This window comes from Oncorhynchus mykiss, chromosome 2 (genome assembly GCF_013265735.2).
Source record: "Oncorhynchus mykiss isolate Arlee chromosome 2, USDA_OmykA_1.1, whole genome shotgun sequence".
NCBI classification, from domain to species: domain Eukaryota; kingdom Metazoa; phylum Chordata; class Actinopteri; order Salmoniformes; family Salmonidae; genus Oncorhynchus; species Oncorhynchus mykiss.
This window is the reverse complement of record NC_048566.1, coordinates 32849192-32971087: the sequence shown is the minus strand read 5'-3', so window position 1 is coordinate 32971087 and position 121896 is coordinate 32849192. Positions and strand designations below refer to the sequence as shown.

Here is a 121896-nt window from a genome sequence, read left to right as displayed (position 1 = left end):
AGAGGAAGATGGTAGTGATGCGGAGAGGGGGGCGACGGAGAGCGCGAGCTCCTTTCCACGAGCTCGGTGACGAAGATCAACCCGTCGCTCAATGCGAATAGCGAGTTCAATCAAGGAGTCCACGCTGGAAGGAACCTCCCGGGAGAGAATCTCATCCTTTACCTCTGCGCGGAGACCCTCCAGAAGACGAGCGAGCAAGGCCGGCTCGTTCCAGCCACTGGAGACAGCAAGAGTGCGAAACTCAATAGAGTAGTCTGTTATGGATCGATTGCCTTGACATAGGGAAGACAGGGCCCTGGAAGCCTCCTCCCCAAAAACAGATCGATCAAAAACCCGTATCATCTCCTCCTTAAAGTCCTGATACTGGTTAGTACACTCAGCCCTTGCCTCCCAGATTGCCGTGCCCCACTCACGAGCCCGTCCAGTAAGGAGAGATATGACGTAGGCGACACGAGCAGTGCTCCTGGCGTAAGTGTTGGGCTGGAGAGAAAACACAATATCACACTGGGTGAGGAACGAGCGGCATTCAGTGGGCTCCCCAGAGTAACACGGCGGGTTATTGATTCTGGGCTCCGGAGATTCGAAAGCCCTGGAAGTGGCCGGTGGATCGAGGCGGAGATGGTGAACCTGTTCTGTGAGGTTGGAGACTTGGGTGGCCAGGGTCTCAACGGCATGTCGAGCAGCAGACAATTCCTGCTCGTGTCTGCCTAGCATCGCTCCCTGGATCCCGACGGCTGAGTGGAGAGGATCCGAAGTCGCTGGGTCCATTCTTGGTCGGATTCTTCTGTTACGGTGAGTGAATGAGGACCCAAAAGCGAATTAACTTAAACAGAGCTTCTTTAATAACCAAACATAGGTAGGCTCAGATAGACCGGCAGATTCCGACAGGACAGGACAAGGTTACAGCAAACATGACGATAGTCTGGTTCAGGCATGAAACACAACAAACAAGAATCCGACAAGGACAGGAACAGAAACAGAGAGAGATATAGGGACCTAATCAGAGGGAAAAAGGGAACAGGTGGGAAACGGGGTGAATGGGTAGTCAGAGGAGACAAGGAACAGCTGGGGGAAAGCGGGGGAGAAAAGGTAACCTAATACGACCAGCAGAGGGAGACAGGGTGAAAGGAAAGGACAGAAAGACACAACATGACAATACATGACAATATCCCATAATGACAAAGCGAAAACAATTTTATTTTTTTATTTGAGGAAATGTATTAAAAATAACAAACAGAAATACCTGATTTACATAAGTATTTAGACCCTTTGCTATGAGACTCGAAATTGAGCTCCGGTACATCCTGTTTCCATTGATCATCCTTGAGATGTTTCTACATCTTGATTGGAGTACACCTGTGGTAAATTCAATTAATTTGACATGATTTGGAAAGGCACACACCTGTCTATATAAGGTTCCACAGTGCATGTCAGAGCAAAAAAACAAGCCATGAGGTTGAAGGAATTGTCCGTAGAGCTCCGAGACAGAATTGTGTCGAGGCACAGATCTGGGGAAGGGTACCAAAAAAATGTCTGCAGCATTGAAGGTCCCAAAGAACCCAGTGGCCTCCATCATTCTTAAATGGAAGACATTTGGAACCACCAAGATTCTTCCTTGAGCTGGTTGCCTGGCCAAACTGAGCAATCGGTGGAGAAGGGCCTTGGTTAGGGAGCTCCACAATTCCTCTGTGGAGAACCTTCCAGAAGGACATCCATCTCTTTAGCACTCCACCAATCAGACCTTTTGGTAGAGTGGCCAGACGGAAGCCACTCATCAGTAAAAGGCACATAACAGCCCGCTTGGAGTTTGCCAAAAGGAACCTAAAGAACTCTCAGACCATGAGAAACAAGATTCTTTGGCCTGAATGCCAAGCATCATGTGTGAAGGGAACCTGGCACCATCCCTACGGTGAAGCATGGTGGTGGCAGCATCATGCAGTGGGAATGTTTTTCAGCGGTTTAGATAACTGTGTAAATATGTGTAACTGTGTAAATTGCATGATGTCTACTTTGATGCTAATTAGCATTTTTGAATCTGATAGTAAATAGAGCTGAAAATATTGGTAAACATCACCTTGTCTGAGAGAGATTTACATGGTTATCAAAAATACACGCCAGGGTAAGACTACACGAAATAAAGCCCCTTTTTAAGTGTTTCTAAAATTCCCTGTGGGAAAAATTAACGCTGAGAAATCTATTGGAACTATTTCCCTGTTTGAAACCAAGATTTCCTCACCTCCACTGTGGATCTCTATTTGGTTTGTCATTCTATTATTTGTCATGGAATTTTTGTGGTAATTGAATATAATTGATTCAGAATGGATAAGAATTAATTTCCTGTCTATTCTCAAAATGAAAACGCTTCCTCAGCACTACACACCTGTATATAGGTGCAGGGTTCGTGGTGACATTTTTTTCCTTTTCCCCCTTCCTTTTTTATTTTTGTGTCACAAAATGAATATAACGTGATTGACCACACTACCGCACAGCAGGTGGCGGCATGCACAAACAAAATGAGCAAACGCCATGATACCAAAGAAGAAGACGTTAGCGGGCGCAGCAACGTAATTAATCAAATTTGCAGATGGCTGTAACACCGTATGCCAGGTAGTTTACAATTAGGCTACATCAGTATTTCAAACAAATTGTAGGCTACTTACATTTCACTTACGGGTGACAAATGCGTATGTTTTTGAAGTGACTTTCTTTCATCAGTCAATAAACCAAAAAGTCCCCAACTGGTTGTGGTAAGTTTTATCATAGAAGCCAATCTGGCCATATTCTGTTGAGGTGAAATGGTTTGCTGTTTTCAATCAGCATGTTTCCGTCACAATTTTTCCTTCTATAATATGTTTCCTGAAATTCCTGCACTTCACGTCAGTCAGAGTTCTCATCAACAGTTGGCCGGTGGGTGGCGCCTATGCCTTTGTTTCTGCCTGTGTTTACTGAAGGAGGAATAATTGTATTGACTGGATGGATAACAGAAGGCAGGGGGCGCGGCCACGTCTCTCAAACGTCAAGTACTACCTACCAAAATGTCCATTCCAGACGAATGGAATGATGAGATGAATTACTTTTTTGCGAATTATGATAGATTAATTTACATTAAATTCCCAACCCATCAGCCTCAGTAGTCATTCACTAGATATTCAGCCAGCCATTAAAACAAGTGGTTAGGATTAGGAAGAGGCACATTGGAGCTCTTTTCCATTTTGAGCCCTATACCCTCTTTATCTGTTCCTATGGGACACTTCATAATCACATCATGTTCCTAATTATGCTAAATGGGACCTTGGGCTTGATCCTTTGTCCCTTGTGGTCCTGTATCTTTTGGACCCACCCAAAGGGAGGATGCCTGTACAAAACAAAGTTAGCACATCGTCTGCCAATGTAGTCCTACTGTACTCTGCTGATACATTTTGTAAATCGGGAGCAGAAGAGTAGAGCATCTGAAGTGAAGCCTGCCATTCTTCCCCCGAGGGTAAAGGATTTACAGTTAATACTAGTCGGACAATGCATCAAACGCCATTCATACAACAGAGTATAAACCATTTTAGCATACACTGAAACTTTAATACAAAGTAGGCTAATGTATCTTTACATGTATTTTTGTTGAACTTTGTAGAGATTGATCCAGGTCACAAAAATTACACCAGAGCAAACAGCCTATAGCAACCTGTCTCAGCTGCATGTCAAATTATTTTCTGTAGCAGTTTGTTCATTTTATAAGCTAACACAAAATAAACCAAGGTGGAAGTATGAAATAAACTAGGATATGCCTTGCAGTGAGAAATGTAACAAGTGATACTACTGTTAAGGGTGAATATTCCATACTTTGATTACTAGTTGCAGTTTTACTGTGGCCTTAGATGATATGTGACTCACCACCTGGATTCGGTCTTATGTAGCAACATTTGAAATTGTGTTTTTTACTTTGGATAAAAGTAGAGACTTGAATTTACAAAATGATATATCATGCACAGCATTTTTTAGGAACTATGGGAAAGTAATTCTGCTTTGAATGTTATACGCTTGTAAAATCACTTTTGAGGAAAGGGCCTTTTGAATGTTTTGGTACCTACTGGAGAGCTTTCCTTTGTCTACAACCATTCAGTATTGTTCACATCCTCTTAAGCCAGGCCCACCCATCTCTTTAAGGATTCACATGAGGTCATGTAGTAAATATTAAGACTAAAAGTGGTAGTAGCCTACAATAAGGAAAAGTTCCAGGTAAACAAAGTGTCCAGATAAAAATATTTAAAAAATATTAGATGAAGCTTACCCAGACACACTTGTCTAAATTGATGGGTCATGTGAAAGAAATGCTATAACCCCAGCCACATCTTGTACGTAGTGCATCAGCATTCAATAGAGTATCTCATTCGTAAAAAAGAAAACATTTAGATTGCTCAACAGTGTCTTGTTTTTTGCTGCCCTCTTGGAATGCTATAGGGGAATGGAAAGAGAATGAAACAGAAAGAAAGGGCTGACTGCAGAGTTAACATGCCACATGTTGCCTGTCATGTCTCGTAAGTTGCATCACAGGCTGTCATTCCTGTTCCTGCCTGTTGACTGGATGAGTGCCTCAGAGAGTTAGAGCATTCACTCCTGACCCTGGATTTCAGCGGACCCGCTTTGTGTGTTGCTTTTACATCAAGCAACAGCCTTCATCCAAAAGTCTGATCTCTCTGTTTAGGGCTGTGAGGATACCAGTATCAAAATAATTTTTTACATGGCAAAAATGAGAACACGAAGCAGAACAGTCTTTGGTCCTTTAAAACCTGATATACAGTTGAAGTCGGAAGTTTACATACACCTTAGCCAAGTACATTTAAACTCAGTTTTTCACAATTCCTGACATTTTGTTTTAGGTCAAGTTAGAATCACCACTTTATTTTACGAATGTGAAATGTCAGAATAATAGAGATAATTATTTATTTCAGCTTGTATTTCTTTCATCACATTCTCAGTGGTTCAGAAGTTTACACACACTCAATTAGTATTTGGTAGCATTTCCTTTAAATTGTTTAACTTGAGTCAAATGTTTCGGGTAGCCTTCCACAAGCTTCCCACAATAAGTTGGGTGAATTTTGGCCCATTCCTCCTGACAGAGCTGGTGTAACTGAGTCAGGTTTGTAGGCCTCCTTGCTCGCTCACACCTTTTCAGTTCTGCCCACAAACATTCTATAGGATTGAGGTCAGGGCTTTGTGATGGCCACTCCCATACCTTGACTTTGTTGTCCTTAAGCCATTTTGCCAGAACTTTGGAAGTATGCTTGGGGTCATTGTTCATTTGGAAGACCCATTTGCGACCAAGCTTTAACTTCCTGACTGATGTCTTGAGACGTTGCTTCAATATATCCACATAATTTCCCTCCCTCATGATGCCATTTATTTTGTGAAGTGCACCAGTCCCTCCTGCAGCAAATCACCCCACAACATGAGGCTGCCACCCCTGTGCTTCACGGTTGAGATGGTATTCTTCGGCTTGCAAGCCTCCCCCTTTTTCCTCCAAACATAATGATGGTCATTATGGCCAAACAGTTCTATTTTTGTTTCATCAGACCAGAGGACATTTCTCCAAAAAGTACGATCTTTGTCCCCATGTGCAGTTGTAAACCATAGTCTGACTTTTTTTATGGCGGTTTTGGAGCAGTGGCTTCTTCCTTGCTGAGCAACCTTTCAGGTTATGTTGATATAGGACTTGTTTTACTGTGGATATAGATACTTTTGTACCTGTTTCCTCCAGCATCTTCACAAGGTCCTTTGCTGTTGTTCTGGGATTGATTTGCACTTTTCACACCAAAGTACGTTCAACTCTAGGAGACAGAACGCGTCTCCTTCCTGAGCGGTATGACGGCTGCGTGGTCCCATGGTGTTTGTACTTGCGTACTATTGTTTGTACAGATGAACGTGGTACCTTCAGGCATTTGGAAATGGCTCCCAAGGATGAACCAGACTTATGGACGTCTACAATTTTCTTTCTGAGGTCTTGGCCAATTTCTTTAGATTTTCCCATGATGTCAAGCAAAGAGACACTGAGTTTGAAGCTTGGCCTTGAAATACATCCACAGGTACACCTCCAATCTACTCGAATTATGTCAAATAGCCTATCAGAAGCTTCTAAAGCCATGACATCATTTTCTGGAACTTTCCAAGCTGTTTAAAGGCACAGTCAACTTAGTGTATGTAAACTTCTGACCCACTGGAATTGTGATACAGTGAGTTATAAGTTAAATAATCTGTGTGTAAACAATTGTTGGAAAAATTACTTGTGTCATGCACAAAGTAGATGTCCTAACCGACTTGCCAAAACTATAGTTTGTTAACAAGACATTTGTGGAGTGGTTGAAAAATGAGTTTTAATGACTCCAACCTAAGTGTATGTTAACTTCCAACTTCAACTGTATGTAAAATATTATGTGCTATAGTTTGGAAAATAAATAAATGTTTCTCTGGATGACATAATGTTTTGTTTCCGAAATTAGGGCTGTTTTCCTAAAGACGTAAAATCCATTTTGTGTTTGGTTTCCTTGCCACGATACTAATGAGTATTGTGTATCTGGTATCGTCTCGGTCCTACTATTGTTAACCCAAAGGGTTTTATGGTTATGTTATTTGTGCAGGTACCAAAATGAAGTGAATTTTTATGTAACCTTTCATTTGACTTGGCAAGTTTGTTAAGAACAAATTCTTATTTACAATGACGGCCTAGGAACAGGCTGTCAGTTGTTCAGGGGCAGAACGACAGATTTTTACAGTGTCAGTTCGGGGATTCGCTCTAGCAACCTTTCGGTTACTGGCCCAACGCTAAAACCACTAGGCTACCTGCTGCCTCAATTTGAAGCAAACCCAGTAGTAACTTCTTAGTACTATGTTTTTTGAGTCCTCTATGGTTCAGGCACAGATGCAGTCCACCCAAAGAGTTGGCTATTTGCTGCTTTTTTAGTATAGTCCAATGTCCAGTATAAGAGTTTGGGGTAAATACTTCATTTGGAACAAGCTTGTTGTTTGTTAGGGGAAGTGGTGTAAAGTACATACGTAAACATACTTTTAAGTACTACTTAAGTAGTTTTTTGGAGTGTCTTTACATTACTTTACTATTTATATAGTACTCAAGTATGACAATTAGGTACTTTTTCCACCACTTTTTAGGGTGAATGCCTAAGGAGCAAGAACAGTGAGCGGGAGAGAGGGAGGGGTAAAAAAAAGGGGGCAGCGCTGAACACAGTGAGCTGTTTGTGCTGGGATATGTGACTCAGAGAGAGAAGGCCACAAAATTACAGGCCCTTTCCACCGCTAGGGCTTCACCAGGGTACTCCCATAGCTACTGGGCCTGTCCAATGCCATGCCCACACTCTCCATCAACAATACACACACACACACACACACAACAGAATAACCATCCTCTCCTGACATTGGACTTGATTGGACCTGTTCTTTCATTAACTCCACCCCGAGGCAATAAATACAAGATCCATCTTCGAGCAGAGATGATAAAGAGACCTGGGAGCTTGAAGATGACCTATGGGAATTACTGTATTGGTGTACTGTGCTGTACCCTTCATTGGAAATATAGCAGTAACATAGACTATTTTCTTTGGGATTTTTGGTCTTTTGATTAAAAAAAATGGTGCAAACGAAATCATTTTTTTTGTGAGCTGACAGTAAGGTGATGATTTGCAATTACAGACTAATTTGTACAGCTCCGTACAGTTAAAGAATGGATAAGGACGGATTTTCCATCCAACTATTTTCCTCTGTCTGTTTGCACTTGAAAGTGGAGCTTTCACTGACAGGCCACATGTCCAAGCAGTTGGGATCACTGTGTCTGTGAGCCCACTGTGAATGAAAGATAAAGGAAAAGAGAGTAAGTGAGACACCAGGGAGCTGAGTAGTTGCTGTGCTGTGTGTGGGCTCTATCTGTATTAGTCCAGCCTGGCTCCTCCTTGCCCCACCCTCTCCCTACTTCCCGCTCTCTTTCTCTCTTCAGCGATACATGTGCAGGGAGAGACTGTGACGCAGCCATTCCAGAGCGTGAGCCAAAGGCACACAGACAGCACTGATCCTCCTCCCTATACTCCACAGGGGCACCTCAGACCCAGAGAAGAACACCTATCTACAACACACAGCGGCAGCTGAACTTCCACACAGGTCCGGCTGTGCAGACACACACACTGCTCCACCAGGAGGCTTCCACTCACAACCTCACACTCTCACTAAGGTAAGATAAAGACGTTTTGGCTCTGGTTGCACTTTGACTGACAGTTGTGAATGTCAGCCCACACTAACAGAGATGTGAGAATAGGTTCCTGCTTGTACTTTGATCTTGACAGCTACAGTGTACAGTTCAAATTTCATTTCACTTTCGTTGTTGACCGGTTGGGGGTGTAGGATAACAACTCGGCTGTGACCTTTTCAAAGTATATGTCATTCAGTGTAAGTTACTCTAATGCATGGTTATTGGGGAAAGTAATGTAGGTAGTTACTCTTTCTAAAAGTACCTAATTATCTATGGAAAGGGCTATGTAGTGCTAAGGTGTTCACATTCATCAGTTACTTATTTATCATATATGCTGTATCATTGCACGAGTAATGAAATAGATTACATCTGAGTGATTCCTCATAAAACCCAGACAAAAAAGACCATGCTTTTGGGGATTTTCTCAAAATGAAATTCATACAACAGTCCTTTGGAAGAAGGATTGTTAACATACAATGAGTGTACAAAACATTAGGAACACCTGCTCTTTCCATGACCGACTGACCAGGTGAAAGCTATAATCCATTATTGATGAAACCTGTTAAATGCACTTCAATCAGGGCAGTTGAAGGGGAGAAGACGAGTTAAAGAAGGATTTTTAAGCCTAGAGACAATTGAGGTATGGATTGTGTATGTGTGCCATTCAGAGGGTGAATAGGCAAGATAATTATTTCAGTTCCTTTGAATAGGGTATGGTAGTAGGTGCCAGGCGCACCGGTTTGTGTGTGTCAAACTGCAACGCTGCTGGGCTTTTCACTCTCAAGTTTCCCATGTGTATCAAGAACGGCCCACCAACCAAAGGACATCCAGCCAACTTGACACAACTGTCGGCACCATTGGAGTCGACATGGGCCAGCATCCCTGTGGAACGCTTTCAACACCTTGTAGAGTCTGTGCCCCGATGATTTGAGGCTGTTCGGAGGGCTAAAGGGGGTGGAATATTAGGAAAGTGTTACTAATGTTTGGTACATTCAGTGTGTATTTGAAATATGTATCTAAAAGCATAATTGAGAAATAATTAGTCAAAGTTGGCATATTTATGACATTTCGGGCATACCAAGGCCTCCTTTAAGACTCCATAATGTTTAATCTGTAGATGCTACAAAGCAAGAATTGGTGGCATAAGAAGCTTTACAGCGTTCTCTGTAATATGAGTAGTATTTAGATTTCAATATTTATTTTTAACATTAATTTTTAAATATTAAAAAATATATCAACATGGATATTGAAAAAAAAAATATTTTTTTGTATTGCTAATTGTCAATATATTGTGGAAACATTAATTTACTCTACTGCGATATCAAAGTTCCAGAGTGGAATCTCAGCTAGTTTTTTGGGCTTCGAAAGCCTTTCATCCACTACTTTCTGACAGTCATTTCACTGCTGCCTCTGCCCATCTAAACATTGAGAAAGTGGTTCTTCATCTCCTAATCAGGGCATCCTGCTGTGTTTGTTTATGTAGTGAGTCAAGGCCATGGTGTAATGACTGAGATTTAGGCAAGCCGAATGTAAGTGGAGGGAGACAGCCATCGGACAGATTTCTCCGAATTAGTGACTCTGGCATAATTAGCAGGCTGTTAGTACTTCTTCACTCTGTCTCAACAAGCAGTTGGCGGACAAGGGAGATGATGCAGATATTCTTTGCTTGTGTAATATTTGTTCATTGTTTTGTATGCTTCTGTAGTTCTTGAATACATATTTTGTGTGTTATCAAAATTGTCTAATTGCCTGTTCACTGCAGACGCCAGATGGTGGGAATTAGACTTGCTCAGGAGAGAGCTAAAGTTGCTTAACCACCCAAACAGCATTTTTAGTAGGGCTTCTCTGATGGTGAGAGAGATGCATAGCTGTTATACGCCTAAGCCCCAACCCCCCCCTCCTTTACTATTTTCTATTTTGGCACATGCTAACTCACATGGTTCCTCCCTCAGGCTTCGCTATACCTGTTCTAACATTTGCTGTATCAGATGTTGATTAATGAATGAATCCTTCCCTCCACAGCCTGTCTCCCAGCCAACCACCTGAACCACCTGCTGGATGTCCACTATGGAATCTCCGGGTCAGAAACGAGCCAGCCGCGGTGGGACTGCCACCCCACTCTCCCCAACCCGCATCTCTCGCCTGCAGGAGAAGGACGACCTGTGCAACCTCAACGACCGGCTGGCCGTCTACATTGACAAGGTGCGTTCGCTGGAGATAGAGAATGCTGGGCTGCGGCTGCGCATCACCGAGTCCGAGACCGAGATCAGCCGTGAGGTGACAGGCATGAAGGTGGCCTATGAGACGGAGCTTGCCGACGCCCGCAAGACCCTCGACTCGGTGGCCAAGGAGCGCGCCCGACTGCAGCTGGAGCTAGGCAAAGTCAAGGAGGATTACAAGGAGCTCAAAGTCAGGTAGGACACATTGGGTTGGCAGGGTTTAGGTCATTTTTTTTGTAGGCAGCATGCAAAGGCTGCAAAAACAAATGTTCAGTTGAATTTAGGCCAAATGTTCTAGGTGGGGGGCAAGAGAGCTAGCAAAGATGGGTTTGCAAGAGTATTATTATTGGAAATCCTGGGATGGGGACAGAAAGGCAGGAGGTTTATGGGTAATCCTGTATCAAATTGTGGTGTCATAAAGTTAGTCTATTGCCATGCTCCCTGTTGTAAGTTTCTGGCCGAGGGACACATTGGGTTTTGGCCAAGGGGCTAATTAATTTAGTCTAAATTTGAAAGTGATTGTGATTCAGCATGTAATCTCACTGACACACATTTAACTGCCTACAACCTCCTATATAATGATAAGGAGGGGCATATTCAAACCAGAGGACGAGACACCATCTCATTTCATTATACCTCATTTGTGGTGACGTTATTTCCCTGTACTGGCTCTGACTCATCAACCAGTGCAGGTCTGCTCTTACTCCAGTCCTTCACTACAGTCATTCTCAATGAAGTAGATTTCCACTACTACATCATGTTCCTCTTTCTCTTCCAAACCATAAGTACACCAGCCCTGAAACCATTTTCACCCTGGACTGGATACCTAGTATGCTGGCACATTTGTCAGAGCGTTGGTCAGATAAGCCTTTACTAATAAATAATTGAATTTAACCCATTGCAACCTTTAATTCCAAGGCAGTTTGCCACTGAGGATGTGAGTGGTAGTGCTTCTAATCCACACCTGGGTGATGCAACATCCATTTTGCACCAGAATGCACACTACCTTAAACTCCGACTTCTAAAATCCTTTAGAGGTGTGGAGAGCGACATGCCTGACATTAGTTGTGTACATTCCTGGTGGTTTTCAGCAGGTTGGGTAGTAATACTGTATTCCCCTACATGGTAATGACAAAGGGCCCAGCCACGGGGCCACGCCCTGACAAACAGCTCGCTCTGTTTAGCTTGACTTACGAGTGTAATGACAGTCAACACTCCCACAATCCCATGCATGCAATGCATTATTACACAGCGCATTTCAATCAAAGCCTGTAAGCAGGTTTCCAGGTTAAGATAAAATATGCTTTAATCCAAACTCTGGTGTTGGCACCATTCTCCAACCAACTGAGCCATCGGAACTGGCTGGGTAGGTTAGACTTAGACCTTTGGGAGAATGTGAAAGGGATCTGTCTACCAGAGTTAAGTGGGTAAATGTGCCCACAGACTAGACAATAGCTCACATCTCTCGCTCTCTCTCTCTCTCTCTCTCCTACTAGCAGGCAACGGCCTGCAATGACTCCACAGGAATGTTTGAATGTCTTGGCAAAGTGCAAATCGGGTTGCAGTGTGTCTGAGAAAATGAAAGACAGTTGAAAGTGTTAGTTGTATTTACTTGTTATTTTACTATTTAAAAAAAAAACTTCTTTAACGTACCCTCGTTTATGCATGGGGCTTCCCTCCGCAGGGAGTAGCAAACAGAGAATAGGAATATTTTAAGCTATGCAAACACTGTCTTCAACAGCTTCTCATTGGCATGACTCTGGTTTTCAACACCGTGCAATTGCAATGTTGAAGCAATGGCGTCTGTACAGAGACGTGAGGGTGGAGTCTTACTTGTTCAACCATAGTGCCATTGTGTTTTCACTGGGTTAATGTTTCAATTAATGTTTGCAGTGTATCTGTCAAGATGGAATGTACAGTGTTTGGTGTACCCAACATTGCAGGTGAGGGTGTGGCTCTGGGGTGGGTTTGTGTTTGAGTGCCGACCTTGGTCAGGGTGTGGACTTCTGGGTCTTGACTTGAGTGTGTTGAGTGAGTTGGGCTGTCTGAGGAGTAGTGACTCTCTTTAAAAACCAAGTCTGTTTGGTGAGTGAATGGAATTTTACAGTTCACTTAAATTCTCTTTCCCATTGTGCCGTAAGGTCCCTAGCTGAGTGAAGAATAGCAACAGCGCCTATAACTTCCGTTGGAAACCAATCATTTGTTACACGTGTGGTGGAAATGTATCACTCAGGCCTGCGTGGGCAGCCTCGGTCTCTTACGCTGCAGCCGGTGTGTTTGCCAGTGTTTGGTTGCCATGGCAGCTAGGGAGTCTTGGCATGGGCGTGTGACAGGGTGGTGACTCAGAGGTTTTTCAGGGCCTTGATTGTGGGAAGGGAGCTGCTGGCTGTGGCCTTTCTTTAGGTCTGGATCTCTAGGGCAGAGCAGCGAGCCATCTTTATTAATAGTTCATACGTATCATCTAGTTCCCTATCAACACCATGTTATTACCTTTGGCTGGTGCCCTGTGAGGACTTCAAAGTAAATGTAACTTTCTTATCAGAGACAGAGCAGTATACCGTCCCAACAAATAAACAGTGTGCATGTCCCTTTCAACAATATTCTTAGTCATTCAAATATTATAATACCCCATTACTGTAGGCCCTACATTATACAGTGCCAAGCCCTCTAGCCCTGTTTTGTAGTGTGCTGCAGCAGATGTAACTGTCACTTACCAGGGCCTGTGACTATACACACCTGTTCTTAGACATGCCATTGGGCCATGCCACACAGTCGTCTTTATGTCGCAACAGACACATGCAACTCCCCTGAGGACAGACCATCGCCATTGGGCTACTAGGATGTAAACTGCTCGTCTACAACCCATTCTAGCTTGTAAATAATTTGCCAGGGGGGATAAAAACAAACCTTATTTGGCTAAAGCATGTTCCGCTGTTAGGATAGAGTAAGAATCGCTAGGCTAGAGCACAATCAGGCTAGCCTAAAAATATTGACTACCCACCTAAGACGCTGCTATGCTGCAATATGATTTGCTAAGCTTCAACATGAGCCCCAAGGCTTGGCCCACACTCCCACATTCGTCAAGGTCTAGTTATCCACTGTGGATGCTCCTCCTCTGGAACCTAAGAGGGGCGGCGGACGCTAGTCTCATGCCACAGTGCCTTCCATCTGTGGCTGTGAAATAGGAGCATGTGTGGGGGAACCTGCTCCTGGTCGTCATTGGCAGGACAATCCCTTGTCTCCCCATCCAGACGATGAATAGGCTGCTTTGTGTTGACAATATACAGGGAGACCCATGCAAGCTCTGCAGATAGTGTTCTTTCTAGATCTTATTGTTGGTTCACCTGTTGAAAAATGGCACTTTGAGTTATATTGTCAAAACCTATTGCTTTTTGACTTTCACTCCCTGGAAGTAAAGATGGTTCGCTAATCTATTGCAAACTGTAGAACAATTATAACTGTAGAACAATTATTTTTATGGCCGGAGTTGTAGGCATTCGGGATCAAAGGTGGTGGAATGGGCTAGATCATTGAGGGAGTTCAAAAGTCAATACCCACTCCCATTTCCAGACTCTTTTTTTCCAAGGTTGCTGTGTGTGACACCTGTGGTGGGACAGGACAGATAACATCTTCTAACACACGTAGATGTTTTGTCTGTTTTATTGAGGGTACGGTATGCAGGATAAATGTTCATTAGAATGAATATGGTTGCAGTGTGAAGTTTCCCAACGCATTTCCTTTTTTAATCGTCATTTCATTCCAATGACCTGAATGATGGAGAATCTGATATGAAGTCGTTTGGCTTCTTTATGTACTGTAATGTATTTTGTGTTGGAGTGGCTGCCATGCCAACTTGTAGCACTTTGGGGCTATCAGAGAACACAGCAGGAAGTACACTTATCATATAGCATGAACACATTTCCTTCATTTAAGAAAGTTTTTGTCTCAGTTTCATTTCTGCGCTCGTGCTCGCACACACACCATATGTTTTACTATATTTGTGGGGACCTAAAATAGATTTCCATTCAAAATCTTATTTTCTCTAAACCTAACCTTAACCTGCAACCCTAAACCTAACCCATAAGCTTCAAATAGCCTTTGTCCTGGTGGGGAGAATTTTCCTTGTTTTACCGTCCTTTAGGGATTTCCGGTACCCACAAGGATGGTAATACAAGGAGGCTAAGTGGTCTATTTGTAGGCCCAAATATTTTATAAACACATAGTTTGGTTACCACTAGTAACCAAGGGCTGTACTGCTACTTTTAGCTTAGGGAAACTCTAAACAATTCGCTGACGTCGACTGCACTCTACTTCCATTTAATCATGTGAATGTTCTGCCGGGCTGACACACAGCTGGACAACAGGAGGAACCCATTGAAGTCCATTTGTTATGCTAAAGTCTTTGAATTAAGTCACTCTCCCTTTAAAATGGACAAGAGCAAACATCCTCTCCCCACCAATGAATGATGATGTATCAAAGCTGTTCAAATACTCTGTGGTTCTGCACTGAAACAACCTCTCAATAAAGGCTTTTGGCTCAATCCCTCAGGATATGAATGTCTAAAGTTCACAATAGAAGTACACCTTAGAGAGAAAGCAATAGTTGGTGCCCATCCTTAATTGTGCAGAACATAACTTGAATTGAATATAAGAAGAAAAATGTCTTATTCAACATAGAATCCATCTTTGCTACAGTTCGTGAGGCACAAAGAATCAATATTTGGTTTCTAAAGCGCTCGCTCTTCATGGAACAGATAGAAACTCAGCAGTGTGTGCAGCCTTTTCCCCCCTCGTTTTCCTCGGGGACGAAATGTGTACCATGACAGTTTATTATACTACAGCTTCTCCCAGGAGGTTTGGATCTCTATTCTCTCGGAAAACTCCCTCGAGGGCAGCGTCATTCTACCAGCATGACCTCAGCCTGTATCAGGTGACACAGTGTGACCTTCTCAAGTTATACAGAACCAAGTCTGTCTGGACCACAGGCTCCCTGGATTTGGGTGACACACTTTATTTTAGCCACAACGGTGTGTAGGCCACAAATGAAACCTGTTCTGTGACCTGCTATTAGAGAGACAGGTTCAGGCTTATTGAAATATTTAAGTATATTTAAAAAATGTGTTATAGAAACATTGTTTGTCTTCATTTTGTGGCGGCAGGGTAGCCTAGTGGTTAGAGTGTTGGACTAGCAACCGGAAGGTTGCAAGTTCAAAACTCCCGAGCTGGTAAGTCTCTCATTCTGCCATCATTGAAAATAAGAATTTGTTCTTAGGTAAAATAAATGAACAGCCAGTTTTCATGTCGTTGATTATTTTTATTTTAAAAATTGCACCTTTTATTTAACTAGGCAAGTCAGTTAAGAACAAATTCTTATTTATTTTCAGGGGCAGAACGACAGTTGGGGATTCGATCCAGCAAACTTTTGGTTACTGGCCCAACGCTCTAACCACTAGGCTATCCTGCCGCCCCATTGAGAGCATTTTACAAGTGTTTACTGTGTCATTAGTAGTTAGTTCAGCAGCTGTTCAACTAGTTTATTGATTAGTAATGAATAGGGAGCTTGAAGGCTGACTGTTCCAGTGGCTGTAGTTATAAAACATGGAATGTTGTTAATAGTAAGTCTGATATGAATGTTCTACAATTGATGGCTATTCTCATACATTGTTTTGTCTTTCAACTTAGTGTTCCCTAGGCTCTAGGGGTCTCCAAAGGCGTGAGTGGGGCAAGTGGGAGTATACCTAACCTAGTCTCGTGGCTACTCTCTCCACTGGCCCTAACAAAGTACATGGCAATGGAAAACACATGTGCTAAGACTGTACATGTGATGTCTGCTATATAGAGCTCTCTTTGTTGGGCTGAGTTTTGATAATTAAAGAGTAGTGTTTGGCCTTTCAGTAGACCAGTACTGTGTTCGGAGAAGGCATTGGCGGGCTGGAACGAGTGTGTGTGTGGATAAGAGTTTCCATAGCACTTTGATTCTTTTCAAGACCCAGCCAAGCTGAATGAGTCATCCGCTCTCTAACAGGGTAAATCACTTTAAGATGCTGGGCCTCTGCACACATGCTCACTCCACACGAACAGACATCATACTTAGACACACACATTGTACCCAAATTAAAACACACACTCACCTTAAAGTAAGTTACACACACACAACACACTGGGAAGTTCCCATTTGGTAGTGGATGAAGTGGATGCGACCCCCAAATGTTCTTATCTGATCAGTAATGTAACTGCCAGTGGATTACCACAACTCTGAATGATAAATATGTCTGAAGCGTTTTCATTTCCTTCAACAGAGTTTGATGTTTGCATGGAGCATTTTGAACAGTCAGGAAGACCTCCAGATGTTTAGCATTTTGTGTCACTAAACATCACTCTTGTTTACTGGAGCCTATACAAGCCAAGCTTTAAAAGGATTGTGATGTTTAACCAGGTGCAGGCCAATGTTGTCCGACGCACTGTTATAGACTACTCCTCAATGCAAGTGTTCACTAAGGAAATGTTTACTGACGTTTACATACCGTAATGCAGAAGGGAACTAATCTTAACCTATTAAAGATGGATTATGTAACTTTTTGGGCGACTTGACCAAATTCACATATAAATGTGGGTTATAGATCTGTCATTCTCGTTGAAAGTAAGTCTAAGAAGCGGTAGATCTGTTCTATGCACTACTTCTATGCTTCCTGTTCTTAAGTTTAGTTTTTGCATTGTTTACTTTTCGGTTTTGCACACCAGCTTCCAACAGCTGAAAATACAATATTTTTGGTTATGAAAAATATATTTCACAGCAGTTTAGATGGTACAATGATTCTCTACACTATACTTGCTTGTTTTGTCACAAACTGAAATTAAGCAAACTATTAGAATTTTAGCAACCAGGAAATGGTGGCGCGATTTCTGCATAGTGCATCTAACAGTTGGGTGCTGTTACAGACACATTGGCTAGAATAGGCTAAAGAATGTTAAAGCTAACACTGCTCCTCCTATTAGGCGCCACACAGTCTGCTGTATTAGTTCCATAATGCTAACGTTAGCGCCACTCCCCATCTATTCACATGGCACCACAGCAGAGCTTTGTGGTGCAGAGCTTTCTAGCAGAGCTTTCTAACTCAATGCAGCTGCATGGGGTAATTGGCCTCAGATCAGTTAAGCTCTGAATCTGTTCAGTGGCGTGCCCAGAACATTTTGAATGGGGTGGCCAAGGTGGGACACAGACCCAGTTTAGGGGGATCATACCATTTTGAACCTGATTTGTATATATATATATTTTTTTTGGGAGGGCGGGGGTTGTACAAATTTCAATTATAATGGTTCAACACATATTAAATGCTTCAGCTTACGTTTGGTACATTTCCCTGTTCAAATAAATCAATTCCAAATGTTTGCATTTGAGGTCAGGATTTTATAGAAGAGCAGCATACAGCAGTAAATTCACTTGAAAGTGACATCCAGAGAGCAAATTTATACCGTGACATTCTTAAGCGACCTCCTATGTGTGCTTGTGCGTGCACAAATGTATTTTTATCGGCTTTATAGTAAATGAATGTAATTTAACTGTAGAAATATTCCCTTTTAATGTGTCATGAACACAACCAGTCTGATGTTATCACCTGATTGGTAAACAAACACATCAAAAAGTAGGTAAAGTAGGTTACCTGCACACGTTTGTCTACTCCAAAGTCCAGCATCCGAACAGTGCACTGTGCAGCCACCATTTGAATGGAAAGGGATGTTACAAACGCCATAAGTGTAATGACATTCAGCCTACAAAGTCTCCAAAAATGAACAATAAAAAAAGAAACACTTATAAAATGATTTCTCATTTGTGTCTAACAGTCTTTCATAATTTTCACCAGAGAAAGCATCGAAAGCGAGGCGAACAGCGCCCCTCTGTATTCGTATCTGAGGCCCATGTATCTGATGCTGTATGGACATGTCATACTCTTTTTGGCCAGACAAGATCAGATACATGGGCTACACATACTACGAAAGAAGGGTGCTGTTTCGCTCGCTCGGATGCTTTTTCCGGTGAGATGCTCGGTGCCCGTCATGTCAATATATTTTCAGAGGAGACCGATCAGATCTCTGAGGGGCCATTGGAGTGGCCAACCAGATTTCGGTGGGGTGGGGGGGGGGGGGGGGGGGGGGACACACCACCCCACCCCACTTGGCCTCAGATCACTTAAGCTCTGTCCCCACTGACTCTGTTTGCTCTGTCAAAGCCAGTCACACACTGTTTGCTGTTCATCTACATGGAGCGTATGTTCTACCAAGGTTAACATGTATTTAAACTTTGTCAGTATGCAGTAGTTTGATTCCAAGCAATCTCAATTCATTTCATTAGTGTTATCGTCTGAAATTTGACTAAAGCTCATAGGTGATGCAGGCTTAAAATACATTTAGAGCTGTAAGAATTGATTTACATAGCTACATCACTTTCTGTGTGTAGGTAACACTCCTGACAGTTGAAGTATTATAAAACAAGTGTTACAAGTGGTAAAAGACAAGGACAAACTGGCTAACCTGTGTTCTCTACCTTATCGGGGCTAGACAATCAAACAATAGCTAGCTTTTATGCCAACATGCTGAATGAAAGGGCACCAGGCTTCTGACTCATGTCATGGTGAATCACTAACTAATCATTAAAAGTGGAACCAGGCCTGTGTCACGTACACACAGAGCCAGAGCTACATAAAAAGCTTTATCTGTGGGAGAGATGCTTTCTTTTGGTCATTGCTGGCCATGTGTTTGAATGGGGATATTATGGGAGGCAAAAAGCAGGGTCATGTTCAATAGACATGACAAGGGGAAAGAAACATTTTGAAGTGGGGGGGGGTTTAGTTTTCTGTTTCAAAACGTTTTGTACCTACTGAGCATGACCCATGTGTAGGCTGTTTATGGCCTCCTCCCCGTCCCCCCCCCACCACCACCACTGCTTGTCTATTTGAAACACATAGGAAGATCGCAGTCTTGAGCACCATGATGCTGGTGGTGAAACACTAGGAACTCTATTCCCATCTGCCCATATGGATGTGGTGAGTGGGTGGCTTCTGGCTATGGCTGGGTTGTTTTCCCCTTGTGATTTATCTCACACACACACACACACACACACACACACACACACGGAATGAAAACAATCCTTTCCATTGTGTTTTGATCCCAGAAGAGACATGATCATGTGCCAGCCTGTACTTTGGATTATATTATTTTCTTTTAATGTCAGAGATCTCCGTGTCCTCTTAACATGATGTTCACATAAACAACCTTTTAGTTGAAATAATACATGACATACTTAAACATGTTGTTGAATCAGTGCAGAAGTAAGTTGAACCAATCCATGGTCTGAATACTTAACTTTAAATATGAACCGCACATTTTTTCATTTAATCAATGCTGTTTTCAGCATTCTCCTGAAACTCTGACACATTGTGTAGTCTGGCTGTTGGTCTTGGAAAAACTCTCTACTGCCATTATTCAACAGCCTTTTCCCCTCTAGGCTCTCTGTGTCCTAAACTTACCACTTTGGTATTGGGAAAATGGGATTGTGAAGGATAGCTATTAATAGGGATGGGAGCCCAAAGATCGTCTTTAGGGACGGAGGACCCCTGGTAATTTCCAACTTCCAAGGGAACCCACCCACACGTGTTCACACATGCCAGCCAGACGGGCGGGGTGTCGTTCCTTAGTTGCGCACCGTACCAATAAGATCAATCAACCATTACAACTGTGCAGTGGAAGACTGTGTAGTAACACGGGAGGGGGGATTACATTCTCATTCCTAACAGACCCCCTAATAGCACAGAGAGGCCAGAGGGCCTTTTGCACTGCCTGATTGACTGTGTGACTTCTTTGAGATTTGGCTTTTCCCATTAGTGGGGTGATTTAGCGTTGATTGCCTCACTACAGTGCACTGTTAGCCTGCACTGATAGGGAAATGGCTGTGTTTACAAGGTCGGGGAACTGGGCAAGTAATTTACTGTGTGTGTGTGTGAGAGTCAGAAAGTGGGTGTGGTAGTATGAGGGGACCAGAGGATGGGTGTGCGGACACACACACACACACAGAGTATAGGAGTGTTCATAGTTGTCTATAATCATGCCGCTGTAGTATTTGTGTAAAAAGTAATTTGGATGTGAACTATATGTATCCCTGGTTAAAATGAAGCGTCTAGTATTGTTCATATGCTTCCTACCCTTTAAAATATGATTTAGAGTACATACAATGAATGATCTGTTTAACATCAACTTCATGGGAAACCGATATGGTCTCTGGTTTCTGGCTGGTCTTCATAGTGAATCATTATTTAGGTATTACTGCTGCCAGGACATTAAAATACTTTAAGACTTTGTGGGTATTCCCGCATGATGCATCTGTCATATTGTAGTAATTATAGGCTAGATTTTCCACCAGGAGCCTAACAGGAAAGCTTTTCCAAATAGGCCTATGAGGCAGGAAACTTTTTCGATTGAGTTTAGCTCTGAAATATGCTCAAAGTAAGCATCGGCAGTGAAATTCTACGTGTTTATCCATTATATCCAAAATGTGGGGAAATGCCATACTTTAGATGAGTAGGCCTCTGTTGTCATAGCAACGGCACAGCAAAATAGCCAGGATTGTGGGTTTTCCGTAGTTTTGTTTTTTTGGGGGTGGGCTCGCTCCATTGTCGTCAATGAGGTGGACAAGGATAGCAGTGAGTCACCCAAGAGTGGAGGAATGAGGTGGACAAAGATAGCAGTGAGTCACCCAAGAGTGGAGGCTGAACCAACACATTCCTCCGTTTTATTATTCCTCCCCTTTTCTCTCTCTCCTCACCTTTCTTTCTCCCTCTCTCTCTCACACTCACTAAACTGTCATTTGGCAGTAGCTCTGCTGCTCACTATGTATACCGGAAAGCGTTTTGAGACAGCTCTTTGTCCTCTGCCCTTTTTTAAAGTTGTGTGAGCTTTGATATAACACTGTGTTGTCACAACAGTAATCTCTGGTGGACAGATGAAACGGCAGGAATCTGTCAAGGCTCACAGAATTATTTGATTACGAGCAGCAGCAGTTCCTGGTTTGTGGTTTTCGTCGTTGATTACTTGGACGAATCAGGATTGGGTGACGGCGGTGCTTAAACTGGTGTGGTCGATTTTTCAAGCCCATGTGTGGATTATAAACTGTTTCCACTAGATTACACAGCCACAAAGTCAAATTGTCTCTCTGTAAAAATTAGTGAAATATAAAATGTGCATTTTTGGCCATGATTAACACTGGGGGAATTAGCGGAAGGCAGGGGTTTGGCTGAGAGTTTCCATTTCCGAGGGAGGAAACTTTGCTTCCTTCCTTTTGCACAAAGATAATCACAATTGTTAACGCCATTCCCCCCCAGAAGTAAAACAGGAATTGGCCAACTTTCGCAAGAGAATTTTACTTCTGGGTAACCAAGATTATCACAACAGTAATGTGCACAGGAGAAACAGTCGGGCTACTGTGTGTTTTGAAGCATCATCGACTATTTCTCTTATCTAAATAGACCGGTAACTGTAGGCTTCCTTAACTCCTTTTCTTTACATGGTATCTAGATGCCCAGATCAATGGCCTATGAGTAATTGTGACAATTGAACACATCATACCCTATGCTATAAATACAGTACACCGGTTTGGTTCTTTTATCCCCTAAAATTCAGTTGCATGAACTGTCCACATCCAACACATGCTGTTTTGATAAACAGACTTCCATCCACACCGGTTTCTGAGGTGGGGTCCAAGTTTGGATGGATTCAAATGTAAACTTTATTCGAAGTACATTTTGCTCTACAAATGTATTCAGTTTGCACACACACATTCACACGCTCTCAGGCATGACGTTCAGCCAGGTCATGCATTCCGTTAAGTCGACATCCTGGAGCAAACAACGCATTGCAGGCATACTGGCAGTTATGGATACACAGGCATCCATATCCTCAACACTAGAGCGGATCAACAATGCCATTCATATTCATTATCACCTATATCCTCAGCACTACAGCTGATGAACAAAGTTACTGACACACATCACACCCAATATTGCCATACTCAGGTCATTCACATTCTGTCATCACAGCCTATGTCCTAAATCATCTTATAGCCATTCGATGTTACCTTTTTTATGACATTTTTTAAATTTAACTAGGCAAGCCAGTTAAGAACAAATTCTTATTTACAATGACGGCCAAACCCTAACCCGGACGACAGTGCCAATTGTGCGCCGCCCTATGGGACTCCCAATCACAACCGGATTGTGATACAGCCTGGAATCGAACCAGGGTCTGTAGTGACGCCTCTAGCGCGGAGATGCAGTGCCATAGACCGCTGCTCCACTCGGGAGCTACCAGCCATTCACGAGATAATATCATATACATGCTTATTATTTACATTCTATATCACCATAGGTTCAGTACCAGAGCTGATCCACATAGCCCATTTAGTCATAATAAATGGCCCACCACCCACACACAAGCTACAGTTCTGGAGGCATTAATGTAGTCCCAGCATGAAATGTTTACATGTCTTATTTAAACACTGAATGTCTGGACACAAGTGCTTTACTGTTCCAACTCCGTGTGCAAGTTGGGCTAAACACACATGCCGACACACAAACTCACACACATGCCTCATAACACAGGACTAACAGCCCTACGTTGGGTTATTCTGGGTTCTCCCATGTCTATTATATTTAAATTACTATTATAAAATATTCCACACAAACACCCTCGCAACCATTGGAACAGTGAGAACTTCATTAAGGCCACAGTTAGGCTATAAGCCAGAGGGAACTTGGCCCCACCAAAGGTGGTTAAACGTAACAAATACGTTTAATACAAATCACTTCTGCCTGGCCTTGTCCGGCAACAGTACCAGCACATTCCTCACATGACTCCTGGTTTCCATCCCACTGAGCTCTCCTGTGTTTCTCTGTCAGTCAGGCTTATCAGTACAAGCTGTTAGACTGGTCCTCTCCATCCACACAGGTGGAAAATAAGCTAAATATGACCCCAGTGTCTGTCATAAAGTCTAACGAGTAATCAAATCTAGATCAAATCAAATCTAGACCGGGGTAGAGTTTCTTTAAGCCTCTAGAAATCAAGAATAATGGTTGAATTAATTCAGATCAGAGTAGGCAGTTTACTGCCACATGTATAGCTAAGCTATTATTGATTAAATATGCAGACAATGTTTTTAAATGGACCCTTCAGACTAATATGCCTCTACATTTTAATTGCTGGATCTTGTCCATTATCACTGTAATATATGTATGGGTGTTTGTGTTCCTGTGCATGAAGGATGCTGTGTTGGGTCTTTGTTTTCATGCAAATGGTGGGGGCTGTGTGGGTGGCCGGTGCCGGTAAATGTGGTTGGATGCCAACTGTTAGTCCATCAATCACTCATCCTGCTGAACATTAGTGCTCTCTGGGCCTTTGTGAAATCTGAGATGGGACAAGGGCTAGTCTGTATGTGGCAGAGCATATTTCTACTCCATTGTATACTTTATGTGTGTTCTTGTACTGGTGTAGGCTTTATTGGCGTATACATATGGTTCTGATTTTGTCTTTTTATTGAATTCATGCATACATGAAGGAGAGGGGATTATTGTAGGCTGGCAGTGGCTGGGGGAGCATGAGTGTGGTGGGTTAGCCGTCTGGAAGCCATCTCCCAAGCAGATGGGCGTCATTAGTGATCATGAACATTGAAATGCAAGGGCCAAATGTAATAACGGGGAATCTATTTCCTGCTCGGCTTTCAATGAGCGCCTTTGCCAAACTGGTATGAAGCTCAAGCTACCACTTTCCCATCCTCTTCTGTTTGGCTACATAGTTTTTCCACGGTCCGGGACCAAGTTTGTTTTTTACCACTACGGCAAATTGATGCCTGCTTTAGAGGTCTGACACAAAAAACACACACATGCAACGTGTCTGCGGTCCAAATTTCCGGAAAGCCTCGAAGCTTCTGCCCATGTTTATTTTCAACTTTTCGCGCATATCTCTGCTCTAATCGTAGAGAACGTGCTACTCTTGCGGATAGTGCTCGTTTTAATAAAGTTAGACCAAAGCTGAATCAAAGGCTGCAAGATCACATAATGATCGTATTCTACATAACCGAATATAATAGCATAGTATAACGTTACTGTAAGGACAAAACACCACCACATTTTTCTCTCGTGGCCAAAACTCAAAAGCGTGCGCCACTAGGCAAAATACACAAGTAGGCTCTGCTACAGTTTAACACCATCTGCTCTTGAATCTGCTCACTGTTTATCATTCAAAACAACACTGTAGACAACTTCGTAACTCAAGATCTAATTGCATATCCCCATGAAGTACGTTGGGCCAATAACCGAAAGGTAGCTGTTTCGAATCCCTGAGCTGACCTAGGTTAAAAATCTGATGGCCTTTGAGTAAGGCACTTAACCCTAATTGCTCTGGATAAGAATACCTGCTAAATGACTAAAATGTAAACATTTAACTGAATTGAGCTCAAATGGTTGGAATGCAGATGCTGCATGGGCGTTTCAGCATTAACACTTGAAGAATTATCACACCACAAAAATGTGTGTGTAAAGTAGAGGTAAAGAAACACATGCGCAGACTGTGGTCAGGATATGTGCTGAGGGAAAAGTTGGATCTCTGCAGCCAGTGTTTGATTTAACTGAGATTCCCTCAGGAGTGCCTGTTGGCCTTTTATTTAGAACACATGAGCTTGATTCAATTATGTCCCTGTCAATTAATTTATTCAATATGATGGGAGTTCAGTTAAGGACAGCTCAAGGCATTCATGAGTCTTTCATAGGTAGTGGTAGTGAGTACGTTATCCCAGAATTAGAACCTATGTGGATAATGTTGGTCAATGGGACGTTTATGTACAGAGGTTACTAAACAGTTTGACTCTTTTTGTAAGAGCCTAAATGCATAACAGCCTTTATTGTAATCATACTGCATTAGACACAAGTTGCTCAAACACAGACTGTGTTAGTGAAACAGGAAACTGATATATTTGTCTACCTATGTCTCAACAGAAATGGGAAGAAGGAGTCAGACCTAGAGGCAGCTCTGGCCCGGCTGAGGGATCTAGAGGCTCTGTTGAACTCTAAAGATGCCTCTTTGTCCACTGCCCTGGGGGAGAAACGCTCTCTAGATGCTGAGGTCAGGGACCTAAAGGCCCAGCTAGCCAAGGTAAGAGACTAGTGGTAAAGGCCAACTCTGAATTATACACATACTACATACTCTCTCCTCAGGTACAGGGTTCAAACTGCATATGATTGAAAAAACGTTTTTTATAATCTTCCAGTGTATATAAAGAAAAACATGTTACTTTTTAAAGAACTATCAACTGTGAATATGACTTTTGGGTTAGTGCTGTAACAAGGTCAGTGCATCATCATGGATCATTCTCAATGAACTCTGAAATGAGTAATATTCCTACGCCACCTTCTGTTCACATAAGTGAACTATCGTTTCACCCAGTCATGCTTTGACATCTTACATGCAGCTCCTCTATTCCTCTTCGCTAAAGCGATTTTGATAACTCTAGCGATTTCAGATTAACGAATGATTAATAATTGATCTAATCTAACAGAACCCTAAAGGTGAACATCAAACTTTAAACTCTCTGCCCCTTAGCTGGAGACAGGTCTGAGCGATGCTAAGAAGCAGCTTCAGGATGAGATGCTGAGGAGAGTGGACGCTGAGAACCGCCTGCAGACCCTCAAGGAAGAACTGCAGTTCCAGAAGAACATCTACGGAGAGGTGAGGTGACACCCTCTTTTAGCTTACACTCTTACACTAGCGCCCCTTTCCCCCCTTGACCTCTCTCTCTCTCTCTTTTTACCTCAGACTTTTTTTCAGACTTTTTTCTCTTTTTTTCCCTCTGATCTGCTCCTCCTTATCTAGCTCACTCTTTTCTCTCTCCCTTTTGTTTCCTCATCTGTCCTCCCCACTAGCCTTACAAACTAGACTGATGGAACACCGAGATCAGTCTGTTTTATGAGGTTACCTCTTCACCCCCTCTTCTATAACTCAAGTATGCCTGTACCGTCTATCTCCCTGCAGGAGCTGAGGGAGTCCAAGCGCAGGCACGAGTCTCGCATGGTGGAGATTGACAGTGCAGGAACAAAGCAGGATTACGAGAGTAAGCTGGCTGAGGCCCTGATGGAGCTGAGAGCCCAGCACGAGGAGCAGGTCCGCATCTATAAGGAGGAGATCGAGAAGACCTACACCTCCAAGGTAGGGAGCACAACCCACTGGTCCACACTGCCAGCTCAAACGTGGACTAGAAGTAAATCAGTTCAAATCGATAGTGTTATTTCATTTTAATTTCACTAAGCTGTCCATCCAGTTGAAATCGGTAGTATTGTCCATGCATCATTCAACATCCTTTCACTGGCCCAGTGCCAACCTAGCACAGACACATGTAGTGTGGTTTCGTTCTGACCTCTCTGGCCCTGTGTGTGTCTCAGCTGGAGAACGCCCGTCACTCCGCAGACAGGAACAGTACCCTGGTGGGGGCGGCTCACGAGGAGCTGCAGCAGACCCGCGTGCGGATGGAGGGCATGTCCTCCCAGCTCAGCCAGCTGCAGAAACAGGTACGGTGGACAGGGTGCAATCACAGAAGTCTCTTACCGTACATCTCCGTACTGTGGAGCTCTGACAGCAGTTATCTTAGATCTAGTGTTGGCTCTAATGCAAAGTATTAGCGCAGTTCATCTCGTCTCTGTCAAATATGGCTCTTTTGGTTGGTCTAACCGGGGTATCAACCCTCTGTGTGTTAGCTGGCGGCGAGGGAGGCCAGGGTGCGTGAGCTGGAGGAGTCTCTGGCCCGGGAGCGGGACACGATGCGCCGGCGCCTGGAGGACAAGGAGAGGGAGATGGGGGACATGCGCATGCGGATGCAGCAACAGCTGGATGAATACCAGGAGCTGCTGGACATCAAACTGGCCCTGGACATGGAGATCAGCGCCTATCGTAAACTGCTGGAGGGAGAGGAGGAGAGGTGAGGAGACATGACAGATATGCATAATACACATCATGCATACACGAGCACTGAAAGCCACACACAGACATTTACACACAGACTGAAGTAAATAAACTCATGTAACCTACACACCCACACTAGATTTGTATCAACAATCTTCTTCTCTGCCACCCCCCCAGACTGCGTCTGTCCCCCAGCCCTCCCCCAACCCGAGTCACTGTGTCCCGTACCACCGGCTCGGGCTCAGCACACACCCATACCACCCGTACCTCGGGCTCAGGACACAGCCACAGCGCCCGAGTGGTCCAGTCCACCAGCGGCAGCCGCAACTCCTCAGGCACGGCTAGCGCCAAGAAGAGACGGCTCCATGACAACGACAGCGAGACCTCCAGCCTGGCGGGGGGCGCCGTGACGCGTACACGCATTGCCCAGCAGGCCTCCGCTAGCGGCCGTGTCACCGTGGACGAGGTGGACCTGGAGGGGAAGTACGTCCGCCTCAGCAACAAGGCCAACGAGGTATGGAGTTCATCGGTCAGCTTGACATGCCTCATAGCAGAAAGCACCCATTGGCGCATTCTTTCTGTTATGGTCAAATGCACAGGTTTTGTAAGGAAGCTACTGTAGTAAAAACACCATGTTAGGCTGATGTTGTAAAAGGACAATCACTTTTCTACTTAGTGATTTTTAGTTGACGTTGGCTGAAACACACTTGATGCTTGTCTGTTCTCCTTCAGGACCAGCTTCTGGGCCACTGGCAGGTGAAGAGACAGGTGGGCACCAGCACCCCCATCGTCTACAAGTTCCCCCCCAAATTCAACCTCAAGGCAGGACAGACCGTCACAGTGAGTAAAACCTTCATCATGTCTGCACTGTCATCAACTATGCTTGTGTTCAGTTTTTAGTACACCATGTTGAGAGAAGTGTGTATTCTAACAGAGAGCAGCATGTTTGTCACAATGTGGGCCTGTGTGTAAAGCATCTATAGTATGTGATTAGGTCATAACAGACAGTCCTGTACCTCTTCCCTCTGTAGATTTGGGCTTCAGGAGCAGGCGGCACCCACAACCCCCCCTCAGACCTGGTGTGGAAGACCCAGAACTCATGGGGCAGCGGAGACCTGTTCCAAACCATCCTGGTCAGCGCCAATGGAGAGGTGAGAGACACACGTTACATGCACCTGTTTGTAGTTGTACCTTCCCATTGTCCCATTGACTGTTCAGTCTTTCTCTTGGCAACATCATCCCACTTCCTATCCTACATATTTGAATACATGTGAGATTTGGTAAAAAACCTTACTCATGTCATGGCCGGTTGACAAACTGACTGTTCTGCGCCTCTCTTTCCTATAGGAAATGGCACAGAGGAAGGTTACACGCACCCTGTTCCAGGAAGATGATGACGATGACGTGAGTCTCACGTTTTATGAAAGACACAGGCTCAGGATGATAAATAAATTACTCAAACTATACTTGCACTGTGAGGAAGGCTATTGAGCCAAAACGTTGTTCAGGATGCCCTGTTTCAGATGAAAATAGGTTAATTTATGTAGAGTACTTATTTAGTCACTGAACAAGGCCAGGGGTGTGCGATGATACACTTAAATACTTCTCTAAAGGGTGACCAGAAAAATGGGAAGACTTTTATTTACCATTACTGGGTCTCAGTGCTAAAAAGTGTAGGAACCACTGCCTCACAGTGGCTACAGTTAGTATTTACCAGTAATGTTGGAACCTTCTGTTCTCTGTCTCCCTCTGCAGGGCAACCACAGTGCGTGCGGTGTGGACAGTGAGTACAACCTGCGGAGCCGCACGGTGGTCTGTGGCTCATGTGGCCAGCCGTCTGACAAGAGCTGTGCCACCTCAGGGGTGTCCAGTGGCTCCTGCTCCATCAGCAGTGGAGGAGGTCTGCCTGAGGGCCTGATGTCTCCCCTCTTTATAATGGGTAGCAACTCACCCAGACAGGTACTGTAGGACTCCATCTGTTTGATCATGTATATCGTTTTAACACACATTTTAAGACACTTAGCACACACTATTTCTGTTTCAAAGCACAAACACTCCTCATTCTCTCTCTCTCTGACACATGCACGCTCATGCGCACAGCAACACTGTTATCCCAGTTTTCCTGTGTCTCCTGCTGTTATGACAACAGCCCCTTCCTGTCCCCTCACTTCCTCTAACGCCCCTATGTCACTTCCTGTCTTTCTCAGGGAGGTCCCAGACCGGAGAACTGCTCCATCATGTAAAGCCAGGCAGGCACCAGCTTACCTGGACAAGTACCTCCCACACATGGATGGGAGACGTCTTTTTTTAAATTACTTTTTTATTTCCTTTGTTTGATGTATGATCTGTCTTATTTTGTATGACATAATCTGCAGGTTAGATTGCCTTTGGTGTTTGGCAAAGGGCTTAGGAGCTGTATATTCACTTCAGATATATGAGCTTGTATATTCGAGTTATTGCATGTGGGCTGGGCAGATGCTTTCACTGTTTAGGGCCATATCTAGGGAGAGAGGCACAGAAAGCACCTTTAACCATTACAGTGGACTTTGATCCATAGTGGGCTTTTGCGTCATGTCTAAACTGTCACAACACTAAACACGCACAGCAGCAAACCCTGCTATGAATCAGTGGATATGGGGGCTGGAACCAGGGATCTCTGGCCTGGTATTCCAAATACACTACCATAGAATGTCCTGAATGTCACTAAATGGAGATGGAGTGAACCCCCTCTGACAGCGAGAGGATTATGGGGGTTTGTATTAGACTGAGCGATGGGATTGGTCATTCTAAAGCCATAGTTACAACTTGACTACAACTCAAACTTGACACTGTCATCAAGTGGTTTATATTTCTGAACACAAGACAGTCGTTTTTATGGAATGACATCTATATTATTACTGATGAAACAACCAGACAACTATGGTAATATGGATATAGGTTCCAAATTGTGACTTGTTTTCACAGGCTTGAAAGAGGTATGTAGTTGTTAAAGAAAGGATACCAAAACGAGATGAGCACACAGATATGGGGAAGACAAAGTAGTACTGTATTGTAAAGTTGAGTACGGTCTTGACATGACCTCTGACCTCCAGAAATAGTTTCCTCTTAGAGGCTGATAATTCTTGTCTGACCTTTGTCTTGTATGACAAAACAGTTATGCCACGCTTTTTTTGTTTACGTAGTTATACTGTAGGGCAACTCATCAGATCTAGACAAAAAAATATGATTTGTAGGGATTATTTTGCTTTTTTGAATCTGAGATAATTGCCAGATGGATTATAGTAATGTTACTGTAACCTTCTAATATTGACCTTCCATTTTTAGGTTTGAGGGAATGTGGCAGCTTGAGAAATAGATGTTCTGGTTTGTCAGACTCTAAAGACAGAAATCGTCTGATTTGGAAGTGTGTTGATTTTAAATGAAAGTACAATGCTTACCTTCTCGTGACAGCAGTGCAACAATGTGTACATTCTGTAACTTTGTTTGTATCAGGTGTAGTGTCAGAAAGAATGGGTACAGATAGAAAGTAAACCTTGGACAAGTAAGCCTGAGCCTGAATGGCCCGTAGGGGTAGTTGGACTATATGGTATTATCTGGCCAAAAGTTGACTTTATTTATGAACTACACAATATGTTGCATTGGCAAACATGTTGGTGCCATATTTTCAGTGTAATCAATTATCAAGGTGTCACTTTGACAAGGTCAGAAAGAGTATTTAACTTGAGAAGGAAACCTAAATGGAACTTAAACCATCTATTCCTCACATGATACCAATTTTACATTGACATGCTCTGTATTCATGTATTGTAGTCTTGAGACTATTGTCCAGAGGCCTCTCTCCCACTAAAGGATTATAATGGCTGTGTTTTTCTGAGCTTAGTGTCTTTTCTTTTGGCCATGTTTATTCTTCTGTCTTATTTCTTTACAATTATGTCAAATGAGCTACAATCATCTACAAATATTTATCCACTGAATATATTAGAGGCATGTACAGTAGTCTGGCAGCCTTTTTATAGGATGTATAAGCAGTGAAGAGTTTCTGAGAATACTTGATACTTTATGAAACATGAAAGTTTTTTTTTTGTACTTCATACACATTTCTATCACTACCAATTTGGAGAAAATGTGATTATTCTCACTGCCCCAGACATACCTTAGAGAAGCTCAATAATTTTTTAACTTATACATATATATAATTACTTTTGTCACTTTTCAGCATTTCTTTTCTCGTCATGTCTCAAGTGCCTTATTGATACCTGCTAGTGATCATTGGAAATGATGTATTCTTTTTGCATTATGAGGGGTCAATTCCAAAGATATGTGATATTTTGTCTTTAAAGACCATGGAATTTATAGATTTACAGAGTATGTTGGCTATAGTTGCATATTTGTACGGAAATTGCCCTTGTACATAATGCTCAATTGAATTTGTAAGAAATGATTATACCTAATATGGGAAAACCATGCAATCCAGGTAGAATGAATTAGTGATGATGTACCAGCCTTTTCTGTTCAAGACGACACAATGAAAACTATTTTCCCAACAAATGCCGTCTTGTGGTTGACTTCTTAATAAAATGTCATCTGTGGTTTGATGTGTGATATTAGAGTACCTACCTGAGCACAAAATGCTTCTGAACAAGTGCATACAATGTTAAGCCATTTAATGTACATTATATACAACATATTGCATGATTACATTGAACAACATTCTGAGGCGCTAGCTGTACAAATGTGCTCTGGATTTCCCCGAATTGGAAGCTGACATTCTATTGTCTATAGGGGAGGGGAAAAGGGGCTTGAGAAGACATCATACTAAACTACTGACATCATGGATATAAAAATGTCTTTCAATTGCCGTCCCGGTTTATGTCATTCTGGTTAAAAGGCTTGTATGCCAAATCATGTGCTCCAAGCCAAGTCCCTTCATCTGCAGTGTGAAAATAACATTTGAAGGAATCCCAAGTTTGGTCAAACTCGAATGCATGCATGTATGTCCTCAAACTGCGATACTGGCATTCTCAAAGCCTATCCCCACATGCCTTGGCCCTTGAGTCTGGATCACAAGAGTGTAACGGTGGATACAATGCCACCTTAATCCACCAGGGGGCAGTGTTACGATGTAAACCTACTGACAGAAGCATCGGCATAATCTGCTGTCTTTGTCAGGTTGCACTGACTGTCACTGCTGCAACTGACTGTTTTGCAGCCTTGAATAACCCCAAGACAACTTCCTACCAATATTTTTTGAATGGCAGTAACGTTTAAAAGTAGTTCTTCTGAGTTGTGATGTTCAGAGTAGGGCTGGTGTCATTGGGGCAGTCTCCTGCGTACGGGAGAGGGTGGGCGTCGGACAGGTGGCAGGTCATAGTGTCCTGGGATGTGGCTGTTCACAGGTAGGTCATAGTGATTCTGGGGCTCCTGCTCTGGGACCTGCCCAAGGGAACTGCGCTCTGAAAAATTTGAAATAAACATTGTAAGGGTAATTGTCATCCGTCTACTGGAGTTTATATTTCTGATTTTCTTTATATTTACTCAAATAATGTGAATGGTAAATTAAGGATCATACTATGAAATATACGGTATGATTCTCCTGGCTTAAGAATGAGGTTATTGCTATGGTCAACCCTTTCTCCAGCCCTCATACTGAGACTTTCCAATCCATTCCTGTGGTTTCCTCCCCTCTCCCTTTCCTCACATGACCTCCTTTCATTTCCATGAAAACAGGACTGCCCATTCAACCATGTGTTACGGAAACCCATCCATCTCAGTTGTCTATTTGCACAGTCTAATATTTATTCTTAGTTTTTTTCTGAGTATGCTATGTGAAACCTAAACATTTTACATAGTGATAGAGAATTGTCTGTTTTGTTGTTTTACATGCTAGCATAGCCAGATATTCCGTGTATACTACTGACATAAATTGGAAGGGTCTTGAACAACAGTATAGTAACCCACCTCTGGGTAATGTTGCTGTGCTGAATGGTGGAGGGCTGATCTCCGTGTAGGACCTCTCATCGGGCACGGTCGTCCTCATCTCCATGTAGCTGCTCTCAGGAGGGCTGAAGGGCAGGCCGGGCAGGTCTTTAATGGTGGCGTAGGGGTTCTCACTGTTCAGAGAACTGCTGCTAGCTGCAACCCCAGTGTCCTTTAGTTCTGTCACTAACAAGGGGCAGAGTGTAAAAGTTAACAGAGGAGCTGACCGGCTCTGGGTCAGCCAGGTCACATGTAGTTTGTCATCTGGTGATGGGTTGACAGTTCAGGCATGTTTTATGTTAAATGTTCCACAAAAGGAAGGCATGTGTGAAAATGGATTGATTTGCCTTGTTGCCTAGAGTAGTTCTAGAGAAAAGCAAGCATATTTCACGTTAACTTGGAGTTGCTGGAAATGAAGGAGAAAAGGGATATATAGGAAGCATGGAAAACTACCTTTGTTGTAATATTTCCCAAGGCTGGCACTGTAGCTATAACTGCGGTCAATGCTGAAAGCTCCTGTAAACATGAAACATTTTGCATAATCTATTTATTTATAGCAAACTCATAAAATACAAATATGCTGTCTTGGTATTAAATCAATATCAGGTGATGAAATGGAGGATGAACGTTGGCGAAGAACGGGCAGTTTGAAACAGGCAGTAAAAAAGACGGACCTGGTTCTTTGCGAGCCTCGTGGTGTTTCCAGTCTGCAGGCAAAGTGGCATTGCTCTCCACCCCGAACAGGCCTCTCTCCCTCTCCATGTTCTTCACATCACAGAAGAGCTGGTTATTGGTGTTCTGTTTGAAAGACACCAATATTAACCAATTGGAAATCATACAGCTCCTCACAAACAAGCATATCCTGTATAAAGGACACAGGTGTAACAGAGTTGACTCGAGACGGAGGTGACGGTAATGACACTTGCCTTGATGGCGCGGTCCTGGTTGTTGGGGACGTGTGGTAGAGGGGGTCTGCTCCAAGTCAATGTGTGATAGCTGGGGTTGTAGTAGTGGTGGTAGCTGTGAGGAACATCTGAGGAGCAAGAAGGGACATGACCTCAACCAGCACTGTGTATAAAATACATTACTGTATATGAATCCTAACCAAAACTGTAACCTAGCCAGCGCTACAGTATGGCTACATTATGGGGTCAAACTATTCGCAAACATTTTTCTTTTAAACCAACACTGTATCAATACAGTACCTGGTATTGCGTATTCGGAGTTGACGGTGCGTGAGGTGGAGAAGGAGACTGTCGGTGTGTTGGCTTGCTTGTCTTTCTGCCGGCGGCGGTAGAGCAGGAGCAGGGCCATCAGCAGCACCACCAGCATGACCAGCACCACGATGCCTGCGATGGCCCCCCACGAGTCCCTCTCCCCCGGGGACACGGGCACCATCATACTCACAAAGCGTTCTGTGTGGAGCACAGAGAACAAGGGTCATCACCGTCACAGGCCCTCCAGTCATCACCGTCACAATACTTAATGCTGAATAGCCTTCGGTAGATAATCACAGAAGTTTCAGTACCGTCTTATTTAACTGGATTGTAGCAGATTCAATAGACAACTATTATAGTCTGGTAGCTATGGGCAACAGTGTGTCATTACTAGCTTGTAAACTGATGTATGGTTAGTAGCTGTTCATTTGGGTAAAGGGGAGACCATACCTTTTTTGCAGTCGATCCCTGGTCCTGATTCACACACACACTCCCCTGTCTGTGGGTCGCAGTAGAAGTTGGGTGGGCAGGAGCAGACTTGGGCACAGTTAAGGCCAAACATCCCATGGTGGCATTCTAGAGGCACATGCAGATATTCAAAGTATGACTCATGAATTTGAACTCTTTATTTAAAAAAAAAATGGCATTGATTTCAATCAGCAAAGGTCAAGTTGGGCATATGTTGTGATACAGTAAAAAATCTATTGAGCCAGACTTACGTAGAGTACAGTCAGGGCCTGTCCATCCTGGGGGGCAGAGGCAGGACCCATCCTGATGGTGGCACGATGAGTTGTGGGCACATCTACACACTCCAGTACATTGCTTACCATAGAGACCCACTGGACAGGCTAGGAATTACACCAAAACACACGTCAAGGTCAAATATAATACACTCATAAAAAATGACCATATAAAGCAAGTATGCCAAGATGCTGCGGGGCTTCTACATGTACGCTAGTTTGACTATAGGTGAGATATGATTTAGTGCTGACCTTGTTCACAAAGGGCTCCAGTGTACCCGAGGGTACACACACACTGGCCTGTGACATGGTGGCAGGAGGAGGAGTGGGCACAGGAAGGGCATGTTATACTGCACTGGTCACCATACACACCTGCACTGCACACTGAGAGAAAGAGAGAGATTATGGTGATTCATAACAATTTAGCAACTTGACACACAATTTAGCATATGAATGAGATTGATGGTGATAGAGTGACATTTTCTACTTATTTATACAAGCATCAATATCAAGCATTTTCTGTACTCACTTTGTTGACAGGTGGGTCCCCAGTAACCAGGGAGACAAACGCAGGCACCGCTGTGTGGCAGACAGGTGGCGCTGTTCTGACAGAAGCAGCTCTGGTTACAGTGACGTCCCCATGTATCCTCTGGGCATGTCTGGGCACAGCGAGCACCTAGGAGAGAAAAGCACACACAAGACAGACAGAGAGACAGAGGGACACAGAGAGACAGAGAGACACAGAGAGAGAGAGAGACAGAGAGAGAGACAGAGAGAGGGAGAGACAGAGAGCGAGAGACAGAGAGAGAGAGACAGAGAGACACAGAGAGAGAGACACAGAGAGAGGTTAAAACCTGTAGATCACATTGGACTGACTAATTTCCAGGTCCATCCCAAGCTGACACAAACTCAATGGGGGCGTCGGTGCTTACCAGTCCACCCTGGCAGACACTGGCACTGCCCGCTGGCACCCTGGCAGCCGTCTGCGTTTAGGCAGTCACACCTCTTCAGGCAGCCTGGCCCGAACGTGCCCATCTGTACAGCAAACACATGCCAACCACGAAAGCATCGTCAAGGGAATCCCTGAACCATTTGGCCAGCACAGTCAGAGTCAAGCAAACTGTACTTTGGCAAGATACACTGTAAATACATCATAGTTGGCAGATTTTCCTCATTGAGGAAAAGGAGGAACTGATGATAAGGGGAAGTCCAGAATATAGGCTTATGGATGCACAGAATGAGCTACAGTAAAGAGATAAAGACAGTGATTATAGTTTGAGTAACATTACTAATAAATGCAATGAAAAAAATCACATCAGGCCCAAGTTACGTTAAGATTATGTTTCCTTTTAACAAACGTTATAGCTACAGTATCATACTGGCACTTACGGGACATGGTTGGTCGCACAGGGGCCCCTGCCAGCCTGGAGAGCAAGTGCAGGATCCGTCTGCTGGGTTACACAATGCCCCATTGGCGCACTGGCACGTGGCGTTGCAACCTGGGCCCCAGGTGCCCTTAGAACAGGGCATGGAGCAGTACCGCCCTCGCCAGCCTGGAGAGAGACAGAGAGGGACATTTTGTAAAGGAATCATACATGTCTGTGTCTGTCAGCCTGTATGTTTGTCTAAATGTCTTTCTGTAAAGAGGAGCAGCTATTTTGGAACAAAACACAGGTCTGCTTCTGATACCTATGGCTGGATTCAAACGGTGTCGCGGAGGTTCAAGGTTACAGCGTGATTGAACTTTAAAGGCAATGTTCCCACGTTAGCTAGCGGTGACTGCGTTCACGGTAAACGCTGCATATGTCGGCTCAAAAGGAAGTCCTGTTTAAATTTAGATTGCCCAATCTGTAACGCTTCAGCGACACAGATGGAATCGCGTTCTAACTGACTGGTTCACACAATAAGGTAGCCACAGACACACTCACACCATTGAGTATGTCTGCGTGTTTGTTTGTCCCATCGGAGTAGAGATATTATGACTATTCTCGCTCAGTAAGACTGTCTCTTATCAGTGACTCACCCTCTTTGCAGAAGCAGGTCCCATCAATGGGAGAGCAGTACACTGAGTTGGAGCAGGAGCACTCCAGAGAACAGTCCTTCCCATAGGTACCACTCTTACAGGGACTCTCACAGTGAGCACCCTACGCAACAGACATAAGCAGGTTATAACAGCTCACAACAACAGAAAAGCAGAATATATGCAATATGAGTATACATTTCTGCATGCATGTTTATTACCTTAAGTAAATAACCCAAATAAATCATGCTTTAGTTATTGTTAGTGCCATTCTGTGCCCCAGTGTTGCCTGTCCTAATCACTCACCGTGTACCCAGGGGCACAGTGGCAGCCCCCGCTCACACTGTCACACACCCCTCCGTTGACACACAGGCAGGGCTCCAGGCAACCATGGCCGTAGTAACCACGGGCGCAGGTCTCGTTGCAGTAAAGCCCCGCCCAGCCTGGCTGGCACGTGCACTCGCCTTTCAGTGGGTGACAGCTAGCCAATGGACAGAGGAAAACAAGGTCACATGGGTGAGCACAATTAATACAGAATTTAACAAATCTAAGAATTATAAACGACAAAATAATGTAAAAACTAATATGGGCTTGTGTGTGTGTGTGTGTGTGTGTGTGTGTGTGTGTGTGTGTGTGTGTGTGTGTGTGTGTGTGTGTGTGTGTGTGTGTGTGTGTGTGTGTGTGTGTGTGTGTGTGTGTGTGTGTGTGTGTGTGTGTGTGTGTGTGAATTGTTATATGTGGCAGTGTGTGTGTGTGTACCCTTTCTTGATCCATACCTGAGTGTGTGTGTGTCGTGGCAGCGGCAGGTGCGTTCACATTGAAGGCCGTAGGTGCCGTGCCTACACATCCTCTCTCTGCACTGGGGTCCACTGAAGCCAGGCTCACACAGACAGCCTCCGTCTATGTTATAGCAGCGAGACCCGTTGGCACAGTCGCACACACCCTTACAGTCCCGCCCGTAACTACCCACCCGGCACTCCTCGCTGCACCTGTGGAGATACCACACATACACACAAATCAGGACTCCGCAACCAAAGTGGAATAACATATATCTGTCTCGAACTGAATCAGAAACTATTGTGTTTGTACCCTATTTAATATCCTGTATGACAGATACATGAACTGTATGATATAAACAACTTCTACCCAACCATGGGCGCAGGTTGAGTTTACGGCACATGCATCGGTCTCTACTGCAGAGAGTTAGATAAACACACACACCTGTTTCCAGTGAAGCCTTCAGCACACTGGCAATGGCCTGTCTCAGGGTCGCAGTGGCCCCGGTTGTGACACACACACTCGTTGGCACAGTTAGGACCAAACCTGCCCTCTGCACAGCGCTCTGTACACACCTCACCCTGAGGAAGAGAGAGAAAGACAGAGAAAGAGAGAGGAGAGAAAGAGAGAGAGAGTGTACATGGTACGATGACATAAAAAAGAGGGATCTGATTGATAACCTCAAAAGACAAAGATTTCCATGTTGACCCACTGATGCTGTGTTTGAGTCAATGTAGGGATCAGGAAACATACCGTCCACCCAGGGGGGCACGCACAGATCCCCTTCCCCTGGCAGATTCCCCCATTCTGGCACGGGCATCGCAGCGGGCATCGACTCCTTGGGCATGCCTTCTCACAGCTGAGGAACATGGAGGAAAGAACTCTGAGTGGCAGCTCAACTCAGATTGTGTAGAGATGGAAATGTAGGGTACAAGTTAACGAGTTCCTATCTTTTTCAATTCAGTGGAATCTCTTTGCGATCCAGTGCATAAGCAAACAGAGAAAGTTGTTCAAGGACAAATCAAATTACTGCACTTGCAACAAATACTCAACGGCACACAGTAGAATTCATCAATAGTGGTACATTGCCAAACACTTCTACTAGTGCTTATAGTCAAAGGGCCAACCACCAAAAAAAGGCTTCAGAAAAGGCATTCTGTGACCCAGGAAACAAACATCATTATGCAGATCATTTTATGAGTATGAGGACTGTGTGTTTCAAAACTTGTAAACATGGCACGTTGCTTAAATATTACAAATCAAAGATGCAATTTCAAAATCATAGCATTTTAGCATTTCCTCTAGCAACATAATGAGGTTGGCATGCTACACCTTGGTTACATTTGTTACACACTTTCCGCTGTCCATGCTTGCAGAAAGCAACTTATGTACCGGACTGGAGAAATCCCAGAATAACACAAGATCAGAAGCTGTTGAAAGGTGCTAAATAGATTTTTGTATCAGATTTCAGAACATCACATTATGTAGCTGTCGGGACCTTGAATGTTTTGAGAGCTGTGCTAGCTGGCAAATGTGCTGTCTTTAGTTTGGCTAGAAGGCAAAAGCAATGATGGCCCTTGTAAGCTAAATACAGCTGACAAAACATCTTATACGGGTTCATCTGGATCAGTGAAGGACCGGTACGTTGCTAGGAACGTTGCTAGGGATATATTATCGTTGCTAGGGATATTATCCAGAACGTTGCTAGGAGCGTTGTTAGGGATATTATCCAAGATGCGCTATGATTTTGATGCTAAAGACATAACTTACATTTTTTAAAACTAATTAATATGCAATTTTTACAAGTTTTGAATCACACAGTGTTCATATTCACAAGATTATCTACCTAGTTGCTGACATTTTGCAGTTTTGTTTCCTGGGTCATGGATCAACACATTTTTTGAGGGTGGACCTTGGACTATTAGAGTGCTGTTGATTGATTTCTGACATTGGCAGCTGCCTCATATAAATAGTTCCCACTAATTCCTAGTGGTTTTCTACTCATCCTCAGGGGCATCTAAAACACAGGTTGTAAGTAATGACTCATGCTCTAACCTACTGTTTCAAGAGGGGCTCTTTTGCTGCATTGGTAGGATGGAATAAGGCCATAGGATATGGTATAACAATTAGTCTACTGCCTCTGCATTTTGTCTTTCCAACCTTAACATTCTATTTACTTTATATTGATACATACTGCTGAAGGCCTATTTGAGAGAGCGTTAGTTCTACAACTCACAATGTCCCAGTGAAATTTTCTCGACACAGGCACTCTCCGGTCACTTTATTGCAGGAACCCCCAGTTCCACACTGGCACTTCTGAAGACAGCCCTTGCCAAAGGTGCCTGGTGGGCAGGGGTCCTCGCAGCGGCGCCCAATGTAGCCTGGAGGACACTGGCAGGTACCGGTCACAGGATTGCACAGGCCACCGTTCTCACACTTACACAGCTGACCACAACCTGGACCCCAGTGTTGGTCATCGCAGGCTGGAAGACGCACACAGACAGATGATTACAGACACATAAAAAAATAAACCCCATACAGTGGACTGGTGGGTCAGTGTACAATGTTTTCCATCTGATATCTCTGAAAAGGTTTTCTTTATATTAACTTAACCTGATGTAGTTGTATGGTGTTACACTGTATACTATATGTGATGTCATTGCAATGCACATTGACAAAAACAAATCCAATGAAATTCCATTTGGACCACTGGGACTGTCATGTTTCATCCCAACAACAACAGCACAGGAACCTGAGTCGAAGACAATGGTAAAGATCACTCACCCAGGGACAATATATCTATACATGTATAGTCATGAATTTCCAACAAACAGAGACATAGTCTATGTCCAACTCTAGCCCTAATAGCTCCAGAATATTATGTTACAGACTTGTGATTCACGATTGACAGGGCGATTTGCATGGAGCCAACAAGATGGATGAGGTTAAAATTGAGAATTTGACAGTGGCCTTTCGGGATGGCTCCGGCGGTTATCGTCAACCGGTGATTCGCACAGGGTTTGGATTTCAATCAGAGTTAAGGAGCGTCAGGGGGGGGATCATTCCTGATTCCACGAGAACCAGGATCCCACATGGACACGCACTGACTCTTCCAATGTCTCATCAATAATGCAGACGGACTGCGGTACAAACCCTATTCAATGGAAAAAAAGATATCCAATACAGGTGATGTAACTGATGCTTTGCACACAAGTGATGATCTCACTAACTATCATGGTGCCAACCATTCAATGATAGATTGATACTTGTCTCATTGAGGTTATTGGGGAATGATCACAAACAAATCATAGGGTTCTAAATGGATTCTAGTGTGCTTGCTTCAGTCACAACTACTATTGCAGTAAAAACTACTACTACTTCTTCCACTATGAGAAAAATACTTTTAGACAGCTGAAGCAAGCACACACATTTTCTACAGGAACGGTATCTTTTCTACGTAGTTTATCGTGAGATCTTCCACCCACCTCTCTTTCCTTCAGTCACATACAGTATGTACTGTGTCACAGTTTCAAGCAGGACTTCTTTGACAATTAAATGGAGGGGACAGTATGGCCAAATTAGGGTTTGGAGCGTAAACTACCACATAGCAGAGAAATGTTTATTACTCTAACTCAGAACAAGACCTTTTTCTCCTTTCTTTGTTTAAATTAATCAAACGTTTACTCATTCCCTGTGTGGGCAGAGACGCTGAGAGGCTGCAGTTGGAGTGTGTGACACATTGAGTTATGGGAAGCTCAGCTGGAGCAGCAATAATGTTTGCACAGGCGTTCTCCAGGACGCCAATGGAGATTTAGGACCTGCAGGGTACTAGGCCTTCTACTATCTGCTATCATAGTCCAGGCCTGACAAGGCCAGCCATGAGTGTGGGTGAGTGAAACATGATGGATTGGACACCTATGCTTTGAAGAGCTGTGCTAGGACCAGCTGGCTGTGCCCAAGCCTCTGCACTTACTCAACTTATAACAGAACCCAGACCTGTTCTCAGGGAGATTGTCGATATGTTTGTTTACATCTGATCAGGGTTCAAAAGTTACATTTTTTCGATTGATGCGCTCTTTAAAAATGTCAAGTCTCCATTGTACTGTAAATGGAATGCATTAAGATAAGGTGGGACACTTATCTCCTTTCCCAAAGTGTATTGTCCAAGTGGTGGTGGAGGTCACGTCTGCATCCAACCACAGCATCATCTCCCACATATCTAACTGAACCACATTCAGTCCTTCTTTGCCCCATACCCTTCTTTCTCACACACCCTTCTAGAGTATATCACTCTATTCTTAAGTATCAAAACTCAACCAGTCTTCTTTTTCTGTCTCCAAACCCCCCGACCTCACCAAATATGTATTATTCCATCACAATCGCTCTTCCCAAAACAATCTCTTATTAAACTACATTTATTTATTTCTCTCTCTTTCTTCCTCTTTCGTTCTCTTTGTCCACTTCTTTCTCTCGCACTCTCTCTGGCTGCCTCTGCCCCCCCCTTCTCCCCCTCTCTCTTGGTCTCTCTCTCTCCCTCTTCCTCTGTTTTTCTCTCAGCTCCCAGTGCTAAACCTCAGCCTTTCTCTCTCATTTCCCACAGCTAGCTCAACACACAAGAATCTATTCCAGGAAGTGTCAGATCTCATTCTGCCAGTGGGCTTTATTATAGGACTCAGCAGTATGGGGCCAAGGCCAGCACTTGTTTGCCCAGAGAGAGAAGGAGAGAGAGACAAAGTGGGAAAGGGGTAACATTTTCCATTTCCCCTTCCCATCATCCCCTCTGAAGGCATCATACACCACCAGCTTAAGTTAAGCCCCCCATTCAGCACTGTACCAGTGACCTGGTTGAGTTCAGAAGAACACTGGCATTGATTAACTAGAAATTTCTGGGTTAATAAAATGTTTCTGGGATAAATAAAATGGAAAACATTAATCCTGTGCTGGAGATAAAGCTTTTTTTTAATCTATACATTTTGTAGCATAGGATTCCAAAAGTGTATACTTGCAGAATACGGAAAATATTGATTTTACATCCCGGGCCCTGGGTCTAAGCATGCAGTATAAGCTTTGGGGATGTTATATACTTGATGTAGCATAAAATGGCAGGTGAAAGGAAGGGAAGGGAGTGGGACATAGTGTCCTCCTGGTCTAATAAACTGTTTTCTGGACTGTGGCTTACTTCAATGACGCATCACTGTTTATTTGGCCCCTTGCTGTTTCCATTGGAAAGCCCTATGTGTGATTTGTGTGTGTGTGTGTGTGTGTGTGTGTGTGTGTGTGTGTGTGTGTGTGTGTGTGTGTGTTGATGTAACGCACCACTGGAGCAGTCGTCGCCACGCCAGCCTCCCTCACACTGGCAGCGGTCTGGAGCAACACATCTCCCATGGACACACTCCTTAGTACAGCGGGCTAGTGATGAAAAACACACACAAACACACGCTTAAGTAGACTAGAAGGTTCGTGGAGGGTTATATTATGTTATGTAATTATGCATGTCAACTCTGCAGAATGTAACCAACTCAGCAACCAAGCACAAAACTGGATGAATTCTAGAAATCGATGGCAAAATATGTAGAAATGTAATGAATTGAAATGCTACTGATGAAACCAAGTGAATCTTCTTAGTTTGTTATGGTATGCTAATAAAGAAAAGCCATGGCGTTAAACTTACGGACACAGTTGTCTCTGCTCTCGTAGTAGCCAGGGCAACACTGGTACCTCCGGCGGTAGTCCATCTTCACCGCCTGTCTGTATGCTGTCTTATAGGTGATCCTGGCCAACACAAAGTCAAATAGAGAATACTTCCTGTTACCCTCTGACCTCATGGACACAACCAGGAAGTAAACATGAAGTGAGTCGGCAGACTGTGTTACCTGTGACGGGTGCATCTGTAGGAGGTGCGTGGCTCAGAGCAAGGTTCCTCTGTCACCTGGTCATAAGGGTGGGCATACGACTCCTTCACTGAGGTTGTGAAGCTGCATGAAAGGACAAAATGTACCCAGACATAATAATACATTGACAGAACGAACCCATCATGGTCTAGAGTGGAGACAACCTGAAGTTGATATTTTGTGCTACATCTTCAACGAACAACATGTTATCTACAATGAAACCTGCTGCTACTTCTATTTCTTTATCACAAACTAAACAGTATAAACAAAAAACGTGCTCCCTTCTATTCTGGTACAATGACATGAGATGAGCTACACTGACTTACCTCTCCCATAGGCTACACACGTTGGGGTCCCTGGGGTTCAGAGACCAGGACAGGCCAATCAGAACGCTCAGAACCAGCAGGACGGTACAGGTCTGCAGTGACTGCATGGTCCTGAGGAGAGAAAGGGAGGAAAAAGGTTATGGAGGATATTTATAATGCCTGTCTATGGGAGCAATAGCAGTGATAATAGGCTACAGATCGAAAGCATGAGGACCAACATTTGAGGAGAGGGTTAGTTATTAAGGATCAGGTTATTAGCAGGAACGGGGATAATCAAATACCTCTCTTTATTTCTCTCATTAAACAGCAAATCAAATCATACTGACTTTGATAAACTGATACTTGTCTGTTTTTTGTTTGGCACTGCTTTTAGCCCGCCATCTGAATTACAAAGATATCAAACACTTCACAATGTAAAGAATATGAACATTTATCTGAAACCTTCCTGTAGTTTCACTCCAAGGGGAATCTAATGATATTTTCAGCACCTATAAAGCATGGTAAGCATTACCCCTTGTAAAAGAGTTGATTAAACACTAAGCAGAGGTAAGGCAGCGGGCCAGCATTGAGCCGCGTACCAAAACCCTCCCCGTCGCGCCCCCTACTCTCCCCATATGGCAACTTAGAACTGAGGAATCTGAGCAGTGGTGTCGAGTACTTAAGTAAAAATACTTTAAGGTACAACTTAACTCATTTTTTCGGGTATCTGTACTACACTATTTATATTTTTGACAACTTTTACTTTTACTTCATTACGTTCCTAAAGACAATTATGTACTTTTTACTCCATACATTTTCCCTCACACTGAAAAGTACTTACATTTTGAATGCTTAGCAGGACAGGAAAATTGTCCAATTCACACATGAATCCCTACATCCCTACTGCCTCTGATCTGGGGGACTCACTAAACACAAATGCTTAGTTTGTAAATTATGTCTGAGTGTTGGGAGTGTGCCGCTGTCTATCCGTAGAAAACATTGTGCCGTCTGGTTAGCTTATTATAAGGAATTTGAAATGATTGTATATTTAACCGTTTACATTTACTTTTGATACTTAAGCATATTTAAAACCAAATACATTTAGACTTTTACTCAAGTAGTATTTTACTGAGTGACTTTCACTTTTTCTAGAGACATTTTCTGTGAAGGAATCTTTACTTTTACTCAAGTATGACAATTGGATACTTTTTCCACCACTGAATCTGTGAGAGAGCGAGAAAGAGCGAGCGAGACAGAAATGGATTGGGGAGAGGAATACGACTCCAGCTACCATCCTAGCTATTATCAATCAGAGCTGGAGAGAAGACTCCACACTCTTCTACCATGTCCCCTTCCACACTCACACCATCTGGATCCAATCAAAACGCAGACCCAGGGGAACGCCCAGTGATGGGGACCGGAGAAGGCTCTCAAGGAGCGGTAGGGAGGCCGGCACAGAGAAAGTGGTCTTTTCCCCAAAAAACTCCCATGGACATTTTGGGAAGTTCAGGAGCACTATAGACTGAAGGGCCAGTCCCCTCATCTTGGGAAAGGGACGGTCTTTGGAGGATGGACTCATGTTGACATAAAATTGGTCAAGGGGTATTCAACTAGATATTTAGCATTTTTGTTCAGTCAAGCAAAGAGAGGAACAACAAGCCACTTCAATAAGTCTAGGTCTAGCCCTTCACAAGGTCTCTTTCTCCCCCCACAATGTAAGGCTGTGGTTCTTCAACAATGCCATGCTAGGATCCCTTTTAGGGGCTTCAGCCTAAGCATTCTCCTAATCAGAGTAACAAACAAACTGCAGCCACACCACAGCAGTCACACTAAACCTACAGCTGTAGCTATGAGTTGATTTGGCACAATTCTCCCTGTAACATAAATCATGTTCATTCACTGATCTGCTGCGTTTGAGAGATCACCCTTCACAACCCTCCTGTCCTCTGTGTCAGGAGATAATACACATTCTGGCACACACTCTAACGCCTTAAAAAGCTGCACCACAAAAACAGAATTTTATAAGAACAGGCATATGGTTTTTATTAAGAGGAGCAATCGACTTCAGCAGCCACTTCATTGGACTGGAGTAAATATCTTTCATTAGCTTTTTTCTTTTTAATTGATCTTCATTAGACAAAGTCTTGAAACCGCATGGGAATGCTTAAGTGCCGAGAAAGACAACGTAGGTTTAATGAGTGCAGACGTGAAGAGCGACAGCTCTGGCTGAAAGTAAAGGCAGCGCAGTTCACATGACATGTTTGCGTTACCTTTAAATTGAACGGTAGGTCGGTAGACATAACTGGTAAGTAGGTAGCAGACCCCTGCTCAGAGAGGGTAAAATGGTTCAGGCCCCCCCCCCCCCCCCAAAAGTAGTCTTTTATTTGCAACTCCACCCATACAAGTGGGTTGATTACTGATTCCTGCCCAAGCCTTTGCTGCTGAGAGCACACTCTTATAAAATTCAACTTACAGTTATTAGTTTAATCCTCATCATATTTTCTTCCATCGTCTTTTATAAAAATCAAGTTTCTTCTGTGTTGCTTCATGTAATCAACATGAGATAAAAACATACACAGATGGCAAAGTATATTTATTATTATTATTTATTATGTTAAAAGTGCAGATGGGCACCAGATTTGGCTCTACTTATCTATTAGGTCCGAGGTGTAGTCTGGACCAGAGGTGCATCTCTATGTGCCTTGAATGGTACAGAGGTGGTTCTGGACCTCTAATGCAGCAGCCTGCACTCGAAGGCTTTTTTTGGTTAGTTTCAATGAGCAAAGCAGACCATCTCAATTGGACTTTCATGTGGCCCATTAAAAAAAAGAGTCTAGGAATACACAGCACAACGCACGCACACACTTTCTAATAGTTTCATCGACAGCTCATTCGTTTTTCATGTTCTTAAAACGTTCCATGCACAAAATGAGTCCCATACATTGAAACGAGTACAGAGAGACTATTTATAGTATCTGAGTATATTCACAAATTCATTGGACTCGTCTTGGCTCACAATGTCAAGCGTCACAGATCTAAACAAGTGGCCCAGGCGTGTGCCGATCGTACCAACTGGAGAATGTCCTAATGTTTAAAAGGGCCCCACAATGCTCTTTCCAGAACTGCACAGGGACTTCAATGGAAACAAGGCCCAAATGAAAACAGATGTACTCGTGTCACATTAATCTTTCAAGACCGAGACACTCTTATGCATGTTATTACCATTCAATTTCAGTCACGAGTCTTGCAAAAGCCTCAGAAATGAGACTAAGGAAAAATATTTGATTTGGTTTCACACAGATTGCGTTCACAGTTTTCATTTAATGACAGCTCAGGAGGCTACTCACACATATTTACTGAAACGTTTTATTATTATTATTTCATCTTTACCATCATTTGAACCATGAAATATTCATGCAATAGTGATTAATTCACATTTACTGAGCATCCTAAAGCTTCTTGTCTTCCAAGACAATCCAGTCCTGAGTGGGGTGGGGTCTTAATGGTCGCTATTGGATAACATGCTCCTTAAATAAGGGTAGAGAGTTTTTTAAATTACATTTTATATTATTTATTTATTTATTTATTATTTATTGAATATTCGAAACATACAACATACTTGCAGTGAAGCCGCTCAACAACTACATCATACCAGTCATCCAACAGATTCCCATTCAAAGCGACACACCAGGGTCAATGCCCTGCTCAAGGGCACGTTGACCGATCTACCACCAGACCAAAAAACGTGAACCCGAACCCTCCAAGATCCCCCCACAGTTCCCTAATAGTTGTCCCTCAACCATTTGAGACCCCTCCCACAGTCCCTCCCCCAAGGAATATTTTTTTATGTAATTCCCCACCCCCAAGAACCCCACCCAATGTACCAACAACCAAGAGAATGACTAAAGAGAAAAAAGGAAAAGACAGAAGAAAACAGCCAACAACAATGCAAAAAAAATATTATAAAAAAAACAACAAAGGACATCAAGGACGACTAAAATCATAACAGCAATGCGAACTGTATATGTTTGTGTGCATGTCTGGCACTATTACATGTATGTGTGTGTTCTTGTATGTGTTTATTTGAATGAGAGTGTGTGTATATGCATGTGTACAAACACCTTCACGGCATCAGCCTCAGGCAAACCGGCATTAGTTGTAAAAACACTGCCACTTAGTGTCATTCAAATGTTCTTTAGAGTAGAGAGTTGTTTTTATACTGTCAGTATATGGTGAAATTCCAGACACTGCACATGGCACTGTTCAAATGTTGCTTGCCTTTTTCCCTCCCCTCTACTCCTCTCTCTTTGGGGTTGAAATGTTAATTGAGGTAGAAAATATTAGTCACTCTTTGGAACAGAGCGTCGCAAAGGAAAATAAAATTGAGAGAAAAACATTGGCTGTGGATTGGTGACAGAACGAGAGAGAAAGAGAAAATAGAAAAGGAGAGAGAGAGAGAGACAGCGAGCGAGAGACAGCGAGAGAGAGAGAGACAGCGCGCGAGAGAGAGAGAGAGACAGCGAGAGAGAGAGAGAGAGAGAGAGAGACAGCGAGAGAGAGCGAGAGAGAGAGAGAGAGAGAGTGAGAGAGAGAGAGAGACAGCGAGAGAGAGAGAGACAGCGAGAGAGAGAGAGACAGCGAGAGAGAGAGAGACAGCGAGAGAGAGAGAGAGACAGAGACAGCGAGAGAGAGAGAGAGAGACAGTGAGAGAGACAGTGAGAGAGAGAGAGAGAGAGAGAGAGAGAGAGAGAGACAGAGAGAGAGAGAGAGAGAGAGAGAGACAGTGAGAGAGAGACAGTGAGAGAGAGAGAGAGAGAGACAGTGAGAGAGAGAGAGAGAGAGAGAAGTAGGGAGAGAGAGAGAGAGAGAGAGAGAGAGAGAGAAAAGAGAGAGGGAGGAAAGGAGGGAGGAGAGAGGGACGCCAATAACAACTCGATTTTCATATAGAGGGGTGCAATATCTAAGCCAGACTAAGAAACTAAGTTACACACTATGAAGTCTCAAGTTCACAGTCATTTCTCAAAGTTACTCCTGGGAATCTCCTGGCATTGTAAAATGCTATAATAATGTTATATGATCAATAATATGAATGCCATTTCCAAATGTCCAAATGTCCCAAATTATTGAAGCCAAAGAGAGAAAATGACACAGGAAAACAGTTTATTCACTTCAGTATTGCATTCGCCACGTCTGCACTGCGCAAAAACGATGGGCTAAGAGTCAACACTTTGTAATGAGGTTGATATCCATTCAACAGCCAACTCCTATATATGATTCTATGATACTTATAAGGTAACAACAACCAATCAAAGGTCAATGTCACCAGCTGCACGATTTCCATGATATATGACATTCAGAAGCTGAACATTATACACTATAGTTGAACATTATAGTTGAACATTATACAGAAAATATTATTTAAATGCATATCAGTTAGGTAATGTAACAACCAAAACTTGTCAACATGATATAATTGGCTGAACACTTCTGAATGTCAATTCCCCTGATTAGTGGTATCAAGAGCCTTTTTAGGACAAATATAACAATTTCAAGCTTAAGACTTTGTGTCATCAATTTACATATGAACTGTAAGAACAAATCCATAAAAGTGCTCTCAAGCTGACAGGCATTGCCAGTTGGAGTGAATAAGATGGAGAGCTTGATGTGTCACTCTAACCACAGTCTATAGTCCCGACTCTGCAGCATTAGCCCCCACCCCCTTTCCCCCCTATACCCTCCATTAAAACACAGTTACTGTAAACTAGATATATCATCCCATAATCCTTTGCATCTGGAATTTCTTCATGACTTGCATGAGAGATTCGGCTCCTTCGACCACGGGTAGGCTGGCACACACTCCCTAGTCGCTGTAATGCCACATGTTAGGTGGGCGGGTGTGGGGGCAAAGGGAGTAGGCACCATCAACAACCCTTTGGGAGAATGGGGATTTGACGGAACAACTACACCCCACCCCACACCCAATCTTTCAAATTCATACTTTCTGAAACATGAACGTTTTTTGCAAATCAGAAATATATGTGGTGCGTAACTGTTGATTTGGTCATTTTCTTGCATTTATCCATTACATATTTTATTGTTTCTTGAACATGACACATTTTGGGGGTATTCACAGTGAGGCTTTGTACATTAAAGGTGGTACCGGACCACAAGTCTCATCCCCCACACACTGGAACATTCTGAGTGGAAAGTCTTGTCCTGGCAGCTCATATGCTGTTGATCGTTGTCGTAGGATTTGTGTGACAAAGGGATGAATGGAGGGAAAGAGGAGGGGTTCGTCTTTTGGGAAGTTACCTTTCGGAAGGCTGTATTTTGCTGAGTGAGCTTGGAGCTGCAGAGTGTGCTGTCTTCTGTAGGATTCATGCGAATGAACTATGAGTTCTTGAACTTTGACCTTTGACCCGGAGAGAAAAAAAGACACCTTTAACTTTTGGGTGTCTGCTTCTTTTGTCTTCCTTTTACAGAATTGTTATTGTATCTCAGCAGATCTGTTTGATGCTTTTGTTTCGCTGAATGTTCTCGAAAAAGCACAGACGTAAACATTTTGGATGCGATTCAACGCAACACAGTCTCTCCAATACAGTGGCATATGCGTAATGGTCTCTCTCTAATTCTACGTTAAACCAGGGTAGTTGCTATTGAAAAACAAATACAATGGTCCCTATGTCAACTGTATGTCATCCCTATGTCTAATTTCCTCAATCAAGATGTTGTACTTCTTATTTTCTTCATGACTCTTCAACTCAACTTCTGTCTTGTTTTGGGACCAGAGTATTGTGGGAACCTCTACTTGAGTGAAGTATTCTAGATGAGGTGTATCGTCATCGGCTGATCTTCTCATGACACTGCCAGACATAACACTCAGCTTTTACACATACACCACAAGGCCAAGAGGTCACGAGTCTTTGAAAAATGTTGTGGGCCATCAGAAAACAAAAACAACCCCAGCTAAACACTGTGATGACCAATGATTAACAACTGACAAAAGCATTCGTGTCTAAGTCAGGGATGGGCAACTAGTGGCCCGTTTTTGTAGACCCACGGAGCAACCTACAAATAAATGAAAAATGTATATTTTAAACTCAACTTACTGTTGAGAGTGAGAATAGTAGAATTTTCGAAATTTGGTCGTGCATCAGATGTTTTTCTCTTGTTATGTCAGTCACAAAAATAAAAAAAATAAGATAAACTTAGGGCCCCAACAAAATGTCACTTAGAGCCGCCAAAAGGCTAGGGCTGGCTCTGACTGCGTGTGTGGGTATGGATGTGGGTATGGTTGTGGGTACGCAGACCGGCGAGCCACTGCGGCCCCTCATGATGAGTTCAGATGGTGGCCCTCAGCCCCATCACAGTTACCCATCCCCGGTTTAAGTTTATCAACTGGCCACTAGTTCAACTTTTATGGCAAAAGATAAAAGACCAAAAATAATTTATTGAACTTGACCTGTTCTTAACTTTTGATATACCACTTTTGGGCGTCTGTTTCTTTAAAAATGTTATTGAACCTCAGGAAATCTGTTTGATTCGGTCAGCCTTTTGGATATGATTCAACACAACCCTTCTCAGCAACAGCCTCTTCAATACAGTAACATTCTGTATACTTAATGATGTCTGCCAATCTATGCCACGGTTTGAGTCATAAAACACTTCTCTAACGCTTTGTTAAATCAGAGTAGTTGCTATGGAAAAATAAAACAGAACCTACGTCTGTATGTCAACTCTATTGCCTCACACTTCTCTTCTTCTGCCTCACATACAGGGCCGGACTACCGCATTTGGGGCCCTGGGCCACCGACCTCCAGGGGAAATAAGCCATGGTGCAGAGAGAAAAATGTGCAGTTTTATAATACTATTCTACACATTCTGTCATAAGGCTGAGAGAACATTTTGCAGTTTTAAAGCTAATTTCCAGCAATTCTACACATTTTGCTATCATATGCTATCTAGGGGAAAGGAGGGACACGCACCATATTATTTTTTTGTCAGGCAACGGGCCCAAGGCCTGTGTGTGAGCAGGGCCGGATTACCGAACGGGCATGCAGGGCACACATATTGCCCCCCCCGTGATGGCCACACCTTTTCCTCTACTCATAGAGAGCAGCTCTAGCAGTCTGATAAACCAGAGTTGGGGTGTATGTGTTAGACTCTATCCCTGTAATGTTGGTCATGTGGTTCTGGTGTAGAAAGCTTATGTCATAGGCACTGTCGATAGGGCGACACTGAACAGACTGAAATAGATTGATAAGGGTACCATGGCAATGATGTTGTTTTGGGTCTTATTAGAACATCAACATGAGCTCTACACATGGCCAAACAGTCAGCCATGGAATATGTGACTTATGGTGTTGTTAAGCTAATACTTGAAGCTAGTTCATGCATGATCATTCAGACCTAATATATCCAAATTAAATCAAATCAAACTTTATTTGTCACATGCATTGAATACAACAAGACCTTACAGTGAAATGCTTAATTACAAGCCCTTAACCAACAGCGCAGTTCAAGAAGAGTTAAGAAAATATTTACCAAATTAACTAAAGTAAAAAATTTAAAATAATACAAAGTAACACAATAAAATAACAATAACGAGGCTATATACAGGGGGTACCGGTACCGAGTCAGAGTGTGTGGGAGTACAGGTTAGTTGAGGTCATTTGTACATGTACAGTAGGTAGGGGTGAAGTGACTATGCATAGATAATAAAACAGCGAGTAGCAGCAGTGTACAAAACAAATGGATGCGCTAGACTTGGCGCTCCGGTACCGCTTGCCGTGCGGTAGCAGAGAAAACAGTCTATGACTTGGGTGACTGGAGTCTTTGACAATTTTATGGGCTTTCCTCTGACACTGCCTATTATATAGGTCCTGGATGGCAGGAAGCTTGGCCCCAGTGATGTACTGGGCCGTACGCACCACCCTGTCAGGAAGTTCAGAATCCAGTTGCAGAGGGAGGTGTTTAGTCCCAGGGTCCTTAGCTTAGTGATGAGGTTTGTGGGCACTATGGTGTTGAACGCTGAGCTGTAGTCAATGAACAGTATTCTCACATAGGTGTTCCTTTTGTCCAGGTGGGAAAAGGCAGTGTGGAGTTTGATTGAGATTGCATCATCTGTGGATCTGTTTAGGCTGTATGCGAATTGGAGTGGGTATAGGGTATCTGGGAGGATGCTGTTGATGTGAGCCATGACCAGCCTTTCAAAGCACCTCAAGGTTACCGACGTGAGTGCTACAGGGTGCTAATCATTTAGGCAGGTTACCTTCGCCTCCTTGTGCACAGGGACTATGTCGCTCTGCTTGAAACATGTACTGTAGATATTACAGACTTGGTCAGGGAGAGGTTGAAAATGTCAGTAAAGACACTTGCCAGTTGGTCCGCACATGCTTTGAGTACACTTACTGATAATCCATCTGGCCCCACGGCTTTGTGATTGCTGACCTGTTTAAAGGTCTTGCTCACATTGGCTATGGAGAGTGTTATCACATAGTCATCCAGAACAGCTGGTGCTCTTGTGCATGCTTCAGTGTTGCTTGCCTCGATGCGAGCATAAAAGGCATTTAGCTCGTCTGGTAGGCACGCAGCTCGCGTCTGGGATTCCCTTTGTAGTCCGTAATAGTTTTCAAGCCCTGCCACATCTGACGAGCGTCAGAGCCAGTGTAGTAGGATTCAATCTTAATCCTGTATTGACATTTTGCTTGTTTGATGGTTAGTCTGAGGGCATAGCGGTATTTCTTAAAAGATTAGTGTCCTGCTCCTTGAAAGTGGCAGCTCTAGCCTTTAGCCCGATGCAGATCCATGGCTTCTAGTTGGGATATGTAAGTACGGTCACTGTGGGGACGACATTCTCAATGCACTTTTTGATGAAGCCGATGACTGAGGAGGTTACTCCTCAATGCCATTGGATGAACATATTCCCGTCTGTGCTAGAAAAACAGTCCTGTAGCATAGCATCCGCGTTATCTGACCACTTCCGTATTGACCGAGTCACTGGTACTTCCTGCTTAAGTTTTTGTTTGTAAGTAGGAATCAGGAGGATACAATTACGGTCAGATTTGCCAAATGGAGGGCGGGGAAGAGCTTCGTATTCATCTCTGTGTGTGGAGTAAAGGTGGTCTACAGTTTCTATTCCTCTGGTTGCACAAAATGTAAAACTGATTTATCAAGTTTGCCTGCATTAAATTCCCCGGCCACTAGGAGCGCCGCTTCTGGTTGAGCATTTTCTTATTTGCTTATAGCCTTATAGAGTTGGTTGAGTGCGGTCTTAGTGCCAGCATCGGTCTGTGGTGGTAAATAGATGGCTACGAATAATATAGATGAGAACTCTCTTGGAAGATAGTATGGTCTACAGCTTATCATAAAATACTCTATCTCAGGCGAGCAATACCTCAAGACTTCTTTAATATTAGACATCACGCACCAGCTGTTATTGACAAAAAGACACGCACCCCCACCCCTCTAGACGTAGCTTCTTCTCTGTTCTGCCGGTGCATGGAAAATCCCGCCAGCTCTATATTATCCGTGGCGCCGTTCAGCTACGACTCGGTGAAACATTAAGATATTACAATTTTTAATGTCCTGTTGGTAGGATAATCATAATCGTAGGTCATCAATTTTATTTTCAAATGATTGCATGTTAGCAAGTAGAACGGATGGCAGTGGGAGTTTACTCGTCCTTCTACGGATTCTCAGAAGGCAGCCCAGCCTGCGCCCTCTTTTTCTCCGTCTTTTCTTTACGCAAATGACTGGGATTTGGGCCTGTTCCCCCTGGGAAAGCAGTATATCCTTCTCATCGGACTCGTTAAAGGAAAAAGCTTCTTCCAGTTTGTGGTGAGTAATCGCTGTTCTGATGTCCATGTAAAACGTCAGTCATCCTCTTTGGGGGTGTCATCTTATAGATAAGGTTGGTATCAATGCCTGGCCAACTGAAACGTGTTGAACTGACACTCTGGGAACATATTCTCTCTTGTTGTGTTGGGCATTTGGCCAAGTTGAGGCCTCTCTCTCCAAGTTGAGTACATCCCTGCTGCATTGCTCCACAGTGAGGGCTTGTGTGTTCTCGTCTGCAACCAGCTAGCCACACAGTGTAAACTACCTCTAGGGCCGGCACACTCCAGACCATAACCACAGGCAGAGTGACTGTGGTTTCGTTGGTCAGAGAAAGTGTAGGGGTCCTCACAAACACAAACACTCCGGAGTACTCTAGCCAGAATAAAAACACATTCACATGTACATGTTCAGTACACCCCAAAACACTCACCTCAGATTAAAAAAGCATTGTTCAGGGTATAAATAGTATTTTCTATGCAAACTTAACTATATGAAATTGTGGAAAACCTAAAATGGAGGCCCTGGTTTTGGAGGGACATGACGATACAGAGCAGTAATTATATGCGCCGTAATGTACTGGGATCATAATGTATGCAGAGACACTTGGGCTTCTTGTAAATAAAAAAGGCTTTCCACAAACCACAACCAGAAAACACAGCCTTGAAGAACACGGTAGAAAGACCACACCGTTGGCATTATCGTGAGACCATCGCTTAGAAGGCTCCAGTAACAGTTCAGGATTCTGAACATGTAATTACCATAGAATCAAGTGGTATTATTTTAGAGACCATATGTAATTGCCATAGAATCAAGTGGTATTATTCTAGAGACCCCATGCGTGCACAGTGAGCTTTCATAGTGAATGAACCTCCATGCTGGAGACAAGCTGTTTAGTACAGTTTAGTTGGTATAAAATAACAATCCACTAATGGTATAACCCCATTCATAACCGAATCCTCCGCTGTAGATTAATATTTACCATAATTATCCTCAAGAAATACTGTAGCATCCTGACATACAGGTCTTGAATAACAAAACAATAAATATCTACATAATTTGAGATTTTCACAATTACACAATTTGTGTTATGACTTCTAGACATCCTGATAATCATAATTGATGAGTTTTCTGGTGTGACAGCATGAATCATCATCAGTAGCTTGCTTGTTCAGAACTACCCCTTCCTTTGATCTTCCTGCCATACCCCGTAGTAAAATCCCCTCTCCTACTACAATATGGTGGTGACATTACAATAGGAAGTTCCCTATAGTCTGAAGGTCTCTGTGGTGCCCTGGACCCCACAAGCCTATTGTTATACTACCCGTTGAGTCACTTCACACATGATGCCATGATCAAAAAAGGCCTTGGCGCCTGACAGTGAAGAGTTATGAGTCTGTAAGGTGTGAAGTTTTTTTTGAGAACGAGAAAAAGGGGTTATAAACTCGGATATCAGTCATACCTCTACACATCACCCTCCTCATAATGTCAGACTACACATGCACTACCGTTCAGAAGATTGGGTTCACTTAGAAATGCCCTTGTTTCTGAAAGAAAAGCACATTTTTGGTTCATTAAAATAACATAAAATTGAGTGTAGTCATTGTTCATGTTGTAAATGACTATTGTAGCTGTTTTTTAAATGGAATATCTACATAGGCGTACAGAGGCCCATTATCAGCAACCATCACTCCTGTGTTCCAATGGCACGTTGGGTTAGCTTATACAAGTTTATCATTTTAAAAGGCTAATTGATCATTAGAAAACCCTTTTGCAATTACTGTGGGGCAAAAAAAGTATTTAGTCAGCCACCAATTGTGCAAGTTCTCCCACTTAAAAAGATGAGAGAGGCCTGTCATTTTCATCATAGGTACACTTCAACTATGACAGACAAAATGAGAAAAAAAATCCAGAAAATCACATTGTAGGATTTTAACTGAATTTATTTGCAAATTATGGTGGCCTCTCTCATCTTTTTAAGTGGGAGAACTTGCACAATTGGCTGAAAACTGTTGTGCTGATTAAAGAAGCAGTAAAAGTACCCACAAAACACCAGTCTCAACGTCAACAGTGAAGAGGCGACTCCGGGGTGCTGGCCTTATAGGCAGAGTTCCTCTGTCCAGTGTCTGTGTTCTTTGGCCCATCTTAATCTTTTGTTATTATTGGCCAGTCTGAGATATGACCTTTCTTTGCAACTCTGCCTAGAAGGGCAGCATCCCGGAGTTGCCCCTTACTGTTGACGTTGAGACTGGTGTTTTGCGGGTACTATTTAATGAAGCTGCCAGTTGAGGACTTCTGAGGGGTCTGTTTCTCAAACTAAACACTGTAATGTACTTGTCCTCTTGCTCAGTTGTGCACCGGGGCCTCCCACTCCTTTTCCATTCTGGTTAGAGCCAGTTTGCATTGTTCTGTGAAGGGAGTAGTACACAGAGCTGTACGAGATCTTCAATTTCTCTTCAGCAATTTCTCGCATGGAATAGCCTTCATTTCTCAGAACAAGAATAGACTGATGAGTTTCAAAAGAAAATGCTTTGTTTCTGACCATTTTGAGCCTGTAATCAAACCCACAAATGCTGATGCTCCAGATACTCAACTAGTCTAAAGGTCAATTCTATTGCTTCTTTAATCAGAACAACAGTTTTTCAGCTGTGCTAACATAATTGCAAAAGGGTTTTCTAATTGTCACTTGTGCTCACTCTCCAGCCTCTAGGTCACCAGGCTGCTCGTTATGGTGCACATCTGTCATCATCGGAACACGCACCTGCGCATCATCACTCACCTGGACTCACTTCCTTGATCACCTGCCCTATATATGTCACTCCATTTAGTTCCTTCCCCAGGTGTCATTGTTTCCTGTTTGTGCGTTGTTCGTGTTTCTTGTTTCACAACATGAACAATGTCTACACTGTATTTCTGATCAATTTGATGTTATTTTAATGGACAAAGAAAATAGCTTTTCTTTCAAAAACAAGGACATTTCTAAATGACCCCAAACTTTTGAACGGTAGTGTATAAATGTATGTAATTCCATAAACAAAAGTGGACTTCATCATAAAGAATGCATATGGTACTTTATAAACACAAGTGATTGTCATATACAGTCGTGGCCAAACGTTTTGACACAAATATACATTTTCACAAAGTTTGCTGCTTCAGTGTCTTTAGATATATTTGTCAGATGTTACTATGGAATACTGAAGTATAATTACAAGCATTTCTTAAGTGTCAAAGGCTTTTATTGACAATTACATGAAGTTGATGCAATACAGTGCCTTGCGAAAGTATTCGGCCCCCTTGAACTTTGCGACCTTTTGCCACATTTCAGGCTTCAAACATAAAGATATAAAACGGTATGTTTTTGTGAAGAATCAACAACAAGTGGGACACAATCATGAAGTGGAACGACATTTATTGGATATTTCAAACTTTTTTAACAAATCAAAAACTGAAAAATTGGGCGTGCAAAATTATTCAGCCCCCTTAAGTTAATACTTTGTAGCGCCACCTTTTGCTGCGATTACAGCTGTAAGTCGCTTGGGGTATGTCTCTATCAGTTTTGCACATCGAGAGACTGAATTTTTTTCCCATTCCTCCTTGCAAAACAGCTTGAGCGCAGTGAGGTTGGATGGAGAGCATTTGTGAACAGCAGTTTTCAGTTCTTTCCACAGATTCTGTCATGTACTGTCATGTTGTGTCTTGTCTCTGTCCTTTCCCTTCACCCTGTCTCCCTCTGCTGGTCGTTGTTAGGTTACCTTTTCTCCCCCTCTTTCCCCCAGCTGTGCCTTGTCTCCTCCTAACCACCTCGTCACCCCGTTTCCCACCTGTTCCCTTTTTCCCTCTGATTAGGTCCCTATATCTCTCTCTGTTTCTGCTCCTGTCTTTGTCGGATTCTTGTTTGTTGTGTTTCATGCCTGAACCAGACTGTCGTCATGTTTGCTGTAACCTTGTCTTGTCCTGTCGGAATCTGCTGGTCCGTCTGAGCCTACCTATGTTTGGTAATTAAAGAAGCTCTGTTTAAGTTAATTCGCTTTTGGGTCCTCATTCACGCTCCGTAACAGAAGAATCCGACCAAGAATGGACCCAGCGACTTCGGATCCTCTCCACTCAGCCGTCGGGATCCAGGGAGCGATGCTAGGCAGACACGAGCAGGAAGTGTCTGCTGCTCGACATGCCGTTGAGACCCTGGCCACCCAAGTCTCCAACCTCACAGAACAGGTTCACCATCTCCGCCTCGATCCACCGGCCACTTCCAGGGCTTTCGAATCTCCGGAGCCCAGAATCAATAACCCGCCGTGTTACTCTGGGGAGCCCACTGAATGCCGCTCGTTCCTCACCCAGTGTGATATTGTGTTTTCTCTCCAGCCCAACACTTACTCCAGGAGCACTGCTCGTGTCGCCTACGTCATATCTCTCCTTATTGGACGGGCTCGTGAGTGGGGCACGGCAATCTGGGAGGCAAGGGCTGAGTGTACTAACCAGTATCAGGACTTTAAGGAGGAGATGATACGGGTTTTTGATCGATCTGTTTTTGGGGAGGAGGCTTCCAGGGCCCTGTCTTCCCTATGTCAAGGCAATCGATCCATAACAGACTACTCTATTGAGTTTCGCACTCTTGCTGTCTCCAGTGGCTGGAACGAGCCGGCCTTGCTCGCTCGTCTTCTGGAGGGTCTCCGCGCAGAGGTAAAGGATGAGATTCTCTCCCGGGAGGTTCCTTCCAGCGTGGATTCCTTGATTGAACTCGCTATTCGCATTGAGCGACGGGTTGATCTTCGTCACCGAGCTCGTGGAAAGGAGCTCGCGCTCTCCGTCGCCCCCCTCTCCGCATCACTACCATCTTCCTCTGCCGGCTCGGGTGCTGAGCCCATGCAGCTGGGAGGTACCCGCATCTCGACTAAGGAGAGGGAACGGAGAATCACCAACCGCCTCTGTCTCTATTGCGGTTCCGCTGGTCATTTTGTCACTTCATGTCCAGTAAAAGGCCAGAGCTCGTCAGTAAGCGGAGGGCTACTGGTGAGCGCTACTACTCCTGTCTCTCCTTCAAGATCCTGCACTACCTTGTCGGTCCATCTACGCTGGACCGGTTCGTCAGCTTCCTGCAGTGCCTTAATAGACTCTGGGGCGGAGGGCTGTTTTATGGACGAGACCTGGGCTCGGGAACATGACATTCCTCTCAGACAGTTAAAGGAGCCCACGGCCTTGTTCGCCCTGGATGGTAGTCCTCTCCCCAGGATTCAGCGTGAGACGCTACCTTTAACCCTCACTGTTTCTGGTAATCATAGTGAAACCATTTCTTTTTTAATTTTTCGTTCACCTTTTACACCTGTTGTTTTGGGCCATCCCTGGCTAGTTTGTCATAATCCTTCCATTAATTGGTCTAGTAATTCTATCCTCTCCTGGAACGTCTCTTGTCATGTGAAATGTTTAATGTCTGCTATCCCTCCTGTTTCCTCTGTCTCTTCTTCACAGGAGGAGCCTGGTGATTTGACAGGGGTGCCGGAGGAATATCACGATCTGCGCACGGTGTTCAGTCGGTCCAGGGCCACCTCTCTTCCTCCACACCGGTCGTATGATTGTAGTATTGATCTCCTTCCGGGAACCACCCCCCCCCCGGGGTAGACTATACTCTCTGTCGGCTCCCGAACGTAAGGCTCTCGAAGATTATTTGTCTGTAGCTCTTGACGCCGGTACCATAGTCCCCTCCTCCTCTCCCGCCGGAGCGGGGTTTTTTTTTGTCAAGAAGAAGGACGGGTCTCTGCGTCCCTGCATAGATTATCGAGGGCTGAATGACATAACAGTGAAGAATCGTTATCCGCTTCCTCTTATGTCTTCAGCCTTCGAGATCCTGCAGGGAGCCAGGTTTTTCACTAAGTTGGACCTTCGTAACGCTTACCATCTCGTGCGCATCAGGGAGGGGGACGAGTGGAAGACGGCGTTTAACACTCCGTTAGGGCACTTTGAATACCGGGTTCTTCCTTTCGGCCTCGCTAACGCTCCAGCTGTCTTTCAGGCATTAGTCAATGATGTCCTGAGAGACATGCTGAACATCTTTGTTTTCGTTTACCTTGACGATATCCTGATTTTTTCACCGTCACTCCAGATTCATGTTCAGCACGTTCGACGTGTCCTCCAGCGCCTTTTAGAGAATTGTCTTTTTGTGAAGGCTGAGAAGTGCACTTTTCATGCCTCCTCCGTCACATTTCTCGGTTCTGTTATTTCCGCTGAAGGCATTAAGATGGATCCCGCTAAAGTCCAAGCTGTCATTGATTGGCCCGTCCCTAAGTCACGCGTCGAGCTGCAGCGCTTTCTCGGCTTCGCGAACTTCTATCGTCGTTTCATCCGTAATTTCGGTCAGGTGGCAGCTCCTCTCACAGCCCTTACTTCTGTCAAGACGTGCTTTGAGTGGTCCGTTTCCGCCCAGGGAGCTTTTGATCTCCTCAAGAATTGTTTTACATCCGCTCCTATCCTTGTTACACCTGACGTCTCTAGACAGTTCGTTGTCGAGGTTGACGCGTCAGAGGTGGGCGTGGGAGCCATTCTTTCTCAGCGCTCCCTCTCTGACGACAAGGTCCACCCATGCGCGTATTTTTCTCATCGCCTGTCGCCGTCGGAACGTAACTATGATGTGGGTAACCGCGAACTGCTCGCCATCCGGTTAGCCCTAGGCGAATGGCGACAGTGGTTGGAGGGGGCGACCGTTCCTTTTGTCGTTTGGACTGACCATAGGAACCTTGAGTACATCCGTTCTGCCAAACGACTTAATGCGCGTCAGGCGCGTTGGGCGCTGTTTTTCGCTCGTTTCGAGTTCGTGATTTCTTATCGTCCGGGCTCTAAGAACACCAAGCCTGATGCTTTGTCTCGTCTCTTCAGTTCTTCAGTAGCCTCCACTGACCCCGAGGGGATTCTCCCTGAGGGGCGTGTTGTCGGGTTGACTGTCTGGGGAATTGAGAGGCAGGTAAAGCAAGCGCTCACTCACACTCCGTCGCCGCGCGCTTGTCCTAGGAACCTTCTTTTCGTTCCCGTTCCTACTCGTCTGGCCGTTCTTCAGTGGGCTCACTCTGCCAAGTTAGCCGGCCACCCTGGTGTTCGGGGTACGCTTGCTTCCATTCGCCAGCGTTTTTGGTGGCCCACCCGGGAGCATGACACGCGTCGTTTCGTGGCTGCTTGTTCGGTCTGCGCGCAGACTAAGTCCGGTAACTCTCCTCCTGCCGGCCGTCTCAGGCCGCTTCCTATTCCCTCTCGACCGTGGTCTCACATCGCCTTAGATTTTGTCACCGGACTGCCTTCGTCAGCGGGGAAGACTGTTATTCTTACGGTTGTCGATAGGTTCTCTAAGGCGGCTCATTTCATTCCCCTTGCTAAGCTTCCTTCTGCTAAAGAGACGGCACAAATCATCATCGAGAATGTTTTCAGAATTCATGGCCTTCCGTCAGACGTCGTTTCGGACAGAGGTCCGCAATTCACGTCTCAATTTTGGAGGGAGTTTTGCCGTTTGATTGGGGCTTCCGTCAGTCTCTCTTCCGGCTTTCACCCCCAGTCTAACGGTCAAGCAGAACGGGCCAATCAGACTATTGGTCGCATCTTACGCAGTCTTTCTTTTCGCAACCCTGCGTCTTGGTCAGAACAGCTCCCCTGGGCAGAATACGCCCACAACTCGCTTCCTTCGTCTGCGACCGGGCTATCTCCTTTTCAGAGTAGCCTCGGGTACCAGCCTCCGCTGTTCTCATCTCAGTTCGCCGAGTCCAGCGTCCCCTCCGCTCAGGCTTTTGTCCAACGTTGCGAGCGCACCTGGAAGAGGGTCAGGTCTGCACTTTGCCGTTATAGGACGCAGACTGTGAGGGCTGCTAATAAGCGTAGAACTAAGAGTCCTAGATATTGTCGCGGTCAGAGAGTTTGGCTCTCCACTCAGAACCTTCCCCTTAAGACGGCTTCTCGCAAGTTGACCCCGCGGTTCATTGGTCCGTTCCGTATTTCTCGGGTCATTAATCCTGTCGCAGTTCGACTTCTTCTTCCGCGATACCTTCGTTGCGTCCACCCGGTCTTCCATGTCTCCTGCATCAAGCCCGTCCTTCGCGCCCCCGCTCGTCTTCCCCCCCCCCCCCCCCCATCCTTGTCGAGGGCGCACCCATCTACAGGGTCCGTAGAATTTTGGACATGCGTCCTCGGGGCCGTGGTCACCAGTACCTCGTAGATTGGGAGGGGTACGGTCCTGAGGAGAGGAGTTGGGTTCCCTCTCGGGACGTGCTGGACCGTGCGCTGATCGAGGATTTCCTCCGTTGCCGCCAGGTTTCCTCCTCGAGTGCGCCAGGAGGCGCTCGGTGAGTGGGGGGGTACTGTCATGTACTGTCATGTTGTGTCTTGTCTCTGTCCTTTCCCTTCACCCTGTCTCCCTCTGCTGGTCGTTGTTAGGTTACCTTTTCTCCCCCTCTTTCCCCCAGCTGTGCCTTGTCTCCTCCTAACCACCTCGTCACCCCGTTTCCCACCTGTTCCCTTTTTCCCTCTGATTAGGTCCCTATATCTCTCTCTGTTTCTGCTCCTGTCTTTGTCGGATTCTTGTTTGTTGTGTTTCATGCCTGAACCAGACTGTCGTCATGTTTGCTGTAACCTTGTCTTGTCCTGTCGGAATCTGCCGGTCCGTCTGAGCCTACCTATGTTTGGTAATTAAAGAAGCTCTGTTTAAGTTAATTCGCTTTTGGGTCCTCATTCACGCACCGTAACAGATTCTCGATTGGATTCAGGTCTGGACTTTGACTTGGCCATTCTAACACCTGGATATGTTTATTTTTTAACCATTCCATTGTAGATTTTGCTTTATGTTTTGGATCATTGTCTTGTTGGAAGACAAATCTCCGTACCAGTCTCAGGTCTTTTGCGGACTCCATCAGGTTTTCTTTCAGAATGGTCCTGTATTTGGCTTCATCCATCTTCCCATCAATTTTAACCATCTTCCCTGTCCCTGCTGAAGAAAAGCAGGCCCAAACCATGATGCTGCCACCACCATGTTTGACAGTGGGGATGGTGTGTTCAGCTGTGTTGCTTTTACGCCAAACATAACGTTTTGCATTGTTGCCAAAAAGTTCAATTTTGGTTTCATCTGACCAGAGCACCTTCTTCCACATGTTTGGTGTGTCTCCCAGGTGGCTTGTGGCAAACTTTAAACGACACATTTTATGGATATCTTTAAGAAATGGCTTTCTTCTTGCCACTCTTCCATAAAGGCCAGATTTGTGCAATATACGACTGATTGTTGTCCTATGGACAGTCTCCCACCTCAGCTGTAGATCTCTGCAGTTCATCCAGAGAGATCATGGGCCTCTTGGCTGCATCTCTGATCAGTCTTCTCCTTGTATGAGCTGAAAGTTTAGAGGGACGGCCAGGTCTTGGTAGATTTGCAGTGGTCTGATACTCCTTCCATTTCAATATTATCGCTTGCACAGTGCTCCTTGGGATGTTTAAAGCTTGGGAAATCTTTTTGTATCCAAATCCGGCTTTAAACTTCTTCACAACAGTATCTCGGACCTGCCTGGTGTGTTCCTTGTTCTTCATGATGCTCTCTGCGCTTTTAACGGACCTCTGAGACTATCACAGTGCAGGTGCATTTATACAGAGACTTGATTACACACAGGTGGATTGTATTTATCATCATTAGTCATTTAGGTCAACATTGGATCATTCAGAGATCCTCACTGAACTTCTGGAGAGAGTTTGCTGCACTGAAAGTAAAGGGGCTGAATAATTTTGCACGCCCAATTTTTCCGTTTTTGATTTGTTAAAAAAGTTTGAAATATCCAATAAATGTCGTTCCACTTCATGATTGTGTCCCACTTGTTGTTGATTCTTCACAAAAAAATACAGTTTTATATCTTTATGTTTGAAGCCTGAAATGTGGCAAAAGGTCGCAAAGTTCAAGGGGGCGAATACTTTCGCAAGGCACTGTATATGCAGTGTTGACCCTTCTTTTCAAGACCTCTTTATTCATGGCTGTGTCCTTAGGCAAAATTGTGAGTGAGCCCACTCCCTTGGCTGAAAAGCAACCCCACACATGAATGGTCTCAGGATGCTTTACTGCTGGCATGACACAGGACTGAGAAAATGACTTTACCCCAGTCCTCAGCAGTCCAATCCCTGTACCTTTTGCAGAATATCAGTCTGTCCCTGATGTTTTTCCTGGAGAGAAGTGGCTTCTTTGCTTCCCTTCTTGACACCAGGCCATCCTCCAAAAGTCTTTGCCTAACTGTGTGTGCAGATGCACTCACACCTGCCTGCTGCCATTCCTGAGCAAGTTCTGTACTGGTGGTGCCCCGATCCCGCAGCTGAATCAACTTTAGGGGACAGTCCTGGCGCTTGCTGGACTTTCTTGGGCGCCCTGAAGCCTTTTTCACAACAACTTAAACCTCTCTCCTTGAAGTTCTTGATGATCCGATAAATGGTTGATTTAGGTGCAATCTTATTGGCATCAATATCCTTGTCTGTGAAGCTCTTTTTGCGCAAAGCAATGATGACGGCACGTGTTTCCTTGCAGGTAACCATGTTTGACAGAGGAAGAACAATGATTCCAAGCACCACCCTCCTTTTGAAGCTTCCAGTCTGTTATTCGAACTCAATCAGCATGACAGAGTGATCTCCAGCCTTGTCCTCGTCAACACGAGAGAATCACTGACATGATGTCAGCTGGTCCTTTTGTGGCAGGGCTGAAATGCAGTGGAAATGTTTTTGGGGGATTCAGTTCATTTGCATGGCAAAGAGGGACTTTGCAATTAATTTAAATTCATCTGATCACTCATCATAACATTCTGGAGTATTGCAAATTGCCATCAAATGATGTTTGAGGACCATAGAAGTCCTGTTACGAAATCAATTCTCCTCCTTATCACCCAAGTCTATAAAAGTCATGCCTGTTTTATGACCACACCGTAGTCTGAAACTGTGCACATCTGGATTTACTACACTGGAGGTGGCATATTCAAAAACACTCTCTGCCTCTCCTACTTCCTCAATTTTGCGGTCTGTCAATCAATACCCAATTAATTGTTGGCCGTAGAGCAGCACTGGTACAGTATTCCAATAATGTTTTGTTCTGTATTTTCTCACTAAGGAAAACAGCCAAGCATAATGTACTTTAACAAAAGGAAATGTTGAACTGATGTGGACAGCAAAAATTGCCTGGCCATCAAAGAAACCTTGCATCAAACATCCACATAAACACAGATGTGCACACACAGAGACCAACAGTGACTTCATGGATGGCCTCACATGCCCTCCCTCACAACAAGTGTGTGCACGCACACTTTCCATCTCTATCCACTATCCCCTTTCCCTTGGTTGAATCTCATGCAGATTTCATACTACAAGTCCCAGATGTTTGCTGCAGTCCCCTCTCCAGTGGCAAGGTGTGGTAGCAACCCCCCTCTGCCTTGGCTAACACTAAAGCAAACGGAACCATGGTCTCAACAGGACTCACAGCGGCCCTGATAGGTACAGTAACACAGATTTGGATGTTACAGTATACCTTAGTTTAAGTATTTCTACAATACAGGCATTGTAATTCCTAATATATACGTTTCGGTGCAATGCAGATCTTTAGAAAAACTAAAGACATCCCAAGGAATAAATAAAGATTTTCCACATTTAGTGTAACATACACTGATCCTTCGGAATCCCATGGTTGAGTATCTGATTCAGTGTCCTCTTCAATAACACATGGTTCAAGCACCACACATTTCATGCCATGGGCATTTAGCTTTAAAGGCCTAATGAAGCCGTTTTCTATCAATATTAAATAATTTATTGGTAACAATTAAGTACCTTACTGTAATAGATTTCTATTCAAATGGGCAAAATTGTATTTAAGCAACAAAAAAAAAATCTCTCAAGCAAAACATTTGCTAGGACTGTCTGGGAATGCTCTGAGTGGGAAGTGGAAAACTGAAAACTAGCTGTTATTGGCAGAGAGGTTTAGAACTCTCTTTGTTATTAGTCTATTAACCAATTTACCCCATGTCGCCATGGAAAGCCGAAACTCCCTCCCATGCAAACCTGCTAATTAGAAGGTCCTGTGTATATTGTATTTTCAACCACTGATCACATTTGTTCATACTTTTACATTGTTCGTTTCATCAGCTCTTGTACAATATGATACAAAACAGAAGTTTGACTGCACTGGGCCTTCACATTTTTTTTAAACTTCACAGTTCCATGAAACTGAGAGCAATTAAAGATAACAGACTATGACCACGCAGCATCTGCTTTCGATTAAGACAACACTTCTAATGTAACTAGCTGGCCAGTTTATTTGCAGTCAGTGAGACAGGCGCGAGCTGGAACCCATTTGGGTAGCTGTTGGTATATCTTTTCTCTGTTGCTGTTGTTGTTTTTCATCTTCTTTAGCTGGGCATCATTTCCTGTTTGGGGAGTAATAATGGTGTCCCATCTGGGCATTTATTTACCTCATGTACCCCCTAAATGTAAAAAGCCTGCAGGGTATGTGGTTAGGCCATTATGCATAATGCATGAAGAGACATAGACCTAAACACATGCAGGAAGATGTGCATCTACAGACTCGTCCCTCTGTCTGCATTATGGCTGAATGACTGCACATCAGAAAGGTACTGTGACATGCTAGCAAATATAATTCAATGGGACAGTAACCAGGGAAAGAACTAAGAGTGGGATGCATATCATAAGGTACTTGTCTCTTTCTTTCTCTATCTCTACTACCTCTCTGTTTTTCCAGGAAGTTCAGTCTGGGCCAGTAAATTCCTCTCATTTAAACCCAATAGATTTACTGGCCTGCCTCTGGCCTTCGGTGCACTGCCTTTGGAGGACGAGGAGGAAATCTGCTCCTTATTAATGTGATCCTTTTATCGCAGCTTCTTCTTCACAGAACCAAAATATATCCCTCGTTCTGAGCATTTGGAAGTAAAGACCAAACTCATTTTTGTATTTTGTCACTTTAGAACTTGAGCCACGTGTGCTACCCTGAAGGTGAACCCTTAGAAATGTTCCTATCCTTTGTCTTTGCGACTATGCTTTTCACAGCTGTGGTGCTGTAACCTATTTCGAGACCTATAGGTGGCAGCATTACTTTTTTCACTTCGGCTCCAAAACATAAAAGCGATACATTCAGCAAAGAATAAGAGGAAAATACAGCCATGTGGTCATTATGCATGCAAAATGTAATCATATGGTAAAACAAAAGCTTTGTGTCACACCTGCAGGTCTGCTCGACAGAACAGGAAGGCAGGGGGCGACCTGGAAACAAGGGCCAGATGCACACCACCGCCACCACAAAGGACGTCCTGGGCAAATAACGCGGGGGGCAGGCAAGGAAGAAGAGGGAGCATCCCTTCCTCTTTGGGTATGATCTTAGCCAATCAAGGACACGGCAAACAAATGTAACACTTTATTTTTCTGTGTGCAAAGTGGGAACTAATCAGTAGAGATCTGAACTTATGTAAAAAATAATAATAATAAGTTGAAGTGGAAATGCAGCATGCACTAATGGTAGCCTAACAACTAATAACTATAAATGGCTATAGCTGTGAGTAGGTACCAAGTAATTTCCTTGTAGTTAACACACTGTAAAAGTAAGTGTTACTGCTTCTTCCTTTCCTTCAGCACTACTTCAAAAGCATCCTTTAAATGGGGTCATCTTGATCATATAGGTCATTCTACCATTTAAAAAAAGATGGCTCAATATGGACTCTACTAACTCATGTGTTCGCTCACCTCTTATAAAACACAGGGGCCAAGCTGTCTCTTCACGCAAATAGTTTGTTTGTTCTGCTCTGTTTATCTGCCAGGGTGCAAAAAGAAAACAAAGTTAAAACATCCCCAGTCTCCCAAACCCCCACAAGTCCACATTCTCATAGCTCTTTCCCTCGCTCATCGCTGTGAGACAGAACTAGGACAAACAATAGGAAGCAGATAGGAAACATCTTGCCTCTAAACCCAGGTCTGCATCCCAACCTTCCCTTCCTCTGACAAGTAAACACAACTGAGGAGGGATTCTTACGAGTAAAACAAAAACTACCAACACCATCATACCAATACTGGCATTGCTGTACCCAGAAATTCCAAGAGCAAATCCATTGGGATGCTAACATAGTCTGTTGTTTTGAATAATGGTGATGTTGACGAGGGATACTCTCTCATTCTGCATTTCTCTGTGACTAACTCTCCCTTTTATTACCTGACCTGAATAATGGAAATGTTTGTGAGTGGAGGGGATCTCATAAAATGCATGATGGAGAGCCATGGAGTCACTGCTCCACACAGCTGGTGGACGACTGGGTTGGCTGTAGGTCAGGAACTGGGAAAAACATCAAGTGGGGCTCTACCAATTCATGTCACTGGGGTGCCAAGCATGACATAACAGTTCTTTATTTTAGCATTCAGAATTCACATTATATTATAAATATGACATCTTATCCAACAGTTGAGAAAATAAATGGCTATTGCTTCATTTACATAAATGACCTCACACCAGCTGCTGAAAGAAACAAAGAGTGGAAAAAGCACAACCATTTTCTCAAGACGGCCTGAGAAAGCAATGAGACGTTAAAGGGGATACATTTCCTCCCTCTACAGCTCAGGTTTCTGTTTGCTACAGCCTTCCTCTATAGACACCGCATGAAATGAGAGGCACCAGAACAGGCCCCCAAATCTTAATTACACGTCTCCACCACCCCCTCCACAAAACCACCCTCCCTACCCAACATCACCCACCCACCCAACCAACCAACAACACAAGCAGCTTCAAAGACACTCACCACAGTACAAGTACTCTGTGGTCACTCCATTAGCCCTTTCCAGTCCCCTCCCCCCCGATCCTCTATCCAACTGTTCTTTATGAAAGTTTATTTGAGCCAGAGCCTATAGTAACTGTCCATGTTCCACAGCAAAACCGGTCCAAAACCACGTCTCGCATGGCTGCAGTCGTATCTGCTCCAAATGATCTGCACGGCTGCAGAGCATATGGAGTTGAGACTTATACAATCATGTCGTAGGAATATTACATCTCTGTCACCTTCTTTTGCTGTTTTCCATTACGATGATTTATCTGCACAAAAGACTGAAAAGACAAGATTGACCAATCATCAAATCAAGTCGAGTACTAATTTTAATATTGACAATCACTTTGGCAGGGAAAGAAATCCTTGGGAGGTTTATGAATCAACTGGGAGTTTGCTGTGTAGATTTGACAACATTAAATCTGCCAGACTACGATGTCAAAAAACCTCGTAAGAACCTCCCAGGCCTTCTGTACAGTACAACCATTAATCCACCTTCTATATAAACAATGTTTTGAGTCCATAAAGTGACATGTTTGGATAAAAAACAAGCAAGGATCCACAACTACAATCTCAACTCAATAACAACACACAAATGGTGTGTGGCCTGGTATAAACCTTTCATGAAAAGCCCTAGCTTTCAAAAGAAAACACATAGAGACCCAGTGTACTCTGTGGCGTTACAATAAACCTTTATAAACAGAGGGTTTGTGCCATTTGGAAGATCAAATTAACGTGAAGTAAATATACTGTAACTACCTCATCTCTACTCGTCCTATTTCTACCTCGGCTCTGGTGTGTCTGGCCAGTGTCATCCCAAATCAAAACATATCCGATGGCTCACCAGACCTCCATACTTCACCTCTTGGATGGAGAAACAGATGGTCATAGAAGGCCAGTCTGAGGAGAGCAATGGAGAAACTCCAGCTGTTTGATTGAAGAGAGGAATCTGTAGTTAGACCACAGACAGAAAAGAGATCACCAAATCTTCATACAGTACTGCCTGATGGCAGTAACAGTCTGTAGACAAACAGACACGTATCCAAGAGGTGTACTGTAAATATGCAGAGCAGTATGTATGGACATCAGACAGAAAAATCCACACGGAATCTCGATTTATCCACTGGGCACACGCTGGTTGAATTAATTATGTTTCCACGTCAAACATCTGCTATCTGAGCAGCTAACCGATCGCTGCAGCTGTACATTGTCCATCGGTAAATAGCCCACCCAATTTACCTACCTCATCCCCATACTGTTTATTTTATTTACTTTTCTGCTCTTTTGCACACCAGTATCTCTACCTGCACATGACCATCTGATCGTTTATCACTCCAGTGTTAATCTGCAAAATTGTAACTATCCGCCTACCTCCTCATGCCTTTTGCACACAATGTATATAGACTCCTTTTTTCTTTATACTGGGTTATTGACTTGTTTATTGTTTACTCCATGTGTAACTCTGTGTTGTTGTCTGTTCACACTGCTATGCTTTATCTTGGCCAGGTCGCAGTTGTAAATGAGAACTTGTTCTCAACTAGCCTACCTGGTTAAATAAAGGTGAAATTAAAAATGTAAAAATAAACAAATAAAATTTCAATTAAATGGTATTGAACCAACGTGGAATAGATGTTGAATTGACGTCTGTGCCCAGTGAGTATCTACTTTTGTAAAGAGGTCAGCATACTACAGACAAATATCAATGTGTTTTCCTGAGGATTTTGGTGAGCTGTCTTAAAGACCACAGTAGATGGGAGTTTAGGTGCTGTCAGATCCAGGTGGCAGCGGCTTACTGTGTAAATCACATATCCTATCTTTCCTTTCCAGGTGTTGAGTGTTAAAGTGTTTCTATGTGCATCAGCGCCAGGTTCTCCCAAGAGCCTCCATTCACAAGATCTCTTTGGGTACTACACTGGAGGATTTTAGGCCAGTTCGCAGTCCTAGGGTAAAGCTGGGTGAAAAACAAACACATATAGCTTAGCTTTATAGCAATAAGAAATAGCCATACAAAGAGTACAGTTGAAGTCGGAAGTTTACATACACCTTAGCCAATTACATTTAAACACAGTTTTTCCACAATTCCTGACATTTAATCCAAGTAAAAATTCCCTGTCTTAGGTCAGTTAGGATCACCACTTATTTTAATCATGTGAAATGTCAGAATAATAGTAGAGAGAATGATTTATTTCAGCTTTTATTTCTTTCAACACATTCCCAGTTGGTCAGAAATTTACATACACTCAATTAGTATTTGGTAGCATTGCCTTTAACTTATTTAACTTGGGTCAAATGTTTTGGGTAGTCTTCCACAAGCTTCCCTCAATAAGTTGGGTGAATATTGGCCCATTCCTCCTGACAGAGATGGTGTAACTGAGTCAGGTTTGTAAGCCTCCTTGCTCGCACATGCTTTTTCAGGTCTGCCCACAAATTTTCTAGAGGATTGAGGTCAGGTCTTTGTGATGGCCACTCCAATACCTTGACTTTGTTGTCCTTAAGCCATTTTGACACAACTATGCTTTCAAATTTGCTTGGGGTCATTGTCCGTTTGGAAGACCCATTTGCAACCAAGCTTTAACTTCCTGACTGATGTCTTTAGATGTTGCTTCAATATATCCACATAATTTTTCCTCCTCATAATGCCATCTATTTTGTGAAGTGCATCACAAAATAGAGCAAAGCACCCCCACAACATGATGCTGCCACCCCCGTGCTTCACGGTTGGGATGGTGTTCTTCAGCTTGCAGGCCTCCCCCTTTTTCCTCCAAACATAATGATGGTCATTATGGCCAAACAGCTTTATTTTTATTTCATCAGACCAAAGGACATTTCTCCAAAAAGTATGTTATTTGTCCCCATGTGCTGTTGCAAACCGTAGTCTGGCTTTTTTATGGCTGTTTTGGAGCAGTGGCTTCTTCCTTGCTGAGCGGCTTTTCAGGTTATGTCAATATAGGACTCGTTTTACTGTGGATATAGATACTTTTGTACCCGTTTCCTCCAGAATCTTCACAAGGTCCTTTTCTGTTGTTCTGGGATTTCGCACCAAAGTACGTTCATCTCTAGGAGACAGAACGCGTCTCCTTCCTGAGCTGTATGACGTCCGCGTGGTCCCATGGTGTTTATACTTGTGTACTATTGTTTGTACAGATGAATGTGGTGCCTTCAGGCATTTGGAAATTGCTCCCAAGGATGAACCAGACTTGTGGAGGTTTAAGGTCTTGGCTGATTTCTTTTGATTTTCCTTTGATGTCAAGCAAAGAGGCACTGAGTTTGAAGGTAGGCCTTGAAATACATCCACAGGTACGCCTCCAATAGACTCAAATGATGTCAATTAGCCTATTAGAAACTTCTAAAACCATGACATCTTTTTCTGGAATTTTCCAAGCTGTTTAAAGTCACAGTCAACTTAGTGTATGTAAACTTCTGACCCACTGGAATTGTAATTCAGTGAATTATAAGCTAAATAATCTGTCTGTAAACAATTGTTGGAAACATTACTTGTGTCATGCACAAAGTAGATGTCCTAACCAACTTGCCAAAACTATAGTTTGCAAACAAGAAATGTGTGGAGTGGTTGAAAAACGAGTTTTAATGACTCCAACCTAAGTGTATGTAAACTTACGACTTCAACTTTATATGTGTCATCCAACGAGGAAATGTGCTCCACATAGATATGAAAGCCACTGGGTGAGACAGATCCGCCAGATCCATCTCCACGTTTCGTTGCCCTATGATTGTCCTATTTGGTATGTTTCCAACTTGACAGACTACACATGGAAGAGTTGAAAGTTGACTCAGTCACTCAGGCTGTGTCACAATGTGTCGCACACTGCGAGAAGTGACAACCACCTCATCTCCACGTTTCACTGCCATTAATCATGACTCTTGCCTTGCCACAACATAGGCCTCAAGGTCAATTAAGATCTCGGAATACCCCAGAGGCACTTAATAAAATGAAAAGTGGCACCCTCTTTGAAACAACTTGAACCCTAAACCAATCAACTGCAAGCCTGATCAAACAATACCCATTAAGATGGCACTCTATGATAGTCAGATCATGCTTTGCATATCAAGACTATAGGCTAATCCTTTTAACAAAATATGAATTGACCCGGTTTAGTTATGAAGACTGAGGATATAGCAAACATTAATGACAAGAAATACTCACAAAATCGGCACTCCAAATACAAATGTTCAGTATTCACGTGTTATTTTCTATCTACTAATATACATGGTAATAAGCAGGCATGTCAGGATGTACTTACTGTATGTGCGGTACTTCAGTGAAAAGAGCAAGACAGCAGTATGGGAGAGAATTTTAAAAAATCATACAGATCTAAATATGACCGCTATAGTTTGAATAATCTGCAAATGATCAGGCATAATCATAATCTTGGTTATACAATATAGACTTTATCGTTTGTTTTCTAAACGCATATGTTTTCTGCACTCACCTGGGTGAAAAGCATTTGTTGTTAATCCACTGTATTTGCGATCTCAAAGTAGGCTACCTCAAGATATTATAACAAATTTCCAGCGGTGAAAAATGAGTTCCAGATGAAGTCAGTGAAGAAAGAGCAGTAGCATAACTTCACAACTTCAGTGCATTGGTTTCAGCCGCATCCATCGGGGGAGGGTCTGTCGTCGCAGATTGTGGATTGAGAGGAGGAGAGACAAGTAGCGAATTGAAAAACTGTGACAGGAAAGAAGAACGAGAGAAGAGAGAGAGAGAAAGAGAGAGAGAGAGAGAGAGAGAGAGAGAGAAAGAGAAAGAGAAAGAGAAAGAGAGATGCAAGTATAGAATAGTAAACATTTGATTGCAATTAGACTTTTCACAATAAACAAAAACGAAATTGGCAAATTGATTTATTATCTTGTTGAAGGCCTAAAGTATATGGTTAGTACATTTTCAGTGGGATTGAACTAATACAGTAGGTGATCACGTCAAAGTGCACATTGGAGTTTTATTCAATTCTTTGTCATACATGATCGCTATTCATTACTGTAGCCTAGTTTTAAGATCTGAAGAAGTGGATGAGGAGATATGATCAAGAATTTGTGGTTCAGATTGTAAGTAAGGACCAATCGGCAATGAATACTCGATGGGAAACTAAATAACTCATTGCATGCTAGGTAGACAGAACATCAGTTTGCTACGACTGGCTCATATGGAGGACAGACCGGGTGCATCAGTGACATCATGTAGACGCAGTGTTTGATGAAGGCATCCTTAAATAATTTTTCACCACTGTACAGAACCAATAATTCAACATAGTAGGCCTGGTGTCGTAAAGGTTTAGTCATGTAAATGTACTCCTGTTGAAAAATGACAATATGCACACTGCACATTATACCTTTTTTTCCTCTTCTCTCTTTCCCCTTGGGGTTTTCCCCTCCTCAGTAGGGCACTGAGTTTCAGGACAGGAATGTTAAACATGACCAGACAGTGGACACACGTTTTATTGACATTGGGTATTTCTGGCTCACAATATATGTCGCGACTGCTGTGCTAACCGTGTGTCTGGGTGGTATATAGGGACTGTACGGCAGCAAGAGAAGAGTTTCCTGGTAAACAGTAGGCTGGGGATGATAACTGGGGACTTCAGGACGTGGGTTTTTCCTACCGCCGAGTGTTCACACAGATAAACAGCACAGCATGGTGGGTTAATGGTGCACACAACCTTGTCGTGAGGAAACCAAGAGCCCAAGGAAAAAATAAAATGGTTTCCTGTAGGCTGGAGTGCTCAACCAGGGCCCTATGAGGCAAAGCCTGAGTGGACTCCTGTAGGATGGAACTAATCATGTCCACCTGCCGGCCGTGCACTAATTGAGCCAGGGGACGCAGTTAGAATGGAACTGTAGCCTATGTCTCTACACAAACTCAAAAGCTAAATTAAAATCAATTGAGCTCATGTCATGCAGAAATTCATGGAATAAGACAAATGACATATTATGTAAAGATGTACTTGATCATGGCCCATCTGTTGATTTTCAGATTGCTCTCTCTCTCTCTATCTCATATGACCCCTTGTGGGTTATGAAAGACTTACTCATGTGGCAAGCTGCTGCTTTAAAATATTGTGATAAAATATGATATGAATTATGAATCATTGACATTTTCAAAGCATGATAAGTAAAACAATTACAATGTTTTCCCATAGGCTCCATAATTGTAAGAAACGTGCAACATTTTTACAAACAGGATGGGTATAAGTTGGAAAGGTTGGGAAAACAGCTGTTGAGGAAAACGTTATCACAATGCAATTTTCTCTGGGGCCCCAACATGGGGTTTCTCCATTGGGGCCCTAGGAGGCAGGTTTGCAAGAACAAGGGGGCAGGTAGGCCCACTGTCAGAACTGTGACAGGCCAATCAAGAGTCCACTGTTGGAAGGATATAGGGCACATTCGTTTCAAATGACTGTAGTTTCAAAACAGGAGGTTTGTGGCATCTTAATTGGGGAGGATGGCCTTGTGGTAAGGACTGGAGCGGAATAGGTGTAATGGTATCAAATACATCAAACACATGTTTTCCATGTGTTTGATGCCATTACATTAGCTCCGTTCCAGCCTTTATTATGAGCCGTCTTCCCCTCAGCAGCCTTCTGTGAGTTTCACATATGTAAGTAAGTAAGGGTTGGTATTGGAATGGCAATGCAACACATTCTCTGTTCAGTTTGGCTGACAAGTACAACATTTACCAATTAAATAATGATTATTTGCAAGTTCAAAACCACTTCCAATCAACTAAAACCGGAAACAAGTTCAGAACGTTGCCGATTCTGCACGTTGGGGTTGTAATCATTAGTCCAAACCAGTGGAGGCTGCTGACGGGAGGATGGCTCATAATAATGTCAGGAACGAAGTAAATGGAATGGCATAAAGCATATGGAAACCATGTGTTTGATTTATTTGATACCATTCCACTAATTCCACTCCAGCCATTACCACGAGACCGTCCTCCCCAATTAAGGTGCCACCAACTTGCCACCAACCTCCTGTGGTCCAAACGAGAGTTACTATTGGACAAATTCTGCTAGGTCTCTCCCCGTTGCGTTCCGTTTGCTTCCGTTTCAGAAACGTAAAGAATACGCCCCAGTGTTTAGTCACTTGGTGCAACGCAGACAGGGTGGCATGAGTGGTGAAACAGAAGTCGTTGTCTGTTCTTTTGAGTTTTGATGTTGAGTCTTTGCCCGACAAAGTGATGTTAGTTATCCCGTATGAGCTTTTGTGCCTTACGTTGTTACACGTGTCAAGCCTTTGGACAGGTGGCAGCGGTGTGTAGGAGGGAGGTTCCTAGGTGTGAGAAGTGTGCATAAGGGCATGAGACAAAGGAATGTGTAGCATTGGGGAAAGTAGGGATATGTGCAATGGTGGAAAAAGTACCAAATTGTCATACTTGAGTACAAATAAAGATACCTTTTAATAGAAACTTACTCAAGTAAAAGTGAAAGTCACTCAGTAAAATGCTACTTGAGTAAAAGTCTAAAGTTATTTTGGTTTCAAATATACTTAAGTATCAAAAGTAAATGTAATTGCTAACATATACATAAGTATCAAAAGGTAAATTAAAATGTAAAAGTCCTTATATTAAGCAAACCAGGCGGCACCATTTTCTTGTTATTTTAATGTACGGATAGCCAGTGGCACACTCCCAACACTGACATAATTTACAGACGAAGCATGTGTGTTTAGTGAGTCCGCCAGATCAGAGGAGGTAGGGTGACCCGGGATGTTCTCTTGGCAAGTGTGTAAATTGGACCATTTTCCTGTCCTGCTAAGCAATCAAAATGTAACGAGTACTTTTGGGTGTCAGGGAAAATGTATGGAGTAAAAAGTTTTTAAAAATCTTTAGGAATGTAGTGAAGTAAAAGTTGTCAAAAATAGCAAAGTAAAGTACAGATACCCTGAAAAACTTAAGTAGTACTTTCAAGTATTTTTACTTAAGTACTTTACACCACAGGATATGTGTTTAATTGTAGGGGTGCCCATGGGACTGTGGATCAGAAATGTGCAGTGCGAAAGAGGCAGGTTGAGGTTTTCAGGGCTAGAGGGCAGAAGTTATCATATGCTGAGGCAGTGAAGAAAGTAGAGGAAGATGGGTCAAGGGGGAGGGACTTTGAGAGGAGTGGTGTGAGTACTGTAGTAGATCTGTACCAGTACAGAGGGATAGGCCAACAAGTGATAAACAGTACCAGTCAATAGTTTGGATACACCTACTCATTCCTACTAATTTTCTTTATTTTTACTATTTTATACATTGTAGAATAATAGTGAAGACATCAAAACTATGAAATAACACATATGGAATCATGTAGTAACCAAAAAAGTGTTAAACAAATATATTTGAGATTCTTCAAAATAGCCACCCTTTGCCTTGATGACAGCTTTTCACACTCTTGGCATTCTCTCAACCAGCTTCATGAGGTAGGCATTTCAATTAACTTCTTGGTGACAGGGGGCAGTATTTTCATGTCCGGATGAAATGCATGCCCAAATTCAACTGCCTGCTACTCATCCCCAGAAGATAAGATAGAAACTCTGAAGTTTCTAGAACTGTTTGAATCATGTTTGTGAGTATAACAGAACTTATGTAGCAGGCGAAACCCTGAGGAAAAACCATTCCGATGTTGTTTTTTAGGTCACTTTCTTTTCTTTTTTTTTCTTTTTTTTTTTACCCTTTTTTCTCCCCAATTTCGTGGTATCCAATTGTTGTAGTAGCTACTATCTTGTCTCATCGCTACAACTCCCGTACGGGCTCGGGAGAGACGAAGGTTGAAAGTCATGCGTCCTCCGATACACAACCCAACCAAGCCGCACTGCTTCTTAACACAGCACGCATCCAACCCGGAAGCCAGCCGCACCAATGCGCCGGAGGAAACACCATGCACCTGGCCACCTTGGTTAGCGCACACTGCGCCCAGCCCGCCACAGGAGTCGCTGGTGCGCAATGAGACAAGGACACCCCTACCGACCAAGCCCTCCCTAACCCGGGCGACGCTAGGCCAATTGTGCGTCGCGGCCGGTTACGACAGAGCCTGGGCGCCAACCCAGGGACTCTGATGGCACAGCTGGCGCTGCAGTACAGCGCCCTTAACCACTGCGCCACCCGGGAGGCCCGGTCACTTTCTTTTCAACGGGTTTTCATTGGGAATCCAGATTTTTAAGGGACCTTCTTGCAGTTCTTACCACTTCCACTGGATGTCACCAGTCTTTAGAAATTGGTTGAGGTTTTTCCTTTGTGTAATGAAGAAGTAGTCCTGTTCAAAACGAGGGTCACTTCAAGTGTACTGTTTGTTAGAGCCGCGTGACCAGAAAGGTAGCGTCAGTTTGTTTTCTTCCTGTATTGAACACAGATGATCCCGTCTTCAATTTGATCGATTATTTACTTTAGAAAATACCTAAAGTTGTATTACAAAAGTAGTTTGAAATGTTTTGGCACAGTTTACAGGTGACTTTTGAGATATTTTGTAGTCACGTTGCACAAGTTGGAACCAGTGTTTTTCTGGATCAAACATGCCAAATAAAAACATTTTGGATATATATCGCCGGAAATAATCGAACAAAAGGACCATTTGGGATGTTTATGGGACATATTGGAGTGCCAACAGAAGAAGCTCTTCAAAGGTAAGGCATGATTTATATTTTTCTTTCTGCGTTTTGTGTCGCGCCTGCAGGGTTGAAATATGTTTTCTCTCTTTGTTTATGGAGGTGCTACTCTCAGATAATAGCATTGTTTGCTTTCGCCGAAAAGCCTTTTTGAAATCTGACATTTTGCCTTCACAACACGTGTAGCTTTAATTTGGTGTCTTACATGTGTGATTTCATGAAAGTTTGATTTTAATAGTAATTTATTTGAATTTGGCGCTCTGCATTTTCTCTGGCTTTTGGCCAGGTGGGACGCTAGTTCCCACATATCCCAGAGGGGTTTTAACAGTTGTGCCTTGTTAAAAGCGAATTTGTGGAATTTCTTTCCTCCTTTAATGCGTTTGAGCCAATCAGTTGTGTTGTGACAAGATAGGGGTTGTATACAGTAGATAGCCTAATTTGGTAAAATACCAAGTCCATATTATGGCAAGAACAGCTCAAATAAGCAAAGAGAAACGACAGTCCATCATTACTTTAAGACAAGAGGGTCAGTCAATCCAGAAAATGTCAAGAACTTTGAACGTTTCTTTAAGTGCAGTCGCAGAAACTACGAAGAAACTGTGAAAAACTGTCTCTCATGAGGACCGCCAGAGGGAAGGAAGACCCAGAGTTAACCCTGCTGCAGAGGACAAGTTCATTAGCATTACCAGACTCAGAAATCGGCAATTAACTGCACCTCAGATTGCAGCCCAAATAAATGCTTCACAGGGTTCAAATAACAGACACATCTCAACATCAACGGTTCAGAGGAGAATGCGTGAATCAGGCCTTCATGATCAAATTGCTGCAAAGAAACCACTACTAAAGGACACCAATAAGAAGAAAAGACTTGCTTGGACCAAGAAACACGAGCAATGGACATTAGACCGGTGGAAATCTGTCCTTTGGTCTGATGAGTTCAAATTGGACTTTTTGGTTCCAACCGCCATGTCTTTGTGAGATGCAGAGTAGGTGAACGAATGATCTCCGCATGTGTGGTTCCCACCGTGAAGCATGGACGAGGAGGTGTGATGGTGTGGGAGTGCTTTGCTCGTGACACTGTCTGTGATTTATTCAGAATTCAAGCCACACTTAAACAGCATGGCTACCACAGTATTCTGCAGCAATACACCATTCCATCATCCCACTATCATTTGCTTTTCAACAGGACAATGACCCAAAACCTCCAGGCTGTGTAAGGACTATTTGACCACAAAGAAGGAGAGTGATGGAGTGCTGCATCAGATAACCTGGCCTCCACAATCACCCGACCTCAACCCAGTTGAGATGGTTTGGGATGAGTTGGACCGCAGAGTGAAGGAAAAGGCTCCAACAAGTGCTCAGCATGTGTGGGAACTCCTTCAAGACTGTTGGAAAAGCATTCCAGGTGAAGCTGGTTAAGATAAAATATATTTAGATTTGTTTAACACTTTTTTGGTTAATACATGATTCCATATGTGTTCATAGCTTTGATGTTTTTATTTGACCTTTATTTAACTAGGCAAGTCAGTTAAGAACAAATTCTTATTTTTAATGATGGCCTTGGAACATTGGGTTAACTGCCTTGTTCAGGGGCAGAACGACAGATTTTTACCTTGTCAGCTCGAGGATTTGATCTTGCAACCTTTCGGTTACTAGTCCAACACTCTAACCACTAGGTTACCTGACACCATTATTATGTAGAAAATAGTAAACATAAAAACCCTTGCATGAGTAGGTGTGTTCAAACTTTCGACAGGTACTGTATGCTTCAGTCAGATTGGAGTTTTTGCATTTATAGCAATGATTTTCAACTGTACTGCAGGGATGGAATGTAAGTCGCAGAAAAGTTGTGATGGATGCTACAGAGAGATATTTAGGTGTATGAGACTTAACGTCAGAAGAGTTACAGGGTGTATTGAGTGGATATATTTAAATAGTGGAGTAGGGTGGTGAGTGTAGGGTTAGATGGTAGGGTATTTGGTGATTTGTTTTTATTTTGAATTTACAAGCAAAGTACAAGGGAGTTATACTCCAGTCTCGTAGGTGGCGGTAATGGAACATTTATTGGATGCCAACTGCCGTTAAACCTCGTCGAGGAAGAACAAGAAGTTTCGTATTTTCCGCTGTCGTGTTAGCGTGCTGAATTTATCCCATGGTTTCAATAGAACTGTGAAAACGTTTTTATGTATCTCTTTTCAACAACGATGTGAGTCGAGATCACCAGACGAGGTAAAAGTAATTAGTTCCATTACTCCGGTCGTTGTTTATGATTTCATTTCCAGCCCTTATTAGCACAGTAACGTTAATGACTTGCATTCAAGTGTAAATGTTCTCTTAAAACTACCTAGCTAACGTTACTATTGTTAGATTACGTTAGCTAAACCCAAACTGAACTTTGACTGAGCAGTATTTTTTATTTTTTTTGCAGACTTCCAAACGGAAATGTGTATATTATATTTGAGAAAATCGTGTATTCTTTGTGCATTACTGTTCAACTATCTAATTAATACATAAATGTTGACACCTGAGACTGAAGACCTGCCAAATGCAGTGTAATATAGCTAACATATTCATTTATTTGGAAGTAAATGGCAGAAACTGTTAAGGGAAAGAGCCGTGGACTGAAGTTTGCAGAGCAACCACTACTGTTTCAGTATGATATGTTGGATAAAGGAATAAAGACAGACACCAATGTCAGGTTCAATAGCCTTGTTTGTGCATTGTACAAATCCCTACACATGGAGTCCGGGGAACAGTCCGGCTAGTCGAATACCTATCAACTTGACTCCGTGTTAGATTTTCAGAAATATATTTAGTAACAGTATAGTCAATTAATGATAGACAATCTGTTAGCTAATGAACATCGATTACGGGCAGGAGTTTCTCAAATCAAAGTTTATTTGTCACGTGCAACCTTACAGTGAAATGCTTACTTACAGTGCAATTTCTAAGTTAAAAAAGGTGAACAATAGGTAAGTAAAGAAATAAAAACAACAGTGAAAATAACAGTAGCAATGATAATATATCAAGTGTAACGTTATACATATGTCAGCTTTAACTTGCTTGTAAATTACATTAGTAGGCAGAGCTATTTTGGTGATTTTATGGTATATCATCAAAAAATAAATCCATCACAGCACGTTTTTGGACTCATTCAGCAGTTTTTTTAAAATTTTTTTTTACCAGATTTAAGTACAATACCATTGGAATTTAATGTTGAAAGTTAAATTTATATTCCTAAAACGTGTGTTAAATGATGCTGGCACTGCTTCCTTTCCACAAGCCATTTGGATAAATAGCCCAATGTCAAAACAGTTTTAACGTGGCCAAATCAATACCAAATATGCAGAAACAGTGTATCTTGAAAACCTAAACATAAAATGTACTATCATACATGTGCAACAATTAGTAATCATATTACTTGTATTTTTTTATGCACCATAAACCCTGGTTTGACTGGTGGCAATACATCATTGATATCGATTAGGGGGGAAATCGGGTACGCCCTGTTGAAACTAAAAACACTGGAGATATTTTTACATCACCTGTAGAAGACAGTGGGCTACATTGGGGTGATGCATTTTGATTTGAGGGTTGCCTAAACAGAAAAAGAAACCCAACACATTTGTCAATCACTCGTATCGAAAACCACATGGAATAATGTGTACATCACTGAGGACAATTTTGTAGGAGACTGCTAGCTACAATTTTTGAACAGGGGGCAAACGTTTGGAGTGTAGCGCTGTTTAAACTAACACTATTCAAAGGCCACACAGAATCCTGGAATAACCTGTATATGGTTGGTTAGATGAGAACTTGTAGAAGGCTGATATCTATATTTTGGAATGTCGGACGTTGATTTCCCGAAGCTGCATCACAAAAAAGGGAACAAACCACTCTGTTAACCCAAATGTTGTGATTTGTTTAAGTTATCACGACCCATAGGATATCAACAGTGATGATGGTTGGCTGATATTTAAGTGATAGTTTGATTGTCATAGAGAGAGACTGACCCAAATTTTTCGTGCCATTTCATTAATCCCAGCACGTGTGTACAAAACGTGAGTACAAAACCAAATATATTGATATGTTTTAAGTAATCAATCTTATGTCATCGTGATGACTATATTCTTTTACACTAACATCACCAATCTGAGGTAAAAGGATATGTAATTCCACTAAATAAACTCAGCAAAAAAAAGAGAAGTCCCTTTTTCAGGACCCGGTCTTTCAAAGATAATTTGTAAAAATCCAAATAACTTCACAGATCTTCATTGGAAAGGGTTTAAACATGGTTTCCCATGCTTGTTCATTGAACCATAAACAATTGATGAACATGCACCTTTGGAACGGTCATTAATTAAGACCCAAACAGCTTACAGACGGTAGGCAATTAAGGTCACAGTTATGAAAACGTAGGACACTAAAGAGGCCTTTCTACTGACTCTGGAAAAACACCAAAAGAAAGATGCCCTGGGTCCCTGCTCATCTGCATGAACGTGCCTTAGGCCCTTAGGCAGGGCAATAAATTGCAATGTCCGTACTGTGAGAAGCCTAAGACAGCCCTCGCAGTGGCAGACCACGTGTAACAACACCTGCACAGGATCGGTACATCCGAACATCACACCTGCGGGACAGGTACAGGATGCCAACAACAACTGCCAGAGTTACACCAGGAACGCACAATCCCTCTATCAGTGCTCAGACTGTCCACAATAGTCTGAGAGAGGCTGGACTGAGGGCTTGTAGGCCTGTTGTAAGGCAGGTCCTCACCAGACATCACCGGCAACAACGTCGCCTATGGGCGCCAACCCACCGTCGCTGGACCAGACAGGACTGGCGAAAATTGCTCTTCACTGACGAGTCGTAGTTTTGTCTCTTTGGGGGTGGTGATCGGATTCACGTTTATCATCAAAGGAATGAGCGTTACACCGAGCCCTGTACTCTGGTACGGGATCAATTTGGAGGTGGAGGGTCCTTCGTGGTCTGGGGCAGTGTGTCACAGCATCATTGGACTGAGCTTGTCATCATTGTAGGCAATCTCAATGCTGTGCGTTAAAGGGAAAGATGTCCTACTCCCTCATGTGGTACCCCTCCTGCAGGCTCATCCTGACATGACCCTCTAGCATGACAATGCCACCAGCCATACTGCTCGTTCTGTGCGTGATTTCCTGCAAGACAGGAATGTTAGTGTTCTGCCATGGCCACCGAAGAGCCCGGATCTCAATCCCATTGAGCACGTCTGGGACCTGTTGAACCGGATGGGAGGGTGAGTGCTAGAGCCATCCCCCCCCCCAGAAATGTCCGGGAACTTGCAGGTGACTTGGTGGAAGAGTGGGGTAACATCTCACAGCAAGACCTGGCAAATCTGGTGCAGTCCACGAGGAGGAGATTCACTGCAGTACTTAATGCAGCTGGTGGCCACACCAGATACCGACTGTTACTTTTGATTTTGACCCCCCCCCCCCCCCCCCCGTTCAGGGACACATTATTCAATTTCTGTGGAACTTGTTCAGTTTGTCTCAGTTGTTGAATCTTGTTATGTTCATACAAATATTTACACATGTTAGGTTTACTCAAAATGAACGCAGTTGACAGAGGACGTTTCTTTTTTTTGCCGAGTTTATTATAGGTTGAAAATGCAAGCTTGTAAGGTATTAACAAAATGTCCACATTAGGGAAATGAGCGCAATATTCAATATGGCAAAATAATGAAACATGTCAATTTAAGATGATTGTGTCAAACTATTGCAACAATGACATCTATTTCTCACTAATTTAATGATTTAGTGTTAAAAAAATGCTCTCAAACAATTACATTGGGCGTTCTAGACTAGAGCCTATGTCTGTGCAGTAGACGGAATGTTTGCTGTCCCTACTAGTAGTAGTTGCCAGTTGTATCTTATTCTGTGTTATGAAAGGTAACTAGGTCTAATGTTCTAAGTCTACCACTAATAGAAGACCCCTCACTGTTCACAGGTAAAGGTCTTGGTCGGCAGAAGAATGGTATGTGAGGCTATCATAGTGAATGTGGCAAGGGAGGGGTGGGACATCTTCTAGACTGGAAGTGGAATTTGGAGAGGTAAGTCCTCAGAAGGGGTGTGTGAAATGAAAGAGTATTTTACCACTACCACACACACTCACACACTTACATTGGGCCTAGGCTACATCTCCACCTTTCTGTTGTAGAATGGTGTGCAGGTGAAGAAGTTGGTTGAGGAGGAAGAGGAAGGACCAGCAGCCAACGAAAGCCATGCTGGGAAGAGAAACTTTATGGATGCTTTGTGAAGGTACAGAAACAAATCTAACTGGAACACACTTCCATATCTGTGCCAATGAGCACTCTTGATAGTACAGAAATATACTGCACTTTGGCTAATGATATGGACTGGAACGGTTGTACTTCTCTTCCTCCTAGTCTGCCACCCTCCTGGCAGGACTGGAGCAGCCAGAGTATAAGTCTTCCAGTACAGATGACAGCAGCAGCTCTGACGATGAGGACCAGAGACTGGAACTCTCCAGCACCACCAAGTAAGAACCTCACTGCCCAATACCATCCACCACCATACAGGGATTGTTATCAGTTTGAAGGTTATTCATTTTCATATCAATGTGAAGATTAACGACAGTGGTTTTATGTACTCACAGGTTTAAATAATAAATGTTATTTCCCTTGGATGCTGACCTGGTGAAGGCTTGTGGAGGACGCACCGCTCAAGTATTTTGCTTGTCACCAATAAGTTTGTAATAAACCATAAACAAATCACATGAATGTGTATTCTATCTTGGTGCATGCTGTTAGTGAAGGGCTTGAACCTGGTCTTGCATGTCTTAATAAGGAAGCTAAACATTGTTTGTCCCTATTCCTGTTCGCCACAGAGGAGCCAGATACGGCCTTACCATGAGTGCCAAGCTAGCCAGACTGGAGCAGCAGGAGCAAGAGTTCATGGCAAAGTATGGCAATAAAAACCAATTAGCGGGTGCAACACCAGATAGCGTCACCACCGTTACCCAGCCAGCTGCCCAGATCCCTGAGGATGAACTGAAGGATGAGACCCGGGGGGGGGGGGGGGGGGGGGGGGGGGGGGGGTGGGGGGGAAAGAGGAAGAATCACGGAGGATACCCGTGGGAATGTGGCTGAAGAGAATGCTGATTCTGCTGTCTTCTCCAGAAGTACCAACATGGAAATAAAGAAGGGAAGTTCAAAGGAGAACACTGGAGAGGTGGCAGTGGTTCCTGTAGAGGAATAACTATTATCTTCTGTGGAAGATAATACAACAGACAACGCTCAGCCAACCAGCAGGAAACGTTCAAAACAGTGGAAGGTGTTGGAAGAGGGCGAGAGCTGTCATCTAAATGGAGAGGTGTGAAACTGCTGTCATTTCTATAGGGAGTTAAGCTGGAGGCGGCTGTGAAGAGGCTTCAGAGGGAGAAGGTGCCACTCAGAAACAGACTGACTCAGACACTACTACCAAGAAGAAGTCCTCCAAGAACAGAGGTGGCTATGGTGGCTGGGGAGATGGAACGCTCTGATAGAGAAACCAACCGGAACCTGGTGGACTCCCCTCCAAAAGAGAAAAATAAACGGGATGGAGCAATAGAGGAAGTGAGAACGGTGTAGGAGGAACCTAAAATAAAAGGTAAAGAGGACAAGCAGACAGTAGAGGACAGGTTGCATGATGTATCGGACTCCATACCTCTAAAAAAATAGAAGAAAGCTAAACAACAGGAACCAGATTGATGAGGACTAGTTGGAGAGGAAACGGGTCAGGGATTTGGGTCAGCGCTCTAATACGTCTCAAAGACACATGAAACCATCTAATGAAATTAAGTATATTTCTAATTAACGCTCAATGGCCATTATTGCAACACCATGCAAAAAGGATGTTTTGTTTCTTGTCAACATATTTATTTGTATGGAAAAATTCAGCTACAGACTGTATAAGAAAATATATACACTGCTCAAAAAATAAAGGGAACACTAAAATAACACATCCTAGATCTGAATGAATGAAATAGTCTTATTAAAATACTTTTTTCTTTACATAGTTGAATGTGCTGACAACAAAATCACACACAAATTATCAATGGAAATCAAATTTATCAACCCATGGAGGTCTGGATTTGGAGTCACACTCAAAATTTAAAGTGGAAAACCACACTACAGGTGGATCCAACTTTGATGTAATGTCCTTAAAACAAGTCAAAATGAGGCTCAGTATTGTGTGTGGCCTCCACGTGCCTGTATGACCTCCCTACAACACCTGGGCATGCTCCTGATGAGGTGGCGGATGGTCCCCTGAGGGATCTCCTCCCAGACCTGGACTAAAGCATCCGCCAACTCCTGGACAGTCTGTGGTGGACGGAGCGAGACATGATGTCCCAGATGTGCTCAATTGGATTCAGGTCTGGGAACGGGCGGGCCAGTCCATAGCATCAATGGCTTCCTCTTGCAGGAACTGCTGACACACTCCAGCCACATGAGGTCTAGCATTGTCTTGCATTAGGAGGAACCCAGGGCCAACCGCACCAGCATATGGTCTCACAAGGGGTCTGAGGATCTCATCTCGGTACCTAATGGCAGTCAGGCTACCTCTGGCGAGCACATGGAGGGCTGTGCGGCCCCCCCAAAGAAATGCCACCCCACACCATGACTGACCCACCACCAAAACGGTCATGCTGGAGGATGTTGCAGGCAGCAGAACGTTCTCTACGGCGTCTCCAGACTGTCACGTCTGTCACGTGCTCAGTGTGAACCTGCTTTCATCTGTGAAGAGCACAGGGCGCCAGTGGCGAATTTGCCAATCTTGGTGTTCTCTGGCAAATGCCAAACGTCCTGCACGGTGTTGGGCTGTAAAGCGCAACCCCCACCTGTGGACGTCGGGCCCTCATACCACCCTCATGGAGTCTGTTTCTGACCGTTTGAGCAGACACATGCACATTTGTGGCCTGCTGGAGGTCATTTTGCAGGGCTCTGGCAGTGCTCCTCCTGGTCCTCCTTGCACAAAGGCGGAGGTAGCGGTCCTGCTGCTGGGTTGTTGGCATCCACCACGTCTCCTGATGCACTGGCCAGTCTCCTGGTAGCGCCTCCATGCTCTGGACACTACGCTGACAGACACCGCAAACCTTCTTGCCACAGCTCGCGTTGATGTGCCATCCTGGATGAGCTGCACTACCTGAGCCACTTGTGTGGGTTTTAGACTCCGTCTCATGCTACCACTAGAGTGAAAGCACCGCCAGCATTCACAAGTGACCAAAACATCAGCCAGGAAGCATAGGAACTGAGAAGTGGTCTGTGGTTATCACCTGCAGAACCACTCCTTTATTGCGGGTGTCTTGCTAATTGCCTATAATTTCCACCTGTTGTCTATTATATTTGCACAACAGCATGTGAGATTTATTGTCAATCAGTGTTGCTTCCTAAGTGGACAGTTTGATTTCACAGAAGTGTGATTGACTTGGGGTTACATTGTGTTGTTTAAGTGTTCCCTTTATTTTTTTGAGCAGTGTATTTCAGCGTCAACTGGTGTTTTTATACTTGTCTAGTGGTCTTGTATTAATATTCTCAAATGGCTGTTTTAAACAATGTGATATCAACATCAGATATGAGGTTGCTACATATGAGCACAGTAATGCATTTTTTTTGCTCAATTAACTTTCCTTACTACTCTGAGGTACATTTACATGAAGTGACAATTAAAGCTGCTGATTTAGAATTATTGCATCGCTTCTAAAACAGCAATTATAATTTTTTTATATTAAAAAACGGAACCTATGAAAGCCCTACACAAGTGTTCTATTTTAAAATTGTTATACACTGCTAATAGCTTTTTTGACTGTGAACGTGGCTCAATTTATCCTGACCATATTAATGCTTTACTCTCACAGATCCATCGGTTTCTCTGGCCACATGGTGCAGCATTCCAATTAGCCAAAGGTTCATTGTTTGGGTTAGTTAAAGCACAATCGCGACCCCATACAGGTTGAATCTTCCAAAACCTGTGAAAAGAAATCCTACAATGAATGAAAAAACATAACCCCCAAAAATAATGATTTAAGGCTGGATTCAATCTGTATCGTGGAAGAGCCACGTTAAGATTTAGAGGTAATGGTTTCCAATTGGGCCGGCATGCAGCGTTGACCATGAATGCAGTCTGCAAACGTGGGAACATTGATTTAAAATTTTGCGAATCTTCTGCGATACCAATTGAATCCAGCCCTTAGTGAAGAATTGTTTCAGGGAACATGCTTCTTTGGAATGTCCTTACCTATCAGTCAGATTCTGATTACGTCCATCAACCCAAAGCCATTGACCGTCTTCTGCTATGTCAGTCAGGCCGATCCAGTACCCATGATCTTCATCATAGTAGGCTTGAGTGTTGTTGAGAATGAATTCCTGAATGCGAAATTAAGGAAACCACAAGTAGATAAAAATACATATAGGATACATTTAACAGTAATCCACAGTTTTGAGGCAGTGTGACTTGTCTAAATGTATCTTATCTGGTGCAAATGAAAGATAATACAGTATGAAAGTACTTCCTGTTGTCAGTCCCCTACTTTTTTGAATGGGCTTCAAGCTTATATAATTAAATACACTGAGTGCACATTAGGAACACATGCTCTTTCCATGACAGACTGACCAGGTGAGAAGCTATGATCCCTTATTGATGTCACTTGTTAAATCCATTTTAATCATTGTAGATGAAGGCGAGGAGACAGGTTAAAGAAGGATTTTAGGCCTAGAGACATGGACCGTGTGTGCCATTCAGGGGGTGAATGGGCAAGATTTTCTGAAGTGCCTTTGAATGGGGGTATGGTGGTAGGTGCCAGGTGTACCAGTTTGAGTGTGTCAAGAACTGCAAGGCTGCTGTTTTTTTAATGCTCAACAGTTTCCTGTGTTTATCAAAAATAGTCCACCACACCAAGGACATCCAGCCAACTTGACACAACTGTGGGAAGCATTGTCCACATGAGGCCAGAATTCCTGTTGAACGCTTTCGAACACCTTGTAGAGTACACGCCCTGACAAATTGAGGCTGTTCTGAGGGCAAAATGGGGTGCAACTTAATATTTGGAAGGTGTTCCTAATGTTTTGTACACTCAGTGTATTACATATATATATAATAATATATACACAATTCTATTCATATTCATGTGTTGATTAGCTCATAGCCGATTCCTTTTATCAAAATATTTGATGCTCAAGAAGTACGACACATTGCCAAAAGTTAGAAAAGTCTTATTTGAAGCCCATTCTTAGCCTACAAAACGAGACAACAGGAAGTACCACTTTCATACCATATAACAAGGAGCACAGTTGTAGCAGTGTTAATGAACTTCATGTTATGAGGTAGCTATATATCACATTTTAATATGGTTCCTATTCCTACTTTTTGTACATTTGTATTGCTTGAGCAACCCTTTAAAGGCTGTGTGAATCTCCCTTAAAGCATTTACCTGTAGTAGTGTCCTACCTGTTCCTCTTGACTGCCTATGTCAACCAAATCGGCGTTGTTGTTTTTGCAGTGCTGTCTGCTTCCTTGCCAGGTCCTCCAAAGGTGACCGAAGGGGACTTTAATGTGCAGAAACAGGTAACAACTGGATTGGAACAGCACCCAGCCAACTTGACAAGGTTTGCACGCTCTATCTGTGCAACATGAAACATGCAAAGTAATATAATAATATATACCATTTAGCAGATGCTTTTGTCCAAAGTGGCTTAGTCATGCGTGCATACATTTGTTCTACGAGTGGTCCTGGGAATCAAACCCACTATCCTGGTATTGCAAGTGCCATGCTCTATCAACTGGGCAACAGAGGACCACTACGACCAGCTACATAGTGTTTTTGACATTTAAAGTAACAAAGTATCACTGTGACACATTCTAGACCATCAGCATATGAAACAATTCAAATAAATGAGGAAATATTAACAAGGATGGAAACTTTACCTTTGGTGTTGGCATCTTCATATGGGCAGTAGTTATCAACTGGGAAATTCTTCAACTGAAATATGACCCCAAGAGTCCAGTTGAGCCCATCCCTGTCTCTTGACAAGTTCATCCTCTCTGCCTTCAATTGCTGGTTTTCAGTAGACACTTTGATGTAATCGCTTTGCAAAATATGATTGGCTACACTCAGCTTGCAGTAGAGATTCATTAGGTCCTGATTGGCTGCCAGTAGGGATATATGCTCATCTGTTAGCTGCTCCAGTTCCCTCACCAAATTTGTGTTGTGCTCTGAGAGGGCAGTGCTGACTGTGGAGAGAAGGACATGTTTACTCAACCTGCACCTCTCCAAATTCCATATTATTATGTCTTTATGATGAACATACTCACAGTAGACACAGAGAGGTAAAATGGTTGACACCAACAGGACACAAAGAACCCCCAAACACAATGCCACTCCTCCAAAGGTTTGAGAGTGGGGAGCAGGGCCCTCCTCCACTGGGAATAGCAAAGATAGGAGTGCATTATAGCTACATTTTAATATGCTTCATTAGTGAATCTGACAGTATGCTATTATTCGAAGGAGTCAAATAATTGAACAATAAGTGGTGGATATTGAGCTCTTATTTAACACATGCTGTGGCAGGACCAGGTTGACTGGGTGCATCTTGCCTTTACTTCAATATATGGCATATGTTCTTTCTTTTCCTCTTATTTTGTGGGAGAGGGAGATTATTCATTAGTTTGTACACAGAGGTACTTGATTAAACCTTAATTTACAATTCATTTGGCATCAATGTGCTCCAACACAGAATTGGTAAAACATTCAAATAATCTGGAATAAATAGCTGCCATAACCGGCTTGCTTGCTTTAAGCATCCATCAATTTGAACATTTAAAAACATGGCAATTTAAGTAAAACTGTTTTATTGCTAGGTCTGGCAGTGAGAATTAGCTGAATTGGTAGAAATGCACTATAAGAGAGTAAGATAGATGAAGAGAGAAAGAAATGCTAAGACTCACCTTTTGGTGAAGACATTTTTAAATTTTTTATAACCACTGTAGAGTAATGCAGCTCTTCTGGCATCCTTCAGATACACATAAAGCCATAACCAACGGTGTCTGAAAGACATGTGAGACTACTGTTAAAAAGCATTCCTTACTCCAGGACTTTGCAGCAGGTGACTATCAGGAAAGTAAAGAAAAATAGCTCTCTGTCTGCATTGATCTGTTTCATTTAAAGCAAACAGGCTTATGTTTCATCATTGGACGCCTTCATAAGCACCCTTTCTTTATTTCCCAGTTTATTTAAAGGTATTTATTTACCTGTTGAAGTGTCCTGGGGTGAGGAAGGCTTTTTGGGATTCCCTTTTTTGTTCAAGCTGGTTTGAAGCGTGATTCGATACAAGTGCGACTACTGTTTCTGCAAGTGCGACTACTGTTGTTATCCCCAATAGGATCTGTATAAGTACTTATGGGTTGACTCTGGTCTGCATTAATTACTCACAGATAATCTCCACCCAGCCGGCTCTCTGTCACTGTAGTAATTGAGCCTGGCGATGAGGTTACTTCACAGACAGACATTTCACTGTACAGATTCACACATCTGACTCAAAAGGGGAATGTATGTTTACGTGTCATGATGGTAACATTGCTGTGTGCTACTCAATATGGAAAGCTCTATAGCTGTGGGAAACAGAAATACAATTGTCTTTCATTCCTCTCTTGTTTTAGGGTGAGCATATCTCTGAAGACTTGCCATACCCTCCAGTCACTAATTGATTCTTAAAAAATAAGTAGATCGAGCCACATTGACTGGTTACAAGTTCAAGGAAATTCCCTGACTTCCTAAGATGTCAGAAAATGTAAGTTTTCCAATTAGTCTGCAATAGATATTAAGTCATTTCCCATATGAATGCAGTAGATCTTCAGTACACTATTGAGCCAACCCTAGGAGGTTGAATGGAAGCGGGGTTGCTACTGTACAATATAGACGTGGGGCTGTTGCAATGTTGAATACTGTCACCAGAGGGTAGTACTGAGGTCAAAATGGATCTGAGAAAATAGCTACGCCATTTGTTTATTCCAAATAAACATGGACACTACTATGCTCATATCTAGCAACCTTTTATCTGATGTAGCATTGTTTAAAACATCCATGTTGAGAATATTAACAATACAGGACCACCGTACAAGAAGTGGTATATAAACACCAGTTGATGCACGCAAAATTATTTCTAATATCCATTCCACTATGAAGTAGATTGTTGAAAGTCTGTTGTTGACAGGAAACAAAGCATCCTTTTTTCATGGTTTTGCAATAATGTCAGATTCAAATATACGGTTTCCTATGGTGGTTTCATGTGTCTATGAGATGAAGTGAACATTGGAGCTCTGACCACAAGCTCCTAAATGCCTGACCTATTTGCCTCTCCAACAATCTTAGGCAAGTCCTCAATCTTGTTCCATTTTATTTATTTTTTAGAGGTATGGACTCATGTTACCTGTCCTCTACTGTCTGCTTGTCCTCTTTGCATTTTTTGTTTTTACCTTTTATTTTAGGTTCCTCCTCCACGGTTCTCCCTTCATCTCTCTCTCTCCTCTATTGCTGCATCCAATTTATTTTTCGGAGGAGAGTCCACCGCAGTTTCTGATTGGTTGGTTTCTCTACGTTAGTGTGTTCTATCACCATCTGAATCCTCTTTGTTCTTGGACGACTTCTTATTTTTGATATTAGTGTCTGAGTCAGTCACTTGGAGAAATTCATGATTTGATTGACATTACTGTTATGTAGAAGACCGTCTCTGCATATACATTTGCAATTATTTAATTAAATATGGACACAATGGTTTTTAGTTTATCTGATAAAGATTGTGACTATTTTGTGTAGAAAATGTAGTAATCTTATCAAATTCATCTTATTGGATAATTGATGGGCTGAATAAAGGATTGGAGCCCGTCTTTTTCTCAATGAGCTTTCCTTACTACTCTCTGATGTGACACATTTGCATGATGCTTAAAGAGGAATCAATTTTGGACTTAAATGAATGATATGTACCCATTGATTCTTAAAGAATATAACTTAAATGCCTCATGAGCTTCGTTCAACTGTGATTCTCCATCAGAACCCAAAATATAAGCTTGTTTTACTCCAATGTTTGTCATCAAAATACATGTAAACAAACACTACAGCTTCATAACATGGTTAAAACTATCATTTTGATATCATGGATGGTCAGGCATGGCTCCTTCTATGAATTTGACAGTGGTAACATTTCTCCAGCCCCATCCCTCAGCTTTTTTATTTTCTTTCACCAAAACAGGGGCGGGGATGTACTTTGTTACGGTTTCAACTCCTGATTGCTGCTTTAAATAAAGATTTAATCAAGTGCCTAAAGCTGCTGATTTAGAAGTATTGTATAGTTTATAAAACAGTGATTTCATTAAAAACTTTAAACTTCCATTCCATGTATTAAACTTACTTAGCATACTACTTATGCTAAGTAAGATCTTTCAAAATCGAAAGAAGACAATCTTGGAAGACAAGTCCTGCTTTGCTTTGTAAACTGAATATGATGTGATTTCTGATCTATGAAAAGGCCAAAACAAATTATTCTAAAACACTACGAACATAATACAGTAAGACAATAGAAGAACATACATTTATTGTCAAAGTGAAATGATTGACATTAAAGAAAATATGCCTGATTTATATGAAAGGTCAAAACGGAACATTATTTTTTAACTTTTCTATAGCTACATTACTACAGATCCTTGATTCAAAAACATACAAACAGAACCAGATTGGGGTCAATTCAAATTGAAGTCAGCTAAGGAAGGTTTTCCATTGTAAATTAAAATCACTTCCTGAATTGAGTGAATTCGAATTGACCACAACAGACAGATGCATGGGTCCTTAAATTAGAAGAATAAAACTCAATGTAATTCTCAAGTGGAGATGCAATAATATATAAGTTCAGTATGTGAGAATACCTCTTAAGAGAGTGTCCCTGCAATTTAATCTGACCATAGTAAGGCTCTACTCTCACAGATCCAACGGTTCTGCATGCTACATGATTCAGCATTCCAATTAGCCAAAGGCTCATTATTTGGGACAGTTAGCGCGCAATTACCCCCCCCAGTTTGTCTCTTCCAAAACCTGTGAAAAGAGAACACCACCATGAATGAAAAGAAATGACTGAGTCAAATAATGATTTAACACTGCGTCTTTGTTGTATTTACATTGAATGAAAGGTCCTTACCCATCAGTCTGGTGACTTCCATTAACCCAGAGCCATTGGTTGACATTAGCTATGTCAGTCAAACCGATCCAGTATCCATGATGAATATCAAAGTAGTATTGAGTGTGGTTATGAATGAATTCCTGAATGTGAAATGAATGAAACCACAAGTAAAAACATTTTTATATGGTAATCCACAGTTTCAGGAAAGAGTGTCTAAACGTTATGAATAAATGTATCTAATCAGGTCCAAATGAGCGAGAATAACAAAAGGCATAACAGGTAGCAGCAGTATAATGACCTTTGTGGTTTTGATTTTCAGTAACACCTGGTTTACCTTGAGCTCATGTCTACATATCACACATTATAATATAGTTCCCATTTCACTTTTTGGAGATCCACTTTAAATGTGAAATGAATCTGTCCCTCAAAACTCTAGTCTGTAGCATTGTCCCACCTGTTCCTCTTGACTTCCTATGACAAGCAGATCAGAATGATTTGTTTTGCAATTCTCTCTGCTTTGTTCCCAGGTCTTCCAGGGACTGGAATGGTATAAAATCTGGTAACAACTAGATTGGAACAACATCCACCCACTTTGACAAGGGTTACACTTTCTCTCTGCAACAATGAAGAATTACAGGTAATAATTATTAGTTGGTAATTATTAGGTAATTGTTCTACATACGTGTTATCAATATTACAGAGTAAGATAGAAAGTGTAAAGTTTGTCTTTAGTGTACACTAAGGGTGTCAAACTCATTCCGTGGAGGGCCAAGTGTCTTCAGGTTTTAGTTGTGTCCTTCTATTAAGACCTAGACAACCAGATGAGGGGAGTTCCTTACTAATTAGTAACCTTAAATCATCAATCAAGTACAAGGGTGGAGCGAAAACCCGCAGACACTTGGCCCTCCGTGGGAGGAGTTTGACACGTGGTGTACACTATGATGAAAACAAGGCCAACAGGAAGGGGGCTTACCTCCTACGTCATCCTTTGGTGAACAATATTGATTGACTGGAAAATTTTCAAACTGATATATGTACTTAAGATTCCAGTTCAGTCTATCCCTCTCTCTTGACAATGCTTCTTTCTCAGCCGCTAAACGTTGGTTTGCAGTGCTTACTTTGCTATAATCACACCGCAAAATGTGATTGGCTGTACTCAGATTACTGTTGAGGTTCGTAAGGTCCTGATTGGCCGCCAGTAGGAATGCACGCACATCTGTTAGTTGCTCCAGTTCCCTCACCAACTTTGTGTTGTGCTCTGACAGGGCAGTGCTGACTATGGAGAGAGAAGGACATGTTTACTCTATGATGTCATCCTGCATCACTCCACAATCCATATTATGTTATGATCCACATACTCACAGTACACATAGAGGCCTATAATGGCTGAAACCAAGAGGACACAAAGAACACCCAAACACACTGCCACTCCTCGAAAGGGTTGAGAGTGGAGAGCAGGCCTCTCATCCACTAGGAATAGCAAAAATAAGATTCATGTTATTATAGCCAAATTGTTAGCATAAGTGTATACATTTAATGGTAAGCGTTATTCCATAATTTGTTGAAATCTAATAATTGAACAGTAAATGGTGGATCATTTGAGGAAATATATATACATTTAGCTTTTTACTATTTCTTATTTTATTCAAGCGGATAAGGTACTCGCATAGGCAGTGACATAATTCCTCTATGCCAAATTGCCGTTCAGACGATGTTAAAGCGAAACATTTTTTAATTGTTGGAGGCAACCCGGATATCTAGAGAGACTAATTGCACAATAACGCAGATCTTCCGCAGTTCGGTATCTCTCAAATGTACCTGCTGTGGCAGGATTCCGTTGAGTGACTGCACTTCCCTTAACTTCAGCATATACTGTTTCTTCCTCTTTATTCTCTGTGGGGAAGAGAAAGGGGACACATACATATTCAATAATATTAACACATTTGTTCCTACATTTTCCCAGACATGCCCCATACCCTAATATTGAAACAATCAAGTACTGATACATCCATATCCTACCCTTAAATGTTCCTATTTGTTACTCATAGACCCCAGTTTCTTTGTCAAAACTCCTCGTCCCTGTTGCTTTCCTATTCTTCAAAGTAGCCACCCTTTGCCTTGATGACAGTTTTGCTGACTCTTGGCATTCTCTCAACCAGCTTCATGAGGTAGTCACCTGGGTCCAGATTCACAAAATCGTCTTAAGAAAAAATGTATTATTAACTTAAAGAAAGTTAAGCAAAGTTGCTATTCCTCAAAAAGGTTATTGGAAAGGTTATTGCACTATTTCTTATGTTTCTCCTTAAGCAAAAAGTTTACAAGAAATTTGATTCTTGAAAATAAAGTTATTGGATTTGTTCTTAATTCCATGATAGCTAAACCCTTGTCTTAAACTCTGGGCAGTGAGAGAATAACAATTGAACATGTTTAATCCACTCAAACGTCAAATTAAAGTTTCAGTATAGATTATTTTAAACCAAAGTACATATTTTAGAACAGTAATCTCAGTAGGAAATATGCTAACATGATTGCCATTGCTAGCTAGATAGCTAGCTAAATTGGTTGCCTAGCACCAGACATCAGACCAAACATAAGAAGATTCGTAAGAAGATATATGAGGAGTTTGAAAATCATTAAAGGGAAATGGAAACACTATGATTAAGAATGCCATCTAACTGTAATTGTAAATCACCATATTGGCATTGTTGCTTCACTGGCAGGAGAGCGCATTTTGGAATTCCCCAAAATGTCTGAATTTACAGAGTAGCTCCAAGTCTGAGAATGAGTTTATTACAGAGAATGACATAATTGTTAGTTAGGGAGCCAATAAACCTACTGAAGACGTTCATGTTTGAGCCGATCGTTGCCCCAGATCAAAGAGTTTCTTCTCGTAGCAGTAACAACACAGATATGCCGCCTGAAACACCTCAGCTAGAGGGCAAACACTAACTGGTGTGAGTGGGGATGCTGCCAGGTAAAGGCTAGAGTAGGAGTGTGTGTGTTGTAGAGAGATGGTAGCAATACAGCACAATATCCCAGCGGATGGTGGCTGTATTATGCAGTCAGAAGTTCCTGTCAGTCTGTCTGGATGGCAATGTATTTATTGAACGTGTTACTAATCCATATGAAGGACTTCCTGGCAGAAGAGGTTACTCGACCAGTCAGCAGCTGATATGCCAGTTAAATAATTGGTCAAATTTAGCTTGATTATACATTGCTTAAGGTTAATATCAGTAGTGGGTAGGTGTTCAGTATTTTATAATGATGTTTATCATCAGCTCAGTTTGCCAAGTTGGTAACACATTTACCTTTAGATTAGACGACAGGAGTTCGAATCGCAGACAGCATTCATGAAATCTCATTCTAACCAATAATGGGGCGTGCTCATTGTAAATACATTGTGATTTAGTTTCGGTATCAGACTAACATTTCTTATAATTTTGTTTGCATAGCATACAGGTTGGCTTATCTCCAGTTCACCCTATCGGCACAAGGGAGAATTGGACGAGGTGTATGGCGTCTCATCCCTGTGCGTGCCGTTTCCTCCAAAACACCATGCCCGAACCGGACACACACATGCACAAATTGATTTGGTCCCACACACCAAACGCAACCACAACACGCAGGTTGAAATATCTAAACAAACTCTGAACCAATTATGTTAATTTGGGGGCAGGTTGAAAAGCATTAAACATTTATGGCAATTCAGCTAGCTAGCTTGCAGTTGCTAGTTGTGTTGTGACAAGGGGAGGGGTGGTATACAGAAGATAGCCCAATTTGGTAAAAGACCAAAAGTCCATATTATGGCAAGAATAGCTCAATTAGGCAAAGAGAAATGACAGTCCATCAAAAGCCAGAGTTCATTAGCATTACCAGCCTCAGAAATCAGCATTTAACTGCACCTCAGATTGCAGCCCAAATAAAATGCTTCACAGAGTTCAAGTAACAGATACATCTCAACATCAACTGTTCAGAGGAGAATGCGTGAATCAGGCCTTCATGGTCGAATTGCTGCGAAGAAACCACCTCTAAAGGACATCAATAAGAAGAAGAGACTTGCTTGGGCCCAAAAAAATTAGCAATGGACATTAGACCGGTGGAAATCTGTCCTTTGGTCAGATTAGTCAAAATGTTAGATTTTCTGTTCCAACCACCGTAGCTTTGTGAGAGACAGAGTAGGTGAACAGATGATCTCCGCATGTGTGGTTCCCATCGTGAAGTATGGAGGAGATGTGATGGTGTGGGGGTGCTTTGCTGGTGACACTGTCTGTGACTTATTTAGAATTCAAGGCACAATTAACCAGCATGGCTATCACAGCATTCTGCAGCGATATGCCATCCCATATGGTTTGCGCTTAGTGGGACAATAATACATTTTTCAATAGGACAATGACCCAAAACACACCTCCAGGCTGTGTAAGGACTATTTCACCAAGGAGAGTGAAGGAGTGCTGCATCAGTGACCTGGCCTCCACAATCACCCGACCTCAACCCAATTGAGATGGTTTGGGGACCTCAGAGTGAAGGAAAAGCAGCCAACAAGTGCTCAGCATATGTGGGAACTCCTTCAATACTGTTGGATAAGCATTCCTCATGAATCTGGTTAAGAGAATGACAAGAGTGTGCAAAGCTGTCATCAAGGCAAAGGGTGGCTACTTTGAATAATATTAGGTATAAAATATATTTGGATTTGTTTAACACTTTTTTGGTTACTACGTGATTCCATGTGTTATTTCATAGTTTTGATGTCTTCACTATTATGCTGCAATGTAGAAAATAGTACAACATTTAAAATACAAAAATTGAATGAGTATGTGTGTCCAAACTTTTGACCGGTACTGTATTTTATAAATTAGAGACGCTGTGTATGCGGATGAATTAATTTACCTCAAGTATCATGGATTCAATGTATTGAAAATTAAGACACATGACCATAAGTGTGTGGACACATCTCATTCCAAAGTCATGGGCATTAATATGGAGTTGCTCCCATTTTTGCTGTAATAACAGTCTCCACTCTTCTGGGAAGGTTTTAAACTAGATGTTGGAACATTGCTGCGGGAACTTCCATTCAGCCACAAGAGCATTAGGGAGGCTGGGCACTGATGTTGGGCGATTAGGCCTGGCTCTCAGTCGGCGTCCCAGTTCATTCCAAAGGTGTTCGATGAGTTGAGGTCAGGGCTCTATGCAGGTCAGTCAAGTTCTTCCACACCGATCTCGACAAACCATTTCTGTATGGACCTTGCTTTGTGCATGGGGGCATTGTCATGCTAAATCAGGAAAGAACCTTCCCTAAAAGGTTGCCACAAAGTTGAAAGAACAGAATCGTCTAAAATGTCATTGTATGCCGTAGTGTTAAGATTTCCCTTCACTGGAACTAAGGTGCCTAATCCGAACCATGAAAAACGTCCCCAGACATTATTCCTCCTCCACCAAACTTTACACTTGGCACTATGCATTAGGGCAGGTAGCGTCCTCCTGGCATCCGCCAAACCCAGAATCGTCCATCAGACCGCCAGATGGGGAAGCGTGATTCATCACTCCAGGGAACGAGTTTCCACTGCTCAAGAGTCCAATAGCAGTGAGCATTACACCACTGCAGCCTACGCGTGACATTGCACATGGTGATCTTAGGCTTGTGTGCGCTGCTCGGCCATGGAAACCCATTTCATGAAGCTCCCGACGAACAGTTCTTGTGCTGATGTTGCTTCCAGAGGCAATTTGGAACTCGGTAGTGAGTGTTGCAACCAAGAACAGGCAATATTTACACGGTATGCACTTCATCACTAGGTGGTTCCGTTCTGTGAGCTTGTGTGGCCTACCACTTCGCGGCTGAGCTGTTGTTGCTCCTCATTGTTTCCACTTCACAATAACAGGACTTAATTGAGCGGGGCAGCTCTATCAGGACAGAAATTTGACAAACTGACTTGTTGGTAAGGTGGCATCCTATGACGGTACCACGTTGAAAGTCACTGAGCTCTTCAGCCCCCCCTTCGGCCCCCTTGAACTTTGCGACCTTTTGCCACATTTCAGGCTTCAAACATAAAGATATAAAACTGTATTTTTTGTGAAGAATCAACAACAAGTGGGACACAATCATGAAGTGGAACGACATTTATTGGATATTTCAAACTTTTTTAACAAAAAAATGAAAAATTGGGAGTGCAAAATTATTCAGCCCCCTTAAGTTAATACTTTGTAGCGCCACCTTTTGCTGCGATTACAGCTATAAGTCGCTTGGGGTATGTCTCTATCAGTTTCTATCAGTTTTTGCACAAGACTTCAGAACATGTCGTAATGTGTTTCTCATTTATCTGTAATTCATTTCCCATATGTCTGCAATAGATCTTCAGGACACTATTGAGCCAGAGGGGTTGGGTTAAATGCGGAAGACACATTTCAGTTGTTGGCATTCAGATGCACAATTGATTAAGTACCCCCCTTTCCCAACCATAAGATCAAGGTTGAATGGAAGTGGACTTGATACTGTATGGACGTGGGGCTGCTGCAATGTTGAAATACTGTCACCAGAGGGTAGTAGTGAGGTCAAAATGGATCTGAGAAGTCGATACATCACAATTTTTTTTATCAAAAAACTATCCAATTAGATTGATTTAGCCTATAGTTTCTAAACATGTGTGACAATCAGAGTTGTCTTAGTCCAACTACAAATGTTTCCTCTAGGTTTCCTGTCAAGTCTCTTCATTTACAGTGGTGTATTAGAGTATTGTATTTGTGCTTTGACATTTAGCCTTACATATTACATCCAGTAGTCTAACAATTACACACAATATGTTTTATCAGAAAAAGAAATGGTCTAAAGAAATACATAATTTCATAAATTACAACTGAACATGTACTTGTAGAGAGATAACAGAAATCATTCAATCAAAATGTGAATTTCTCCCAGTGAATAAGAAAAATACCTTCCCAGCAGAGCTAGAGTTAACCCCCAAATGACATCACCGCTCACTCCCACCTCCCTCTCTTCCCTCCTCTCCATCCCTCCTCCCCTTTCTTCCCCTCTGCCCTCCCCCTGCATTAATTCCAGTATGAAAGGAGAGTGTCTCACCAGCGGTCACACTCCAGGAAGCAAGCAGCCTCACAGCACATTCTGACCATCACACACAGGCTTGGAGAGCGAGAGAGAGAGAGACCGAATCAGCACCTCACACACATTGCCAGAACCTGCTCGCTCCAGGGTGAGGAATTCTTTACTTAAAAAAAATGGAATTACTCAACCAGCATTACTATCTGTCCTCTCTCTCTGACATGGAGCTCCACCGCCTCCGACACCACCACAGCCACCGGACTGACGACAAGCTCCAGATGCTGAACCTCAACCAACGCCTGGAGACCTACCTGGGCCGAGTGAGGCTGCTGGAGGAGGAGAACAAGCTACTATGCCAGGAGATCCAGGCCCTGAGGGGCAGCGGCCAGGGGGGGCGGATGGGCCTGGAGGACAAGCTGAGCCTGGCCAGACAAGAGGTAGAGGAAGTCTGGAGGGAGAAGGATCGGGTGGAGCTGGAGCTAGGGAGCCTGGGTGAAGAGCTCCACGTCCTGGGGCTGCAGAGACAGTGGGAGGCGGACGCCCATGGGGAGGTGAAGAAGAAGCTGGCAGACAGCAGGAAGCAGATGGAGGAGGAGAGGAGGGCTCAGATCTGGTTAGGAGAGAAGGTGAGCCAGCTAGAGAAACAAATCCAGTTCCAGATACAAACCCACCAGGAAGATGTTGCCGGCTTCCAGGCTACACTAATCCATGTCAGACCTGCACTGCCACCCCCTCCACCCCAAACGGGCACCCAGCTGCCCAGCCTCCAGGAGCTGGGTGAGGAGTACTCCCAGATGGCTGTCAGGGCGTGGCATGAGGCGGCCATGGTGTTTCAGGGCCAGGTGGACAGCCTGGACGAGTCTCTAAACCAGGCCAGAACCCGGTTGGCCCAGGTGGGCCAGGAGAAGAATGAGAGCCAGCTGAAACTTCAGGCCCTGGAGAATGAGCTGCAATCAGCCCAGGCTAGAAGGCAGTGTCTGGAGAGGAGTGTGGCCAAACAGAGAGACATGCAGAGGCAAGAGATACAAAACCTGCAGGTAAGAACAGTTAAAGTAGCCGACCCTGGTCTTTGGTGTGGGCGTATTTATGGGTGTGGGTTTATTCATGTCAATATCTCATAGGTAACTTTGTTAACAGTGTCATTTGCCAATTTAATCATAAAACAGTGTCAATTAGATTATTTAAAACTCCTGTTCACCTGAACCTGAACTGAGCCATATAAGTGAGATTCCTAACCATACTATTAAATTCCATATCGAGTTATGCTTTAATAATCATGCATTGTTTAAAACATCTTGAGTGTGTTGTCTGAATGTGACTGCTGTCTGGGATTTAGGACCTTCAAATGATTTCAGTCCAAAGACAAATTACAATGCGCTTCGTTGTGTATCTTGCCAGTTAATCGAGACAGCTAAAGCTGCTTCCAGTTGAGCAAACCAGGGCAAAACAAAGTGTTTCAAATGTCAGTCATAGCAGAACGTTTTTCAAATGGACATGGCCCAAAATAAAAACAGGAACAATATGGTAATTTTATGAAAACAAGGTGTTTTTGTCCAAATGAGTCTGATGATATCTATGACGTAGAAACATACCAACGCAGTATCTCTGAGAAGGCTTATATTGTGATCCCTTTCATTTGAAATGCTAATGAAATGTTTGGACAGAAACATTATGTTGGACTCGGCCTAGGCTGGGGCTCTGGGAATTAGTTCCAGGTCATTATTTGTCCAGAAAGGTCAAAAATCCACACTGGGGCCCAACCATTAGATGCAGGGAACACAACATTGAACATTCTATGTTCTATGCTGGTCATAAGCTCTTGCCATGGGACCAGGAACCATAATTCGGTGCCTTCAATACCTGTTCATGTGCTATGGTTGGATAACATCAATGCCATTTCCAATCAATTCTCTTCCCTTTTCCTGTTCCACAGGCCCATCTGGACGTGTTGGAGATGGAGAAGGGGGCGCTGGGAAATCAGATTGACACTCTCCTGACAGAAAGTAGGGGTCTGCTGCAGCTGAAGATGTCTCTGGGCATGGAGGTGGCCACATACAGGTACGGTACATGTCACTGTACATATATCAGAAGCTACAGTACCTCTCTCATCATATCTTTAGCACGAAACTATCGACATTTTGGGCCAAATGCTAAAGGGTAACTAGTAAATCATGCATTGATGTCAATTGGAGCTTTGCTTGAAAACATTACTTGTACACAATGATCTCAAGTTGGACTTCAGTCTTAACTAACTTGTTTATCTTCACAACCACTGATCGGATAGACCATGACAGATGAACGAAAGTATGTTGATGGCCATCCATCCAGCTATTTTACTTATCAACTGTAGAGGGAAAGGAGACACGGGGAGGAAGCCATGAAAGACTATTGGCACACAGCCAAAGGTGATAAGAGGTAGTGTCATTTTTTTAATGTAAGAGAGACGTGGGAATGTTCAAATAAAAGTGTCACCTCAAGTTGGTTTGAACTCTGATGAATGCGGCAACAGCTGAAAAAGTGACACCAAGCCCACACATGTTTGACGTCTGCAAAAAAGCCTGTCTATCAGAATATGAAAATTGAGGCAAATGTCGCAATCATCCCATCTTCACTACTATCTTCCTCTTCTTTTCCAATAGTTATTTTCCAAACATGTTCTTTTTCTTTTTACTTTTCTACCGATTTGTGAGAAAGCCGTCATTATTAGCCCCCATGTCCATGCTGATTCAGATGTCTAGTTTATCACATTCAAAGATGGCTTTTCAACTGGAAGTTCAGACTGGGCCCCATCACCCCTCCCCCTGTGAGAATGTGGAACAATATGTAGATGTCCAAGGCCTGTTGTCCAATAGGGCTCAGCCGTCTGACCCAAAAGGTCATCCCCTTGAAAAGGCCAGTCTCAGCTGTCTTGAGCAGGGTAACTTTATATGGGCCTCTATAGTGGCGCCTTTCTCTTTCCCTTGGTCTCTTCCCCCTCCATAGTCACCCCAAGGTATCAGCAGGGGATGACCAACGTATGAGCTATGGGAGTCTAGAGGAACCGGAATAAGAGGCAGGGGGAGAAGCAGACAGCAAGTCTCAAAAGAGATTTCGTAAATGCATAAAATTCATATTATCGGCACCTATACAGTAGATCCCAATGCGCAACAGAACACATTGAGCAACACTTGGAATGTGATTCTGGGATCATATTGGGATATACATGTCCACCAGTTTATAAGTATTTCTAAGTATTGTTTCATTAGAGATGCTGGTTTGAATGTGTGTTGGAATGGGCATGGTCCACATCTGTGAATACAAATGGTATTAGTTCTGCTTGGGCTAATCAGAATGTCAGGGCGTGCATGCCTGTATTTTAGGCTGTGAGTATGTGAGAGGGGGAATTGATGGCAGTGGTATGCACAGCAGATGGCTCGTCAAATGACAATGTCGTCCCCACATTTCCATAACAACAGATCTCATGTTGGCAACAAAAGCCCTCCCACTTCACTCCTCTCACCCCACCCTATGACACATCATTTCAGAATACCCCCTAGTGTGGCCAAAGTACAAATTATTTTGGTTATTCGTCACATTAGTATTCAAGCTGCTTCTAACCAGGACATAAGATTTTCTAGATAGTGTTGCAAAAAAATGTTACATCACTTTCCCTTTATGAATCCTTCTCTCGTTTGTCTGTGTCTGCTCTTTTCCTTCAGCGCTTTACTGGACAATGAAAGTCTGAAGGGGGATTTCTCTTCAACAAATCAGCTAAGGAGTACCTACATCTCTGGTAAATGATCACTTCATACAGGAATCTGCCAGCTAGATTAGTGACTGTGTTGTAATACAACATGATATTGATAGCTGTCAAAGCCAACACCTCCATGACATGTACTCCTGTTACTGTATAATTGTACTGTAAACCAAAAGGAATCTTCCTCATACTTAAGGTGGGCGAGTCCTGACTCTGCACTGTACAGTGTATATATTCACATTAGACCAAAACGAGTGGGGGATGGTGTGGGTTGGTTAGGGGGCTGAGCTAGACGCTTTGTGCTCTGTAACGCAAGCTACCTAGAGTCCCCAAAGGTCATTGAGCCATATGGCTTTGCTTTCCGGTAATTCAGACTGGAGGGGAAGGAAGTCATGATCAATATCTCTCCATTACTGTCTAACCTCTGTTCAGGAGAACATGTCTCCTAATATTGCCTTTGGGATGGGGTTTCGAGATCTCTGTCAACCTAAGATAAAACTGAAGACATTTTGGAATAGACAGAGATTGCTTTTTGTCTTACAATCAAAGCATTGGTGAATGTTTCCTGGTATTGTTAAGATTACTGTCAGTGTCATTTCAACCTTATTGATGTCTATCTACAATAGCCCCTGGCCTGTGGCCTACCCAGTACCATTATGTATGGTGTACCTATTCAATAATCTTCCTATGTCATTCACAGATGGAGTGCCCAGCTCCCGAGGGGTTAAGCAAAGCTTCCAGACACAGCTGCCTACCAGTCACATGATCAGGCCCATCTCTACCATCCATAGAGCAAGCCCACGATCCAATGTGACAATGATGTCCGCATCACCAATCTGGACTCAAAATCGGGTAACCCTGAAAGAAACACCTGAGAGTTGTCGAAAGACAGAAGAGCATATCGACTTTGGGGTAGGGTCCAACTACCAGGTAAGTTGTTCAACGCCTTACCCCAAAGTACCACAGGACGGAATTTCAGTCGACCACTTCAGACCCCAAGATGTCCATAAAGAAGTCAACTATGCTGAGCCTCTCTCACCTCCCACTGAAGAGGCAGGAGCTGATGTTGTATCTTTGCTTGGATCTGACCACAAGGAACAATCCATGTGGGATATGGAAAAGGAGGAAGAGGATCAGAACATAGTCAGAACCTGGTTTGCTGAAGAGAAACCCGTTCTGGAATCTGCCATGAGTCACCGGGTCGAGACCAGCTTCAGTATGCCAACTGTGTTCAGCACTGATGCTCAAGAGCTCTACAGCCCTTCAGTGAGCTATGAGAGAGCAGGTTCGGTGACAGGGGCACATTCTGCTTTCTCAGCGAATGATGATAATGATGTACCTTTTGAAATATCTTTTGAAAAAGAGGAACCTCTACTAGATATGCCTTACGGTCCCATGAATGCATCAAAGGAAAGAGATCTTGAAACAACAAAGAAAGATGCTGAATGGGCGGGAAATGAAGGCTTGGAATCTGAAACTGCATCAGTGCTAGAACAAGCATTTGAGACCTTCACAAGCAGTCAAGCTTTTGAGTATGGGGCGGGGAAAAGTTACAACAAGTCAATAGAGCTCAACCAAGAGGACAATATGTCATATGAATCTACTCAAGCCTCCCACGGTTCAGAAGAGGCATTTCGCCATGTTAAAAGACTGGAGGAAGATGTTATTCATCTCCCAAAAGAGGATGAAAATGATATGTCTAACAAACATGAGGAGCAATTGGAAGATGAATTGCACCCCTATGGGTATGGTAAGGATGATCGTGAAAGATTAGGAGGATTCATTAAGGAAAATGATATGACAGAAAGAATCGATAAGTTCAACCAAGAGGAGATGATCTCATCTGAATCTGCTCAAGCTTCTCACAGGTCAGAAGAGGTATTTCACCATGTTGAAAGAGTGGAGGAAGGTGACATAAATTTCACAAAAGTGGATGATGAAAATGATATGTCTAACAAACGTGAGGAACAACATGCACTGAACCCCAATGGGGATGTAAAGGATGAATGGGATAGAGTGAGAGGGTACAATGAAGAGAATGGAATTGGAGAAAGAATGGATGATTGGAAAGACGGAAAGTATCATATGAAAGAGGAAGAGATGTGGAATAACAGAGAAGCCCAACCCAATCGGTCTGATCAAGAATATATACCTTCAAATGAAGAGAAACTAAATCAATTCGAGCAAGAGCAAATACCTTCAGGCAGAGAGAAACTGAATCAGTCTGAGACAGAGCAAATACATTCAGGCAGAGAGAAACTGAATCAGTCTGAGACAGAGCATATACCTTCAGGCAGAGAGAAACTGAATCAGTCTGAGCAAGAGCAAATACCTTCAGGCGGAGAGAAACTGAATCAGTCTGAGACAGAGCAAATACCTTCAGGCAGAGAGAAACTGAATCAGTCTGAGCAAGAGCAAATACCTTCAGGCAGAGAGAAACTGAATCAGTCTGAGCAAAGGTATATCAATTCAAACGGAGAGAAACTGAATCAGTCTGAACAAGAGCAAATACCTTCAGGCAGAGAGAAACTGAATCAGTCTGAGCAAAGGTATATCAATTCAAACGGAGAGAAACTGAATCAGTCTGAACAAGAGCAAATACCTTCAGGCAGAGAGAAACTGAATCAGTCTGAGCAAAGGTATATCAATTCAAACGGAGAGAAACTGAATCAGTCTGAGCAAGAGCATATACCTTCAGGCGGAGAGAAACTAAATATATCCGACAATGACAAAGAGGATCATGATGAGGCAAACTACTGTCAAAATAATTCTGTATCATGGAGGGCTGAGCTAGAAGGCGACAGCTATGCTCAGGACAACACACTAGCCGACACACACCCCTTGATCCGTTACAAGAGTGACGAGACAGATGTCAACACTCAGGCTTCACACATGGGCGAGAGTGACTCCAGTGATGGTGAAGAGGACAGGGAGGTTTGCCAGACAGGAACAGACACCTGGGGCGAAGGCAAGTCCAAACAGTTTGACACCATGGAATATCTGTATGAAGAGTCAGAAGGGGATGTCATAGATCAGGAAAGTAACATGGGCTCCACTCACCAAGAGGACATGGATGCTAGCCAAACAAAGGAGCATGCTCCACAGGAGAACGATGAGGAGAATGCTGTAGATCAGTTGATTCAGGAGGCAGAAGAGGAGCAATCCTATGAGGAACTTACAGAACCTGGAGAGTACTCCATGGTGTGCTCTGATGAGGACTATAATGAAGAAAGAATTGATAGATTGGTGGAGCAAGAGCTAGAGAATTTATCTATATCCAGTTACAGTGAACACTTTACTGGGCAGATGATTGAGAGCGAGTCAGTACTGAGTCTTCAAATTGAGTCTCACACTGAACTTCCCCAGACACAAGACATATTATACAGTGAGGAGGTAGTGCAGATACACTCAGAGAGACTGAATCAATCTGAGCAAGAGTATATACCCTCAGGAGGAGAGAGACTGAATCAACCTGAGCAAGAGTATATACACTCAGAGAGACTGAATCAACCTGAGCAAGAGTATATACACTCAGAGAGACTGAATCAATCTGAACAAGAGTATATACCCTCAGAGAGACTGAATCAACCTGAGCAAGAGTATATACCCTCAGAGAGACTGAATCAACCTGAGCAAGAGTATATACCCTCAGAGAGACTGAATCAACCTGAGCAAGAGTATATACCCTCAGAGAGACTGAATCAACCTGAGCAAGAGTATTTACCCTCAGAGAGACTGAATCAACCTGAGCAAGTGTATATACCCTCAGAGAGACTGAATCAACCTGAGCAAGAGTATATACCCTCAGAGAGACTGAATCAACCTGAGCAAGAGTATTTACCCTCAGAGAGACTGAATCAACCTGAGCAAGTGTATATACCCTCAGGCGGTGAGAGACTGAATCAATCTGAACAAGAGTATATACCCTCAGGCGGAGAGAGACTGAATCAATCTGAACAAGAGTATATACCCTCAGGCGGAGAGAGACTGAATCAATCTGAACAAGAGTATATACCCTCAGGCGGAGAGAAACTGAATCTATCTGTGCAAGAACACATACCATCAGATGGAGAGAATCTGAATCAATCTGAACAAGAGAAGATACCTTCAGGAGGAGAGAAACTGAATCAATCCGAGACAGAGGATATAACTTCAGGCGGAGAGAAACTGAATCAATCCGAGACAGAGGATATAACTTCAGGTGGAGAGAATCTGAATCAATCTGAACAAGAGAAGATACCTTCAGGAGGAGAGAAACTGAATCAATCCGAGACAGAGGATATAACTTCAGGCGGAGAGAAACTGAATCAATCCGAGACAGAGGATATAACTTCAGGTGGAGAGAAACTGAATCAATCCGAGACAGAGGATATAACTTCAGGTGGAGAGAAACTGAATCAATCCGAGACAGAGGATATAACTTCAGGTGGAGAGAAACTGAATCAATCTGAGCAAGAGTATATACCCTCAGGCGGAGAGAGACTGAATCAACCTGAGCAAGAGTATATACACTCAGAGAGACTGAATCAATCTGAACAAGAGTATATACCCTCAGAGAGACTGAATCAATCTGAACAAGAGTATATACCCTCAGAAAGACTGAATCAACCTGAGCAAGAGTATATACCCTCAGAGAGACTGAATCAACCTGAGCAAGTGTATATACCCTCAGGCGGCGAGAAACTGAATCAACCTGATCAAGAGTATATACCCTCAGAGAGACTGAATCAACCTGAACAAGAGTATATACCCTCAGGCGGAGAGAGACTGAATCAATCTGAACAAGAGTATATACCCTCAGGCGGAGAGAGACTGAATCAATCTGAACAAGAGTATATACCCTCAGGCGGAGAGAAACTGAATCTATCTGTGCAAGAACACATACCCTCAGATGGAGAGAATCTGAATCAATCTGAACAAGAGAAGATACCTTCAGGAGGAGAGAAACTGAATCAATCCGAGACAGAGGATATAACTTCAGGTGGAGAGAAACTGAATCAATCTGAGCAAGAGTATATACCCTCAGGCGGAGAGAAACTGAATCAATCCGAACCAGAGGATATAACTTCAGGTGGAGAGAAACTGAATCAATCCGAGACAGAGGATATAACTTCAGGTGGAGAGAAACTGAATCAATCCGAGACAGAGGATATAACTTCAGGTGGAGAGAAACTGAATCAATCCGAACCAGAGGATATACCTTCAGGTGGAGAGAAACTGAATCAATCCGAGACAGAGGATATACCTTCAGGCGGAGAGAAACTGAATCAATCCGAGACAGAGGATATAACTTCAGGTGGAGAGAAACTGAATCAATCCGAACCAGAGGATATACCTTCAGGTGCAGAGAAACTGAATCAATCCGAGACAGAGGATATACCTTCAGGCGGAGAGAAACTGAATCAATCCGAGACAGAGGATATAACTTCAGGTGGAGAGAAACTGAATCAATCCGAACCAGAGGATATACCTTCAGGCGGAGAGAAACTGGATATATGTGAGCAAGAACATATACCCTCAGATGGAGAGAAAATGTATCAATCCGAGCCAGAGCATTTAGCTTCAATCAGAGAGAAACTGAATCAATCCGAGACAGAGGATATAACTTCAGGCGGAGAGAAACTGAATCAATCCGAGACAGAGGATATAACTTCAGGTGGAGAGAAACTGAATCAATCCGAGACAGAGGATATAACTTCAGGTGGAGAGAGACTGAATCAATCCGAACCAGAGGATATAACTTCAGGTGGAGAGAAACTGAATCAATCCGAGACAGAGGATATACCTTCAGGTGGAGAGAAACTGAATCAATCCGAGACAGAGGATATAACTTCAGGAGGAGAGAAACTGAATCAATCCGAGACAGAGGATATACCTTCAGGCGGAGAGAAACTGAATCAATCCGAGACAGAGGATATAACTTCAGGCGGAGAGAAACTGAATCAATCTGAGACAGAGGATATACCTTCAGGCGGAGAGACACTGGATATATGTGAGCAAGAACATATACCCTCAGATGGAGAGAAAATGTATCAATCCGAGCCAGAGCATTTACCTTCAATCAGAGAGAAACTGAATCAATCTGGGCAAGAAAATATACCTTTCGGTGGAGAGAAAATTAATCAATCCGAGCCCGAGTATATACCTTCAGGTGGAGAGAAAATGTATCAATCTGAACAAGAGAAGATACCTTCAGGAGGAGAGAAACTAAATCAATCTGAGCCAGAGTATATAACTTCAGATGGAGAGAAAATGTATCAATCCGAGCCAGAGCATTTACCTTCAAACGGAGAGAAACTAAATCAATCTGAACAAGAGTATATAACTTCAGGCGGAGAGAAACAGAACGTAAATGCACAAGAACACATACCAACAGACGGAGAGAAAATGAATCAATCTGAGTCAGAGTATATACCTTCAGGTGGAGAGAAACTGAATCTATATGTGCAAGAACACATACCATCAGACGGAGAGAAACTGAATCAATCTGAACAAGAGGATATAACTTCAGGCGGAGAGACACTGGATATATGTGAGCAAGAACATATACCCTCAGATGGAGAGAAAATGAATCAATCTGAGTCCGAGTATATACCTTCAGGTGGAGAGAAACTGAATCAGTCTGAGCAAGAGTGTATACCTTCAGGTGCAGAGAAACGGAATCAGTCTGAGCAAGAGCATATACCTTCAGGTGGAGAGAAACTGAATCAGTCTGAGCAAGAGCATATACCTTCAGGTGCAGAGAAACTGAATCAGTCTGAGCAAGAGCATATACCTTCAGGTGGAGAGAAACTGAATCAGTCTGAGCAAGAGTGTATACCTTCAGGTGGAGAGAAACTGAATCAGTCTGAACAAGAGCGTATACCTCCAGGTGCAGAGAAACTGAATCAGTCTGAACAAGAGTGTATTTCCTCAGAGGTTATGTATTCGGTGCACTCTAGGATTCTAATGACATCTGATCACACATCTCTTAGAGAAGGTTCAGTAGAAATATCCAAAGAAGAATATTTGGCTCAAGGTAAGGTATTCAGTGGGGGACTGGGAACTGAAGCTGTACCAGACAAAATAGAAGGACAGGATGACCAGAACCTTTATATGTCGACTCATGCAGACTTCACTGAAAGCCATTCTATCTACAGCAGTTTAAACAGCAGGCCTGAGAGTCAAACCGACATGAACAACTTGGATATAGAAGAGTCCAACAGCACAGATGATGAGTCACCAAATGCAAGCCAGTATTTGCAACCTGTCACCAAAGCAAATCTAACTGCAGATCAGGAAGACTTGTTAAATGTGGCAGTCTCTCACTATGAGGATTGCAATACTCTTATTGAACATTCTGCAGAAGAGGTCACTAGCTATCAGGCAAGTAATGAATGTCTTCAGACAGATGAATGGGAAGTCTTAGAAAGTCCAAACAAACACCTGGAATCTGGAGATCCTTTTGCAGGTCACAAGAGAGACTCCGAGAGATCATCCAAAACTGACAGCGAAGGCCAGGACCTCCACAGCTTCCTCAGCTCTGGTGTACACAACAACTTCTGGGGTTCCAATCTGGAGACAGGAGCCCCCTATCAACCGGATGAGACATATGACCATGTGACCGAGCTACCCAATCAGAACCTAGTCTTGGCTAACAACCTATCCTGGGTGGATTTGGATAATCCACAGGCAACTAATTGGAACACAAAGATGGACAGCGACACACCTGAAGCTTCCACCCTTGAAGAAGAGGACAAACAGATGCCCTCACAGGTGAAGCAGCTGGTTTGTAAAGATGTGGTAGAGGGTGTGAATGTTACTTCTGAAGGTTCTGAAGATGGAGACTCCTGGTCATCTGGGGAAGAATAGGAACAATTTCAGCATGGTTTCTATAAAGGAGAAAAGTAGAAGTAACAAGTGTTACTGAGAGTGTAAAACTATTTACATTTTACAGGCTTTGAATTTGAGCATTGATTCACATTGATCCTCACAGTGGAAAGTAAATGAAACGATAATTTCATCCAAACATGAATGTACTATGTCACAGAATGTCATGACAATTCAGTGCTCTCCGGGATCCTTGGGATGTCCCTACCCTAAACCCTAACTATAACCATAATCCTTACCTACACCATTTAAAATGTCAACTTCAATGGGGTAGGGACGTCCCAAGGATGCGAGATAGCACAGACCGTCAAATATTTATGCTGTTTTCAAAAACCAAAAAGTTGTGCTTGTGGCACTAACCACCAGTGTACCTACTCCATTTCAAGACATTGAGGGCCATTTTTTGTAAGTTTTACAAATTGATGTTTGAATAGCATTTCTTTATTTTGCCTCCCCCCTTTGAAGAACAAAAGTAACTTAATTAAAAACCAAAGAAAGGACATTTGAAAGTCAAAGCATTCTGAACTGCCATTAATTGATAGTTGATTTGATTGCACTGATTGAAGGAAATCAATTAGAGCAAAAGTGAGAACCAAGGCCTGGGAGCTTGTTTTTTCTAGCAGCAACTGTTATCTTAACATCTTAAGTCCATTTGATAAGGACTCCAGCTGTGCCTTCAGAAGGTATTCATACCCCTTTGACTTACTCCATTGAAGAGTTATTTATGATTATCATTTGATATTTCAACTCACACACTACAAGCAGCAAATCAAATCAAATTGTATTAGTCACATGCGCCGAATACAACCAGTTTAGACCTTACAGTGAAATGCTTACTTACGAGCCCCTAACTGACAGTGCAGTTTCAAAAAATATGGATAAGAATAAGAGATAAAAGTAACAGGTAATTAGAGGAGCAGTAAAAAATAACAATATATACAGGGGGGTGCCGGTACAGAGTGAATGTGCAGGGACACCGGTTAGTTGAGGTAGTATGTACATGTAGGTAGAGTTATTAAAGTGACTATGCATAGATGACAACAGAGAGTGGCAGTGGTGGTGGGGGGGGGGGGGGGGGGGGGGGGAATAGTCTGGGTAGCCATTTGTCTAGATGTTCAGCAGTGCATGGTTTGAAATCCCAGAAGAACAGTTTGCCTTCATTGTATTAAAGCGTTTCACAACACAGTGTCACAATGTATAACTAACATACAATGAAACAACATGGTACCATATTAGTTATGCTTTGTTCACGATTACAGCAAAAATAAACGTGTGTTGTTCTTTGGCTAGTGTTCTCTCTCTAGAAATGCACACAAAAAAAACATACCTGGAAAAATAAAACAAATTGACAAATATGTTTATACATTTTATTTTTTGCTTAAGAACTGTGTAGGACTTATTTCATGATGCACGTTTGATATTACTCTACATTGAAATATTTACAAAAAGCTTTTGAAAAATGAAGGGAGAAAAACAGAAATATAAACAAATAAACACACATTTTTTTGTTTTATTTGACGTTTATTTAACTAAACAAGTCAGTTAAGAAACTGTCAGTTATTTTACAATGACGGTCTATTATCCAGGGTATGTGTCTCTTCTGATAGAGGAAAGACCAGCGCACAACGGGTTCTGAGAATAATTATCCAGTGTCTGTTGAAATCTGGATGAAGCTCAGAGGAAAGTATACCCTTAGACCAGGCCAAGAAAACAGCTGGCTTCTCCTTCAGCATCTATCTGTTTCCTCTGTGTATTACATTAAAGTGAGTGAGACCCAGGGGCGGTGTGGGAGGTGAGATTTGGCACCATCCCAGCTTTACTGACCTCAAAGCAGGCCAGCTAACAAAGCCGCACTGGGCCCTCCATAACAAACAACCATCCCATGGGAAGACCGAGGGAGAAAATGGGCAAAAGGAACAATGGATGACCTCCCCTCACCACCTCCTCTCCCCGCCTCACGGCCTTCCTTCCCCCTTTTTTTGTCATTCATTAGTCAGTCTTCAGAACAATGTTGGCTATTTTAGCTGCCGGTTGCCTGCTCACTGCCCAAGTCTGTGCAATGACTGATTGAATAAAGGGGGAAGCCACAGCCATTCACAGAGAGAAAGGCTGGGTGCTGGAATGGCATTACGGCAGCTGTCTGGCATGCTCTTATTCTCTCATGTCTATGGCTCCCAGTCAGCCTTATAACTAGCTATGGCAATACAACTTTATATATTCCGTTCAGGGAATAAGAATAAACTAACTAGGTTATATAGGCACAAGATGATCTACAGTATATGAAATAACAATACTTATAGAAAGAGATATTGTGGATGGACAAGCTATGTCTATCCCAGGAACACATGCCCAGTGCTATTAATAGAAGAATAGTTTCCTGACAAACAGCCAGGATGACCATATCTGATGCAAGAGGCTGAAAGTGCTTGGTCACTATGTCCGGCTGCGACCAGAGGCGCCATTTCAGCTGGGCCATTCTGGCTAACCTGGGGGGAGGGGCTCAGCTGCAGGGCTGGTGTGTGTGTGTGGATTTGACACAGGAGGAATGTAAAAACTATACCAGATCTCTACAGGGAGTGTGTTTGCTCTCCTTCGACGACCATCTGTCATCCATTATTCCCATTCTGTTGATTTACTCCATGTGACGGAAGACCTGTAAAATCAGACGGAGGAAGGGGTGGCTCCTTAGCTGGCCTTCCTTTTCTCTGTTCTAAAGTTTCAACTGGCCCACCCCTTGCAAACAATGGGCTATAAGGAAAATAAATGTTATACGTGCCATGTTGTAAACAGAATAGAAAGATATATTAAATCAGTGCAACCTGATGCATATACAGTATGTACTCATTCTGTTAGACTCAAATAATAGTATGAATACATCACTAAGGACAAGTGCCACTTACCAAGGACAAACGACAAAGCACTTTAGACAGAGCCGCATCTGACAGGGTTTGGCTCCAGCTGCTATCTCACAACCACATCAGCTGCTCCAAAGAATGTGTGAATCATTCTCACAGAAAAAGGTCCCCTTATGATGAGATAAAGTCATGTCTGGCAATCAGCAACTGGGTAACAGAAATAATCACACACGTCCAGCCAATGACCTTGATTGCAATAGTGGAGCCACATCGCTGGCTCATCGCTGGCCACGTGACACACACACACACACACACACGCTTGCTCTCCGTAAATAGTGATAAAAGGATGATATATACGTAGGTTGGCGCTTATTGTCATGAGTCTTGTCCTGGAGGCAGAACTGAGTGATTTCCTCTTAGGCCAGCTGCAAAGTCAAAATTGGCTAAATTGTAATAATTCATGAACAATGATATTTTGGTCTACATTTAAGGTTAGGCATTAGGGTTAGCAGTGTGGTTAAGGTTAGGTTTCAAATCAGATTGTATTACTTTGTGGCTGCGCCAGCTAGTGACCACTCTGCAGAGCTGCCTCCAGAATAAGATTCATGACAAAAAACACTAACCTGCAAGGTATACTGCCACAGACTGAGTGGTCTGGATTAGACATGATTATTAGTTGGCCCTTGCCACTGGAGACAGAAGTGTGTGTCTGAGACATGTGCTCATGGGCCACACAGGACAGAACAGCTGCCACTTCCAGCTGACACTATGGTCAACTGTCTGGAGGAGGGGAAATTACACCCCCACCACATCGCTCCAATCCTCTTGTCTCGTTACTTCATCTCTCTCTCATTCAGAAAATTGGGACTAAACAGGGTCTTATTTATTAACTATTTGTTTACTGTGCAATTTAAATGTCCAATGATACATTTAGAAACTGAAATCTTGCACTTCTTTAAATAAGTAGAGATTATGTCCGTGGAAAAGTTCTCATGCAGTGAATAGATGCCTCAATACAACATTTCTCCATGACAACTCTCCCAAGTCTCTCCTTCCAAGTTCATTTGACTTTCTCTTTTCCTCCCATGACAGTTATGATTTAGAAACAGAAGAATTTTATATCAACATTAGTTTTATTTGTATTAATCTTAGTTATGTCATTCAAATACCGTGGCATAGTGTCTCACATAACATGCAGTTTAAGTCAATTAAGTTTATCACTTTGCTTGCGAAAAATGGAATGCTTTAAATGTGATTCGAAATAGTAAATTATTTCTAGAAACATTTCCATTTGATAAAACTAAGAAAAACCAGAACAAATTTGGTTTAGGTTTAGGCTTAAAATAATTCAGTAGATCTGAACACGTGATAATGATGCCCAAAGCATTACCAGCACATGTGATGACATCTTATGGTGAAAATACATCATTCCACTTCACAGATCTCTGGCAGTTAATAAACTACTCTCTCAACAGTCCCATATTTTCTGTCACTTACCAAACATAGCTGATAAATCACGTTTCAGAAAACTTTTTTCAGAAAACAAGTTTGTATTGATAAATTATCATATGTTTTGATGGTGAACAACACAAATGCACATTCTAATGTAAATCATAATAACAAACCAAACCTTTTTGTAGGTCAACTTGTCTATTTAATATATAAAATACCATAAAACATACGCAAAAAGGGGAGGGTAAAGAAGGGACAAATGGATACTTTGGTACAATAACAAACACTTTTTGTAAAAGCAGTATAGAATTTGTAATAACATCAGTGCATACTTTATTTATGAAAATATACACAAATTGTATATCATTCTCCAAAAACAACAAAAAAGTTCATTTTGTTTACAACAAAAAGCAGACTAGCCGAACACAATATATTAGCTATAATTTTTTCTTCAATTTCTATTTTATTTCTGTGTGATGTATATTCTTATTGATATTACATTTCATATGCATTTCCTATAATAGGATTCATTCTTTGTTTGTGTTATGCCCATGCATTGACATCTTTGTGTCTGGTCAGAAATAAATTGTCCTCACTTTACTATCTGTAGACTAAGTTTTGTACATTTGACAAAAAATTGCAGCATTGAACTGGTTATTATATTAAACTTGTTTACCACCTTTCATGATCTCATATGTACTAATATTACTACAGCCGTTTTGTTTTACGTCATAAATCGTGCAATTTTAGTACACCCTTTGAAGAAAAAACTAAAGAAAAAATGAAAACAAAACAAAAATATATTTATATATAATAAAATAAAATTCAAATAAAACAAGATTCCTAACCTACACAAAACCGCAAAAAATAAAATTGCCTTTTCTATATCATCATTACAATTACCATCGATGGTCACAATAATGATAATATTAACAGTAATAATAGCAATTATCATAGAACAATTATAATAAAAACAGACGATAGAACTGTCACCAGCACAAATTAACACTGGAAAGTGAGATTCTCTAAACATCATTCATTATATATGGGGAATATGGGGGCGCAGGTTAACTATTGTCATGACAATTGTCTTTTCATTTGTGATTACAGTGACCCTTAGTGTTGTTCTGGGATAATGTCAGGGCTTTATACAACACCTCGATTGGCCAGCGTCCATAGTACTAACCAACCCCATCGTCTGCTTCCGCTAGTCACCATTTAGTCTAGGTATGAAACATCGCTTCATGGCATGTGGCCCTATTCAAGACATGGCTACCATTATTATAAAAAAAACATCAGGGTCAATGTTTTGTTCAAAGCTCAGGACACAACAGTCTTACAGTCTAAGGGTGTGTGAATATACCGGCAGGCGTGATCACTCTCTCTCTCTGCCATCCACCTCTAGACGATCGTCTAGACTCCTGACGAGTCAGTCTGCACAATCCCTACGGCAACAACTACGGTATAAAACGATAAAGAGCCAATGGGAGGTCATTTGAACCTGTTCTGGACGGAGTGCAGAGTATATGCGAGTACGGTGTTTGAGTGTGTGGAGCAATGAGGCATTTTGGCAGAAAATTGATAGTGGCAGGGGTCAAATGAGTGTGAGATGGACTTGTCTTAAGTCACTGGTAGGGAGCGGTCGAGTTTACACTACGGTTCAATGAGTGAAATGCTGTAATTACTTCATGTGGCCAGGGAACTCTCCTCTAACAGAAAGCACAGGGAATACTTGTCTGGCTAATGTGTGAAAATGTGTTTGTGTGTGTTGAATGAGTTTGACGTGCCTGAGGACATGCAGACATGACTGTCCCTTTCTGGAGGACACCTGACTTTTAAAGAGAGGGGGCATTTTGGGGGCTTGGGGGGAGGAAGGGGTTAAAGTGCGCTCCATCAGAGTACTAACCACTGCTCACTCAAACAGTCCAATCCACTGCTACTTCCTTTTCTGTCCCTCTAGCACCCTCACCTGGCTTTGCAACCTAGTACACTTATGTACACACATAAATAGAAAGACCCGATCCACTGAGAATCAACACATTAGCTTTTAGGGATATCCTGCTGAACATATGTGAACATATATTTCTATATACAATCCCTGTCGTCTATCGTTTTCTCTGCATCGTATGCAGTTCATCACTTACTCTCAAAATCTGCTATCGCTGCTGTTTAAATATATATTTATATGCTCTATATGTTTACCCTCAAAAAACGATGTCCCTGCTATACAAAAGCCATACAGAAGGAAACAGAACAAATTGTTTATATACACAGTTCTTCACTTTTTCTCCCAGTTTACATCTCCTATTCAGAGCCTTCTGAAACACAGGCATTGTTTAACAAAAATATTTTTGTGTGTGTGCGGATGGATTTGAGCGTGGTGAAAATCGAAAAGTCAAGAAGGTAGTAAAAAAACACAAAAAAAACACACAAAAAGAGCATTTGAAATAAATATCACAGAACAGGAAACGCACGCAGCATCTGAAGTTGATCGGTAGGTATCTGTAGCATGTGTCATAGAGCTAGTGCAGCCCTTCCCTGATAAAACAGTATTTGACCTAGATAAGGTATCGATGTTTCAGATTAAATACCTGGCTAAAACTAAACAAAACAAGGATCGTCCACTTTAGAAGAGTAAATCCTGTCTTATAAAATGGATAGCTAATCAGATTGACTCAGTGAATTTCAGGTTCTCAAATCTAAAACAGAAATGTTAATAGAAATTTAAAGATGGTTGATGGACAACAGTCAGACAGAGAGAGGACGCAATATATTAAAAAAAAGTTAAAATCTCATTCACCAATCTCATACTCTTTACAAAAACACCAAAAGCTGGATATAACAGTGCCACTGGGCAGATACAAAGAAGTGGATTCATTTTGGTTGTTCTACTGTTTCTCAACAGAGCAGTGCAGCTGGACTAGAGACCTACTGTGGATAAAAGACAGGAGGATACCAGGTGTGTATTATGTGATGTAGAGGGTGAAGAGAAAACCCAGCAATGTCATTAGTCAGTCAATAGTCAGTCAGTTTTGTAGCTGCTCTCTGTCCCTTCAAAACGAAAAGGAGGCCGAGCCTGCTTGATCAAAAGAGAACTCATTCATTCCAATCCTAATCTTGTCCAACACACT

General features: G+C 42.9%; 6 protein-coding genes and 1 long non-coding RNA gene across 30 annotated transcripts in view; 3 read left to right on the top strand and 4 right to left on the bottom strand.

Annotated features, from left to right (window-relative positions):
- Positions 1-2598: 2598 nt before the first annotated feature.
- LOC110487461 (lamin-A) lies at positions 2599-32041 on the top strand. 3 transcript variants are annotated; one of them, XM_036946113.1, is made up of 14 exons: positions 2599-2747; positions 8089-8224; positions 10265-10656; positions 25497-25653; positions 26101-26226; positions 26530-26703; positions 26937-27062; positions 27249-27469; positions 27631-27967; positions 28186-28293; positions 28485-28604; positions 28801-28857; positions 29209-29412; positions 29661-29696. In XM_036946113.1, exons 3-14 carry the CDS (start codon positions 10301-10303, stop codon positions 29694-29696), a joined length of 2022 nt encoding a protein of 673 aa, XP_036802008.1. In that variant the 5' UTR covers positions 2599-2747; positions 8089-8224; positions 10265-10300. The 3 variants fall into 3 exon arrangements, with proteins under 3 accessions (XP_036802008.1, XP_021415075.2, XP_021415080.2); XM_021559400.2 differs by lacking the exon at positions 2599-2747 and having other exon boundaries at positions 7994-8224; positions 29661-32041; XM_021559405.2 differs by lacking the exons at positions 2599-2747; positions 8089-8224 and adding an exon at positions 8415-8439.
- LOC110487447 (platelet endothelial aggregation receptor 1) lies at positions 31278-74673 on the bottom strand. Of its 2 annotated transcripts, none has more exons than XM_021559388.2 (23): positions 74456-74673; positions 44401-44511; positions 44057-44158; positions 43855-43955; positions 43500-43592; positions 40420-40666; positions 38937-39042; positions 38628-38764; positions 38183-38395; positions 37713-37887; positions 37410-37530; positions 36776-36939; positions 36319-36421; positions 35916-36062; positions 35639-35770; positions 35366-35494; positions 35097-35222; positions 34635-34844; positions 34356-34462; positions 34104-34227; positions 33883-33945; positions 33412-33615; positions 31278-32906 (listed from the first exon to the last, which is right to left on the bottom strand). In XM_021559388.2, the coding sequence occupies exons 2-23, from the start codon at positions 44505-44507 to the stop codon at positions 32764-32766; spliced, it is 3054 nt and encodes a 1017-aa protein (XP_021415063.2). In that variant the 5' UTR covers positions 44508-44511; positions 74456-74673; the 3' UTR covers positions 31278-32763. The 2 variants fall into 2 exon arrangements, with proteins under 2 accessions (XP_021415063.2, XP_036801998.1); XM_036946103.1 differs by lacking the exon at positions 74456-74673 and adding an exon at positions 68424-68572.
- Positions 74674-81702: 7029 nt separating this feature from the next.
- On the top strand, positions 81703-86680 carry LOC110487437. Its single transcript, XR_005036431.1, has 5 exons — positions 81703-81836; positions 85587-85689; positions 85797-85897; positions 86026-86138; positions 86256-86680. It is a non-coding gene; the product is annotated as an uncharacterized LOC110487437 (long non-coding RNA).
- A 2349-nt stretch (positions 86681-89029) lies between these two features.
- Positions 89030-93187, bottom strand: LOC110487411 (asialoglycoprotein receptor 2). Of its 2 annotated transcripts, XM_036946079.1 has the most exons (7): positions 92885-93187; positions 92582-92680; positions 91949-92056; positions 91562-91867; positions 91085-91257; positions 89876-90003; positions 89030-89606 (listed from the first exon to the last, which is right to left on the bottom strand). In XM_036946079.1, exons 2-7 carry the CDS (start codon positions 92643-92645, stop codon positions 89462-89464), a joined length of 924 nt encoding a protein of 307 aa, XP_036801974.1. In that variant the 5' UTR covers positions 92646-92680; positions 92885-93187; the 3' UTR covers positions 89030-89461. The 2 variants fall into 2 exon arrangements, with proteins under 2 accessions (XP_036801974.1, XP_036801979.1); XM_036946084.1 differs by lacking the exon at positions 89030-89606 and having other exon boundaries at positions 89872-90003.
- A 2050-nt stretch (positions 93188-95237) lies between these two features.
- LOC110487428 (C-type lectin domain family 12 member B) lies at positions 95238-97900 on the bottom strand. Its single transcript, XM_021559366.2, has 6 exons — positions 97621-97900; positions 97165-97272; positions 96776-97078; positions 96257-96417; positions 95821-95942; positions 95238-95717 (listed from the first exon to the last, which is right to left on the bottom strand). Exons 1-6 carry the CDS (start codon positions 97808-97810, stop codon positions 95576-95578), a joined length of 1026 nt encoding a protein of 341 aa, XP_021415041.2. The 5' UTR covers positions 97811-97900; the 3' UTR covers positions 95238-95575.
- Positions 97901-102876: 4976 nt separating this feature from the next.
- On the top strand, positions 102877-115323 carry LOC110487370 (nestin). Of its 10 annotated transcripts, none has more exons than XM_036946022.1 (5): positions 102877-103890; positions 104787-104911; positions 106552-106625; positions 107290-110690; positions 110826-115323. In XM_036946022.1, exons 1-5 carry the CDS (start codon positions 103030-103032, stop codon positions 114438-114440), a joined length of 8076 nt encoding a protein of 2691 aa, XP_036801917.1. In that variant the 5' UTR covers positions 102877-103029; the 3' UTR covers positions 114441-115323. The 10 variants fall into 10 exon arrangements, with proteins under 10 accessions (XP_036801917.1, XP_036801962.1, XP_036801926.1 ...); XM_036946067.1 differs by having other exon boundaries at positions 107290-110732; positions 112188-115323; XM_036946031.1 differs by having other exon boundaries at positions 107290-111930; positions 112066-115323.
- A 3621-nt stretch (positions 115324-118944) lies between these two features.
- The window catches only part of LOC110487398 (myocyte-specific enhancer factor 2D homolog), a 76544-nt gene continuing 73592 nt past the window's right edge, over positions 118945-121896 (bottom strand). For all 11 annotated transcript variants that reach the window (XM_036945942.1, XM_036945952.1, XM_036945920.1 and 8 more), the window contains one exon: positions 118945-121896. This exon is cut by the window's right edge and continues 739 nt beyond it. The gene's annotated coding sequence lies outside the window, so the exon portion shown is untranslated.

Excerpts from the sequence above, each read along its gene's own strand:
- LOC110487461 (XM_021559400.2), top strand. The coding sequence starts at position 10,301 with ATGTCCACTATGGAATCTCCGGGTCAGAAACGAGCCAGCCGCGGTGGG. Across the intron at positions 25,654-26,100 it reads TAAAGGCCCAGCTAGCCAAG|CTGGAGACAGGTCTGAGCGA; the intron begins GTAAGAGACTAG and ends TCTGCCCCTTAG. Across the intron at positions 28,605-28,800 it reads TGGTCAGCGCCAATGGAGAG|GAAATGGCACAGAGGAAGGT; the intron begins GTGAGAGACACA and ends TCTTTCCTATAG.
- LOC110487447 (XM_021559388.2), bottom strand. The coding sequence starts at position 44,507 with ATGCAGTCACTGCAGACCTGTACCGTCCTGCTGGTTCTGAGCGTTCTG. Across the intron at positions 34,845-35,096 it reads AGGGATCGACTGCAAAAAAG|AACGCTTTGTGAGTATGATG; the intron begins GTATGGTCTCCC and ends TGCTCCACACAG. Across the intron at positions 33,616-33,882 it reads TGGGAAATATTACAACAAAG|TGACAGAACTAAAGGACACT; the intron begins GTAGTTTTCCAT and ends GCCCCTTGTTAG.
- LOC110487411 (XM_036946079.1), bottom strand. The coding sequence starts at position 92,645 with ATGCCAGAAGAGCTGCATTACTCTACAGTGGTTATAAAAAATTTAAAA. Across the intron at positions 91,258-91,561 it reads TGAAGATGCCAACACCAAAG|ATAGAGCGTGCAAACCTTGT; the intron begins GTAAAGTTTCCA and ends CATGTTGCACAG. Across the intron at positions 90,004-91,084 it reads TAGGCAGTCAAGAGGAACAG|GAATTCATTCTCAACAACAC; the intron begins GTAGGACACTAC and ends TTTCGCATTCAG.
- LOC110487428 (XM_021559366.2), bottom strand. The coding sequence starts at position 97,810 with ATGTATCAGTACTTGATTGTTTCAATATTAGGGTATGGGGCATGTCTG. Across the intron at positions 97,273-97,620 it reads ACGGAATCCTGCCACAGCAG|TGGATGAGAGGCCTGCTCTC; the intron begins GTACATTTGAGA and ends TGCTATTCCTAG. Across the intron at positions 96,418-96,775 it reads ACCAAAGGATGACGTAGGAG|AGAGAAAGTGTAACCCTTGT; the intron begins GTAAGCCCCCTT and ends TCATTGTTGCAG.
- LOC110487370 (XM_036945996.1), top strand. The coding sequence starts at position 103,030 with ATGGAATTACTCAACCAGCATTACTATCTGTCCTCTCTCTCTGACATG. Across the intron at positions 103,891-104,786 it reads AAGAGATACAAAACCTGCAG|GCCCATCTGGACGTGTTGGA; the intron begins GTAAGAACAGTT and ends CCTGTTCCACAG. Across the intron at positions 106,626-107,289 it reads AAGGAGTACCTACATCTCTG|ATGGAGTGCCCAGCTCCCGA; the intron begins GTAAATGATCAC and ends TGTCATTCACAG.